Source organism: Ochotona curzoniae, unplaced genomic scaffold (assembly GCF_017591425.1).
Source record: "Ochotona curzoniae isolate NIBS_2020 unplaced genomic scaffold, NIBS_Ocur_1.0 scaffold_4505, whole genome shotgun sequence".
Taxonomy (NCBI): domain Eukaryota; kingdom Metazoa; phylum Chordata; class Mammalia; order Lagomorpha; family Ochotonidae; genus Ochotona; species Ochotona curzoniae.
In genome coordinates, this window is record NW_024467118.1 from 47,036,584 (window position 1) to 47,180,762 (window position 144,179).

The 144,179-nt window shown below is 41.6% G+C and overlaps 1 protein-coding gene across 2 annotated transcripts; it reads left to right on the forward strand.

Annotated features, from left to right (window-relative positions):
• Positions 1-3,336: 3,336 nt before the first annotated feature.
• On the forward strand, positions 3,337-104,294 carry STOX2 (storkhead box 2). Of its 2 annotated transcripts, XM_040965936.1 has the most exons (5): positions 3,337-3,464; positions 3,505-3,704; positions 88,061-88,213; positions 96,962-99,227; positions 103,956-104,294. In XM_040965936.1, exons 2-5 carry the CDS (start codon positions 3,539-3,541, stop codon positions 104,149-104,151), a joined length of 2,781 nt encoding a protein of 926 aa, XP_040821870.1. In that variant the 5' UTR covers positions 3,337-3,464; positions 3,505-3,538; the 3' UTR covers positions 104,152-104,294. The 2 variants fall into 2 exon arrangements, with proteins under 2 accessions (XP_040821870.1, XP_040821871.1); XM_040965937.1 differs by lacking the exons at positions 3,337-3,464; positions 3,505-3,704; positions 103,956-104,294 and adding an exon at positions 99,376-99,493 and having other exon boundaries at positions 88,062-88,213.
• The last annotated feature ends 39,885 nt before the right edge of the window (positions 104,295-144,179 follow it).

Genomic DNA, 144,179 nt, shown 5'->3' on the forward strand with positions numbered 1-144,179 from the left:
ATCCTTAAGCCTGATTAAACAATATGAATACTAAGAAAATCAATTTACTGTGTTATTTCTTTAATTGTAAAATTTTCCAACGTTGAATCCTGGCGTTACGACATTGAGCTCAGTGGATGCAGTTCGTGACTCTGCTATATGATTGTCTTGGTTAGGATATGTAATTTGAACTCAGGACCAGCAGTCTGGGGATTTCATTTGACCAAGGTGTGTGTTTCCATGACACAGACAGGTACCCTGTCTCTGACTTCAACAGTGACCATAACATCAGGGAGGCCACATCCCTTCTCTTTAGTCGGGATGGGTTGCACAGTATGCTGTTGGCTGGATTTAAGCTTTGCTTGAAGACAGATGCCCCCCTCTAACCAAGCCCTTTCTCCATGGAAATTCGAATACAGTTACTTGGCTGTGTCTTGGCTTTAAACTCTTCAGTGGCTCACATTGCGCTTGGAATTGAATGCAATCCCTCCACCATAGCCTGAAAGTCCTTGTACGACCTGGCTTCCTGCTCCCCGCTCTGGCCTCACCACACAGTTCTCTGATATTCTTCCATTTTCAGCCACACTGGCTTGCCTTCTCTGATTTCCTTCTAGCAGAAGCCAAGCTGCTTTCTTTCCCTAAGGCCTTTTAATGGGTGGTCTCCAGCGTCTGAAACCCCACTTTCCCAACCTTTGCTGGGGTGGCTTCCCATGCTGTAGGCCTCAGCCCAGCTGTCATTGTCTGTAGAGATTTCTTCATGGAACGTGGCATAATTGGTGCATTCATTGGCTTATTGTATCTCTCCTCCCCTAGCCAGTATGTGCTGTGCTGTGTGCTCAGCATATACCAGACAGGCGATCATGACTTGCTCAATGAATTAATATCAGCGTTGCCACAACAATCCCCATTACCCTTAGGTCATAACTATTACGATCATTCATAGAACCACTTTTGGCTCATGGGAGGTATTGAGTCACTATGGAATTGAGATCTCTACATGTCACTATCTCTTGCGGTCATTAATGCAATTATGTTTACTACCTTTGTGGTCCTTCATACATGTTGCCTTCTGAAGCTGTAGTCATTGTAAGCAGTTCTCTGGCAGCACAGAATGACCTTTTACTGGATGTGCCTTTTGGGGAACTATTTTTTTCCCCTAATTAAAAAAAAGGCCACTGAACATGAGCTGATGGCTTGACAGTTACGCATATGTCTTGATTAGTGTCAGCACAGCTTCAGATGACGCTTAGTGATTATCTACCTTGGTGTCCTAGGAGACACGGAGTACCACAACTTGCAGGTTGCAGAGAGCAACCTTGAGATACTGACGGGAGTCTCATTCTAGGTTCTGCATAGCTTAGCTCCGAACCCCCTACCCCGCCCTCCCCTCCACTCCCAGCCTGGTCTTCCAGAATGCCCGAATGATTCCAGCCTTATAAGAGCACCGGATTGTGTTAGCTTCCGGAATCTTAACCATTGCGAGTCCAGGGCCTTTCAGAAACAGCAGCCCCCCTATCAGAGCGTGTTTTCGTATTTAAAATCCCTGTCTGCAGCTTGACACCTGGGACTGTGGCACCACGGATTAAACGTGATTTTGAACACGGGGTTGTCACAGATGAAAAAATAAAAATGTTCCTTGAGGTGCAATCAAATGCAACGTAAGGAAAGGAAAACCAGCCTCATTGTGATGGCTGTGGCTGGCACCAAAGAAGCATTTCTGGAATCGGGCAGGGGCGGCGCAGCATCTGGTTAGGCAGCTTGGTGGCTGCAGGTCTTTTAAGTCGGCGCGACCGCCGGGACCCCGCGGCCTCAGCGGTCCCTGGCTCCAGAGCCCACCACCGCGGCCCTGGCAGCGCAGCGACCCCCGCGCTTCCTCGCGCTCTCTCGCGCGCGCCCAGCGCACAGTGGTGTCCTTTAGCGATTGGCTGCTGGACCAGGAACAGCTGTGCGGAGCGTGGGTGGGGTTGGAGGGGAAGGAGCTGGGGACCTGGATGCAGTGTAGTCGGCTGGTAGCGATGCACACTGGGGATCCGAGTGGGAGAAAAGAGGAGGCGCAGGCCGCTGGCAAGGCGTCCTCCGACGGACGGCGCGGCGGTGGTCTCCGACAGCTGGTGCTGGCGCCCCCCTCCCCTCCGGCTCCAGCTTCCGTCGGGGTTTGACGCAGGTGGGCCGGGCTGGGCACGCCGAGCTCCGGGTTCCCACGAACGCCTGCTCTGTCCTCTCTCTTCTCCCTCAGCGAAGGGGAGGGACCATCCTGAAAATATGTAAATACCCAAGCGCCGACTTCAGCCCGGAGCCACAGCCCAGCGCCAGCGCCGCCGTCGCCGCCGGGGTTTGCCCTGAGACTGAGGAGCCTGACAGGACCTGAGCTCTAACTCCCCGGCAGCCTGCTGATTAGCATGAGACTGGGCGGCTTTCCCCGCTTCCTGCCCTTCCCTAGCCGTCCCGCGCGCCCCCGGCCGAGCGGCCGGACCGCCGTGCGGGTGTCGGGCGGCGGGCGCGGCGTCTTCTGGGGCATCAGCCATGGCTCCAGTCGCCGCCCGGGCCAGTAAGTAAGGAGCATGCCTGTGTAGAGGGGGCACACGCGTGTCGGCGCGCACCGCCGGCCCCCCAACGCACGCGCCCTGAGTCCCGGAGGTGGGAAGACGGACCAGGAGGCGCTGTGGCCGCGCCGACCGCTCGGGCCGTCTCCGCTCTGGACTCCCCGGCCGCCCGCCTCAGCAGCCGCCGCCGCCCGAGGATTGGGGCCGGTTCGCCGCGCACACACCGCCATCCCCTCCCAAGCCGCCGAGCCTCTGGAATGAAGACTGCCTCCCGCAGACTGCGAGCGAGGCCGAGCCCGCCTGCGCCGCCGACTGCGGGCCGCGCGGCCGGCAGGCCCGGGGGAAGCCGACCTGGACGCTGTCATCCGTTCGCTTCGCGCTGAGCCGGGCCACGCGCGAGGGAGCCGCTGTCGCCGCCACCGCCTGCGCTGCCGCCGCCCCTCCGGCTTCCGCGGGCGCCCGGTCGCGAGTCCGCTGCCGAGGGCCTGGGCGTCCTCGTTTGTTTGGGTCTTTTGTGCCGGGCTCACAGTTGGCTAAGCACTCCTGCGCTGAATCGAGCCATTGTCTGCGCTCCCATTGCTTCCACGCTGCAAGTTTCGGCGCCCCCCGCCCCCTGCCCGCCTCCTCCCCGCCGGGGAGAGCCTCCTCCTAACGTGCCTCCCCCCTCTTCCCACCCCTCCACCCTTCCACCCCATCCACCTCCCAGGAATCTGGAAGCTATAAGCCGGGCGGATTGCAAATGAAGTGTAATGCATTGTGGGACGTGTGTAAAATCGGAGCCTTCGCCGTGGGGCTGTGGGGGGGCGTGGGGAGGGCCGGACCCGCCGCGGGCGGTGTAGACGCCTACGAGGAGGGGCTGGGAAAATGTGCGCAGAGTCCGCCCGGGTCGTGCCCGCCGTAGACGGGTGAAGCAGCGCGCTGCGCCCCGGCGCTGAGCCCCTTGCCCGCCCCCCTCACTCCCTGCCGCCTCAACCCCGAGGAGCGGGGCCGGCGGCAGGTCGGCACCCCCCTGCACCATGAAGAAGACCCGGAGCACAACCTTGCGGCGAGCCTGGCCTAGCTCGGATTTTTCGGACCGGGCCTCGGACCGCATGAGGTCCCGCAGCGAGAAGGACTACCGCCTGCACAAGCGCTTCCCCGCGGCCTTCGCGCCCCAGGCTGCGCGGGGCTACCTGACATCAGGTAGGTAACCGCGGCCCTGCACCCCTCTTTCCCCCCTCCCAGCCGCTGCGTCCTCGGAGGGCCAGCTCGGCGTGGTGACGGATGCGAGAAGTTATGGGTAAAGCGGGGGAAAATTAGCTCCCATCCACCATTTTGTACCTCCGCACGATCCGCAGCAGGCCCTCGCAATATGGGGGGTGGAGAACGGTTAGTGAGGTGAAATCAGGGTAGGGGGCGAGCCGGGCGTTGAGGCTGCAGGGAGATCAATGACTGCGAGCACGCCGCGCCGCAGCCTCCCTCCGGAGCCCGCTGGCGGAGCCTGCTCCCCGCGGCTGTCCGCAATGCCAGGCCCCCCGGCTCAGTGCCCGCACGGTGGCCTGGAGGTCCCCCCGTGGGCATTTAAATAAACCCCTGCTGTGTGCAGAGGGAGCAGGTTCCCTGCAAGGGGGCGGTTGGTGTCAGGCTGGGCTGAGCTGCCCGCGAGGGAGCCTGCGCTGGCGCTCCCTGAATGCGTTCTGTGGGCTGCTGGTGTGTATGTGTGAAGGCTTGCAGGATTGCGTGTGGATTTCACCGGGATTGCTTTGAATGAGGCTGCACGGAAAGGATGGAGGCGGTGTCGTGTATTTGCATGTCAGGCAGGGAAGGACACAAGGAATGGTGAATAGAATGAGCTCTTCAGAGGTAGTGCTGGGAAAAAGGCTCTCTTGGAAAATGGCTTTGGTTTGTGCTTTGGGAATCCCGGGATGCAGGACTAGAGGAAATGTTGAAAGCGGAGAATCCAGGATATTTCCCTGTGCTTTTTGCTTACTTGTTGTGAATCGGTTGCTCCTGGCGATATGTAAGATCGTGCATTTTTTATGTGTTCTTGTTTTTCCATTCTGAAGATTTGATGTTTTTCTGAAAACATTGTAACGGAAGGCCCGAGATTGTAAACCGTGTCTCAGCCGGAAAGCTTGTTCTAAGCCTGTGGTTGGTACCCATAGTCTAACTTGACTGTCTTTCTCCTAAAACAGCAAATCACTTAAAACCAGGGTCAGTCTCTCATGCCTCAGAAATGTTTTGTGACCACATTTCCTTGTATGTAAGACATCAATAAAATAACCATTATTTTTCTTTGCAAAGTCAGGTGGTGTAAGGTTGTTGTACTATTCTGGCAAGAAAGATCCCTTGAGATCCCCCCCCACCAGCCCCGCCACCCCCCTCCCTTCATGAAAAGCGAAATTTGTAAAGGAAGTGACAACTGCAGTAATTTAAGTCGCTGTGATGGTTGCCTGTATTCTTCAGACTTGGAGTAGTAAATTTTGGAATACACCTAAATCCAGATGTAACCTCAAAACACGCATGTGCATAAACCGTTGTCTGCTATGGAGTGTTCAGATAATCCTGGACTTTATATCGTTATGGTTTGAATGTCTTTCTATCACACTCAACAGATCCCCTCTCGTTTAGCCTCACTTAAGGAGCCAGTGTTAACACTGAGGGGGAAGGTTATGAGGGCAGGTGGCTGTAATTTCAGCAGACCTGCAAGATTCTTTAATAACCCCAGGCACATTCCCAGGAGCCTTGGCATGACTTCATTATTCACTCATTTTCATTCTTTGTGGGAGAACTTCTCTACTGTTGTCAGGCCTGCAAGACCTTCCTGAGGGCTTAAGGAAGATGCGTTGACTTTTATTTGGTGCTCTTAGCTGGCGTCTTTACCTGCACACACTCAGCTGACCTTAGGATGTGAAAGAATAACCTGTCTTTGGGTTGGTGGCGACTGTCCAGCTTCAATGTTGAGTTCCTGAGGGACAAAGGGATGGAGAGCTGCGTCTGTCATTCAGTATTTTGGAGAGTGCTTGCCACCTTGTGGGGTTCCTGTGGGGTTAAAGGGTTCAGCATATATGTTTGTCCAGGAAGGGGGAGCTGTGATTTTTTTCTTTGAGATGTTAGCTAATACATAGACCAGAAAGGTGAAGGTGCTAATGGAAAGAAATAGTAAATATTAAGACTAAGATATCTAAAATGAACTTGGAGTAGGAGGCATCTTATACACAACTTTTCCTTGGGACGGGGTAAGTTGTTAGGGAGGGAGAATATTATCTATTTTCTGTCCGAAATATGTCTCCTTTCAAAATATGAATGTTGATCGAAATAGTTGGTCTATTGAGACATTTTGAGACCATTTGTAAGTTTTCTTCCCCTTGGGAAATGTACAGGAAATCCTCTTGTATCACACTGGTCACTCTGGATATAAATGGATTCTTCATCACGTAAAATGAAATAGAAAATGCAGCAGCTTGGAGGCACAAGGCTTTTTTACACTTCCCCTTGGCATTTGCCTAGCCTTTGGTTTAATAACTGCTCATATTATTGTACTTCATTGTTAGGAAGAAGGGCTTTTTGTTGTGGGTGAATTCCTTGGGTCCAAGGGACAGGATAACTTTTCTTCAGTGATGTGCTATGTAAAGTAACTTCAGTTAGGAAACTCTTCTTTTGAGCTTTCCTCAAAACATATTCTTGAAAAGTGTAGGAATAATAATAAAAAAAAACTTTAGGATTTGAGAAGGCCTTGGGAATTTTAGGCAGCCGGATGAATGAATAGCTACCCGTCTGGACTAGTGTGTCTCTCACACAGAAGGTGCAGCAGGCAGGCTGGTAGGCTTCTGTAATAGCTTTCTAATGAGACAGCCCCATTTCAAACAGTCTTTCTCCTACTAATGAGTAATTACCAGTGTGAAATGTGATTTATAGCAACAGACTTGACATTTAGCCTTAGCTTCTCTTATACCTTCAGGATAAACTACACTTAAGCTCAAGAGGTTAGAACAGGCACATATAGAAAGCTAACAAGGTCTTGCAAGAGGACAGTGAAGATGGAGAATTCTGAAACTTTTGAATCTTGAAGGCCATGCTTTGTAAGGTTGTTTAAGCTCCCAGTGCATGCTACCAAATCTAAAATATTCCCAAGAATTCACAAGCCTCCTAGCAACCAGTCAGGCCGTGAGATGAGTCCATTGTTATCCTGCATATTAATTTCCCAGTGGTAGTTTCGGGGCAGAAAGGGGGAAAATCTTGCCTTTTGTTCAAATCAGGATGAATGATAAAATATGTGTGGCATTATCTGAAGAAGAAAATGAATGTGGAATAATTCTGTGTTTTCCTTCTTTCTTTTAAAAATTGATTTATTTTTATTGGAAAGTCAGATTTACAGAAAGATTTTATGGCCTCAACAGCCCAATCTGAGCTGATCAGAAGCCACGAGCCAGGAACTTCTTTCAGGTCTCCCATGCAGGTGCAGGGTCCAAAGGCTTTGGCCTATCTTCAACTGCTTTTCAGGTCATAAGCAAGGAGCTGGATGGGAAGTGGGGCAACTGGGATACCAGCCAGCACCCACATGGGATCCCGACCATGTCAGGCTCAGCTGTGTTTTCTAAAACTAGAAATGATGATATTATTAACACTGGATAAGAGTAAAACTCCCACATTCTCCCAAAGAGAGAGAGAGGAAGAGAGACAGACAGACAGACAACGTGCTAGCTCCCATTCTCTGGCTTATTCTCCCAGTGTCCACAACAGTTAGCACTGGGCCAGGAGGAAGTCAGTAGCCAGGAACTCCATCAGGGTTTCCCAGGGTGCAGAGCAGCAAGAAGCTAGAATCAGGGCTCAAACTGGGCTATGCTTGTTGGGCTGTGAGCATCTTAATTGCTACACCAGATGCCCACCCCTACTATGAATGTTTAATTTTCCTCTTTCTCCTTCTCCCATTCCTTGTGGAAGATGCTTCTTTATATTCCCTGTGCACAGGTTCTATGGAGTAGGTTCTTCGAAGGCCGTGTTTCTGAGGAGCGAAATCATGGCATATGCAAGTTTGATACTTGTAATTTTAAATAACATCTTTAAGGATGCAAGCAGACATTTTTAATATTGCGACTTTACAGGAATTACAAAGAAGGCTAAAAGCCCTGAACTGAAATCTTAGGGAAAATTTAAATCAGTTTTGTCTGCTGAGTTAATGAATATAATCAGTGGGGAGGAGTAGCCAGCATCCCACCTTGATTAGTCTGTTGGCTTCATTTGATAGAAATTTGTTGTGGGGCGTATTTGACAGTATGTTCTAGTCCCTTCTGTTCTGTTGTTTTCAGTGATGTGTTTTCTGGGAGTGGAGGGTGGACACTCAGGGTTCTAATCTGGGCTCGCCACAGACCAGCTGTGTCCCTGGCGGGTAACATGACCTCCCTCCGTCTGTAATGAGCCCTCTGATTCCAGCAGTGGGGCTCCTCTGTGCCTCTGTAATGAGCGAGAGCAGGACTTCTGAACACTTACACAAAAATCGTTAGGGAAAACCCTTTGCCCTTTTCTACTTATTGGAGTTATATACTGCTGTAGGTGGGAGCAGGGCTCATTTTGCAGTAGATTCCCATTCCCTGTCATCCTCAAACGTGGGTTTCAGGGTGTATCTCTTAGGGCTTGCCCTGGCGACCGGTGTGGTGCTGGCAGGCAGGCTGATAGCCTCGGGCATGGAAAGTTCCAGTCATATGCAAGTTTTAAGAAAGCTCATCCTGGCTCCGCACTCTCTTTGTACACATCCATTTGGATCCCTGCTGCTCCAACTGTGTTTTAATTTGAAACTACTGATGTCAACTCCTTTCATCAGGCAAGTGGAAGTGAGGAATATTACACTTGGTGGTGAATGACTTTATTCTTTATTTCCCAGGGGGGTGTAGGGTCTTGAATGTCTTGAATAAAGTAGGAAATGAGGGGAAAGGGTGGGAGTGTGAGGGGTATAGAGGGGTAGGGGGGGGTGGGGGTTTTTTTTTTGGGTTGGTGTTTTTGTGGGGTTTTAAGGGATATGGGGGGGTTGAAAGAGGGGGGGTTTATGAGTGTAGAAAAGTTGGAAAGGTAAGAAATTGGGATTTGTATAGATTATGGTGTTGGAGGTGTGGGGTATATTGTAGGTTGGATTGTATTGAATTGTTGGGGAAAAATTAAACCTTGCTACTGGGATTATACAACTAACATTTTGACCATACCTTCACCATAACCTGCCTCACATAAGCAGTCCCCCAAGACCCATCTAACAAGCACAGACTCGTAACAAACCTACTCTGAAACAACTTAACCATCCAACCACAACTCCCCACACCCTCCCCACCCTCAAACCCCATTTACCAAAAACCTACTGACCACCCCAAAAACCATCCTACTACCCCCCCCCTACCACAAAAACAAAGACATCGCCTAGCCCCCCGTTGGTCAGAAAATCCTATTGATTTCTGCCACCAAAATATTTCTAGAACTTGTCTCTCCCTGTTGTGGAAAGCTTCTTTTCTAATAAAGTGTCTTCCAAGCTGATCCCTCTTCCAGTCTGATCCATTTTCCCTGTGTCCCCAGAGGGCTTCTGTTTTATGTCATTATAAAATCTCTTTCACAGAGAAATCAGTGCTGCTGCTTCCCTTTTCTGTGTTCCTCCTGTCTGTGGATGAGGCTGTAGACCCAGACTCTTGCGCTCTGTCTACTCTGATTTGCCTACTACCTCCTCTCCTTCCTCCAGCACCTTGTGCTCCAGGCTCTGGGAGCTCTTGGCTGTCACCATACCCTGTGGCCCTTGTGCACATTTTGTAACTGCTGAGACACTATTTAGATTATGCTTTTTGTCCTTCTAGGTCTGATAGAATCCTAGTTGGCTTCTGTATTTTTCTCACGTGTAGCCTTTTCATTCTGATGTCCTCATGATCCTTTCTAGAATGAATTGCTCCAAAGATACTCATTTTGTGCGGGTATTATAGCAAGACAGTCACATTTTGTAGTATCACATGCTTACCTGCGTGCTGGATGGTGAGCTTCGCAGTGACAGGACCTGTTTAATTCACATCTCTAAGCTGCCAGGAACCAAAGAGCCACATTATCAGATACTCAGTGAATGACGAAAATAGGACTTCTCTTAAAAAGTTGGATAAAGAAATCTTGAAGTCTTCATATGAGTCATCTTTTCCAAATTGCAATTTATAAACTCATGGGGACTTCAAAAGTTTGTGGGAGATAGAATTCAGACATAAGTTTACTTAGGTGCAAAAAAGCTGAAATTGTTCTGTATGAGGGCCCTCAAAAAGTTCTTGGAAAATGTGTAGTGTACAAACTACGCAGATGCTAAGATTCTACCCTAGAAAGGTGTGCAATTGTGACTGATGGGTGAAACCAGCTGTCCAGGGATCAATCATTAGGAACTGAGAAAATAATAGAAATAATCAAGAGTCAAGTAGGATGGTTGATAGGATTGCTGCAAGTGGAATTGAGTCCAGAGAAGAGAAGGATGCTGGTTGCAAGGATTGCCTGGAAGGAAGACTTGCCTGGGTCTTAAAGGAGTGGATAGATTTGCAATGGAGAAGGAGAGAATTAGAGGAAAGCTGTGAAATTAGTATGAGGCAGAATGTGAAAATATGGATGTGAGATGTGCTATGAAGAGACTTGGAGATGTGATGGTTTTTCTCCCAGAGATTCATCTACTTGAAAAGTCCTCAGAGTGTGGAATTGAGAGGTGGATAGGGGCTTTAAGAGGGGGATTGATATGAGAAGGAATTATTCCTGCTGGAGTAGGTTTTTGGTCTTTCAGGGCTGACTTGGTTAGAGCAAGAGAGTGGATTGCTATGGAGTGGATCACTTCTCTTTGTCTTTAGTACATGTGCTCCTCTGTGTGCACCTGCTCCATATGAGTGAAGCATCGTGTGGCCCTCACGAGAAGCCCAGCAGATGCTGGTGCTGTGTCCTTGCCTCTCTAGGGCTGTAAGCTAAATGAACCTCTTTTCTTTATAATTACCCAGCCTCCGGTACTGTTACAGCATCAGAAGACAGGCCAAGACAAGGTGTAAGTAGAAGTAATGTGTAGCCAGGCAGTGGGATCTTAAGATTTATAGTTTATGAGCTAGGCAATAAATTGTGACTTTGGATGGGAGAGTGGGGGAACTATGGAAGGAACGTGTCAGAAAGAGGTGTCTGGCAGTAGCTTGTAGGACAGGTGAACGTCACAAACATTTAGGGCCTGAGAACCAACTCGGGGCTAGTGAGGGGGCTAGTGTGGTGATCAAATAAGATGATGAGTGACCACCACAGGGTGGTGTTTCTCAACACTGCTGGGCCTTACTATCCCACTACAAGTTATTTTTTTAGACCATGTCCATTCTACCTTTTATTAACTTAATTTTTTTCCTTAAGCTTGACCCTTGTTTACTTAAATTAATTAAAAGGAAACTTATACATTTTCTGTAAAATTATGGGTTTTATTTATAATCCTCACTAAAATGAAAATGTGATACTTATGTTTAAGACATGGAGTGTCTGTTTGACATGTGGGTTTAAAACACTGCTTGGGATACCCACTTCCCATATTGGTCTGTTTGGGTTTGAGTCCCAGCCCTTTTTTCTATCCCAGCTTCCTGCTCATGTGAATCCTGGGAAGTAGCAGGTAATGGCCAAAATGCCTTGGGTCCATGTCACTCACATGGGAGAGCTGGATTTTTTTTTAAAGATTTATTTATTTTTATTACAAAGATACAGAGAGGAGAGACAGAGAGGAAGATCTTTCGTCCGATGATTCACTCCCCAAGTCACCGCAACGGCCGGTGCTATGCCACTCCAAAGCCGGGAACCAGGAACCTCCTCCAGGTCTCCTTCAAGGGTGCAGGGTCCCAAAGTTTTGGCCATCCTCGACTGCTTTCCCAGGCCACAAGCAGGGAGCTGGATGGGAAGCAGGGCTGCCGGGATTAGAACTGGCGCCCATATGGGATCCTGGTGCGTTTAAGGTGGGGACTTCAGCCGCTAGGCCATGCGGCCGGGCCTGAGAGCTGGATTGTATTCTGAGCTCCTGGCTTCAATCTAGCCTACCTCTAGCTGTTGTGGGCATTTGCAGTGTGAGCCCACAGGTATAGTAAGCTCTTTGTATCTGTCTGTCACCTATCCATTTTCCTCTCTCTGCTTTTTATATGAAATAAAAATTTTCAAAAGCAGCAGCAGCAGTTGAACCAAGTGCTACCTGAAGTGAATTCATGTGTCTGTGTGGTGCTCACACCACAGATTGGAAACGTGCCAGTGGCATTGGACGAGGAAAGGCAAAATCTGGGAGAACGCAGGAGCACAGTCCACGCTTTGTGGCTGGTCAGGTTTAAGACATGCAAGGAGACAAGACCTGACTCAGGCTTTTGTGTTGGAAGAAGGTGACCCAGGAAGTGGGGAAGGTGAGACAGATGCCGAGTTCCCTTGGGGAGCAGCAGATTGGTTATGTGTGTCCATCTTTAAGGCATATCAGTGATGAAGGTTATCGGTATAGGTTGGAGGTCACCTGTGTAGCCCTGGTGGTTGGGCACATGAGAGTAGTTTAGATTTTTGTACTTCAGGCTGCACTTGAGGCACAGATGACTTTGTTATTCTTGTTCCCAGCAGATGGAGAGTTGCTTGGATTCCATCAACTCTATATCCTCCTTAGGTTCTGGGTAACCTGGAGAGTGGAACTTAGGTTTGCTTGGAGACTGCTCTCCTCTCTCTGAAAGTGAAGTGCTTTTTAATTATTGGGTTTGTTTTATGGATATTTATACCTCCTCAGAAGCTATTGTATTGTTGAGAACAGGATAGTTAGACAGTGAGAACTATGCAAGCAGCAGCAGCATGGACTAGGCCAGCTGTGTAAATCATGCACATTTCAAACATCTGTCATATACTTATCCAGTTGAAAATGAAGGCTTAGGTAACTCATATACAAAGTCGAAAACTCCATTTATCTTTCTCCTTTAATTCTTGATGGCCCCTCCAGGCCACATTTTTTCTTTTTGAAGATAAAAGAGAAATGTCTGGCAGATGCCTGCAGGCATTAGAAATAGTGCAACTCAAGCCTGGCCTTCTCCAATGGCCAATGGCCATGGTTTCAGGGGGGAGGAACCATCTAGCTTTGCAGTTCATATCCCAACCTGGCCCCTGCTGTAAATTCCTGTCTGGTTAATTCCTCTAAGAGAGTTAATTTTGCTTTGGGCATATTCTCCTGTTTGAAATTGTTTCATTGTTAGGTAAAATGAAGCCCTTCGTGGTGATTGAGGTGCATTGGATATTTGTCGTTTTGGAGGAAAGAGAGAGAGAGAGAGATTATGAATGAATTTTCCATCAGCTGGTACACTCCCCAAATGGCCACAGCAAGGGGTCAGAAATGTCACCCAGGTTTTCCATGTGAATGCAAGTGCCCAATGACTGGGACCATCCTCTGCTGCTTTCTCAGGTGTGTAAGCAGGGAGCTGGACCCAAAGTGGAGCAGATAGGATTTGAACTGACACCCATATGACATACCAACACTGCAGGCAGTAGTTGAACTTCCTTCTTCTGACTGTTTAATTCTGCACTCTTATGTGGGGAACGTGTCCCCTAAGAGATAGATTCAAACCCTAACCTTGCAGACCTGTGACTATGATCTTACCTACAGATCAAGATAACTTGCAGTTGGGGAGGATGGGTCCTAAACCCAATATGACTGTTGTCCTTGTAAGGATAGAAAGAGACATGGACACAGCAGAGAGGACTGTGTAGCAGTGGAGGTTGAGACTGGAGTGATGTGTCTGTATTCCAGGAAAGTCAAGGATTGTGAGCAACCTCCAGAATCTAGGAGAGGGATATGGAGAGGAGAAGGCTCAGAGCTCACAGAGAGGAACAATCCTACGGAAATGATTGGGTTCCCAGATTCTGGCCTCTGAGTTCATTGGGGAGTCAATTCCTATTGCAAGCCAGCCAGTGGGGTGTTTTTAAAGCAGCATGAGTGCTGTGGTATACACCCACAGTGATAGCCAGTCAAGGTGGGAAGCTGAACTTGTTTTTTGCAAGATGCTGATGTTGCCATGGAATTACTTTCTGAGCCCTCCTTATAAGATGGGCAAGGACCAGTGGCTTGGTTTTTACTAGTTAAGTGCTTCCTTGTAGACTCTGCGGCTCCAGGGAGCAGGGTGGTAGAAACTGGAGACCTAGTCCCTGGAGCTGGAGGTAGCCTGGCAGCAAGTTGACACTCTCTGGGCTGTGGTGGCAGCTGGCTGGTGGTGACCCATGTGGCAGTGTTGATGATGCTGGCTTCAAGCTTGTGCTTGGTGGTGGCTGCCCTGAACTCCTCACTGATGAGGCTCTGGCAACTGAATTTTCACACTTGGGTCTCTGGCCCTCTCTGGAATCCTGTGAGCCACTCCATGTATTTCATTTATTTCCAAAGATTTGTGCATTTATCTGTTTGAAGAAGTGTCAGTGAGAGTGAGAGAGAAAGAGAAAGAGATCTATCCACTGCTTCATTTCCCAAATGGCGATAATAACCAGCACTGGACCAGGTGGGAACCAGGAGCCAGAAGCTCCATCTAGGTCTCACACAATGGTGGCAGCGGTCCAAGTCCTTTGCTATCTTCCACTAGCTTACCAAGCACGTTAGCAGGAAACTGGATTGGGCACAGGATAGCTGGCTCAAACTGGCATTCTGACCGGGGATACCAGTATCATAAGTGATAGCTTCACATGCTTTACCACAGTGCTGGCTCTACTCAGTGTATTTCAGTAAATTCTTTTTCTGAACATCATGGGAAAATGGACTTGAAACATAAGTTCATTTTGGTTTAAACGTTTTTGAAATCCATGCATAAGTTTCTCATGATGCCATACATTTGTTAAAGACCCCTCGTATGCATGGGTTTCTTTTTCTTTTCTTTCTTTTTTTTTTTTTGTGCAGAAATAAGCTTATGTTTTGCCTCCATTTTTGATCCACTTTTTGTCATGTATAGATATGGGGGGACATATGATCTTGCTGGTATTTCCAATAGTTTTACTACTTTCTTTAATCCTGGACAGAGTTACTTCTCAAGGTGGTTGGTGAAGAGGTCTCAGGGTGATGTGGTGTATCAGTTGTCTTGATCTGCTCACCCTTGGCCCAAGGAGCAAGCAGGAAACAAAGTGGGGAGGTTGTAATTATAATAAGGTCTCCTGTTGACTTGTGACCTCATCTGAATTTGCAGTTCAGTTGGCATTCAGAGAGTGGAGAGCAGTGTTTGGACACATTTTCCCCACACTTGCTCACCCAATGGCCCTTTTTCATGTGGACAATGAACGGATATTGATAAACTTTTTAGAAGTCTTTTGGCTAAGAGGAGCAGAATGGTACAGATGACCATAATGTTAGGTGTTGGTTCCTCATTGGCAATTAGTGGCTGCCATTTTCTGTTCAATAAAATGCTTTTGTCTAGCAGTGGTGCATTGTGGTCTAGAGATTGGAAGTTGAATGATTCCATTTTAGTGTCATGGCGCCCACTTGGTGGATGTGTAATTTTGGTGGTCTGCATGATCCATCTGTCTTGGGGTTTCTTATCTGTAAGATGAGAATAATATCCAACATGTAACAATTATGTTACATATGAAATAGTGTAATGCCTGTCACTCAGGGAGAACTTCACACATCTTTTCTTCTCTATTATTAATTCTTTTGGAAGGTAAGTATGCAGAATTGACTCCTTTCTAAATGTTTTATACCTAGGGAAGTAGAAGGGAGCCAGCAGGCAACTTGTTCAGGGTCAGATAGAGTTCAAAGCTGCTTTAATTCAGATTCTTAGCCAAATAGCTGGCACTAATTTAATCAGAAATCAAATATTCCATTTCTTATTGATTTTGGTGTGTAATCAGAAAATCCACAGAATTATTGCTTTATCCCTTTTCCTTGAATTTCTAGCTTAGGAAAAGTGGTAGAGAACCATTGTGTGTGCATTCAGTGTTTCTGCAGGATGTATGAACTAATGAAACTGGGCTTCACTGAGAATCAGGGAAACTGTGTCCTATGTCATCAGACTCAATTTAAGTTTATATCCTTCTTTTGACTTTTTAGTTGAAGGTAAAGGGAAGAAAAACTGCTTCTTCCCAGCCGAGTATTCAACTGTTGGTGTTTGCACATGTAATTAAAAGGAGTCTTCCAGAGATACAATACAGGAGAGGAAGGCTAGGAAACAGGTTGTAAAGTTAAACCCAGTAGGCTGTCTTCTCCAAAACCAAGTGTTTTTTCTTCTTGGACGAGTTTCAAAAAGTTGTAATCCTTCTGGAATCTCAGGTCAGTGTGACTGCTGCTCTCCACCCATGTCACTCCTAGGCAGGTTGTATAGCAAATAAAGAGTCTTTAGTTTGGGGTCTGCCTTTCCTATGTGTTAGGATTTCAGTGGCTTTCTTAGGAGCAGATGGTTTGGCAATCAGATTGGGGACTCGGGGATACTGGGCTGGGGGAGGACAAAGGAGCTCTCTAACCCTCTACCTTGTGTAGCCTGCCAAGCTGCCACCTCTTTGCACCTTCTACCAGCCAGTAGCTCGGTGCCATCTTCCTTTGCTGTGCCACTGCTGAAGCTGCCATTTTCTCTATTCATTTCCACCATGTCACTCTCCCTTACCCCTCTTCAGTTTTCCCTTCTTTTGACTCAAGGGGTAATATAACTGAAGCAAAGCTGAAAATGTGTTGGGAAATCCATATTCTGGCAAAGAAATTACAGGAATGATGAGGAAGGTTTGGGATGCCCAAGGTGTGATCAACAGTAGGGAACCACCCTGACGGCCAGGGCTGGAAGCGGAGGTTTCTGTGGCCCGGTGCAGACAGATAAGGGAATATGGGTCTTTCCCAGTGAAGTGCTGGGGTTGGTGCTCTGAATCTACCTCCCCAAAAGTGTTATTTGCAAGTAATTTTCACTCAGCCACCTGTGGCTGCTGTGAGCATTACTAGGTATCTTCCAAAAAGTTGGTGGAAAATGGAAGTTTTAAAGATAAGTTATGTGCATAATGTGCATTGACCATGCACATTATGAAAAACTATGTGTGGCATTCAAAAGTTGTTCAAACCAAGACAGACAAATCTTTTCATCCTGTGTTTTCGTGAACATTGCTGTGAAGTGTGCATTTGCTGTGAGAGGGAGGCTGCTAACATCTGTACAGCCACAGGCTGAGGACTTTGCTGAAGGATTTCCTGGCTGCTGTTTCTTACCTTTCCTGTTATCACGTTGCAGAGGTTTTTCCGTGCCCTGTGAGTGCTGCAGCAGATTGAAGTGGCTTAGCGTTATCATGACCTGTCCATCACAGAGCTAACAGCTCCAGTTCCTAAGATGAGATAGTTGGGGCCGTACATCTCCTAGGTCTTCCCTTGTTTAACATAGAGGTAGTTGACCATTTGAAACTTTTCTGAAATGTAAACATCATTCCATTCATTTCCCCCATCGTTTTCTTCTGCTCTCCTTTTCTCTGGCGCTTTCCCTTAGAGAAGAAGAATTGCTTGAGACACATAAGAATTAATCCAGTCCAACTTTTACTGTCTGCCTTTGTAGCATTAATCTGAGGATGGCAATTTAAAACAAAATCCAGATCATCGAATAGTTTGACAGTATGTGGCCTGATAATTTAAAATGAAAGTATCAGGGTGCAAAAAGGAGGTGTTAATGTGGATCTGCAGGGTGTAAGATAAGATTAAGTCCAAGGTGTTGAGGAAATTAATACACTGGGAATTTTTGTCAATATGATTGAATCAGGAATGGATGGTTAAAATGGGTAAATTGACTGTCTTTTTGATAAAAAAAATCGGCTGGTTTGGAGCAGTTAGATGTACGTTATAATATATTCGGCTTTGGGGGAAAAGAAAAGGGTCCTTGAGACTTGCCATAGGAGGGCTACTCCATTTGAGAAAAATCTTTTACGAAACCCATGCCTTTTCACTGGTCAGGGAGGATGAATTCAGTAACCCATGGCAACGTAGTGAATGTTAATAGCATAATCTCTATTTAGTTTCTGTGCTAGTAGGAGGGTTTGCAAAATCTAGCTCCTACATAAGCTCTGGAGTGTGTAGTAATGTTAAAGCGGCATGAATAAAGCCAACTCCTGTTCCTTATAACACTGAAGAGTCACAAAGCATTATGATGCACAGTATGGATTTTAAAATTGTTTTTAGACGATGTGCAACAGTTAAAAATTATATACCTTATTAACCTTTCCTCCATTTCATGACTAGCTAACTGTTAAAACCTTTCTATATACTCAACTTGTTAACAAAACAATAAGCAGAGAGCCATTAGGTTTTTTGTCTGTTTTAACAATTGACTTAAAGGCTTAGAAATTATTTGATGGAGAGAGAGAGAGAGAGAGAGAGAGAGAGAGAGAGATCCCTCCCATCCACGGATTAACTTATCAAATACTCATGGTAGGTTCTGACTGAGGTGGGAGCTGAGGGCTAAGAACTCGGTCCAGGTCTCCCGTGTGGGAAATGGGAGCATAGTTTCATGATCTCTCACCATGGTTTTTCAGGGAAGACACTAAACCAGAAATTGAAACCAAAAACTTCATATAGGACATGGCATGTGTTACCAGCATCTTAAGTGCAAGAGCAAAATGCCTTCTTATAATTTCTTTATATTTAGAATTAAGATGACAAAGTAGATAAGTTCACGAAATAAAATAGGTCAAAGTCTCTTAGAATTAATTTCCAGAGATTAGAATTTTGTAATTATTCCATATCTATTGTTTTAACTTCTCTTTGTCTTCCTTTTTCTCATGAGTTGTGGTAAGAGATTTGGTTAGTAAATTGTTCTTTAAAAGTAACATTATTGGCTGGGCAAAATGCTCAGTCCTGCAGCCAGGTGGGAGACCAGAAAGAAGCTCCTGATTCCTGGCTTCAGATTGGCTCAGGTCTGGCCATTGCAGTCACTTGGGGAGTGAACCAGTGGACAGAAGATCTTTCTCTCTGTCTCTCCTCTTCACAAATCTGATCTGATCTGATCTGATCTGATCTGCCTTTCCAATGAGAGTAAATACATCTTAAAAAATAATAACATTATCACCTTGAGAGTAACCTTAGAGTTACCTGAGAGTAACCATGACAGTGGCTGTTTTAATGTGTTCTTAGAAGGAAGAGGGAAGAAGATGGAGAGAGATGTTCTCGAAATGCCTACCAATAGCCAGGAATGAGCCAGGCTAAAGCCAGGAGTTTGAAAGCCCATCTGAGTCTCCTACATGGCGGGGACCAAGGACTTGAGCTAGCGATGTCTGTCTTTCCAGAGTGCACATTAGCAGGAAGCTGGATCAGAAGGAGAGTCCTGGGACTTGAACCAGGCACTCTGACATGGGATGTAGGCACTTCCCAGGAGCCTTAGCTGGGAGCTGAGTGAAAACAGAGCAGCCAGAACTCAGTCAGTGCTCTGATATGGAATGCCAGTGTTGCAAGTGTAGCTTAACCCTTTGCACCCCAATGACAGTCCCCTTTCCCAACATAGTTGAAGGCTGAGACTCATGGAGATGAGCTACAGAAAGCATAATGTTGGGCTTGGGAGAAGTTGGGCATCCTTACAGTGGGGTTAGGAGAAGTGCAGTGTGGATTGCCAATACATTTGCAGGCTTTGGCTCCTTGCATACACCCCCGAGGAGGTAGCCAGGTGAGCAATGTTGTGTGTAGATGCTGGCTCTTAGACACCATCTGTGGACTTGTGTGGAACAAGTTCCTTCAACAAAATCATCTAGGGACGTATGCCTTGGCCTCCTTCCCCAAGTATTTTTAGGTTTGGGACGAGGCCCAGAAGTTAATGTTTTTAAAAATTCTCTGGGTGATTCTGACATACAGTTAGATTTGGTAGCCACTGATTTTGAATCCAGGACAGTGAGTCTCTCAGTATATTCATTCATTCATTCATTCATCCATGCAAGAGATCACAACCAAGTGTTTGTGTGAGGGCTTTGGTACTTGTGCTTGCTTTGGAGCAGCCAGGTCCGTTGTCTCCTCTAAGGGCCCCACTGTTGCCTGGAGGCCTACAGGAAACACCTGCAAGGCAGTGGGATGTGGGTGGGGATAGTGGAGCCTGAGTGCTGGGGCACTAGATGGCTGGGGATTCCCACCAGTGGACAGCAACAGCAGAGGACTTCACGGGAGGGACAGGGGGCCCTGGCTGTCCCTTTGAGGTTCCATGGGGGTCAGTCTAGCTGAGAGGAGAAAGGCTAAAGACCAGAAGGTGTTAGGCAGGCAACTGTTTCTCTTTGAAGTCCAGGTAGGTGAGATGCAGACAACAGAGAGGAGAGACCAGAATTTGAAAGGCCCTTGTATTTCAAGCTGAAGAGCTGTAATTTTACAGAAGAATTTTAAGTAGGGTTATAACATGCTGAGATTTGCATCAGCAAGTGATTACCCTAGCTCAGGGTGGAAAATGGATTGACAGGCCTGGAGGAAGAAATTGGTAGGTGGAAAGTGGATGTAAATATGTTAGTGAGTGGAGCAGGAGCCAGCACGTGGGGGAATCCTTCTATGGTGCCTGTCTCCTCCTCCTTGAAGGAGGATGATGGCCACCTGCTTCAAGGGGTAGAGGAGGGACAGCCAAGGTGTCAGAGGGTCAGAATTGCTATGGTGGTGCTTGAAGAGAGGTGTGTGGATGTGTCCGTGTGTCATTGGGGGGGCATCTGATTCTGTGGTAGCATCTAATCAGTATGATGAAGTGATTTCCATCAATAGTTCTTGCTAATCTGAGTGCAGAGATGAAAAAACAGACATTAGGATTTTTTTTTCCTAACACTGGTGCTTTGCCAAAGAGAAGGATCAAGAGCATAAGGACATTTAGATTCCCTCATCTCCTCTCTCCATGTTGTAATTTCCAAAGGTAGCCCGAACTGATGGGATGTGTTTGGGGCTTTGTTTCTGGGGGAGGAACCCATGCAATCAGGGTGTTGTCTGTGAGAAGGCTTTCTGCTGATCCTGCATAATCTTCTGAAAAGTTCTGTATTATGACTACTCAAATAAGAAATAATGATAGGTGACAATTTGTGTTTTCAACCGAAGTCATCTAAAATTTGTTTTTATTTTATTTATCTGTGTGTATTTGTGTGTACACGTGCATGGATGTGTGTGGGAGAGAGACAGAGATATCATAGAAGAGGAGGAGGAGGAGGAGAGACAGACAGATACAGAGAGAGACACAAAGAGAGAGAGAGAGAGAGAGAGAGAGAGAGAGAGAGAGAGAGAAAGAGAAAAGCTGGTGCCAGAATCTGGATATTGAATCCAGGCCTCTTTCAGCTATCACTGAAGCCTTCTGGGGTCTGCACTGACAGGAACCTGGAATTAGGAGCTGGAACCAGGAATTAAGTCCATGCACTTTTATATGGAGTGCAGAGTGTCAACTGCCAGGCCAAATACCCATTCCCAAAGCTCATTTTCAAAGGTGCCCCAAGAATTCAAATGTGGTCCTGTTATTTGGAATTATTAAGGATAGTTAATGCTCTTCATTTTCTCCAGTCAAGAAAAATTGGTCATCTAATTAAGCCTTTGTCAGATGTAACACGCTGTATATGTAATGTTCCACTAGACAATGTAATAAATCTGAGTAGGACTAGAACCACACTAGTTTGGGATAATTGGGAAAAGACCTGTCTGAATAAGTGAAAGATTAAATTTTATAGAATGTTTAATGAAATGGCATCTTATCGCTTTCATGTCCTTAGGCTATCTAATGAATGGATAAATTATTTATAATTAGCATATCAATTGTTGCCCTATAAGAGATTGCTACTTTAATATTTGAAAACAGTTTTTTTCCCTTCTTCCAGAATTGATATTGTTCCCTGAAATCTTATTTCCCTCTCTTATTTGTTACTTGCCAAAGTAAAGGTAGCTATTAACTTGACCATGTCCCATAATCCTCACAGTTTCCAATGGTAAATTTCCAATCAAAATGAGATTTTCTACACTGGAGGATGATATCATTTAAAATACATGTTGGGTCTTCTATTTTTTTTTTTGAATTTAAAATTTTTGAGGACCTCTGGTTAATATCCTTTCACTTAATATAGCAACGAATCCTACAGGGTTGATATTTTTACTTTACCAATTTTCCGATAAGCAGTTCATGCTCAAGCATTTAATAGCAAAATAACCGACAGAAATGGGACTCCAGCTCTGTTATGCTTCCTTAGGATAAACCTTTAGGACTTCATCTTCTGATTTAGAATTAGACTAAGCCATATGGCATGTTTAACCTGAGCAGGAAACTGGCCAGTGAATATAGTACCAAGGCAAAGAAGACATGTTGCTCACCAAAGTGGAGCTTCAGTCTCATGGATTCCTGGTGGCCCTGGTCATTTCTCAGCTGCTGACCTGCATGATGCGCAGGTAGAGACTTTTCTGTAGGTTTTCTTCAATTAGAACCAGCACCAGGGGTTGTGGCCTGGGCGGCCAAGAGGCCACCTGGGTTTAGAATCAGGCTTTGCTCATAACCAGCTGTATTGTTGGCCTCATTCTGCCCCCTGTGTGAGATGGGACAGTGATAACACTTATCATGGAGAGTTCTAACAATTAAATGTCATCATATGTATACAGCCTTGACAGTTGTAGCCAGCACATACTTCTGCTCAGTAGCATTAACCAGTTTTTATTAATAAGCTAGTTAGCTGAGATTAGCCATAAGTAGCTTCAGGTGTGTAAAAAGGAGTCGGGTAATTCTGAGAACTTTTTCCCTTTGTTTTGGAGATAGGATAAATTAATTGCCAGTAATCACAATTTTCACTGACCAAGAGGGGAGGATTTTTAAAAATTTTATTCTATTATTGTTTTTTTTTGTTTGTAAAGCAGAGTTACAGAGAAGGAGAAGCAGAAGGAGAGAGGGGGAGGGAGAGAGAGAGTGAGACAGAGAGAAAGAGAGAGAGAGCATGCAAGAGCACTTGTATCTTTTGGCTCACTTCCTAAATGGCCACAGTAGCCAAGGCTAGGCCGAACCAAAGCCCAGAGCTTGGGGGTGCTGCTTCTGCTGTTGCTTTTCCAGGCATATTAGCAGGGAGCTGGATAGGAAGTAGCAATTGTGACCATATGGGATTCTGTCCCTGCAGGTAGTAGCTTAACACACTACACTGCAGTGCAATACCCCAGGAGCAGTTTTAAATGGTCTGTTTGAAATAAGTTGGCTCTGCAGAATAGACGAGGTAACTTTTTCAGGGCAGGTGTTATCTGATCTGAAGGTAACAAGACTCAAGAGCCATGAGATTGCCAGCCAGCGGATGGATTTCTGATAGGCAGAAGGAGTGTGCATGTGTTGCTGGTGACACAAACTACTTACTGCCGTGTTCTGTCCTTTCTGGGACTCACTCAGGAGCTCCTGCTGGGCTGCACTGTGTCTTTGCTTAGCAGTTACCCTTCTGCCCGCGTGCCGGTGAGTGAGCCAACCTGGAGCTGGGCCAGGCCTTTCATCACATTGTCGCGAAACAGACCTGGCTCTGTGTGCCTCTCCTTGCTGCTGACGAATGGTTTTGCAGAGGCTGTGATAGGACAACATGACAGTCAGGAAGGACTCTCCGGAGAGGACGAAATAGCAGAATTGTTTCTAGTTGAGTGGAGTTCTGAGGAGCCACAGTGTAGTATTTTCACAGGTTCTGTTTCACATGGTTTGTTTTTAGTCGGTGGTAGCTTTCCCCAGCAGGCTAGTGTTCAATTGAGATCATCTGGCTTCTTTGTGTTCCTTTTTAAAGATTTATTTTTATTTGCTAAAAAGAGAGAGAGAGGGAAGGAGGGAGGGAGAGAGAATCTCCTATCTGCTGGTTCACTCTCCAAATGGTAGTACCGGCTGCTGTCTGGGCCAGGCTGAAGCCATGAACCAGGAAGTCATCCTAGACTCCCATATAGATGATGGGACCCCAAACACTTGAACCTTCTTCTGCTGCCTTCCCAGGTACATTGGCAGGAAGCTGGATCAGAAGTAGAACAGGCTGGCACTGAAACTGGCACACTAAAATGAGATGCCAGCATTGCAAATAGTGACTTAACTAGTCTTGCCACCATGCCAGCCCCCTGGGGCATCTCTCTTAAGTACATGTGTTTCTTGTACTTCAGTTAGGAAGGGGAGCAGTTTACTATGTCACACTTCAGTATCACATAACACCTTCCTATCCATTTCTGTGTTTTCTCAGAGCTGTCGCCTGACATGCTTATTACATCCTGTGTTTCTCAGCAAAACACCAAAGTCAAGCTACTTTTGAAGGAAAGAAGGGCTTGTTTAGCTCACTGTTTTACAGGTTAAAGTTCAGAATCAGGTGGTCCCCTCACCTGGCCTCTCGGAGGCCAGCGGAAGACAGTGGTGGAGCATCTGGAAAGAAGGGTCTCATGGAGAGGGGCTGAGGTTAGAGTCATAGTTTCATATCAGCCTTTGGGTTCATCACCTTCAGAGTTCACACGGCTAACGATAAAGGACCCGTCTGCAGAGATTCCACCACTCCCAGTAGCCACCTTGGGGACCAAACCTTTAAATGTGTGGGCTTTGGTGGGAGAGACGTTCCACATCCTGAGTAGTTTCCAAAATAGTATAGCGCCGATTGTTGCCATTCTTTGAAAAAAAAAATGCTTAACAGAATCATGTGAAGTTATATTTTTACCTTTTTTCTTTGGAGGAAAAAGTCACAGGTTTTTTGGTTCTCTAAGTCAGTATTGTTTTTCCCAAATAACTAGCTCAAATGCTGACCTAAATCTACAATGTCCTTTTTTTTTTTTTTTTTTTTTAAATTTTCCTTGCATGATATCCCCCAGAATCCTGTGTGGCTTTACAGCTGTCTTAAATCATGGGCCCTGAGGGTAAGCCATATTGATTATAATAGAGATTCCCACTGGGGGATAAAACTGTATTTGAATAGCCCTTTCAAATACCAGTCTCAAGGCTATAGAATTTATCATTGCTGCAATGATTTGTTATATCCAAGTCTAGTGTGTTGTGTCACTTTTCCTTTTAATGTCTCGAAAAGCTCTTCTTTTATCATCTACTGCAATATATTGATGATGGAGCTGCCATTTCCCTGGTATGATCTTCTGCTGAATGTCTGTTTGCAAACAGAATATAAGGAACCAGGTACCCAGGGGATAGTGAAACACACACATCTCCTGTTCTCATTGAGCATCCTGAGTATAGGGAACAAAGCAAGTGCAAGAACTTCCCCATGTTTGAAGGGTAGTCATTGATGCACTGTGTGTAGGTGAAACTGGAACTGGGTCTGAAGAGTAAAGCAAATGAGGAAGGGTGTTTCTGGTAGGGTGGCACACCTAGGACAGTGAAAGGGGGCAGTGCAAAAAAATCAAGCCAAAGGAACCGGCATTTACTCCAGCTATCCCAGCCAACCTGAGATACATGATAACTTATAGGGTTCAGAAGTTCACGGGTTATTCATGAGGCAGGAAGCCAGAGACTTTGGAAGGCTTGTAGTCTAGAGTGATGCAATAAAAATTTGCACTGTCTAAGGCAGAGCTGGATTGGAGAGGGCAAGGTGGGGAAGCATAGAGACTAAGCAAGAGCTGGTCTAGGTGTCCAGACATGAGAGGTGATGACCTGGAGCAAATGGTAACAGTTCAGGGGCAGTGTGATGGCCAGAGCTGAGACCCCACTGACAGAAGTCAATGTTGGATTGGCAGAAAGGAGAAGTCACAGGTGGCACCCTGTTTCTGGGTGAGAGAGAGGTGGTACTCATTGAGAAAGGGATGTGTGAAGAGGGGAGGATTTGCAGGAGGAGGTGTTAGTGTGTCCCACTGTGCAGATGTTGAATTGAAGGTACTCATCAGATACACAAGCCCAGATGTTTGATTAATAGACACCACTTCCTTTATGTGTTAGACTGAGCATCTGTTTGCATATACCAAGATTGTTGTTACGGCTTTTAATCCCTTCAAAGACCTTGAGTATATGGATTTGCCGTGATTCACTCGAGGGATCATGCCAATCTAGAATCATGTGTTGCTGTTTTAAGTTTTGTGAGAAGTTGTGTGGTTTTTCGTCTTGGAGCAGCTTAAATTTGGCTGTGAAGTGGAGGACCCAATTTCCTGTAACAACGGTGTTTTCCAGATCCCTGTCAGATCTGCTTAAGCTGTGGGTGTTTCTGTAGCTTTAAAACCAAAGAAATGTCCCACAGGAGAGCTCCTCATTTGAATGATATTTATAGCTACTTGCAGATTACCTCCTCAATAGTACCTAGTATTTATAAAGCAGTTATTCTAAAGAGCTTGCCTGTATTTCTCCACTTGTCCTAAAGTTGGCAAGAGGCAGATTCCCATTCTAAACAAAGGAAAAATGTATAAATATGACATTTCTTACTGGATGATTTGTTGCCTAATGTTTACATTAGCTGAATATTTAAAATTTCAGTGTATATCAATAGAAAGATACCTTTTGAAGTTCCTGGGTAATTTCAACAGTAGATTATCTGATTCATGTCTAATGTTCCTTTGAGTTTGTAGACATAAATATCATAGATTTACCCAACATCTTCCATGTGATACAGATTAACTTTAAATTTGATTATGTAGATTCACAAAAGGCATACTTGACAATCACTTTTTTTTAAGCGTGTTTAATTCTTACTGAAATTAAAATATTTGCATAAAAATCAGCGCAGATAGAAGCAACATTTTATGGCATAGTACATTGTGCCTTACTTGGGTGTTAATGATTCTAGTTTTGAATGCAGTAGTTAAAATTGTAGCTTTTCATATTTGGAAGATATTTTATTGTATGTTTGTATGCCAACTCATTTTTCTCCCAAAAGTTTTGAGATGTCTTAAGGAGATGCTTACATACAATTTTTTAAAAAATCAAATAAAAAGGGGGAATAAAAAGAGAATTAAAAAATAAGAGTAGGAGAGTAAGCTTGACAGGGAATGGGGGTGTTTAAGACTTGATAAGGTGTTTTGGGAGAGGGTGTTTTTGTCCTCCTGGTTAACATGTCACTCCTGCCTGCCTTCCAGTCTCAGGCCTGCTCTGCGTTTCAGCTTCCTGCTAATGCAGACCCTGGGAGACAGCAATGATGGCTCCTGTAGCTGGGTTCCTACTCCCCACAGGGGAGAACTGGATTGAGTGCCCAGCATTAGCAGTTGTGGGAATTTGGGGTGTGAACCCTCTAAGTGTGGCACTCTGTTTCATTGGCTGCCTGTCTGTGTGCTTCTCAAATAAATAAAGACTCACCAGGAAGGTAAACAGAACATAACTTTAAAAATACACTGAGAGGTCTAAGAAATGATCCCAACCTATGTGAAGATTAAACTTGCGTATTATTTTAACAAGGCACTCTGTTCTTTCTCTCTTCAAGTACTCTGCCCCTCCCCATCTCTTAATTCAGGAGAGCTATTCAGGCACCTTGATCTAGTGGATAGCCCTTTGTAAAAGGCTAATGATAGTATGATTTTACTATGTTTTCATGCAGCCTGTCTTATATCTACTCTACTGGCTTATTCAGTTCCCTAGAGTTAACTAAAACAAATGCACCAACTCTTTTACTCAACTATTGCCTCATTCAGAGCAACAGTCCTCGGCTCTCTCTAAGCTTGCAGCCTTCTTATTTTTTTTTTTAAATAGCCAAATATTTTGATAAGGCTTCTTTTTTTCTTTCCCAAAATAAAATCTACCTATGCATATATTTTCAAAAAAGCTATGTGTCCTCAAATGGTAAAAAAAAAAATGAGAACTAAGCACAGTGTTATTTATAACAGAATAAGGTGCATGATCATATATGCAGGTTTGAACAGGCTTAACTAGAAGAGAGGCGGGGAAGTCACCAGATACTTGTACCTGCTGGGAGAATCACTGTGCACAGATGCACATGGAGGCTCATCTAACTGGGCAGCAGGGGTGCCTCAGTCTGGATGACTGTCAGAGACATTGGGGACACAATTTTCTGCAAGTGAAAAATCACTCACAACCACATTTTAGACACAACATTCAGTTTTTTCTTGCTGAGTTGTAATCCTGAAGAGTACAGCTTGTATTAAAACTGGGCAGGATGGGTTAAGACTATTTTTATTCATTTTAAAGGTGGGGAGAGAGAGAGAGAGGGAGAAAGAGAGAGAGAGAGAGAGAGAGAGAGAGAAAGGGAAATGAAGGACAGGGAGATGGATTGGTTTTTCACCTCTGGTTCATGCCACACATAACTACAGGGACCAAAAACCAGGAGACTTGAACTCACCTTGTGTCTCCCACCTGCGTGGCGGGAATCCAAATGCATTACCCACTACCTCCCAGGGTGTATTCTTAATTTATAAGGTTGTTAGGAAAATTAATGGGATGGTAAGTGTATTAGAGTTCCTGAGGGTGTGGCCTGGATCTAAGGAAATACTTAAAAATTGCTGCTCTCTTCTTCCTCTGTGGAAATTTACAGTAATGGCATCTGCATTTAACAGGCAGGTGCAAGAATGATAAGTGGGTGAAGTTTTTTGTTCTTAATTTTTAAGGTAGAAACCTGGTACCCAGCACTTTATATGCCCTCAAGTCTCCTGAATTTTTATTGAAATGAACCTCTCTGCAACTCGGATTTGGACTTTACTTCAAAATAGTCCGTAGGAGAAAAAAGTTACTTTAAAAAATTATAGCAATACTGTTCTGTAAGAATCTCGAACAATACAGTGTAAATCAACTTAGGCTTGATCTCCTTGCTAACCCCTTAATCCAACTTTCTGAGAGTAACCAACTTCTCTTCGCATTTAAATTCGAGACCTGTAGTTTTCCTCTGAGTCTTGGCCTTTCATTGGGAGCCCTGTCTGCATGAATCCCTCTTTCTCATCTGTCCTGGTGAATCCATCCTGGCATGAAAGACTCCTCCTCCTCTCCATCATTCTGCTCATTTTAATTGCCTACCACAACTTGCCTCTGCAGGGCTGTGTCACACGATGTCTCATTGTATTTCTCCTCTGAGGTTTTGCACATTTCCTTTCACAGTGGATCATGGAATTATTGACAAAAATGTCTTTTGTTCTAAGGATTTATCTTTTCTTTTTATAACCAAGTTGCTCAGGAAAGGAAAATGCTGACCAGAGCACTAAATTGTGATCATATACAACATTGTGTATGAATATGATATATGAAAAACTATATATGGATAGATGAAGACCATTTTTGAGTATGCTTAATAACATATAAGCTTATTTAAAGATCACACACATACACATGCTTAAAAGTTCTTTAGAATTGCTAGCTTGCTTGTGTTGTTAGGGTGATAGCATGGCTGATTATGTTCTGCATGACAGTTTTTTTTTGTCTTTAAAAGATTTTATTTTGGGCCCGGTGCGATGGCGCAGTGGTTAAGATCCTTACCTTGCTCGCCCAGGATCCCATATGGGTGCCGGTTCTATCCCGGCAGCTCCGCTTCCCTTCCAGCTCCCCGCCTGTGGCCCGGGAAAGCAGTCAAGGACGGCCCAAAGCTTTGGGACCCTGCACCCCGCCCCCCTGCACCCACGTGGGAGACCCGGAAGAGGCTCCTGGCTTCGGATCGGCATAGCATCGGCCGTTGTGCTCACTTGGGGAGTGAATTATCAGACAGAAGATCTTCCTCTCTGTCTCTCCTCTCTGTATATTTGCCTTTCCAATAAAAAAATAATAATAAAAATAAATCTTTAAAAAAAGATTTTATTTTATTTTTATTAGAAAGGCAAATTTAGAAATGAGGGAGGGAGAGAAAGAGAGAGATGTTTCATCCACTATCCAACTCCCCAAATGGCTGCAGTGGCTGAAGGTGAGCTGATCTGAAGCAAGAAGCCAGAAGCTTCTTCCATGTTTCCCATGTGGATGCAGGGTCCCAAAGCTCTGGGCCATCCATGACTGCTGTCTCAGGTTACAAACAGGGAGATGAATTGAGCAGCTGGGACATGAAATGGCACCCGTATGGGATGCTGGCACTTGGAGGAGAAGTTTGGCCAGTTGAGCTATTGTACCTGACACCTTCTTATTTCATAACTTTGTACAGTAACCTCTTTTGTCTATACAATGTTCTATCACTTTGTTTCCATTCTGACTGTTTGAAAAGAGTTTTTATAAGGGTGAATGGGAGCCAGCATTTTGTTGTAGTGGGGTAAGCTTCTGTTTGCTCCCACTGACATCGCATATCTGAGCCCTGGTTTGCATTCCAGATGCTCCATTTCTGATCCAGCTTCCTGCCCATGTACCTGGAAAGACTTCAGAAGAAGGCTTTATGCTGGGGTCTCTGCCACACAGTTGAGAGGTCAGGATAGAGTGTTAGGCTTTTGGCTTCAGCCTGGCCCAGCCTTGGCTGTTGTGACCATTGCAAGAGAGAACTACTCCCTCCTTTTCTCTTTGTTGCTCTACATTTTTTAAATAAAAGATTTATTTATTATTTATTTTTATTGGGAAGTCAGATACACAGAGAGAATGAGAGACAGAGAGAAAGATTTTCTGTCCAACGATTCACTCCCCAAGTGTCCACAACAGCCGGAGCTGAGTCTATTTGAAGCCAGGAGCCAGAAGGCTAGCTAATTTTAGCAAATTTTGAAATGGGTATCATAATGAAGGAGGAGGAAAGTAATTATAGCAATATATTTCATTTGTATGCATGTATTTTGGGGGCACTCACTCCAAGCAGGATGTCCATGTTTTGAGAATAGGTGTCTGAAAACCAACGGCATTTTGGCATTGCAGCAACATCCACGTGCATGCTTAGGAGACAGCGTCCCCTGAGCTCAGGTGTGCTTGGAGCCCCAGGACATACAGCTTGGTGGGGCTTGTTACAGCATGCAGTATTTTGAGATGAGTTTTTGTAGCCCTCAAGATTGTAACCCAAAATTCTGGGAACTATTGATTTCTCAGCAAATGATTTTCCTTAACTCCAAATTTAAGGGCGAATTTGTTGGCATAGATTATGATGAAGAATTACAGATGAATTTTAAAAATACAATACTGCTGCTTTATTTTGCATCCTTTCAAAAAAGGATGAAACTCACTGAAATCGCTTTAGAATCTTCTTGCATTTTTGTGAACAAATCTTTTGTAGGACTGGTTTCTCTGCTATGAGTGTTATTAAAACAATACACAAGAGCCTTTTAGAAGCACATCATCCGTGCAATAGCGTTGTCATCACCTAGTTTCTACTAGTAAATTAAAGAGCAAGATCTGAGCTCCTTTGTCACATTAAAAACTTTGCTGATACATTTAGTTTGTTCAGGGTGTGCATGTAGACATTTGACCTGAGGAATACTATTTCCTTAAATTGCGTTTCACTATAACCACAAAGACAGAAAAACCATAAATATAACAGCATCTCTCTAAATTTGTGAACACATTTTCATTGAACAGTGTGCAGTATTTTTAACTCTTTAATCTTTTATTTGGTCTGATTACACTTACTAAAATGTCATTCTTTGCCTGTAATAATTTTAGTTTGTTTCATTTTTCTCTAAATAGTCCAGTTTTATTACATTTTAAACAGCATCTTTTGCCAAAGAAGGTTTGAGAAATGGTGGGAGAATGAATCCATTGGAAAGTGATGATATAGGACTCTGCTTGGTTAATAAGCACATCCTATGAACACTTGGGGCTTGTAGTGAATGTGGGGACCTTAATGGGTCCTTTATATAGGGGCATGCACAATCATCCCCACCATTTTTTCCCCTGCTTTTTTTTTTTTTTTTTTAAGGAAAGTGGGTTATTTTCTTTCCAGTAAGACTCTGTTTTATTCCCACAGTTTGCTCTTTGGAATGCTTTTGTGTAGTAGCTTTGGTCTTGAAAACTCACCATTGCCTTGAGGGACACATCTTATTAGAGTGTCTTATTTCAAACTACAATTTGGATTGTTTTTCAACTTGTAAGGTCCATTATATCAGTTCCAATGACAAATCTTTGCCACGTCTCCCACATGGGTTCAGGGTCCCGAGGCCTTGGGCCATTTTCTACTGCTTTCCTAGGCCACAAGCAGGGAGCTGGATGGGAAGTGGAGCAGCCCTGATACAAACCTGCACCCATATGGATACTGGCACTTGCAAAGTGAGGATTTAGCCATTGAGAGCTTGTTTGGAGGTTCTAGCAGGGGAACGCAGCTACTCGTATACCCTTGACCGAAGACCAGTCCTCCTCTAGTCGGGATGGTCATTCTGTTCAACCGAGCACGCAGCTTTGGGAGGGACGCACATGGAGCCATTAGGGAGGAAGGGGACACCCACCTAGCCAGCCAGATCAGCCGAATCAACCCTGGTGATCAATGGGGTGACAGATGTCGCAGGCAGATCACCCTCACATCCAGATTTGGCCATTGAGCCAACACGTCAGGCCTTGTTTTCATTTTTGTTAGAGAGAAAGAGAGAGAGAGAGAGAGAGAGAAATGAACAGGCATCATTTATTTTATTTCCTGATTTACTCTTCAGATACCTACAAAAACCAGACTGGAGCAGTCTGAAGCCGAGAGCCTGGAGCCCACATGATTCATTATCTGCTGCCTTCCAGGGTATACATCAGCAGCAAACTGGACCAGGAGGAATGGGGTAGGGAGCCAGGCACTGTGATAGGGGTATTTGCGTCCCAGGTGATGGCTTAACCTCTGTGTCAATCACTCACTCCTGGACTTCTTGAAAAATTTCTCAGTTTTCATCACACTAATAAAATATTTTATATTTTATTCTAAACATGCTTCAGTTACTAAATGTATTTATTTTTTTAAAAAACACCAATTTTACTTATTTGTAAGTCAGAGTTACCAAGGAAAAGGGCGAGATGGGCTCCTCAAATGGACACAACAACCACTGGCCAGGACGCATTCAGGAGCCCATGAATTTCTTCAGGGTCTCTCCTGTGGGTTCAGTGGCCTAAGCCCTTGGGCCATCTTCCATTGTTTTCCCAGGCCATAAGAAGGAAACTGGATCAGAATTGGAGCTTCTGGGACACAAACCAGTGCCCATGTAGGATGTTGGGTCTTGCAGATGTAGGATTAGCCTGTTGAGTCACCATGGCGGCCCCCAACAGGCAGATGCTTTACCCGTTGCATTGCAACGTTGTCTCTTAGTTTCTCTATTTCTACTGTTACTTATTTATTTATGTTTAAAATCAAATTTTACAATCCTTGTATATAATTTTTCAGTAGTATTTGTTGATAAATACCCATGTGAGAGAAACCAGATTTAGGAGACATAAGCCTTTTGTTTTGTTTTTTGTTTTCATTTTTGGGTTCTTTTTTGTGCCTAGCCAGCCAGTTTTATGAGACAAATTTAGATGTTGCTTCATTTGTGTAGGTCAGAAATACAGATGTTTGCAAGAAGGCATTAGGCCACCTTGACCTTCTCACCACCCGAGTTATTTACTCTGTAAGGTGAGTAGGTTGGATTCCAGGTGGAGTTTTTGAGTAATATACATTCACCATAACACTCATTCTTCAGGGCTCTTCCTGCTCTTCAATTCTTTCTTTCATTCGAAAAATATTTTTCAGCACCCTGGTATTTACACAGTGGGAGCATATACCTACCAGGTGACCTAGGCAAGATGGCTTATACATTACGTGCTTAAGGCACGGAGCATGGCGTCTGGCACGCAGTAAGTCCTAAGCAAATGGTAGATAGAGTTAATGTTAATATTATTACGTTTACTTATTATACATTAAACAGATTCACTGGAAGGAACACAGAGATAAAATGTAAGTCAACAGATGGAGAGTTTTTTTTTTTTTATTGTACACACTGGCTAGAGGAAGATTTCTCTGTGACATGAGGCATAATGATTCTGTTATTGACATTTGTCACATCATTATGCCTAGCCACCTCCTCATGGTCTTCAGTTATTAGATTATACATGTGTTGAAAGGTCCGTCTCCAACCCATTAAACATATATATTGTCCTTGGGGGTATTTAGTACATTTGAAGTGTTTAAAAGCCCCAAGGATTGGTGAGTAATTAGCCTTCATGCCTAATGCATAAACAGCAGAGAGATATTTGATTTCGACTCAGTCAATGTAATTTTCATGTTAACAGCTCCCAAATCAGCAGCCAGTAGTTAAGCACACTCTGACACTGAGAACAGGCATGTCAGCAAAGGTACACAATCCAATTTCCTTCTGATCGATCAGCCAGCTCGTGTCTTTGGGCTTCAGCCATTTGTGCAGCAATTGTCCTACACATTTGTATTGTACATATATACAAAGTATCTTGTCTTTAAAAACACAGGTAGGAAAGCCCTGGGTCCTTGTGGAATGCTCACTTCCCATCCCAGGAATCCACATTTGACTCTGAGTGCAGTTCTTGGAGATGCTTGCAATGCCTCCTCTTGTGTCCCTAACCTGTTGGTAAAAAAAAAAAAAAACAAAAAAAAAAACCTCTCATCTCCCAGCTCCCCTTCTGCTATATTCTTTTTCTTAAAAAAAAAAAAAAAAGAAAAACAGACATTCTGTATGGTATAATGTACATCTGTAAACTGACTTCTGAGGCATTCCCCAAAGAGATTTTATAATATTCCTGTTTGTAAAATATGGTCTCAACTGGAGAGAATAAATGGCAACCAGCGTCTCTATAGAAATGCAGATTCAGTGTAGGCTCTTAGAATGGAGACAGAGTAAGGTTTGTAAAGATTTTTCCATATTATGTGTTTTTTTTTAAATCTGATTTTTGATGGTCTGAATTCTTAGGAACATGAAGTAAGTCTTTCTTGATATCCTAGTCAAATATTTTCACTTCATAAAGCAAAGGCCTCGATGTGTGTGTTTGCTTAGTGGCTAAAGTGCCTGCTTGCTTCATACTAGAGTACCTAATATTGGGTTTGATACCTCTGGCACCTGAGTCCATGAAGCCTGCTAACAGAGCCCCTGGGAGGCAGTGGGGATGGCTCAAGCTGTTGGGTTCCTGCCACCCACATAAGAGACCTGCATTGAGTACCTCACTCTTGGCTTTGATTTGGCAGAGCTGGCTGTGGTAGGCATTGAAGAGGTGGAACCACTGGGTGGGAACTCTGTCTGTTTCTTTTGATTCTCAAATAAAAATTTTAGAAAGGTCTATCTTTCCTGTTGCTGTATAAACGTTGTTTGTTCCTCTCATTGCTGAGACCATGAATTTTGCTTCTGGCACTAGCAAGCTTAAATTTTTCTAAAAGAATGTATACATCTGAGGTGCAGTCACCTTTCAGGCTGACGATACAAAATAAACTACAATTCCAAATTTAATAAGATTCATTAGTCCAGGTAAAGCTGGAGGAGAGCACTGATCCTTTCATTATTAAATATATTTACTCTTCAACTGGGTTGTTATGGGAGAATGACTATATTTGCAAGCCTAGAAAACTAGGGTTGCTATTTTCATGAGTGGGATCAGTAGCTAGCTGGCCAACTGATAAAGCAGGGGATTTTTTCCCCTCATATTTCAGTTTTTAAAGTTTGTGTAAAGGGAACAAACTTCATGGATTTAACATGTACAATTTTAGGAGGTAATGATACTTTCCACCCTACCCTTCTTCCCTTCTCTCACTCCTACCTTCCCTCCTTCTATCTTATTTTTCTTTTATTTTTACAATGACATATTCCCAATTGACTTTATCATCATAAGCTTAACCCTCCATTAAATAAATAATTCAACAAATAGTAAGTAGAAAAACCACTGTTCCTCAGGAATATAAACAAGGGCTAGAAACAATAATGAAATAAATCAAAATGTCAGTTTCACCCATATACATTACATTTTTATTTTTTTACTCTGTTACTACAGATCAGGGAAAACATGAATATTTGTCTTTTGGGGGCTGGCTTATTTTTACTAAGTATAGTGGTCTTGGTTTTGTCCATTTTGTTGCAAAAGACAGAATTTTGTTCTTTTTTACAACAGAGTAATATTGTATCAGGCATATATATACCACAATTTTTTTTGTCTTGTCATCAACCAATGGATACCTATGTTGATTCCATATCATGGCTATTGTGATTGAACTTCTGTTAGCACGGGGGTACAGATAACTTTGAAATGCTGACTCCATTTCCTTTGGGTAAATTCCCAGAATTGCTGGATCATAAAGTAGACCTATTTTCATGTCTCTGAGCAATCCCCACACTGTCTTCCATAATGATTGTATGGATTGTCTTCCATAATGATTCTCACCAACAATGTAAAGTTATTATTATTATTATTTTAACGTTTATTTATTTTTTTATTGGAAAGGCAGATTTATAGAGAGAAGGAGAGAGAGAAAGAAAGATCTTCTGTCTGCTTGTTCACTCCCTAAGTGGATGCAGTGGCCAGAGCTGAGCCAATTTGAAGCCAGGGCCTAGAACCTCTTTCAGGTCTCCCACGCGGATGCAGGGTCCCAAGGCTTTGGACCATCCTCGACTGTTTTCCTAGGCCACAAGCAGGGAGCTGGATGGGAAGTAGAGTGCCTGGGACATGAAGAACCAGCACCCATATGGGATCCTGGCATGTGCAAGGTGAGAATTTAGTCTCTGAGCCATTGTGCCAGGTTCCAACTTATTTTTAAAAAATATTTTTAAAAGATTATTTTTAGTTAAAGATGTTACCTGTTTTGGATGCCTAGTCAATGGGCCAGGGACTTTGCTTTGCATAAAAGTATATGTAGTTTTTCTTTTTTAAAAATAATTTTGCCGGGCCCGGCGCGGTGGCGCAAGTGGTTAAAGGTCCTCGCCTTGCACGCCCGGGATCCCATATGGGCGCTGGTTCTAATCCCGGCAGCCCCGCTTTCCTTCCAGCTCCCTGCTTGTGGCCTGGGAAAGCAGCCGAGGACGGCCCAAAGCTTTGGGAACCTGCACCCGTGTGGGAGACCCGGAAGAGGCTCCTGGCTTCGGATCGGCATAGTATCGGCCCGTTGCGCTCACTTGGGGAGTGACTCATCGGACGGAAGATCTTCCTCTCTGTCTCTCCTCTCTGTATATCCGCCTTTCCAATAAGAAAATAATAAAAATAAATCTTTAAAAAAAAAAGAATTTTGCCTAGTTTATGTCATCTATGATTTCCAACTTTGGTTTCTGTAGACAGGTATGTGTTGAGTTAGGTTTTCATTATAATGAAATACTTGAGGCAGGTTCATAGCTTGGGAAGCTCAGTTTAAGTTAACATGGGCTCCACTGGTTGGAGGTAGTATTCTTGCTGGCACATTCTGAGGGTGGTACGAGTATTACATGGCGAGAATTGAGGCATGCACATGTCTTTGTCTATTTATCTTACACTATTTTCAAGGAATTTTTCATGGAAACTTGACCCTAATGGCCCAGTCCAATACTAGCACCTTCTACAGATCCCACCTCCACATCCATAACTGGGCTGAGTTCTACCTTCTTAGTACCATTAATGTGAGTTTTGGGGGGAAACTAAACCTGAATTCTGGGTGACAAATATTCAAGCCATAGTAAAAAAGATAAAAATGACTTATTAATTGAAGCTGGATGTAGCTTTCTGGAAGTACAGGACACTAAGTTCCGAATGTACTTGAAATATTCCATGTTAAAAATATTTTAAAAATGAATATGTAAAGAAGAAACTAAAACATATGAGGAGAAATTGAAGGGCACAATTGTTCAGAGTTTTATAATTAAAATAGTCATCCTGGCATGCTTCTTCCCTGTAATAACCCCTGGGGATAAAGCTAAGTGCTGTGGATTCAGCTAGGTCTAACATTCAGCTCCACCCTGGAGAAGCTCTTGGCTTGGTGTGGAAGGCATGCTTTAAGTCTTAAAAGAAAAATGCATTTCAGTCTGTAACTGCTCTAAGCGTACAGCAAAAAGAGAGCTGAACCTACCTGGAAAGCTGGGGAATACTTCGAAGAAGTCAACAGCATTAAGCTGCGGTTGTGTGGTTGGTACTTGGCAGTTCATCCTTATTGCTAAAAGAGTATCTTGTTCAGTTTGTGTAGCATGAGGCCTGGGGCTGTGCTTCTTCTGCCTGCCCTGAAAAACCTGCTCTACTCTGTGCAGCACTGCTTAGCTGGAGTTGTTCACTTAGCATGTATGTGTGAGTCTTCCAAACTCTAGTGAATGATGCTAAAGTGACACATTCAGATTATGTTGTTGGATGTCAGCTATTAATTAGACAGGCGTTTGTGTAGAGATGGGGTGGGCATTGTGGCTTAGGCAGACAAAGCTGCCCCTCAGTACCTCTAAATCCCTGATTAGGGTGCTTGGTTTGTGTCCTGGCTACTCTATTTTCAGTTCAGCTTCCTGCTAGTGTGCCTGATGATGGTTTAGGTACTTGAATCCCTGCCATCCAAATGGGAGACCTGTATGGAGTTTCAGCCTCCAGTCTTTAGCCTGATCCAGCTCTGGCTGTTGCAACAACTGATGAGTAACCCAGTAGGTAGAAGGTATCTTTCTCCCTCTGTCTGCTGTTATTCTGTCTATCAAATAAAAAAAGTAAATGAACTATAAAATAAAAATAAAATATATGACTAAGAAAGTTGTTTTTAAGTGTAAGTTCTCAGCTTGCATTTTAGTATCTCAAAATGCCAACTAATAAAGAATGTAAGAATTCATGTATTGGCAAATTATAGCACCTCTCTGCTATGATCCCAGTGTTTATTCATTTAGCAAGCATTTTGTTTCTAATTTTTTTCCAAATGAAGACCTTTTACTAGATACTAGGACACATCAAAAAAAGAAGACAGGCACAGTTGAATCTTACACGGCATAAGACCATTTATATAAGCACATTTTTTAAGGGAGAGAGAAAGAGAAATCTTCTATTGGCTGGTTCTCTCCCCAAATGACTGAAATGGCTGGGTTTGGGCCAAGCCAACGCCAGGAACCAGGAACTTCATCCAGGCCTCCTACATGGATGCAGGGACCCAAGCATTTGGGTCATCTTTAGCAGAGACCTACATCGAAAGTGGAGCAGAGTGCTCGCTTTGGCAGCACATATACTAAAATTGGAAAGTGGAGCAGTGTGGACCTGAACTGACACCTACTGGGATGCTAGTGTCATAGGCAGTTGCTTAAGCAGGTACACTGCAATGCTGGTCCCTATGTAAGTCTTTTTGTTGTGGAGCTGAAAATACAAACTATTTGTGCATACTTAATTAATGTATTTAACATATCTTAAAATATACTGGGAGGATTGATACCAAGTTCATGCAGGTGGTTGCCTCTGAATATAGACTATGACAGCATCACCTCTACCTGCAAAGTTTCATTTCCTCTCTAGAAAAGATGATGACAAAATTTCAGCAATCGCTATTTCTGAATGGTGGTTAGTCAGGTGTTCATTATCATCATTTCTGAACTCGTTAGTGATTTTACAAAGTTTATTTCCAAAGCAGGAAGCTTAGAAGACTCCACCAGTTGTTGGATTTGTTGAAGGGATAACGGGTGGTGGCAGAAGAGATCCCAAGGTTTATCTCTGTGCCTAGGGTCCCACTCAACGGAGAGCTGCCATTCTGTACTTGGACATTGGTGAGAAAGTAAAAGGATGATGCGTTGATTAGAATGACTGGTTTCCTGGCCTTTTAATAATAGTAAGTTGTCCTTTAGATTTTTTTTTTTAATTTCTTTATTTGAGAGAGAGCTCCCTTTGGTTGGCTCACTCCCCAAGTTCACAGAATGGCTGCGGCTGGTCTGGAAACTTGATCCAGGTCCCCCACCTGGGTGGTAGGAACTCAGTTATCTGGACCCTCACCACTACGTCCCAGGAACTGGCACGTGGGAATTGAGTCCAAGAACTGATGTATAACGTGGCCATCCTGACTACTCTCTTAACTGCTAGGCCAAACACATGCCCCCATCCTTTTAATATTTTTTTAATAGATTAACTCCAAATTGCATATGTCTTTTCAGCATGGGCTGGTAGTGCTCCAGCAGGTTTTGACGGGTACAAGTTGCTGCAAGTGCCTGGAGGCCTCGAGCCCATAGCATTTCTCCAGAGAGTTTTGTTGGGGGAAGGGAAAGCTTCGTTTTTTTTTTTTGTTTTTTTTTTTTTTAAGATTATGAATGTTGCAGAGGGTTGAGGAAATCCATGTATTTCATGTGGTACAGCAAGGTTGATGGACATCCCTGAAATCAAAGCACATGTTGGTGAAGAATAAAGGGCACTTGTCATGCAGGTTCCCACGCAGGCACTTGGAATGGCTCTCCGCTCCTCACTCAGCACCTTCTTTTATCTGCGGCTTGTTTTTTGCTAGGCAGCATGGTTTGTTTGCTCCTTCTAAGAAGTATAGTCATCTTACCGTCCTGTAGAATATATTTCTGTGAGCTCTTTTAGAAAAAAACTTCAGTCATGAAATGCTTAATGTTCTAAGTCTGAATAAAACCATTTTGAATGTAGTTGCATAGCTCCCTTAGGACTTACAGGTTTTTTTTTTTTTTAAATGGAACAATTTAAACTATTCTCTATATAAATGGGCACTGATGGCAAATGAGTTGGGAAAGAATGCAAAAATGTTTCTTAGGTATAACTGATCTTGTCCTAAAACAAATAAATAAAGAACTTTTGGCTGAATTCAAGGCAGCAAGCCTCCCCCCCGCCATTATTTGAGATGATGTGTCACTGTTTAATGGGACAGCCAGATGGTAGAGTGGTTAGAGTCATGGACTCAGTCACACTCTCTTGATATTCAGATTTGAATCCAGCATTTCTAGACTGTGCGGCTTCAGGCAAATCACATACCTTCTGTTAGCCTCAGTTTCCTCATTTTTTTTTTAAAGATTTATTTATTTTTTATTGAAAAGGTGGATATACAGAGAGGAGGAGAGACAGAAAGGAAGATCTTCTGTTAACTGCCTGTGAGATTCTTGTCTTGAGAATAAAGTGAGATTCTGTATATGAGAAGTGCCAGGACATGGCAAACACTTAATAAGTAACATGTGTTGTCCTCTTTGTTTACTTGTTTACCAATACTGTAGTCTGTGGAGTGGTCTTTTACTTCTCTTACACCTTCCAAAACATACCCTATTGTGTTGGCTCTATGCAAAGCACTCCCCTTTTGGGCTAGCTGTACACATTGTTTAATTTCCGTGGGCTCCTGAATAATCATACTGCCATCTCACCATGTTGTTATGAGGTTTACATAAATAGTTGCTGTACCTCTCACAATGTCCATGCATTCTGCATTTGCATTTGCACTGTGGTTTTCTATTTTCCCACCATCACTGCCTCCGCTGCCTTCCCCCTTACTCTTTTCCGAGGACTTTTGCGCTGTCACCTGCTCTGCTGTGTTTCTCGGGCTTCTCCCACGCAGTATAGAATGTTCCTTCCTCTGTGTCCCAGTACAGTTTTGCACATACTAATATGCTCACAGCTGGGCATATTGAATTACAATTAGCTGGCATTTTGCTTGCTTCTGCACTAGCCTAAGTGGTTATAACAAGGCTCCACCGGAACAAACTGACATGGAAGGATAATAGAGACAGATGTTCAACTGGTTTATGGAGCTTTATATCTTTTCCAAAAAGAAAAACTAGCAGGTTAGGGTATTTTACATTGCACATTTATGACTTGTCCTTAAGCTGACACATAGCATTTCAAAATTGGCAAGTGAACTGTTTTTGATACTGCTTCACTTCACCATCCATCAGTCAGCGTGTTGTTTGGGGACTAGTCACCAGGCAGGGGTCCAGTGGCTCTGGTGATGGAGTAGCCTCCAGATAAGCTATTAATTTATTAATGCTTCGTTCTTAAAATTAAACTAATGAGGTCTGACTCAGTGTGCTGCTGATAGATTGAGAGGAATGTGAAATTCTCTTCCTGATCCTCAGGTGGGGGCTTGATAATGATCTTTAGACCTTTTCTTCCCCTTGCCCTCAAGACATCCATTGGTGAAACAAAGATACTATTTTTTTTTTCTTTTAAGATTTTTTTTTTATTTGAAAAACAGATTTTTACCTGAAGATATAAGGCGAGAGAGAGACACAGAGACAGAGACAGAGAAGGATAACTCCCAGCTGTTGATTCATTTCCCAAATAGCTGTAACAGCCAGAGCTGAACCTGTCTGAAGCTGGGAGCCAGGACCTCCTTCTAGGTCTCCCACATAGTTGTAAGGCCCCAAGAACTCAAGCCATCCTCTGCTGCTTTCCTAGGCCATAAACAGGAAGCTGGATTGGTTGTGGAGTGTTGGGATATGAAGGAGGATGCTGGTGATGCAGCTGGAGATTAGCTTGTGATACTCCGCACTGGCACCAAAGATAGTAATTCTTAGAGATCATGAGAAAAATATTAAATGATATCCACTAAGTAAATTCCACACAGCAGTGAAGTTGTGGTTTTATAAGTTTTTGGATGTTCTCATGGAGAGGTTGAAGTTACTGGTGTAGTTAATGTGAAGGAGTATTCACAGTTACCAACCGGATCTGAAGATCAGATAGAAAAGGAAGAGAAAAAACATAAAGGAGAGAAGAGACCTTGGAGGAGATCTTCACATCCCCAAACTCAGGAACCAGACTACCAAATGAGTGCTTACTTAGGCAAATTTTGTTCTTAATATTTAAAAATATACATATTTGCTTTTGAAAGGCATATTATAGAGAGAGAAAGAGAGATTGAGAGCGAGACTTCCATCCAGGCTGAAGCCAGACCTCCATCCAGGTCTCCCATGTAGGTGGCAGGGACTCAGCCGCTGGAACCTCCTGCTTCTTTGGGTGCATGTTAGCACCTGCTAGGCTGGGAGTAAAGCTAAGACTCGAACGCAGACACTGCAATATGGGATGGATGTGAGCCTTACCACTACACCACAACTTTTGCCCCGTGTTTCAAATCAATCACAATGCTCATTCTTTAAACTTGGGAATTCAGAGGTATCATCTTCTTTTATCTTTAATTCTAAGAAACTGCCATTTCAACCATAATATTTTGTATTTGCACTTTGCTGTGCTGTCTTAATTTTAATACCAATATATTTCAGATTTTCCTAAGATATTTTAATATTTTACTCATATTTTAAATTGAGTACTTATTTATAAACCTAGAAATTTCAGCAGCTTATAATTTGGTCTTTGTGTTTTCTGCATGGAGGTGTTTGATTGTGTTCAGGACTTTTGCTCCATGTCTTGCTGTGTTACCTGTGCCCCTCTTCCCGCAAGGTGTTGCTCTGTGGCATATATCCCCTACTGACAATAAATAACTTGAATTATAAGTCATAGTTTTCATTTTAGGTGTTCTCTTCCCACCATTGTGCAGCATTTTTTAATCATATTTGATTAAAGTGCTAATACCATTACACTCTTACTAAATTACATTGCAATTTCAGAGAAGCTGAAATTCTTTTAGTTTTTGTTTCTCCCGATAGATTCAGACACTCCACTCATTCAGTCACTCAGTTATTCATTCATATATTCAGTATATTATTTAAAGACTTACATGTGCCTAGACACAGTGCACATATTGGTGGTTATTTGCTGGTAAGCAATGTTGTAAGGACCCTTGCCTTCATGGACCTGAAGTTGAGCAGGAATTCAGATCAAGGGACTATGACCTGGACAGGACCGTGGGCTGGCAGTGGGAAGGCCAACATGATGAGAGATCTTGGGAGGCCAGCAGTGAAGAGACGTTAGCACCATGGGCTGTTACCGCAACTGCTTAACCTGGGACATGGTGGGGGCAGGCTGATTGGTAAAAGGTCTCAGTACTGAGGACATGGGATGGCACGGAGCTAAATGGTTAGGGACACCACAGCGTGTGAGCCCTGTAACAGGAGCTTTCAGTGTGCTTGGGGATCATCAACAAGAATGGCAGAACCCCAACAGGAGCGTTTGGCCGGCCTGGGCGGCTCCTTCCCTACCCTTTGGGGAGAGTAGTGGTAGGGAACGGGGAGTGGACTGATTGCAGGAGCTCGGAGTTCCAGGGGAGCAGTGACTGGCTGCCAGGAGGGAAGTCTAGTGCAAGGGCAACTAGTTGCAGTGCAGAGCTTTCGTAGCCAGTTAACAAGGTGTCAGTTTTCTGAAGATGGGCAAGTCCGGGCGGTGGGAAGGTGTCTGAGGGAGAGGCGTCATCCCTCTCTAGGCACTTGAGCAGCTCCGTTTCCTACAGCATGGAGGACAGATGGAAGGTGACCAAGAGGGGAAGAGGCTCAGTCATGGACACCAGTGTGGCTGTCTTTTCATAGCTGTTTTCCTCCATGATTTGGAGGAAGATCTCTTACCCAATTTTGGAAAAGGAAGTGGTTGTCTTCAGCATCCAGTGTGCTCCCCAGCTTGCTTCTACTCTCCCCATGTTAAAGCGTTTGGGATTTCTGTGAGAAAAACAACCCTGGACCTCTCCAGACTCTCTCAGAAAACTTCAGTACAGAAAGAATGTATTTATGAGTTTTCTCAAAAGGTCAGAGAAGCAAGTGAATGTGAAATCATCCAAGCGATGCATATTTCAAAACAGGGAAACTGCTACAGAATCCACCTGCTCTCTTCTACAAAAAAGAAAAAAAAAAAATTCCAACAGAAGGCTTGTGATGTCGATTTGTTAGATATACTTTAAAAAGTGTAGCACATTTCATTTTACCAGGTACAATGATAAACAGCATTCATCTTAAAGAAACAGTGAAGAATCTATTACTTGATTTTTGCCTTTGTTCTTAAAGCTTTTTTTTTTTTTTGGAGCTTTTCCTTACAAGGTATGTTATTTGAATTATTTGAAACCAAGTATGTGGTTATTTTCATAAGAATGCACAGATCTCATGTATGTGTTAGATTTCCTTAGGTGAAGGTGGTTTTCTTAAGGGAATTTTCTAATAAATGATACTTTAATGTAAAAATTAGGGGACTTTGTAGATTGAGCAAATGAGACTGGAGTGAGCCAGAAGAGAGTTAAAACATCTATGAAGAAGGACGTACTGAATAAAAGTTTCTCCACCTTGAAGTCTTAAAACCTATGTCAAGTGTTCCCAAAATGTGTGTGTGCAGCACACCAATGCCAACTTTGTGGCGCTTGGGTCTCATGATTATGTAAAAAGGCCCATGGTCAGCTTAGTTTGGGAAATGCTGGATTAAACCATCTTTACTGTCGGACTCCGTAGAGTCTTAACTACACTAATTTGAGTGCTGACACTCCCTAAGGGGGTGTAACGTGTGCTGTTTCCCAGACTAATTTGACCTCAATACTTTTTAGAAAAGAAGCATTTTCTGGAACTAGCATTTTATAGAATTTAGTTGGAAATACTATGTTTCATGCAGAGAGGGAGCTGGGAATATATCGTCAGCCCTGTGCGCATTACTTGTTTATAGCTTTGCCTGATCATTGCTTCACTCTCGATATATATCCTGCTTACTTTCTTACCCTTTCTAGTGACCCTTAAAGGCAGTGGCTGTCTCATTTATGTTGTACTTCAGTGGCAAGTGCAATGATCTACTCACAGTAGCAGGAGTAAGAGACAAAGTGATTAGGGATAGTTTTCTGTGCCATGTGCAATTAATGTGGTATGTAACATGCTCACTTTATGGATAAGGAAGCTCACATATCATGATATTAACAGCTTTCTGAAATTCACACTGCTAGTATGTGAAGAAGCCAAAAGAGAGCTCCTCAACAAACGTTTGCTAAACGAACGAATAATTCAAATTGATTTCACTTCTGATTAGTGAGGATCCTAGACTATTATTTTCATATGAGAAATTTGAAGGTAGTCTCATGTTTGAAAACATAGTCTCTGTAGACATCTAGGTATGATTCTTGATTAATTTCATAAAATAATATGAAAAAAATTAAAAGATTATCCATCATAGCACCTTGGTATGCTTTTTGTCATGCTGCAGGTCCCGTGAAAGGGAGTCAGTGATGGCCTGCCTGCCTGATAGATTGCTTTGTGCCCTACTTGGTCCTATGCTATTCATTGGTTTGTTTGTTTGTTTATAGCTAATTTTACTTTGACAAAGGTAAGAGGGAGGGCATATACGTAAAGAAGTCAAATAATATAACTTATGATTGATACACACACAGGTACACACACTCAACTCTTCAGCATAATGAAAAACACCAGTCACCTGTCACCTTCCTGCCTTTCTGAGTCCACTCCCCAGAGACAGTCACTTTAGATCTTTTTAGTTATTTTTTTTTTATATTTATCTAATTTCTGAATAACGTGTTTGAGTCATCTAGATTTATTACTTTTATCATGATTTTATCATGATTTATTTGATTTAATACATTTAGATTTTATTATTTATTTTCCCACTAAGATAAGTGGAATGTACTCCTTATATATTCACTTCCCTTGCACTTATCTTCCCAGTGAAGTTACATAAAAATTTGAAGAAAAATAAATAATGAATAGTTGCATCCTGATGACTGTGACCCCTTTTTTGTTTGAAGGATCAGTTATTCTGAGTAAACTTAATTTTTATGCAACTATTTGTTTTGGCTAGAGTTAATGATTGCCTTTCCTTTTCAATTGCACAGACTTTTTGAACTGTCTGTTGTTTTTTTTTTTTTTTTTCTCCACAAATGACATGCTGGACACACATCTCCTTCCCCAGGTATGCTAGTTAGTTTCCCAAATAATATATCCATTTTCCTCTCTTGTAGGAGACCTTCTTTCCAGAAACCCCCCACCCCTTTTTTCTGATCTGGACTAATGGCTGTGTAGGTTGTCTAACAGTCATTATTTGGGTTTTTTGTTCACCTGCTATCTCCCTCAGCTATGCTTAGAACAGTTTGTGTGATTTAACCTCTGTTTCCAAATATAAAGTTTCTGTTGTCTGCCTAGGTTTTGAGACAGCTGTACTAGATTGGGGATGGAGGGGGGTGGGTGGAGCTGAGCATCTAGATGTTCCATGGAAAGCTTGGAAGTAGGGCTGGTGCAGTGGCTCAGCAAGCTAATCCTCAGCCTTGCAGTGCCAGCATCCCATATGGGCATCAGTTCGAGTTCTGGATGCTTTACTTCCCATTCAGCTCCCTGCTTGTTGCCTAGGAGAGCAGCAGAGGATGGCCCTAAGCGTGGGACCCTGTATCCATGTGGGAGGCTCAGAAGAAGCTCCAGACTCCTGGCTCCAGATCAGTTCAGCTCTGGTTGTTTTGGTTACTTAGGAAGTTAAGTAGTGGATGGAAGATCTCTCTTTGTTTTGCCTTTTCTCTTTAAATCTGTTTTGCAAATCAAAATAAATGAATCTTTAAAAAAGCTTGAAGCTTCAATCTCATTCCACATCTCACCCGAAATACTTGAATTCTGGAGACTGTAGCATTCTGTCCTTCCTACAGCTTTTAACATTTTTTATGACACAAAAATTACAAAACAAATGAAATAAACTCTGTTGTCCCCTGCACCTGAATTTACTCATTGTTAGCATGTTGCCACATTTGTCAGCTCTATTTATGTGTCATCTCTCCACATCTATCTTCTTTACCACTTGAGAGTGCCATTTCCAAACGTCGTGACACTTTACCTATAAATGACTCAGGCATATATTTCCCCAAATAAGGGAATTACCTTAAATAATGAAATTAGAATTTCCGAATTTACAAAGTTGAACATTGATGTATTAGTGCTGTGTGCTGTTTACAGTTAAAGTTCTCATGTAGTGATCTAGTGTGCTGTTTACAGTTAAAGTTCTCATGTAGTGTCGGTTATCTCCTCTCCAGGTGTTATTTTTCATTCTGATTTTTTTTTTTAATTCCAAACTCTGAGGGTTATGCTGTATGTAGTTGCAAGTCTTCATTTTCTTTCAATGAAGCTTGGTTTTCCAGCTCCCTTTGTCTCCCAGGACATGGATATTATGCAGTTATTCCAGGCCAGTTGTTTTGCAGAATATTCTTCAGTTTGAAGTTTTCTGGTTATCTCTTGATAATTGGATTTATATTAATTTTGTGGATACAAGAATACTGCATAGGTGGTGGTGTGTTCTTTTCAGTGTGTCGTGTCAGGAGCTGTGATTTAGTCTCCTGGTGGGTCATTTGGTTGTATCCATTTGTTCTGGTCTGTTCATTGACTTCTCTCCCTGTGTAATTATAAAGTAATCCTTTTGTTGAGATTCTGACCTATATAAATACCGTGTTCTGCATCAACCTTTTACCTTATACCTTATGATTTGATTATGTGTCATTAACTCTTGCTTGGGTCACTTACTGCAATGGTGCCTACAAATGGGATATTCTAATTCTGTAGCTTCTACTAATGTTTTAAATCCTTTTAAAATCACTCTTCTTCAGTCTCTAATGTTTGGGGTTTGTTTTATATCACAATAAACTTGTGAATTTTTTGTCATTCAGAGAGTCTTTTGCAGACATGCTGTTGTACGCTCAACTTTTTTCTGCTGTAACTGTGGTTTATCTTACTCTGGTCCATGTGTCTTTTCATGTATTTTCATGTGTTCTAGTCAGATATTGAGCCTTTTCTTGCTTTAGGGTCCCAGTAAATACATCAAATTCATTTATGCTTTTCCTGCATGGGACCTACATTCGAGCAAGAATTCTTTCTCCAGGAAACTGCCTGCTTATAATGGGGAATTGTCTTAAGAACCCAAGATTGTGGGTGCCATCTGAGCTCAAGGTTGTGGGGTGGCCTTGCCTCTAGAGCTTTTCTGTGGGCAGAAGGAAGGGGTGCATCTAAATTCCTGGGGTGTAGATTTAAATATCTGCATGTTAATATCACTGGGCTCTTTCTTGACTTACTCTAGTCTGTTTCTCTCTTCCCTCTCTGACAAGGTATTTACTAATTTTCTCCATCTCACTGTACACATGAAATTGCCTCAGAATTTCTTTACGCCCACACTACCCTATGTGATTGGTTTTCCCTGTTACATATTTAAATTTTCGTCACTCTCTTATTACAGTGTGTCCCATCCATCTGCTTTTCCAGCTTCCAAAATTCTTTGACGGCGTCATCTGCTTTCACTTTCCTTCTTCTGTTCTCCTTTTTCCTTCTTCCTCTGTTACTTGCGTGGGGGTTGAGAGGCACTGTTTACTGTCTGTCGTGTTTTAACTCTGAGCACCATCCTGGATGTTCCATCTGTTGATGAATTGAGGTGAGAAGACATGGAGGAAGTAAACAGTATGAGGGTATTTTTTAAAGAAGTAAATAGAAAATGGAATTAAATCACCAAATTTATTTTCTTGTAATTTTTTCTTTTCAAAATCCATGCATCCAGGTTTCTTTAAGTTCGCTTTAAATGCATACTTATGAAATAACTATATATGGATTGCAAAATTTAAAATGTTTAAGATCTTCATTTGAAAGAGAAAGATGAAAAGTGATCTTTCATAGGCTGGGTCTCTTCTGAAAGGTTCACAGCCACTGGAAATGAGTCAGGGAGCTAGGAACTCAAAATGAGTCCCCCAGTTGCTATCAGGTACCCCCGTGTTTAGACTATCACTTGCTGTTTCCTGGCCTATACATCAGCAGGATGTGGGTCGAAGACCTGAGTAGGCAGGTCTTGAACTAGGCACTTTAATATGGAATGCAAACATCCCAAGTAGTGATTTAACCGGAGTATTAAACACCAAGCACAGGATTTGGGGGGGGGGGGGCGAGGGTGGAGAGGGCATCAAAGTAAACTTATCTTTTAATTTCATTTTCTACAAACATTTTGAAAGACTCTCTTATTTACCTGTAATCCCAAGGAACTCTGTCAGTCATCTCTGCCTCATTTCCCCGGGTCTGCCATCTCCCCTCAGCCCTGGTAGACAAATGAGAATTCTTGTCTGGCTTCCTTGAAGCTTCTGTGTCAGCTGCCTTGGTGAGTGGGGCTTCTTTTCAGTGGTGTTCTGTGGGAGACGTGGAAGTTCAGAGATGCAGGCTGGGCTGGGCAAAATCCAGCCAGGCTATCAGAGTACAGGCCCGGTGTGCATGGGGACTGAATGCTACACCCCAGACAGGCCTGGGTTATTTCAGCCTGGTAAAAACTAGGTGGCCAACCTGGGAAGGAGCCACCCTCCCTCCACGCTTGTTTTCGATGTCTCGATTTTCTCATTTCATTCGAATCGGTGCAGATTTCCCCCATTGGCTCCCACACGCAGGCTTCCAAGGCATCTTGGATGTCTCTTACTGCTGCTTGTTTACAATGAGTATGGTTTCAAATTTTAATTTTTTCTTCTCTGCTAAATACATGAACTATAAGGCTGGAACACGTAGAGAAATTTTAGAATCTTCAGAACTTGAAGAACACCTTTGGTGTAACTGAAGGGGAGTTTTCTGATGTGGGGCCTGGCGCTGTAGCCTAGTGGTTAAAGTCCTAACCTTGCACACATGAGGATCTCATATGGGCCCCACTTCCCATCCAGCTCCCTGCCTGTGGCCCGGGAAAGCAGTTGAGGATGGCCCAAAGCTTTGGGACCCTGTACCCACGTGGGAGACCTGGAAGATGCTCTGGAATCCTGGCTTTGGATCGGCATAGCTCTGGCCGTTTCGGCCGCTTAGGGAGTAAATCAAGAAACAGGAGATGTTCCTCTCTCTCTGTCCTCCTCTCTATATATCTGACATTATGATTAAATTAAATAAATCTTAAAAAAAATGGGGGGTGATGTGAAGGAGGCAGCCATCATCTTTGAAACAGTTTAGGAGGTTTCATTGATGTCCCTGCTTTGGTAAACAAGAGGTTGCCATACGTTTTCAGCACTGCTGTTTTCAACCTTTGCTGGCAGTGGGACATTTTGGTGGTCAAATCCTAAACACATGGAGGGGTTCATAGGCGTGATTTTGCCAGGGACTTCTTAGCATTTGCTATAGTGACAGTCTTGGCAGAATCTTCTCTCTGCATTATTTATTTATTTACTCTGCTGGTATTGTGGAATTGTGGGTAAAGCTGCTTAAAATCAGAATCATGTTAAACGAGAACATTTAAGGAATATTTCAGGTCACGAATAATGTGAATATCTCAACATAAATAACCCATTCCGAATTAGCTGATAGATTTCAAAACAGGAAGAACAACATCTTTGGCGATGTTCACGGTTTGGTTTTCGCTTTGCTGCGGATTAGGTTTAGCGACAAATTCCATTTGGCTGGAGCTACGTGCAGTCTCTCTATTGATTGGTTATATTGGGACTTTATGGGAGTGTCCTTCAAATAGCTTTTCCAAGCAATTTTTAAAAGCTCCATTGGGTTTGGGGGGGGGGGGGGGGGGAACCCAAGAGAGAGAGGGAGAGAGAAGAGAAAAAGGACCCTGCGTTGTTTCAATTTGCGTCCAACATGCAAAACATAGTTCTAAATTTTTAATTAGCTAAGTGAGTGGTGAAAAGGAAAAGTAATATAACAAGCCTTGGTGAGCAGCTGGGATGTGTTGCCATGACGACAAGTTCAGCAGGCTGCCAGTGAGCATGTCAATGGGTAATATCAGGAGAGGGCTTTGAAACAGTGCCTGCTAGCCACAATGTGATTGGTCACGCCTCTGTTGTCTTTGTGTGAACCGGTGGATGCTGGGTAAGACCTAGAGTGAATGCTCAGCTTGTCTCAAGGCTGCAATGAGGTAATGCTTCTGAATCTTTGGGGATTATGAGCTCCTGCCTCCAAAAGACTGCAGTCTAGAGTGTTGTCATTAGTATTTGCGTTAATTACCGACTGTAACATGTTAGCAAGTTTTACAGCTGCCTTTATTCATGCTTTTATGTCTGCATGTGTATATTATGAATAACACATGTGCCTGTGACATTTAGAATCTCATGTGTCTTCTAAAAAAAAAAAAGATAACCCTCCATGTTAGGCATTCTGCGGAGAGTCAACATTTCATTTGAAGGCTGGCATCAGTGACAATAACTGTGGGTGGATAAGTGATATGTTAAAGTGCGTTTGTGTTGGGTAAGCAGATTTGCTCATTTCTACAGAATATTTTGGCATCAATTGCTTTTAAAAGTCTTTTTATCTGTGCTGAGTCTTTATAGTAGGCAGAAAAATGAGATTGTAAACAATGTTGAATTGGCTTGGTCAGTGTGTTCGGTTCGTTTTCTATTCCTTGAGACTGGCCTATTTCTATTCTAATATTGATCTTCTAACGTCTTGCATTAATTGAACCTAATATCCGAATGCTACGCTTGTCTGCTGAATAATGCTTCTGCAGTTTAAACTGAAGGCTGCAAACTGGAGCTGTATTTATGCAGGCAGAGATGTAGAAATATCTGTGGGTGATGTGTGAAACAGATGATTAAGGGGTGTCAAAGAACGCATGAGCCGGACCCCCACCCCTGAGCCCCGTTCTCTGACACAGGCAGTTGGCTTGTCTGCAGGGTTTTGTTGGGCTGCCAGACAATGTTTTATCACATTCATAAATAGTAACCTAGTGCCCTGGAAAGGGTAGGGCAGCATCTCCCACTATGATGTGAAAAGCAGAATTGGACAAACCAGTGCATCTTGTCACAAATGAAAAGCATGTGAGCCAGCCTTGGATGGAGCTCGTGGAGCTGTCGGATTGGCCCCTGCCTGTTGTATTTACCTCACAAACAGTTCATAAAATTTATAAGCCTTTAAATGTGTAAACAAAGAATAAAAGCACCTTGAACAAAAAGCAATGGTTTCTGCTGCTGCCGCCACTGCACAGGACAGTGAACTCTGCCAACTACCTCGCTTTATTTGAGGTCAGGCCACGGGCATGCTCCAGCTCAGCCATCACCACTCATGAACGGCAAGGTTACGGAGCACAGTCTTGCTGTGCGCCACGCTGTTCTTTGAATTTATAACATGCTTCATTTTTATTCTGCATTGTTTCTGCTGATTTGTTTTTGTAATGATAAATAGATCTGATGGCATATCTAGGTTTCCAGTAGTCAGTTCAAGATACAGCCAAGAAGAGGCTCTTAGATTGTGACTTCTACCAACATGTTGATTCCATTTCACAGCATAAATGCCAGAGCCCAAATGCCCCATCCATCGACCACCAATAGAGAGGCTTTTGAAGTAGCCAAAGTCTTTTGTCTAAAACAAAGCAGGGTGCAATGACCCTGTGAGGAAGATCCACCTGTTGATAACACAGGCACTTTTGCTCTGTGTACATTTTGAATGTTTTGGTCCTTTTATTTCTTTGCAGACAGTTTAATTGTGTAAACTGAAATTCCAAGCATGCTTTGCTGATTTCAATGATTTTTTTTTAGATTCATTAATGATTCGAGGTATACCTAAAATCAGATCCTTGGTAAAGCAGCCCAGCTGTTGCCAATGAGGTTGTTCTACTTATGAGCTTGAGGACTGTAAAGGTTTCAAATACAGAGGCCATGCCCAGCTACTCTCATGGGGAGGCAACTTTACTTTGTGAAACTATATGCTATCCTAATCAAGTAGCAAAATTCTCATCTTTTACGTGAAGATGATTTACTGTGTCCATGTGGATCAGATTATGATAGGGTAAAATCTTCATTGTTCAGTCATTTTAGAGCATTTAACACACACAAAATTAACATGGTAGCGATTAAGTAAAAAGAAAAGGAAGAAGCATTCTGTTTCACGAGCTTTTGACTCTCTGGAAAAGGAGCCGCTGAAGGTTCAACTCTCATTGAATCATTCTGTCTTGTGACAGGTTCCACAATGAATGCCTTGCAATCAACTGGGAGCCTGATACTTAGAGAATAATGGCAGATAGAGCATTGTAGAGATTCTCTGTCATTACTGATACCATCTAATGAGGCTAGTAGCTCAGCAAAGGGTTTTGGTAAGAAATAATGCACAATTGATAATATTGGTGGACTGAATTTTTTTCAGTTACGACTCCTTGGGGAAGACTAGATAAAAAGAATGTGCTTGCAAATAAATGTGAAAGTTCAAGAAATTTGAGCTACATCACTTTAAAAAATATTTGTGCACCCTTCACAAACAAATCTTAATTCCATCGGATTCATAATAACAGCTTATTGAGAAGAAGAAAAGTTTTTTTTTTTTTTCCCTGTGGGAAAAGATAAATATTGAGAAAAAAAAAAGAAGGTAAAAGTGAAAGCAGCCAGTTGTTGCAGCACTTAAACCACGGCTTGGGATGCCCGTTTCCTGTATCCCAGTGCTGGGTTTAGTTCCCTGCTCTGCTTCTGACCTTAGCTTCTGGCTAATGCATACACTCCAAGTAGCAAATGACAACTTAGGTGGCTGGGTCTCTGCCACCCGCATGGGAGGCTCAGACTGAGCTTGAGCCCGAGCCTAGCTCCTCACTTTGACCTGGCTCAACCCCTGGATGCTGTGAGGTTTTGCAGAGTGGACTAGTGAATGGGAAATCTCTCTCTGTGTCTCTCTGCCTTTTAATTAAAAATTCATTTATGTCTGGTACTCTGGGAGCTAGAATATTGAGAATATTATGATTTTGGAGCCAGAATTGTAGTGCTTCACCATTCCTTCAGTGTGACGTTTGGTCAGTTATTTATTTTTTTTTAATTGATGCTTCCCTCACAATCACCCATTACAAAAGTCAGTGTCTGCGGGTTTGGATAAGAGGAGCATGTATACATTGGGTCTTCACTCTAAGGATGTTGCTTTCTATTTCAACAAAAGGAGTGTGGAGTACTTGTTACTTCCATCTTTAAAACACACACACACACACTCCATCTCTGTTCTAAAGGATTTTTCTATGCCATCAAAAAGCCAGACTTGTGGAACACTTCATTAATAAAATGCCATTAAAGTAATTTTTAAACTTAAATTATTATAATAGTAAACTCAGTGCAAAAAGTTAGCCTCATAATTTAAAAATATTGAATCTCTGCTGTGATAAGATCAAGCTTTACAGGATATTAGTTCTGAATTTTGATGAGGAAAATGGGGCTGGTCTGAAAGGTCCATCCCTTCTGTGTAGGAAGAGAAGGTTCTGGTGGGATGAGTGGCACCAACAAGGCTCTGCTTCAGTGAACAAACTGCAAGTCAATGACTTTCTTTAGGTGTGCATATTATTTGTTTTAGGTCGGGTTTTAGATTTTTGTGAGTTGACATTCAAATAAATAAGACTTATTTATTTGAAAAGTAAAGCATCAGAGAGAGGGGCGCCCACGCACACACACATACACACACACACACATATATACAATCTTCCATCTGCTGGTTTACTCCTCAAATGTCCAGCAATGGCCAAGAAGTCTGGGCTATGCTGCCAGGAAGCCAGGAACTCCATCCTGTTTTTTCGCATGGCTTCTGGGAACCTAAGTATTTGGACTGTCTGCTGCTGCCGACCAAGGCTCATTTAGAATCTCCTTTATTATGGGATATTTTATACATCTGTGATCTTAGTGTGCAGTCCTGTTATACTTGGAGCTCCTATTAATCAGGTTGAGTGTCTGGTGAGGCTACATAATGCTGGGATATTAAGCACTGCCTTTAATAGTTACATATCATGGTACCACACACTGATGGTCCATTACTTGAAGCTGGGTACTGTTACTTTGCTGTCCTTCTGTTCCAATAGAGCCCAGGCTTGTGTTAAGCACATGTATCTTATTTGGTTGTTTAAAGATGGATAATGTGTAAAAATTACTCTTGGGCCCAGGGACAGGAAATGGAAGATTCTTGAACATATTATCTTTTGGATTTTTTTTTTTTAATCACAAATAGTGTTTCTCATCTATGCCCATTTCTTCTTTGAGCCAACATAAAGATATCATGGTCCTGAAATTTGAAATCTTATTTTAAAACTAAGTTATTATAGTTGAATTCAAGTCAAAGTAATTACACCATCTGTATGGATCTTTTATCCACTCACTGCATCTGTTAAGTCCAGCATTTACTTACTGTGGGAGAATATCGAGTGGTGGTGAGTGCATAGGTTTGGGGTATTATGCAGAATTACATTTGAATCCTGGAGGTGATACTTGCCAGGAGACAGAACAGATTAGTCTCTGCTCCTTAAACGAGGATTACATCCGTAAAACAGGGCTGTATTGGTTTTAGATAACCTACATAAAGTGCCTGACACGTAATACCTCCCATGAAGGCAGATATTCCACAAGTTTGTTTTGTTTGCATTTAATTGCTAAAATGACCAGATTCTTTTAGCTTTGATAGGCTATATTTCAGGATATAGAAAAATGATCACTTCTTCAATTCTGATAAGTTATCCCAGAGAAATGGATTTCTCATGTAAGAAAATCTAATTACTCATGCTTACATAATATCCTTGGTTTTAGCTACTCCAAAAATGGGCTATCAGTGGCCATCAGTGTATAATGAACAGAGTAAGGATTTTAAGTGGATAGCACACAGGGGTGAGAAAGGAACCTCAGATAGGAAGCTTGTTCTGATCTTTCTGATCGTTTGGCTTAAGGTAGATGGAGCAAACCAGGTGGAAACCTCAGAGGCAGCGGTCTGGTCTCAAGGAAGGAGAGGAAAGGAGTTTGAAGTATCCAGGTAGTAGTAGACAGCATCCCTTGACTATTTAGATTATGAGGAGTAGGTCGTGGTCAGAGAAGATAGAGTCCTGTATTCATGAGCCACCTGACTGCCTTAATGGTGGTGCTGAATTCAGTCCAAACTAAGAGATAAGAGGCATTATGAGAAGGTTAGCAAATGTGGGTTTGAACCTGTTGAATTTGAGTCACTGAGACCGTTAGGTGGCATCATCTGGGCAAAAGGGGAATGGCAGGGTGGACCTGGAGTCTGCAAGTTAAGGGGCGAGTTTTAGGACCAAAGCAGGAGGCTTGGTTCCATCAACTGTGTGTAGCTAATAGTCACTACAAGGATTTCATAAATGGGAGAGATCAGTAGGCTATGTGGCTGGAGAGGAAGGCTGCCGTGAGCACCCGTGTAAACACTCCTTTCAGAGGCAAGCAGTGGGAAAAGGTCCAGTAAAATTCAGACTCCACATATGAGTTAGGAATCCATATTTCCTTTTATTAATATTTACATGCCTGATTTGCCAAAGAGATTGGTTGGTAGACTGTTTGGAGCTGAAAAACCACAGCTGGAACGAAGAGTCACCCATCCAACCTGCCCTGGCTTGGCACAGACCCTTCCATATCCGTGCTTGCTCCAGAAGCTCTTCTCAAAGGGTTGTGAGCTAAAGCCAAAGCATGGGAAATTAGTGTGTGATGGATGGATGGGAAAGATAAAGGAGAGCCTAAACACTCAGCAGAAACCACGAATCAAGCTCCTGGCTTCAGACTGACCCAGTACTGGCAATCGTAAGCATTTGGAATATCTGCTAACAGAGGGAAGAATCTCTTTTGTCTCATTACGCCTCTGTCTTTCAAATAAAGAAAGATAGAGAAGCAAATAATATATTTTACCCCTCTTCAACGTGAGTGTTTTTAAAATTTGTAATTAGAGGAAGTGACATAGGACGGGAAGAAACTGTGAAGTGATCTTCTCAGTACTTTGGAGAGCTACTAAAATAAACAAACTGTTCTTCTCTGTCAAATTTTGCTTCAAAATTTTTTTCCTTTTCCTTAATAGAACTCCGTCAACGTCATAGCTATTATGAATTGTCTGACATTAAAATTGTTTACTATTTGTGGCCTCTAGCAAGTTCCTTAACTTTACTGGATTTTCTTCCTAACTTGGTATAAGAATATTTATTTTATAATGCTCTGGCAAGAACCCATGGCATGTCATGTAGAGTCCCCATCAACTGCTAAACTACAGTCAAAAACAGGGAACAAGACAGAAAGATTCTGAGGCACTGGTGAAGCATTCAAAGTGAGAGAAAAGTGATTGAGATGATGTGGGCTGAAAATACTGTTAACATTATTAACATTATCAGAATGTTTTTCTGATGATAAACATTACAGACAAGTGGACATGTTCATTGTCATGAATGTGAAGGGTGCCAGAGAAGAAAGAAAAGTATGGTGACACTTCATGATACTAGAATCTCATTTGGATTTAACAGATCATCAGTTTTAGATTAGGAAAAATATAGTGCCAAAAATGTGAAAATGTTAAATAGCGTGAACAAATACTAGTGTCTTTAGTAATACTGATCCTAGAAATGAATTCTAAAAAGCCCACATTTTTGAGAAAGCGGGAAGAGACAAAATTAGGAAGATGAAACTTAAGGAAAAACAATACAGAGATTCAGTTAAAAAGTAGCTTGTTTGACCCACACCTGAGGAAATGACTTCGAAACTGGTGTGAATTGAAAAACCAACGTAGATGCTTTTTCTTAATTTTCAAGACTCTGGACACCCTAAGGAATTGGACTGTCATTTCAGGACACATGTTAGGTCTTTAATCCTCATCCTCCTAGCCATCTGAAATCTAATCCCAGGTCCCCTCAGACTTTTAGGTTTTACGTACTGAAAACATTGATAGAATCTTGTGTACCAACATAAGATTTCTGAGTTTCAGTTCTGGCATTTAAAAACCTGCTTAAAACCCACTGTCACTTATTTGTCACCATACTGCATCAAAACAGAGGGCGCTTAACATTGATGAATGCACACCCCAACACACATACACAAAAGGGAAGACGAGCATAATAAAAGATTTTAATCCAGTGAAATTATCCTTATGAAAAAATGTTCCATGTTGTCCTAATGTTTGCTTCATATAGGTTGGTGAAATAATTATCCACACAAGCATAGGTCTGCTGGCCAGCTGGAAAGGACTGGCACAGCTCTCAGGTGACCAGCCCAGGACAGCCTAGGAGACAGAAATCCTGCCACCTCCACTGGACAAACCCAGTTCTGTTCCTTCGACCACTGTGTGGCCTCAAGCCAATTCATCAAAAGGATCTTTGTTGCCGGAGATTTTTTTTTTTTTTAGTAAGGCAGTGGCATGAGTATTTTGGATTGGGAGAGGATATGAATAGAAAGAATAAAAGATAGAAAACGTAAAACAAGAAGCTGAAGTTTTAAGTACTTCCAGAGATGAAGCTCCTTTGTTTTTAAGCTATTGAGGCTGGAGCAGGTTAGATTCCGGGGCTCAGTAACAAGCTCTGTGATTACCTCAAAAATGATGTCTTTCCTCACTAGTCGTTGTTCTTTAAAATGAGCCTTTTGTGAGGTGTGGAACTCCAGGGAGGTTGGTTTTGCTATTCCTGTGAGGACTGATTCCATTCTTAAAAATCCAAATGTGGTAGACATGTTGGTTATTGAGTTAACAGAAGCATGCATTCATCTAAGCACACCAGTAGGAGTATAATCTTCCTTAGCCAGTATGTGTGCTACCTGAAAAGATATTAAAAAGTTAGTGCTACAGTGACTTAGCAAAGAAAAAGGGACCAAAAAATGTGGAAGAGAAACTGTGCTGTGATTCTTTTATTGTAAGAGTTTTTAGATAACTTGTATTGGTGCAGTTATAAGAATGGTTTTATATTCACAGCTTCATATTTGGTGTATTTTATTCGGTATATTTATTTGAATATTTTTTAAAAATTAGGTTGTCCTTATTCCTAATTAATTAATTCTGGTCTTGCAGTTGCAGAATTTGCAGCTTTCAAATATTAAATTTGCATATCTAGTATAGGAGAAGCTGTTTTATCCAGGACTGTGGATTTGAACAATCCGAGTCCAAGGGAACTGAGCCCTCACTCCCTCAGTGTAGACTGCACACTGTTCCTTGCTCAGGCTTGAGACAATATTTTATATCACCTGTCATCCTTCTTAGCTCAGTCATTACTGGCATATATGTGTATGTGTGTGTGTGTGTGGACCTTCAGCCAGATGTTCTCTCCTAAGTTTGAGTTTGTGATCATTTTAAGCTCAGTTTGTCATTTCTCAGGGTTTTCATAAAGTATGACTTTGTACATGCTACTCCAGATGTCTTCAGTGGACTCTCCCTCAGCCATGAACACCTTGATAATTCAGCTTTGGCAACTTCCTCCACCACCAACATGGACAGTGAACACTGTGTTTCTCAGCTGGTTGGGTGAGTGAGTCTTTGCAGGAACCCCCCCAACCTGCTGAGCAAACTCGCACAGACACTCACTGTGAGCAGGTGCCCATGAGACCCCATTCTCTAGACCAGGACACATCCCTGCTCCCTAACAGAACAATGTGCCTAAGCATACCCTAAAGCATCACAAGGGTGGAAGACGTTTGGATGATTCTCAGTATCAGCAAGAGACTGACCTAGAACAGTGTGAGTGGGATGACCTTTACCCTCTCCCCCACCAGAGTGCTGCTGCCAGTAGACAGAGGTGAAAACCTTCATTAGGTAGAAACCTTTTCTGGTACATCTTTTCATGCAACTTACCTGACTTACTGATCTTGGTATCTAACAGTAGACTTACAGTCGTTCAACAGACATGTTACTGTCCTGTTATGAACGAACTTCCCTGGCAGTGGCATAGTTCTGAATGTATGTGGTGTGAACACAGCTTCCATAGACATATTTCTACATCTAACTTTTACGTCATTGGAACTTTGGGGATCAGGTTATTTATGCATGGAAGTACAATTGTAATTGTACATTATTATCATTGAGTTGTAATATTTCATGATTTTGGTTTTGGTAGAATTTTTTGAGTGGACAGAAGTTTCAAAGTCAGTCATATTCCTATATTGAGCGTGTTTGGGTAGTGCACTTTTGGGGACCAGAAATTCCAACAATTTGAAGAAGTAGGAGAATGCACAGTCTTAAGGGAACAACCTGGAACAGTCTTAAGGGAACATCCTTGGTTTTCCTTAATCTCAGCTAAGTCTGAGGAAGAGCTTTGGAAGCTCCCTTTGTTTCTCTATGCATAATGTAGATAAGAGGTCAAAAAGAATACAATGAATTCAACCATTACATTTGAGGCTAATGATCTGGTTGGTAGGTAGTGCAGGTGTCTCATTTCTCCTGGGCTGTCTAACACTGATGACAAAGCTCATTCGTTTTTGTGCAAGGGGGTGGACTTGAGGACAGAGAAAGTGGCACTATCTCAGTCAGTTGGCTTCTCAAATGTTGAGTGGCAGAGAACCACAAAAAATAGAGATGCCTTGTAGTTCACAGAACTGGAGAGGGGTGAAATATTTGGGATGTGAGAAATGGATGGAACAAAATGGTGTCTTTTGGAGACTGAAGTAAAACAACAGCAAAAAAGAACAGCCTTCAATTACAGCTGTTTGAAATAAAATTGAGTCTTTACAAAAGGGAAACAGCATGAACAGAATTGTTTTCTGCCTCTTCTGGGTCTCCCATGCAGGCGACAGGGGCCCAAGCCTTGGAACATCTAATGCTTTTCCTGTTTGTAGGGAGCTGCATCAGAAGTGAGTAGCCAGAGCTCAAACTATTACCCGTATGGGATGCCAGTGTTGTAGGTGGTGACTTTACATACTATGCTACAATGCCACTCCCCAAATTTTCTTCTTTTCCCTCTGCCTCCCCAGCCCATAGTCCATTCTGCAGTGGTCCAGCAGTCATGTTTCCCAGAAACTGAGCAAGAGGCTATAGCTATGAAAGCAGAAGTCTTCTTTCTGGGGACAAGAACTGGGTTCCCAAGATCATGAGACAAATCCTTACTGCTTTTTGTCTCTGTTGCTCCGACACCAACGTGGCACCAGGCTGAGTCACGGCTACTGGAAGTACATGGCTGAGCAGGCAACCAAAGCCTCAGCCCTCTGGCAGAAGGAGCACAAAAGGGCCCCCAGGAACTGACAGTGTTGGGAGATCACAGAGGAGATCAAGAGAACTGCTGTATAAAATGCTGTATGAGCAGGCCCAGTGCGGGAGACTAGTGACTGGAGTCCTCACCTTGCATGCACAGGGGGATTCCCATGTGGACACTGGTTTATGTCCTGGCTGCTCTGCTGCCCTTCTGGCTCCTGTTTGCGGCCTGAGAGGGCAGTTGAGGATGGCCTGAGGTCTTGGGGTGCTGCGCCTGTGCGGAAGACCTGGGGTAGGCTCCTGCTCCTGGCTTCGGATCAGCTTGCCTCCAGCCGTTGCAGCTACTTGAAGAATAAACCAGAGAACTAAAGATCTTTCTCTCTGTCTCTGCTTCTCTCTGTAGATCTACCTTTCTAGTAAAAAGTAAATGAATCTTAAAAAGATAATGCTGTATGAGCTCTAGGGCTCATACAGTTTGGATCTGACTCCCAGCAGCGTTCCGCATGTTCCAAGAGCCGAAATGCGAGGAAACCCACCACACACATCCCAAACTGACTACTAAAGGGTGTGTATGTGTGATGGAAACAAGTAGCATGGTAAAATCTTCAAGCACTGAACTGCCGTTCAAGTCATACCTGATGGGAGGCGATTTAGAACCTGCAGCTTGAACTGTATTGTACCCACAAAAAGAATAAAAGAGAGAGAGAGAGATTAAGAAAAAAAAGAAAGCAAGGAAGGAAAGAAGAAAGACTGTATGATTTAAAGACTCAGAATCTCATACCATAGTCATCAGCATTGCTCAAAATGACTCAGCAATGAAGGAACTGGAGTAAATGTTTCTGAAAGGACAATTAAGGGGTGCAAGTCATGACGTACCATGGGTGTTGGAATTTTCAGGGAGTTTAAATCAACTGTTAGAATCATGGTACCCAAGTGTGGGGATAGAAGCTAAAATGTAAATACATGTGAGCATCATGTAACTGGGTTTTCGAAAAATCAGAATTTAAGAAGTCATGAGTGGACTCAGTAATAGAATTAAGCCAATATGAAAGAATCAGTTAGGTTTGAAGTTATACAGCGTTAGGAGGAAGCTGGAGGCCTTAGCCAATCATTGAGCCTAGGCATTCAGTTTAGAATATGGGAACCATAATTGGTGTTTTTACTAGAGTCTTAACTGCTAGGCTCAACATCTGTCTTGGAATGGTGTTTGTGTAATGACCAAGAATATACTGTCCATATCAATACAATGATATCAATAATTAAAAGATAGAAGGTATGCCATGTAAACAATCATCAAAATAAAGCCAGAGTGGTCATATTGATTTCAGAAAAAGTAGATTTTATAGCAATAAGCATTATCAAGGATAAGGTGAAAAACTGCATGTTTTAAAGTGAACAAGTTCACCAAGATGAAATAACAAGTATAAAAAAGGGTGTATACCTAATATCAGAGCTTCCAAGGACATGAAATAGAACTGAAAAGAGAAATGGAAAATTATAATTGGGGGCTGCAATATAGCTTCCTAAGTAACTTCAAGAGAAAAATAGATGGAAAACCAGTAAGGATGTTTTTAAAATGAAATAATATTTTTAACTAATTTGACTTAATTGACATATATTAAACATTTCTCTCTGAAATAGCAGAATATACATTCCTTTCAAATCCTTGGGGAACAAACATAGATGACAGCTCAATGCATAAAACAAGTCTAAAGGTAGAAGAATTGGTGTTGTGGTTTATCAAGTTAAGTCTCTGCCTGTAATGATAACATGCCATAATGGAGTGATGGTCAATTGCCAGATTTTCTGCTTCCTACCCATTTCCTTGCTAATGCATGTGAGAAGGCAATGGAAAATGGCTCAACTACTTTACCATCCATGAAGAACCAAACGGAGTTTCTAGCTCCTGGCTTCAGCCTGTAAATAGCCATTTGGGAGGTGAATCAGTATATGAAAGATTGCTTTCATCTCTCTGTGTCACTCTTTTTTTGATAATAATATATATATATATTTATTAATTATATTGCATTATGTTTCATAGGCTCTGGGATTCCCCCAACCCCTCCCCGTACCCTCCCCCCATGGTGGATTCCTCCACCTTTTTGCTGTATTACATTTCAAATTCAGTCAAGATTCTTTCATTGCAAGCATATATCAACAACCTGGTGTCTCCCTAATTGTGGGAACTGCTCGCACTGAAAGTGGGAGAAAGGTTGTACAGACAATGGTGCAGCCACTGCATGAGATCACAGGAGGTGGAGAGTGGTGAGCCAGCAGCTGAGGCTACGGAGACCGTGGCTGAAGTCCAACGTAAGAGCCCAGCTCTGAAATTTGCTGGAGGGAGGTGTAAATGGCTACAAAGAACTGGGTACCAACTGCAATCCATAAAATTGAACTTTAGACCTGTGGGTGACACAGCTTAGAAACCTACCCCTACCTTCTGCTATCCAGAAGCACAATGACCAAGAGCAAAAGAGGAGACAGAGGCACACTGAATATTATTGAAGACTCTCCTGCAAAGGAGCAAAGCTTTTGGAAGCCTCAGAGTTAATTGAGAAATACATCAAGAAAATGGGGGATAGAGGCCTGGCGCGGTGGCGCAGTGGTTAAGGTCTTCGCCTTGCACGCCCAGGATCCCATATGGGCGCCGGTTCTATCCCAGCAGCCCCGCTTCCCTTCCAGCTCCCTGCCTGTGGCCTGGGAAGGCAGTCGAGGACAGCCCAAAGCTTTGGGACCCTGCACCCATGTGGGAGACCCGGAAGAGGCTCCTGGCTTCGGATCGGCATAGTATCGGCCGTTGCGGCTCACTTGGGGAGTGAATCATCGGACAGAGGATCTTCCTCTCTGTCTCTCCTCTCTGTATATCTGCCTTTCCAATAAAAAAAAATAATAATAAAAATAAATCTTTTTAAAAAAAAAAGAAAATGGGGGATATAGAATTCAAAACATTTGTTATAAAGCTTCTTATCAACGAGAAGCACATGCAGGAATTTAAGGAATATGTCACACAATGGAACAAATTAAAAATTCAGTGGAAAATCTCAAAAATAGAATGAAAGAGGCAGAAGAAAGAATATCAGGATTGGAAGACATTTTCTTGCCACAATGGAGAAACAATCAAAAAGCTGGAAGAAAAATTGAGTCAAACTAAGAAAAATATTCAAGAATTAAGAGATATTATTAAAAGGCCAAATGTAAGAATTATGGGAGTTCCATAAGGTGCAGAAAAAGAAGCTGGAGTTAAAAATGTATTCAATGAAATAATGAAAGAAAACCTCCTTAATCTGGGGAAAGAACTGGAAAACTGGAAAACTGAATATGGGAAGGGAACAGAACTCCCAACATGGTTGACAAAAAATGATCTTTACCATGACACATGATAATCAAACTCTCATCAGTCAAACATAAGGAAAAGATCCTTAAACGTAGACATGAAAAAAGTCAATTGATATATAGAGGAATGGCAGTCAGACTCACAGGTGACCTCTCACAGGAAAACTCTGCAGGCCATTTAGAGAATGGAATGACACATTCCAGATTCTAAAAGCAAAACCGTCAGCCCAGAATAACATATCCAGCAAAGCTTTCCATTGTCTTTGAAAATGAAATGAAATTCTTTCACAGTAAAGAAAAGCTCAAAGAATATACTTCTTCTAGACCTGCTGTACAAATGATGAAGGTGTTCTCTTGACAGAGAAGAGGAATAGCTCCCACCAAAACTAAAGGCAAATGTGAAGAACATTCCTAGTAAAATAGCAGAAAACTAAATCAAACAATGAACAATACATTGCTAAGATGACAGGACAAAATTACCACCTACTTGTATTAACCCTGAATGTAAATGGCTTAAACTCATCAATCAATCATAGATTAGTGGACTGTATTGAAACATACAAACAAACAGACAGACAAACAGAAGATCTACCTGTTACCTACAGGAGACACATCTCACCAACAAAGATCAGCAGAAACTATCTTATGCATTTTGATGTTTTTGTTTTTATTTTTATTTCTTCAAACCAGTTTTTTTTTTTTTTTGTTTCTCATACTAAATTCTTCACTGCCTCATAGGTCATACAGTAGCATCCTTTTCTTCTTCAAAAAAGTTCTTAAGTTTCCTTTCCATTTCTTCATCGGCACAGTAGTCATTCAGTAGTGTGTTATTTAATTTCATGGTGTTGTAAATTTCTTCTTTTTCCTGTTGTTGGTTTTGCTTTTGGCTTTTTATTTAAGGGGATATATAGTTACTGTAATGGCCACTATCCAGATGTGAGGATACAATGCAGTACACATCTCTACTTCCAGATCAAAGATGGACTCTAAATGTAACTGTTAACTGTTTTGACAGTAGGATGATGGACTCTGCCATTGTCCGTGCCTGCCATGATGGACTTATGACTGTTTATGAAGGACTATATATTGTAATAATATTAGAGAAATCAATGAGGGGTGGTAGGAGATGTGGAGAGGGGATATGAGGAATCCCAGAGTCTATGAACTGTATCATAAAATAATAGTATAAATTTTTTAATGAAAAAAAAAACAGAAAAAAGACAAAGCCTTAGAGAATGTAGAAAATATTTGGAAGTAAATGAAAATGAAGCCACAATATGACATAATGTGTATGAAGCAGATAAAGCAAGACTTAAATAGAAATATTTAGATCTTAGTAGAAAAGCTAATGCTAGGAAAGATAAATAGACCTGTAATGACCAATTTAGGCCTTTGCCTAAAAGAACATGGAAAAAAAAAGAGCAAAATGATTCCAAAGCAAAGCAAAAGCACGACATAATAAAGATGTGGTGGCTCAAAAGGATAATTCTCTACATGCAAGTGCCACCGTCCTATATGGGCCCAGGTGTGTGTCCCAACTGCTTCACTTCCCATCCAGCTCCCTACTTATGGCCTGGGAAAGCAGCAGAGAATGACTCAAGTCCTTGGGACCCTGTACCCATGTGGAAGATCTAAGGAGGCTCCTAGCTTCAGATTGGCATGGCTCTGGCCAATGTGGCCACTTGGGAGGTGAACTAGCAGATGGAAGATCCTTCTCTCTGTATCTCTTCTTTCTGTAAATTTGCCTTTCAAATAAAAAAGTAAACATTTAGAAAAAATAAAAGCAAAAATATATATGATTGAGTTTTAAAGCTGGATAATGGAGAAAATCAGTGAAATTAAAAACTGATTCTTTAAAAATATCAGTCAAATTTATAAAACTCTAGCTTGATTGTCACGGAAATAAATCACTAATTACAGGAGTGCAAAAGAATGTATAACACTTCAGTCCCCAGGAAAATTAAAAATATAAGACGTGAATGCCACAGATAACACTATGCACATGATTTCAACAATTTAAATGAAACAAAATCCTAGAAAGGATTAGTTATCAAAACTCGCCCAAGAAATAGATTATCTGAATAGTTCTGTGTGTTTTTAGTAAAGTTAGTTTGTTAGCACTTTATAAAACAATTTTTTAAAATCTAAAGCCAAAACACTATGTCCACATAGTTTCACTGAAATTCTGTAGAATATTATAGAATGTAGAACAGATTCTTCATGATCTCTCTCCAAAAATATAATAGACAATATTTCTAACTCATTTTGTGAAACTGGTGTTCATCTTGATTCCCAAACAAGATTAAGATAGTTCAGTGAGAGCAAACTACAAACCATTGTGCCTCATGAACATAGATATAAAAATCCTCGATGAAAAATCAGCAAACTGAATCCAGTGGTATATGAAAAGAATGACAGAACATCACAGGCCCAGCATGATAGCTTAGTGGCTAAGTCCTCATCTAGTATCTGCTGGGATTTTATAAAAGTGCTGGCTCCTATCCTGGCTGCTCCTCTTGCTACCCAGCTCCCTGCTTGTGGCCTGGGAAAACAGTCGAGGATGGCCCAAAGCCTTGCGACCCTGCACCCGCGTGGGAGAACTGGAGAAAGCTCCTGGCTCCTGGCTTCAGATTGGCTAAGTTCTGACTGATGTGGCCTCTTAAGGAGTGAATCTGTGGATGGAAGATCTTCCTCTCTGTCTTTCCTCCTCTGTCTGTATATCTGCCTTTTCAATAAAAAATAAATCTTAAAAAAAAAATGAAAGAATGACAGTTCATCATAAAATGGGCTAAGCCTAGGAATGAAAGATTTGATCCGCATTTGAAAACCAGTCAGTGGGATTTGCCACGTTAACAGATTAAAGAAATAAAGTCAGATAAGTGTCAATTGACTCATAAAAAGCAAATGCCAACTTTCACCATACATTCATAGTAATTGCCCTTAATGGAATGACAATAGAAGGCACCTTCTTTGACCTGATGAAGAATGTCTACAATAATAATGAACGATAAAGATCAAGCACTTTCTCTTTTTAAAACTGGAGCAGGGCAACACTGTCTGTCTCTACACACTGGCATTCCTCTCTGTTGAAGTAAGGGAGGAAACTTTTCCACTTCGCAACATGATTAACCATTTAGAAAAATTGCTAGAAGCTTAGCAAAAATACAAACACAAACAACTCACTCTACTCATCCCCCACCTCCAAAAAACACTTGCCTAGGACTGCTTTGCTAGTTGGATTTCACAATTGTATAGCTGGTCTGGAAATAGTTTAGTAGTTTCTTACAAAGTTAAGTATATTCTTACCTTATGACCCAGCAGTCCTGTTACTGGTACCCCACCAATATGAATGGATTTCAACATTATGCTCTACTATCAAAAGGTTATATACTGTATGATTCCATTAATAAAATATTTTGGTAAAGGAAAAATAATAGGAACAAAGAACAGATCAGGGCGTCCCAGCGATCAGGAGCATACAAGGTGTATATTTTGAGGTGTTGGAATTTCTCTATATCTGCCCATATCTGATAGTGATGGTGACACAATGAATAAAATGAACCTACATACATATGCAACCACACAACTTGTACTTCAAAAAGGCTTTCATCTTGCTTATGCTAATTTTGTTGAAAACTTTTAGCATAGGTTTATGCATTTAAATGAGTGATACAGAAGTTTCCCACAGCTACTTGTTGATTATTGAGGTCTCCACTCAATAGAACTTTCTGAATGATGGCGATACTCTATCTGCTGGTGTCCAGCATGGAAAACACTAGCCATATGTAGCTATTGAATACTGAAAGTAGAGGAAGTAACATTTCAACTCTGATTAATATAAATTAACTTAAATACCTGCATATAGTTGGTAACTATTATGATTTAAGACAGCAAAAAAGTTTTGTTGTTTCTGAGTCATTTCTTATGAAGACATAAATGAAAGTATGGCTAGTTTTTAACCTTTGATATTGGGATTTTGTGACTTTTTCTAGTTTTACAAAGACATCATGAGTAGACATGTGATCTGACTTCTGTGAGGTGATGTAGCATTGAGGATTGACTTGCTATAGGTTAAATTTGTTGGGTATGTATAGAGGTTTATAATACGAAGATAAAGAGATCAAACCCCAAATCATTTTAATTTGTGTGCTGGGGACAGAGAGAAAAAGAGAGAGAAAAACAGAGTGCTCTCCCCATACTGGTTCACTCCCCGAATGCTTCCAATGGCTGATATTGTACCAAGTCCAAAGCCAGGCGTTCAAAACTCAGTCCAGATCTCCCATCTGGGGAATTTTTCTCTGCACATACATACTTATGGTAAAGTTTAATTTATAAATTTGTGCCATAGAAAGAAGCATCAACAATTCATAATAAAATGAACAATTTTAACAACATGCTCCAACACTTTCATCTTTTTACTTAAAGCACCCTACAGTTTCCCTTTGTCCTCTCTGAATTGCCAGCATCACTATTTGTGTACTTAGGTGTCGTTGTTAAGTAAAATAAGAGTTTATTGAGCAGAAGACTAGAATACCATGGCAGTTTATCTCATGATAACAGAGACCTCTGTCAAGTGACCAGTGCGCATAGACACGTTGGACATAAGATGATTCATATCCCAGGCAGGATGAGGCAGTGTGAAGCTTCCTCATTCTACTTAAAATGGTGTACAGTTTAACATGCAATAATTATTTCAGGAAGTTTCTATTTAATATTTCCAGATTGTAGCTAATCATGAATAACAAACTATGCAAAGTAAAACCAAGAATTAAGTTTGGGAGGGGGAGGTATGTTACGGTATTTGTTTCGGGGTGATAAAAATGAGTTGAACACAGTGCTCTGAATCCTGTTGTCTTCCTGGCTGGTAGGAAGAGAGTGTTGGGACTTGGTTCCAGGGTATTTGGAGATGTCTGTGATGAATCATTTTGAAAGAGCCTCCAGACCTCCTTGAAGTGTGTGTTGGATCATGGGTTACCCTTTCTAACAGGTTATTTTGGGGCCTATAAAAAGTACAAATTCAACCCAGACATGTCAAGTTCAGGTCTGTGATGGAAACGTTTGGCCAGTATTTCTTTACACTATATCTGGACTTCGTTTGCAGTAATTTTCGCCCTGTTATTCATAGTTTTTTTTTTTTTTCAATTTCTGGAAGTATTGTGATGCCTTCTTTTCATATGTGTTTACTTTTCATTCCTCAGTTAATTGGAAACATCTTGAAGTCAGAGGTTAGTTCTATGGCTGCGTCTCCTTTAAAAAGTATGGCAGCCTTTGCAAAGTAACTATTTTTTTAAAAATCTGATTCTACCTTACAGAACAGGAATGCAACCCACAGAGAGGTAACTTGGCTATAATTAAATAAGCCAATGATAAAGTAATTCAGTTTCTCAGCTCTTTGACCTTATAACTAATTCCAGTGAAAATAGCTCCAGGACTCAATAATGTTATATCTTTAAAGCTGCAGAAATATGTATGATAGTTTTGAAAACTAATTGGGGAATACCATTTTCAGGTGTATTTTCAGATGTGGTTGATGCTTCTCAAATTGGGGGCACATAAGGCTTCAGGAGTTGAGGTCATACACTGACGGGTTTAAAAACCTCAAGAAAAATACGGGCAGTTTCCCTAAGAGCCAGTGGAAATTAATTTTGAATTGCATTCAATGTAAACACATTAAAAATTTTTAAAGCTTATTTATTTTTTACTCTTAAGACAAGGATTTATCATGAAATAAGATACATAGCTTATGTGGATATTAGGCTTCAGAATGAAATCTCCCACCTCTGCACTTGAGATTACGAGGTAGACACATCTGAGATACACTCAGATGTGTTTTAACTCAGTGGTTGGAGATGAATAGTCTATGGTCTAAATATTATTATTATAAAGTTATAATGGAGGAAGATAATATCTCATTGCCTCATGCTTTTTTGCATCCCTTATCAAAACATCACATTTAGACTCTGTGCCTTAAATGGAAACTTCACAAACTGTGTTTCTCATTCCGCTTTCATCTTTTACTTCTTTGTTGTCTTCCTGGACACAACTGAGGATACAAACACAATTTATACCATAGTGTAGTCCTGAAAAAGGGATATCTACATACTGAGTTTATAATTTCCTATCGATTCTGCAGATGGAGTTTACTTTTTTTAGATTTATTTTTATAAGATGCTGTAGATTACCAAGGATCAAAGAACTCAGATGCCAGTTCCGGCTCACTGCTGATGTTTGTTGCCTTGAACAAGTCACTTGCCCCACTTAGGTTGTAGGATTATTTCATATCGAATGATAAATTCCTGGCTGGTTTTCAATGTCAGCTCTACAATACCACTCTTTTCTGTTTCAAACACTATGAAAACTGGTCTGATCAAAAAGACTTGTAAACTGTAGTAATGCAAATGCCATGTCTTTATCGTCATATTAATGCTCTCTAGTAATTTATTAAGTGTGTTTGCTCTTCAATTGCTTTTATTATTCTGTGTTGTGCTTCATCTAGCTCTAATGGAAATTGTGTTTTACACCATCACAGAAATGTACTTAACCCTTATAAAAATATACTCACCTAAAAGACCCTGATGACTTTGGACTTTCTGTTCTTTTGGAACCACCTTGGTTGGATTTTTCACTGGTGCCTTTGTAACGACTTTGGTGTAACCAGGAAAGTCTGGTCTATTAGATACACCCATGGATTTCTTTTCTTCTTTGTCAGTCTGTACTCATATTCTGCCTGAGCACTACTCCAAACATCAGGTTCCCACTATGACACAGATAGTCTTAGATAGACTCTGCACAGGTGCTGTTTGCAAGGTACTTCAAAAGGTTTGTGGAGGTCCTGGCACGATGGCTCAGTAACTAAATCCTTGCCTTATATCTGCCATACATCCACCGGGATTCCATATGGACGACCGTATCCAGCTATCCAAAGCTGACTCCATTGTGTGTATTCCTATTACTTTGCTGTCTGGGAAAATATCCTCGTCTTGTCTTTCTGCTCCTTCACTCAGCCATCGTGTGGAGCCCAGCTCAAAGGCACCTCTTCCTTCTTGGGGTGCTTCTCCCACTTCCAAGTAAGGATTGCTTGCTGACTCTTTCTCACCTCAGAAATAACCATTTTTCCTTGGTCTTAGGATCTTCTTTCGCATTCTGACTTGAGTGGCTCTGGTGTTGATGCCAAGCTGTGGGAATAGGAACTGTAACTCTTTCATCTTTTTTCTGATCCTACAACAAGCTTTGTGTCTTATGTGTTACACTTAGTAAATGCTTGTTGACTTAAACTGGCATTGGTTTAATGTAATTGTAATATAGACCAGGATCCATATCTTCCCCCATTGATGCTGTCCCAAAGGCGGGGAATGAGCCTCAGTATTCCCAGCTTCTGAATGGTGGTGGAAAGCACAGGAGTCTCAGAGGAAAGTATTTGAGCTGCCACGCCTTGTAAAACGTTATTTTCAAAGAATGTGAGCTTTATCTGGGTATCACAAGTGTTTCTAAGAGAGGAGATGGACTAACGGCCATAGCAAATGCTGAGGGATATTGTTTGCAGTTGCAAGGTGGGTCATTTTCTAATACATTATATATGGTTCTTAATCTGCTGTTTCATCAGGCTTCTTGCTTTGCTTTCTCTCCTTCCGCTTTCTTCTGTGGACCCTCTGCTCCAGGCAGGCTTGTGTTAAGATCCCCCATCTCCTTATCTTCAATAAATACCCCCGTTGACTCATGCATTTATTCATACAGCACTTATTAGTGCCTGCTTTTGGCAAGACACTTTTCAGGAGTATATTCATAAACAAAAAGCTTGCAAAATTCCTCTGTGGAGTTTTTGTTATAACATATGGGATGTCCTTTGTCCTTTTTTGTTTAAAGACTTATTTGTTTATTATTAGAAAGGCAGATTCACAGCAAGAATGATAGAGAGAGAAAAATCTTCCATCCACTGGTTCACTCTCCCAAATGACTGCAACATCCAGAGCTGAGCTGATCTGAAGCCGAGAGCCAGGAGCTTCCTCTGGGTCCACCATGTGGATGCAGGTTCCCATGGCTTTGGGTCATCCTCCGCTGCTGTCCCAGGCTATAAGCAGAGAGTTGGATCAGAGGTGGAACAGCTGGGACACAAACCAGCCACCATGTGGGATCCTGACACTGCAGGTGGAGGATTAGCCAGCAGAACCATCATGTGCCCCCTTCTCCCACTGCAGCCCCTTCTCTTTACCCAATTCAGATTCTAGGACAGCTTTACCTCTCCCTTAAAAGTGTTGTAAGAGCTCCAACTCCAGTTCTATCCTGCTGAATTCTTGGGAGCACCTGTGGATTTATTCTCTGATAATGCTTTGTAGGTTTTGTGCTTTTTCTGTCTGAGCATATGACCTGATCTGATGGATTCTAAGTAGAGACCATGTGATTTGCTCATGAGAAAGTTTATAAACCAGCATGCCAACTAGGGTAAGACAGTTTCTCTTACAAAGACTCAACTTGTGAATTTAACTTCCTTGGCTCCATAGGTAAGGAAATTCACTTCATTTTAAAAATTGAGCTGTAAATTCCTAAAAGTTCTCTTATTTCCATTGATTATTATAATAATCAAGAGACTTATTCTGCATTTTGTGTACTATTTGAAACATGTTTAAATTTGCAAATTGCTGTTGAAATTTGCAGTTAGGCACCCAATAAATATTTCTAATTGATTTGAGGGTATGTGTTACTGTCTGCTTTATCAAATGCAGCAGCTCTAAGACTGCACAAGACCATTAGTCATCAAAGCATTTATTAAGATCGTGCATGACTGTGTCACTATATGGTGCTACTATTTAATCTTCTGCCAAGGAATCAGGCAAGTGCCAAGCATAACTTCTGCCCACACCTCATCAACTGAGCAAATCACCTCTGCAATACTCTATATGATGTTTGTAAATCTTTACTATAACACAGAAGCTGCTATTAAAAAGAGGAAGAGGTGCCAGGGGAGGAGGAGGAAAACTGGAAACTTTGGTAGTTGATTCTTACGCTTATCTCGCCATCAGACACCAGGATCTGAAACTTAGAGTGACTTGCTCGCCTTTATTTCTGAGTGGAGGTGAATGATAGCCATCGCAAAACCCAGCCCTAGTGCTGGGCGCTAACTCAGATTATGGCATGGAAAAGCAATAATGCATTAGAAGGGAAAATCAAGACCCAAGCATTTCTGATAAGGTGTAACCAATGAGGTTTTTAAGCAGTACACAAGGAGAGCTAGTTTCATAGTCAGTAGCACAGGGTTGAGTGTGGTAGCCAAAAAGTTAGACCACATGGATAGGGTCTAGAACAGGGAGAGGAAGTGCTGTGGAGGAGATGATACCTGGTATACAGTGTTGCAAGGGGGAGAGGAAGAGGCCAGAGCAGGAGCAAAGGAGGGACTGTAAGGGCAGAGGACTTAAATCATCAGATGGCCAAAGGTGCTAAGGGGGTTGTATTCAGAACTACTCAAGGTAGAGGATCCATTAATCAACAAATACAAGGTCTGTGTGCTTACCAGTATTTCAACCTGTGGCAGCTCTGAAAGGGATCTCTGAATTCTGGGGCCCCGGTTACTGTTCCTTGCTTCTGGACGAATTACCAAGCAAGGGCTATACATTTCCTGAACTTCACAGGGGAAGATTGGGAATCATTGTGTGTCATGATGGCAGGGGCGGATGTGCACTCACCTTGGGACAGGGCAAAGCCCAAGTTCTGGGAGAGGATGAGTTTGAGGACAGACAAAATCACGGGAGTTAGAAGATGATGACATTATGGAAGGATTTTTTTTAGCCTGTGACCCCAGTGGGGATCCTTCCAGTTGGGAGATTGGAGGTAGCGTGGGGGCTTAATGTGTCTTTTGCTTCCTACGCTTTGTGTTCCTGGTAGCTTAGCTGCGGTATTCATGGGGAAGGGGAGGCTATAGGGGATACCTTCTGCTGTCCAAATGCATTTAGCTTCTGAGTATGGGTTAACTGATCAGTATCTGGTTGCATGCTGAGCTGAGATAGCAAGAAGTGCCTGTTTGGGCATTATGTGGTATGGAAGAGTTGGGCTGCATTATTACTGATTCAGTAGATTTTTTTTCTTCATTTTTCTCATTTTCTCTTCCTCTCTGACTCCATTTTCCTTTCTGGTTTTTCTGTGATTGCTGATAGTCCTGCCGCTCTGCCCTTTCCCAACTCCCGCCCCGCCCCTCTTTTCCTCTTGAGATCTTTACGTGCTGTATCTTGTACTCTGAACATTTTTGCTATGGTTTGGTGAAATCAAGTCTTCTGTGTGGGTGTCTGTGTAAATGCAAGACACATAAATAGGCATGAGTTATTCAGTGTGGGGTTAATGAGTATGGTGCAAATAGTGCAACAAAAAGAACATTTTTATACAGCTATATAATTGATTTTTTGCCTTACTAATCTTAGACATAGGAATTAAATTAAAAAAAAAAAAAGCAGATGAAGCAGCAGAATTAAAAATCTCTTGAATCCTACCACACGACGTGGTTTGAGTTGTGTTGCTAGCCAGGGAGAACCTCAGGCTGCAAGCGAGTTCCTGACATAGTGACCTCATTCCCAGCGCTGCCTTTCTCAGCGGCAGAAGCTGCACTGGCTGGTGCAGGGCGAGATGCGCTGGCTGCCCGGGCTGTGAGCCTGGCGGGGAAGTGCCGGGAATGATGAGATCTGGGCTTGCAAAGACTTGCGCGGCAGCTGGAATTCATGACAAATAGCCCACTGCAGCTAAACTTTGATCCAGTGTACAGTAGAACCGCCTGTTACACACAGGAGGGAGATTCGTCCTTCATCACAATGAAAAGCCAGCCTTAAAAAAAAAAAATAGGACAATGTGTCAGGTCTATAATTACGGACTGGTGAGTATATGATGCTGTAGATCAATTTTACTGTGTGTTCTTCCTTCAAGCATCTGGAGGTATGTGCCCTTTTTACTGTTTTAATGATGAAAAAAATTGAATTGGTGCTGATGCATGCGAGGGGACCCGGGCCCCTTGGAGAGGTGGATGTGCCCCCTTGCTGTCCTGTGCCTGTGTCGCCGCTGCTGGATGGACAAAGGATCCTGCCCAGACCGACAGAGGCTGTGTAGCTTTTCTTGGAGCGATGACTCATTTCAGTTCACAAAGGATTCTGGGCAGGGTGATGAGAAGTCAGGTTGGCTGATCCGGCCCTATGACTTCACGTTGCAGAGAACAAGCAGAAGAGGAGTGACACTGCAGATTCCCGAGGCACTGCAGTGGGATGTGGCTCAGTTCTGTGATGCATGGCGCAGGAGGGAGCAGCAGCCCAGCTGTTCCATGCAGATAGGACAAAAGAATGCTAAAGAGGATCTTTTTTCTCCCCTCTTCCTTTAAAAAAAAAAAAAAAGCAAATGTTACCAGCAAAGCCCATTCAGAAAGCCTTGTTAAAGGTGCTTTTCATTTTTGAACTGAACCTGGGCCAGTATCTCAAGCCCTGAATTATAAGAATTGGTGAGAGTTCTGTAACTTTTTTTTTTTTTTTTGGAAACATAGAGCTACCAAGGTGAAGTACCACATTGCTGTCCCATGGGTCCTCTGTAGCCAATCTGAAATGCTCATTTAGGATACTTTGACTCGAAAGTTTACTTTTTCTTCTTATTGCAGATTCTAGGACCTCCGTTTCTGTTACTGGCTCCTTCTTGTGCTTGGATGCAACCCCCTAGCATGCACCAGGCTTTAGCGTCAAAGCTACCTGGGGGATGGAGCCAGTCCAGAAAGGGTCAGGTAGGTTTCCCCATGCTTTTGTTTCAAGAGTTGTTGTGTGCAAGGAAATATGGGAAAATGTTTACAGAACCCATGACAAAGCTGTGTGGTAAGCTGTAAAGTGGTCTTGCTGTGTCGTCCCATCCCCCCATGGCTTCTGTCTTCAGCTGTCCAGATTCTCCAGGTAGGCTGCCCACCACAGGTGACCTCACAAGCCTGACCCATCCAGGGGTGTCACATCATCACTGGAAAGTGAACAGATGTGGGATTTGTGAGCAGGAAGCTGTCTGCTTCAGGTTTCCATCAGCCCTGTGTCTCTTTTCACTCTGCAGACTGAGGTATTCAGTAAATGTGATTTGAAGATTTTTTTTCTTCTTAATTAATGGATAGTCCCTGAAATTCTGTGTGTTAGTTGGCCTGTTAACCTACACACAATGCACTAAAAGCCAAGAAAGGCTAATTTATATGCACAGGGACTGTTTCCAAGACTAACATTGTGTTGAGGCTGAGGTTAACTACTAAGAAAGTCAGCATATTTCATCACAGTCTGCTTTGGGATTCAGATTATGGCAGAGCTGTTTTCTTACAATGTACAACATCCATGTGCTTTCCACCACAAAAAACTCTTAAAAAAAAGAGAAATAATTTTGGTGTTCCAAAGTGTTACATATGCTATGTTTCTAAAATGAACACATCTGAATGTGTACTTTTACCACCTTACTCACTAAATGTATACAATTGTAGGTTTATTCATGATTTTTTGAGAGTCTTAAATGGCCACATCCATCCCATAACTCACCCTTCCACGGAAGAAAAGAAAACATGTTTCCTTTCTTCATCATCCAACATGTCTCTTCTTTGTGTTTTCAGAGTAAAGTGGAGGATGTTAAATCAGGTGTAAATGTTGTTTGGCCAGGGGAAACTCAGGCAAGGGATGTTGTGGGTATTATTCTACAAAGTCCTTACACCCACCAGTTGTATTCAGGCTTTAAGTTTTCAACAGAAAGCTCCCTCCTGTTCCCAAAAAGAGATCATTTCTTAGTCCTTGAAATTCATATGAGATGATTAGCTTGCTAGTTAATCATGTATTGTTTATAGTTCTAAGATGTTTTGAACAGTAATGTGAATGTTATAATTGCTTATATTTTCACGTGTTTTCCTACTACATTATAAGCTCATTGAAGGCAGGGGTCAATGTTCATGCCCTTTTCTACAGTTTCTATCTTCTGACATTTCCTTATGTGTGGAAATCACTTAATACATACTCAACTAAGAAAGGTGGTTGAAAAGGTCAATTTTCATACAGGATTAGAATGAGCTGGTTTTTAATTTTAAGAATCTTCACAGTGTAGATTAGTGCGAAGGTAGGCTGCAAACTTATGCGGGTCTTCCTATGAAAGTTGCTTGTTCTAACCTGGAGGTAGGGTTGCTGTCTGAAAAGTTGCTATCCTGCTGGTGAACGACTGTCATCATTAAGGGTAATGTTAATGCGGGGCTCTGAAACATGGACATTGATTGTAGTATATTTGAATTTCATTGGATAAGCCATCCTTATGTAGGGAGTCTGCTAAACTTTGAAGGCCACTTCTTTGAGTCCTACAAGATGTTTTCCTTGGGAGAGATAAACATGATGGCTATCAATATTTTACATCCCAACAGAAATTGTTCAGTTCTCAGTGTCACTGACTTTTTCCCTATGTGCGGGGTATTGCTTATTGAAATGGCTTAGACCTAGAAGTGTTTCAGGTTTCAGCCTTGGATTTGGGAACATTTGCACAGACTTTACTTACTAAATAAACCTTGTCTGAAAATCCAATGTCTGAAACGCTCCAGATTTCACAGTAGATTTTCAGATTAGAGATGCACTTCTGGACTATGAGCACTTAGTCACTGTTGAGTTTCCTTCCCATGCAAGGCCAGTTTGCAATAGACCAAATTCTCTTAGTTTCATTTAACTCTACCCATACTGTTTCTCACTTGCCACTGCCCTTCTCCCTGAAGAGTCCCTGATGCTTTAAAATGTTTTCCTCTAGCCCAGCAACACATCCCAAATGTTGCACGCTTGTATTTCTTAACTTCTCCACCTTCCAGTCAAAATATTCCACACATTGACACTCGTTAAGTACAGATGCTCACAGCTAAAAATCAAGAAGAGAGCAATCTGGTTAAACTGAATTCATGCTAGGATAGGAAACACTATTGTTCTCTTGATCTTCCCAAAGATGTTTTAGTTTTTTTTTTTTTAAAGACTTCTTTGTAGAACCACATGAATCTCCTTTTGGTAGAAATTGAAGCTCAATAAAAAAGGAGACTGAATAAATCTAGATAGGCATGGAGAAGATGTTCCTTACCTATCAGGGACATCATAAATATCAACATGTTATCTCATTTAGTCCCTGCAATGACTCTGGGAGATGAACATCGTGATACACATTTTACAGAAGAAGAAATTGAGACCTAAAAAAATTAAGTATATTTTCCAAATAATTCAACTGATGAGGATCAAAAAAATTAGACTGTCAACCTGATTTTCAGGTTTTTGTTTGTTTATTTTGATGTTGTTATTTGAGAGAAAGACATAAATACCTCTCCCATTCACTGCTTCACTCCTTCAATGCCTGCAAAAGCCCAGACTGGGCAAGGCAAAAGCCAGGAATCACAAACTCAGTACCATGTAGCTGGCAAGAGCCCAGGTACTTGAGCCAAAACCTGTTGTCTCCTAGGATATGTGTTAGCAGGATGCTGAAATTGGAAACAGAGCGGAGACTTAACCCAAACACTCCTATGTGAGATTTGGCTATCTCAACTAAATCTTAACTGCTTCACTAGAGTGCATCCCATGAATTTAATATTTCAACTCTCAAGTCCATTCTCTGTGTGTCTATCTGACTGTTTTGATGATGATCTGTGCTTCTTTAAAAAAATAAGGGGGGGCCCTCATCCTCTTTTTTTTTTTAAGATTTATTTTACTTTTATTGCAAAGTCAGATATACATAGAGGAGGAGAGAAAGAAAGGAAGATCTTCCATCGGATGATTCACTCCCCAAGTGACTACAACGGCCGGTGCTGTGCCAATCTGTAGCCAGGAGCCAGGAGCTCTTTCAGGTCTCCCACACAGGTGCAGGGTCCCAAGGCTTTGGACTATCCTCGACTGCCTTCCCAGGCTACAAACAGGGAGCTGAATGGGAAGTGGAGCTGCTGGGATTAGAACCAGTGCCCATGTGAGATCCTGGTGCATTCAAGGCGAGGATTTTAGCCACTAGGCCATCGCGCTGGGCCCTATGATCTGTGCTTTATTGCATCCCTCTAAACCCTTTCTTTTTCTTTTTTTTTCTAGTATAATTTCAAATGCAATAGAGGAGTGGTGATAAGGTGTTCAGTTATTGAGGTGTTAGTAGCAATCACACAGTAGTTGTGTTGTAATTTAGTAACTACTAATCTGTTCATAGAAGAGCTATACTTAATAAAACCTTTTCACTCTGTTATAATTGCATATTATAAAAATCAGTTCCTAGATAGTTGATAAACTTGAACTGATGAAGCAAAAAATATGATTGTTGAGAAACATCTATGATGATTCTGACTTAACCAAGAGAGAAGAGGAATAATCCTTTAGATGTTAACTGGATTTATGAAATTATAGCTGAGAAGTAGCCTGAGTAGCTGTTGAAGTATCTGGTATACCTCTGGTGAAAGGCTGGACTGTGGAAATGGAAGAGAAATGCATCCTGGTTCAAATCAGCAACAAAGGCTCTGTCCTTTGTGAATTGATTATTAGAAAGAGGAAGACACCATATCACCCAGAAACTCCTGTTACAAAACTGTATGACATCTGAGAGAACTTATTCATTGCTGTCAACTAGGACTGTATCCCTTAATGTTTCATTCCTGGTGGTAAATGGCTTGAACTTGCTTCTAGATAAGGAACTAGAGAACAAGGTTGCAGCTGGTATTAAAAAATATCTTGTAGATGGCTGAGTCTTGCCTCATCTTGTGTCTGGGTGTAGGACCTTTGATGGAACCAGCGTTGGAGTGGCTGCTATGTAGACAGCACTCTGTTTTGAAAGTATTTCATTGTTATATTCCATGATACAGTTTTGTAGGTATAGGGATTCCTCCCCGCTTCCTCCTATTTTCCCTCTCTCCTCCTTATTTATCCCCTTATTATCATAGTAGTATACTCTTTAAGTAACCTAAGTTTAACATTCTGCTAATTAAGTGTATCATGGCATTGTTCTATAGGCCAAGGGTGAAAATCTGGTGTCAAGTTGTCAAGGTATATTTAGCTATTTCATTTGGAGTCCTCCTTTGTTGCCCAACACCATGCTGTACTAGCTGTTGGTCTGTCATGTGAAACCTTAGTGAAGGTATGAATTTACTAAAGCATACAGTTAGTCACATGGCTCATGTTTTCATCCAAACTTCACAAGTAAAAATTTACTGCAGATAATGAATGGCCTAAAAATATTAGACGTGATGATGAGAGAAAATATCAGATGTCTAGGCTTGGTGAAGGTGGCTCCCCAGCCATGGACTGACTTCCCACCCATCACTGTCCTTTGGCTATGCTTCTGTGTCTGCTTCTCTCCCCGCTCAGGCAGTTGTCAACTCTCAGTCGCGAGAGCCATGCCTAATATAACTAAGGAAAGCTCGTTGACTGGGAAGATGGTTGGTTTCTTTGCAGAGCAGTAAACGGCTTGATTTGTAAATTCACCTAGCTACTTCTCCATACATTTGCTAGATAATAGCAAAAAGACTGAGCTGATAGTGGGGGTTCTTAGTGCGTTTTTTGGTGGGTGTGCAATTATTATGCCTGTTTAACTTGGCTCGCCTCAGAAGTTTCTTGGTAAGTCATAACTAAAGAACACCATTAATGGGAGCCTCCTGTTTATATTTCTTTTTCTTTTTTTTAAATTATAGTTTATTTAAAGAATAGCTTGAGAATTAGACTTTTCATAAGAGATCCATCCAGTATTGAAATAAAAGCATTATGAAACTTAAAGTTGTTATAGAATTTATAAATATTCTAAAAATTCATTTTTAATGTCAAGTTTCTTTCCATTGTGTATTACAATAAAAGCTCAGCCTTAAATTTCTCAAATCAGTGGCATTTAAAACAAATCCACTGTCAACTGGTGAAAGTGTTTTTTTCAATACCAGTTTTCTTTTAAATTTCAAATACAAACATTTAAAAGTCAAGTACAATAATCTATTTTCAAAGGCAAGCTACTTAAAGCGTAGCAGCATGGAGTTAATGGGAGCCACATGCTTTGTCCCCTTTTAGAGGCTCTGATCTTCAAGAGAGTGGAAAGGAAAGAAATATGTGTTTTCTTAGAACAGCTTTTAAAAAATAATGTAGTAGATTTTCTGTTAAAAGAGCCAAACAGTCTTTATACATAAAATTGGGGTTAATAAATTGAATTAAATTTTTAAACACAAGATTTGTCCGATGTGGCACATCACTGCAGTTATTCACTTAACTGGAACCTCAGAGAGCTTCTGATTTCCCCAAATCCAAGGGCATTTACACCAAGACTTGTCGAATCCATAGCTTTACGAATAGTTTGTTTTAGGAGTAGAGTTGCATTGTCCCCAGGCCACTGTGTGCTTTACAGACACTTGTGACTGTTTTTACAAGGAGTTAGAGTATCTACTCCATGTGCTAATTTTATTGGCATCCATAATTTTAACTTTAGTGTTAATTTTGGAGAACAAAAAAGCACACTTTGGTCCTGAGGAACACAGGAGCTTGAATTAGGAAGAGTAAATTATGAAGGTTTTATTACAAGGGAAGGAATTAATAGCCAATATAGTTTGCCATTTCTTTTCAAATTAAAACCTATTTTTTTTTCAGATCAGATGAATATTAAAATAGTTCCTGCAGCCTGTTGGAAATGGAACTAGCCAGGAGTACTATGGTTGCTTTTAGCCAAAATTCTGCTGCCTTCTAAATCCTGCTCTACAGAATCTTAGAGCCTGAAGGAATCTTTGCAATCATTGCACTCAAACCCTCATTTTTTTTTTTCAAATGAGGAAACAAGCACAGTTGGGCAATTGTATTTTGTTTTAAGAGACTGGGGCTTATCTAAATATCTCTTTGGATTTTTATATTGGAAATTCTCTAATTATATGCTAATCCAGTTTCACAACTGCGTTTGTAGAAAGGTTGTTCGGATACACCAGCCTTGGTAGAGTCATAGGTAACTCTTCAAGCAGGGTGTAGATTAAATTAAAATTTACAGTGAAAGGGGAATGCTTTAAAATGGATAGGAAAAGAGGGTAATGCATTATTGACTGCTGGTCCTGGAAGAAAAAGGCAAATTATTTAGAGAAAGATTAAGTAGAAGAAGTCTCTGGAGTACTTCCTGGGTTATCACTTTTTATGACAGCAATTCACTTGGGGAAATGGTGCCTTTCCTTTTCTTACAGTTGTACGAGTAGGTTTAAGGATGAACTGAGAAAGGTGCATGTTTGTTTTTCTGGAAGGCATCTTTTGGAAATTCAGGAATGTCATCTAGGGAAAGATGAGTTGTCACAAAAGCCACATCTTGAGAATCACATCGCCCCTCCTCGTATGCAAAGATTGAGTTTTTCAGAGAACCTGAGTTAGTGACTGAAAAAGTCAAAACTGTATTCTATAAAGGCAGTACTTGGTATTGTTGTTTGGTCCACACGTAGAACCAAGATATGAAGAATTTTGGAACATGATGACCAGCTCTAGACACTACACAGCAGAGCAGTTGCCATCTGCAGCATGCCACTCTGTGGTTCCAGGCCCTCCTTGTCAGTCATGGGATTTGGGTGCTAGTGTGCACTGGTGCACTCTGTGCCACTGTCCAGGAGTGATTTTCTAGCACAGTTTGTGTGATTCCTCTTTAGGAAAACATGAGTGGTACCCCAACAAGCAACAAGAATAGGACCTCAGCCTCCTGTTCTACCAGGATCTGGCCCTTTCTATTCTCTCCATCTGGCCACCAGCCTGCCCCAGGTGTGTCCCAGCTCCTCCAGGCTCAGTGTGCTGCCTTCTGCCCTGCTGTTAGTGCCAGAGAGCCATCCTTCACCTCCCTCATCAGCCATACCTTCCATGGGCGCAGCTCTCACATTTCCACTCATCTTCCAGGGTACTTCAGAAAGTTTACAGAGAAATGGAATCAAACAATATATTTATTTTCATGTAACATGTTTTTAAATTCCATGCACATTTTTTCATAATAAATATTTTCATGAACTTTTTGAAGGCCCTTGCATTTTGGGTGTTAAATGTTCTTGAAACTACTGGCCATTATAAAGTTTTTGTTTTTTTCACATTTTAAATTCACTTAACCAAAATTTTTTGAATCCTTACTCTGTCCAAGATGCTATGCTTGGTTTATCATAATGATCCTGGATTTGATCCTGGAGTTGACAAATATACTCTGAGGACTGCACTTAAATGGATGTCTGTAAGAAAATTAAGCTGAAATGAAATCTGTTTACTCCTTTTTTTTTTAAGAACAATATGATAGAAATATAAGAAAGACTTTATGAACCCATGAAATGCCTTTGAGTTTTTAGATGAGTTATCTTTATAAATGGCTTCAGAGCTAATTTTGATGATAGAAAAAATTATAGACAAGTAGCTTATAACTTACAGTTTGTGTAAAATATGATGGCATTTGTAGATTATTGTATTCATTTCCATTGTCGTGTTTTTTGACAAGATGAATGTAGTCCAGTTGGAAGAATTTTCCAGTAGTACACTTTAAGAATTAGTTGGCTCATTAAGTCAGTAGATATAACATCCACAAAGTGATGATAAGCCTGAATAATATATTGTGTTGTGTTGAGAGCTACCTGCAACTCCTTTAATACAGATCTTAAATGCATGGTTTAAACCTCACTTAATATGTAATTACTTTTCTGTGCTAACTACTGTGTGTAGAAGAACTTTGGTTCATGAAATTCTTTGGGGTAGTCTTAAAGATGGCATAGTTAAATATATTTGGTCTCTTTTTGTTTGCTTGTTTTGCAAAACTATCAGTGAAATCACAGTCCTTTAAACCACTGAGAAATTCTCTGGATTACGCTGCTTTAAATGGTTATTCATTCATTCAACATTTATGGGATGTCTGATATGAGGACTGAATTGGTGTTCACAGTTTCTTTATAGTCATGGAACTTGTATTCTAGTGGGTGAGACAGACAACAAGGCAGTGGACACACCACACACACACACACACACACACACACACACACACACACACACTTATTTGCTCACTCACATTCAGAGAATGAGGACAATGACTCAAGTCACATTGGAACCGCATTGGATTGGGGCGGGGGTCATGGCAGGGCTCCCCAAGGAGACAATGTCTGAATTGAGATCTAAAAGATGAGAAGTAACCAGATGCAAAAAGAGCCCCCCGAAGAACATCCCAGGCCAAACATTCCGAAAATACAAAGATCCTGCCTGAGCTGAGTGAAAGCTTGGCATGTTCGGAGAGCAGAGGAAGTAGTGAGCATGGAGAGTGGGGAGTAGACAGGGGCAGGAGATGCATGGGCAGGCTCAGAACCTTTGGGCCCACTTAGGACTGGTAAGGCTTTCAGATTTCCTGTAGGTGCTGTACAATTCTGTTCAAGGAGGTACTGAATCATGTGCATTCCCTAAGAGGAGCATGGTTGCTGCATGGAGGAGCGAGTACCTTGGGCAGAAGGGAAGGCTGAGACAGACCATGACATTGGACAGGTGAGGAGTGAGACGGAGGCGCTGGAGATGGAGTTGAGGGAATTGATCTTAGAAGCATAGACAGGATTGCTGATGAGGTTGGGTGTGGGAAGGGGATAGAATGTCATTTCATTTAGTGTATGCAATGTAAAAACAAGATGATGTAAGGGTGGTTATTTAGAACATCCAAATTCTGTTTGTTCTACATCTCAAGTCAGAGTTGCTGCCCGTGCTTATTATTGTGATACATTATTATGATACATTTTTTTCCCAAACAAATGCAGTTCATACCCGCTAAATCTGCTGCTCCTACAGCTGACTACAGTAAACACAAAGAAATTAACTAAGAAGATGGCAGTGAAATTAAGATAAGCAGAAGTGCATGCATGATATGAAGTAAATTTTTTTGAATATTTATCTGAAAGGCAGAATTACATAGGAGAGGGAGGGAGGGGTAAAGAAGGAGAGAGAGAGAGAATGAATATCTTCTGCATGCACAGTTTTATTCCTTAAATGTCCATAACGGCCAAGCTGAAACCAGGATCCAGGAGCTTATTCTGGGTCTTCCAGATAGGTGCAGCATTTCAAGCACTTGGGACATTCCCCAAGCACACAGCAAGGAGCTGGAATGGGAGTAGCTGGGACTTGCACAGGCATCCATTTGGGATGCTAGTGCTTTAGGCAGTGGCTTAACTTACAGCTTTATAACATACCCCCCACCATTGAATTTTGAAATCACCTTTAGTAATGCACCTTTAGTCTTCTGAGAAGTTTTTACTTTTGATAGACAAGCTTTAGAAGTCAAATGGTATTTGTATTCATCTTTTTTTTTCCATTGAAATACCAGAAGACTTGAGGCTGAGTACTTATATAAAGTTCATTTTCTCTCTCAGATGTGAACGGTGCATGTCCACCGAGACCGGTCGTTTTGGTGGATGGTGAGGGCATCATGGCAGGTGCCTTCATGGGAGAGGTCCTGGCAAGAGAGGAAAGCAGAGAAAGAGAAGCCAGGCTTGCTCTTTCATAGCAGCTCGCTGAGAGCTGTAACCTGGATTCTGTGAGAACACATCAGTTCCTTCCAAGGACATGCCCTCGGTGACTTGCTTAACACTTACCAGGGCTCCACTTTTTTTTTTAAGATTTATTTTATTTTGATTGGAAAGTTAGATAGACAGAGAGGAGGAGATCTTCCATTCACTAATTCTCTCCCCAAGCTGGAGCTGCGCTGATCTGAAGCCAGGAGCTCAAAACCTCTTCCAGGTCTCCCACGTGGGTGCAGGGTCCCAAGACTTTGGGCTGTCCTGTACTGCTTTCCCAGGCCACAAGCAGGGAGCCGGATAGGAAACAGGGTTGCTGGGATTAGAACCAGTGCCCATATAGGATCCTAGCACTTTCAAGGAGGGGACTTTAGCCATTAGACTACTGCACCGGGCCCAGCGCTCCACTTCTTAAAGGTCCATAGCACCTTCCAGCATCTCCACTCTGGGAACCAAGCTTCCAGCAAGCACACGAACCCTTAGGCAACACACTCAAACTGCATCCAGACCACAATAACCCCAGAGTCAACTTTGGGTTCCTTGTTTGTCAGAATCCTACCTTCCTTCTCTTCTGACTTTTGACAGGAGATTTTGAGGTCCACATGGCCAGGCCTGAAAATTAACAAGAAAGCTAGTCTTGATGCCTCTCTGTTGGGGTGGTGGAGTGAGAGAGACAGATCTACACTCTGATATCTAAGAGTGTGGCCAACCTATTGGGACCCCTGCAGGCAGGAGAAATAAAGTAGGTGACTTCTGCTGCCACCAGCACTAGGTCATTGTGACCATTACATTTTGGAATAGATTTTGTTTGAATAAAGGATATACCAGAATTTTTTTTCTAAGACTTATATATACACTTTTCTAACAATAGCAAACTTTCCCACCAACATGCTATCCCAGCCTATATCATTATGTCCTTTTGGTGTCACCTATGTGCGCTGAGCTTTATCTGGCAGCGAACCTTGCCCGCAGTACCAGCCCTAAGTCCCACAAGGTAACTTCTGCCAGAGGCTACCTCACCAATCATTGGGAGAATGTCTCCTCGGGATACTCATAACCTTTATCCCCCAGGAGTTGGTAGATTCTAAGTTGGTCCAATTTCTGGTTCTTGATATTTTAAATTTATTATTATTAATAATCTACGCTGGTGTGGTGGCTTCTACAAAGGAGCAGTTGTGTTTCAGAAACAACAACAAAAAAAGAAGAGATAATATGGGCACCTGCAGAAAACAGTAATAGAAGTTCACAGAAATCATACTGTGTTCTGAGTTCTTATTCCTTCTCTAGGGTCACTCTATTAGTAAAATCATACAGAACAAAGGTTGAAACACAAATCACTTGGGGGGTCATGAACAGACTTTTCTGTCCTCTCAGCCCTTCCCTCTGCTGGGAGGAACACCACCCCAGAAAACCTAGGAAGTTCTAAGGATCCCTGGAGCATAACAATCGTTGTACTTTGGTATAAATATTTTAAAATGAAGATAGATATTTGCATTATGAATTGACCCCTTTTCAAGAGTCACCATTTATGAGCCTTCCAAAGGCATCTTTTCAGCCTCCCTTTCTCCGTTGGTCTGTTCAGGGAACAGACCTGTGCCAGGAGACCAGTGTCCTGATGAATTATGATCTACCCTCTTCTGCCCTCCAGGTTATTCCTGATGCCACTGTAGTCATCCTTTTGAGATTTGCCTCTGCCTTTGTCATTTGGTGAAATCCTTCCAAGGCTCATCACACCGCCTAGAATCAATGCCTTTGAGCATTCTGCTCTTTCCTCTCCATTGTCTCAACATACTTGTGCCACTGCTCCACTGCTCCACTGCTCCCCACCTACAGCTGCTTGCAGGTGCTGCTGCTTCTGGTGCCTCCTCCATCTCCTCTCTGCCAGACACACTCATATGCACTTGATTCAGAATGCATGTCCTTGGAGAAAGCATCATAGCCTCCTGCTTCCAAGGTCCACCCTCACTCCCAAGGGGTGTTGTTGCAATGTCCTCTCCTCTCTGCTAGGAGTTGATTAGCTAAGCTTGTCTGGTGCACCTATCACAACACTGAACCTGGACCTACTTGTCAGTCTCCTTCACTTAAATAGGAAATTTGTGAAGACAGATATGTTTGGGGGAAGGGAGCATCCTTGCCTTCACTCTGGAGCTCCCAATCCACCAGTAGAAGCCTGACACATAAAGGCACTCAATATTTGAATGAATGAATCATCAAGTAACCAGATATGCATTTGTTGAGACATAAATGGCAGTTATTAAATAATCAGCACTAAGTTAATGCAAACAGAAATCACTTTTTCAAAGCTTTGTTGTTGCAAGACTTTCAGGACTGTGTCTATTTAAATGAGAGGTCAGGTTTAAAGGAAAGTGGTATTTGTCACAGCAGGAGGCGCTCCCACTATATGTGGAGGTCTTTTCACCTGAGTGGATTGCCTGTGGCTATCACCCACTTGTGTTCAAAGCTGATTGTGTTTGTAATATAAGGGCTGGATGAAAGTCACGGGAGGGGCGTGCATGTGTGACGGTGTGTTGGACAAATGACTGGGTCTTCTAATGAACCACTCACTTGAAAATTGTCTTTCTGCAGGTGATGTATCACCAATCAGTATGTCTCCCATCAGTCAATCTCAGTTTATTCCACTTGGGGAAATCCTTTGCTTGGCCATCTCAGCAATGAACTCGGCAAGAAAACCTGTCACCCAAGAGGCACTGATGGAACACCTGACAACATGCTTCCCAGGTAATGAGAAAAGAACGTAGCACTTGCCAGATGGATGTGTCTTCTGGTTGCTACAGGACACCACACAGACTGTTCTTCCCATGTTGAAATATAGTAAGAAAAAGTTCTTTCCCAAAATGAATCAGAAATTTTCTTTTGTAAATAAAAATCAAGGCACCTGTGATATGTGGGGCACAAAAACTGTTTTGACTGTAATACCTCCACCCCCACACACATTTTTTTCTAAGATTTTATTTATTTATTCAAAAGTTAGAATGACACAGAGATCTTTAGCCTGCAGACTTGTTACCCAAATGACTGCAACAGCCAGGCCTGTGTCAGGTGGAAGCCAGGGTCCTGTAACTCCATGTGTGTTTCCTACTTGGGTGGCAGGGACCCCCAACTACCTGGGGTGTCATTTGCTGCCTTCCTAGGCATGGTAGCCAAAAGCTGAGTCATAGGGAGAGCAGCTGGAACTTAAACCAGCACTGTGGAGTGGGATGCCACTGTCACATGAAGTGCCTTAATCCTCTGCACTGCAGTGCAAGCCCCTGTCAGAGCTTTTCCTTTGGCATTCAGAGAACGAGATTAAATTAGAATCCATGAAGAGTCCAGCAAAAATGACAGGGATTCCATTAAACCTTTGCAACTCAACCTTCTTAGTATATGGACATGATGGGTCAATGGACTAATGAAGAATAACTGAATGTTTTGGTCCTAAGGCCTTGAACTTTTGTAAATGTAGTATCAGAAATAAGCATATCTTGCATGTTGTTTCATGACTTGATAAGTGCTTTTTAAATTCAATAAACTAGTTACGATTTTATTAAGAAAATAAAAACAACTGTTTGCTTTTGTCTTAAGTATTGTAGAAAGAAGACAGCAGCCCAGCTGCTCCTATGAATGACATTTGATGTTTCCAGTGTTAGAAGATGTTAAGAACGGAGATAAGCTAAAGAATGCACATCCATTGTGAGAGGCAGGCCATGCTCAGCCCCATCCGGTGTGTTGTCATACGCCCTCCAGATGTAGACTCCTGCCAGAGTGATCAAATCTGATTTTTAAAGAAAATCTAGAAATGGAGTTTTATGTGAAATCTCTAGCTTTCCTTAAATATTGGCTTTGTGTGTCTCTGTGTGTATCCTTTAACGTATGTATGCCAGAAAGTTGCAGGTCAAATTGAATACATTAATAGGCCACATGGTTGCCAGGTTGGTATGACAGCCCTTTCCTGGATTTAAAGCAAACATGTGCTATAGTTTTTATTTCACGTTGAAGAGATCTTTGTTAAATATGAGCTCTTGATTGTATCATTTGTTGCTGAAACAAAAATGCTGGGGAACAGACCAACACAGAACATCAGGATAAGCACATGTCTGTTCATTTTTAGTGTAAATGTCTGTGGATTCCATGGGAGTTGGCTGGTCCAGGCAGGATTTGTTGCACTTGAACCCTGGCTTGTCTTTGGAAAGGGGAAGAAAGAGAGCCCAACCCACTCACAAAGAGGTGTAAGAGTACAAGCTCATTGCACAAAGGCTCTTCAATCCTCTGTTCATGTCACAACCCTTTACATGGTGATTGCCAAGACAAACTGGTAAAATGCAAAGTCGATATAGAGAGGTGCGCTCCCCCATGTGGCAAGTGTGGAAGAGCTAATTCTAAGCTCAGTGGTGATTTAATCTACCATACTGGATCTTCTTACTTTTTCTTCGTCTCCAAAGAAACTATACGTTTCTTTCCTAGTTATTTTTCCTCCTTTTTCAGTTTGCTAACTACTGAGTTTTGATTTTACATGTACTACTCATAAACTCCAAAGTGAATCCATCCTGGCAACCTGTAATTTAAGTTTGTGTGATATTTCATTATCTCTGGATTGGATTGTGTACCATTTTATTACTTCTAAATTTTCTTCCCTATGTGATTGTGGGTCTCTTTCTGTTAATGGAAGTTAGCAAGACCTTTGCTTTAAGCAGGGTACCAGGTGAGAGGCAAGACGCACTGCTCACAGGTGTAGCATTCTTGCAGAAGGAAGGCCCTTCTTTTAGCCCTCTACCTGTGTAGCCACTTGTGACCTAAAACAACCCCACAGCTTTTAAAACTCTTATATTCTCCTAGAGCTTCATGAGAGATCACAGTTTTCCAAAATTGGTCCCATACCTCCCGTTACTGAGTTATAAAGAATGGAAAGAACACAGATCCTGTTTGTAACAGTAAAATGTTCATCACTGCCAAGCAGCTGAGAATAATATCAGTAAGTTGGAATTCATTGTAGAGAAATCCGTGGATCATTTGTACTTAAAAGAATAATGGCTTTGCTAGTTTTTATAGTGAGTGAGTTTAAATCCCAAGGCCTGGCTTTCAGAAGGACTGAGAGGATCACACTCAACTTGATTTATCCATCTTTATTCACAAAGATGAATCTAGGCCCGTAGGTCCAGTGTGGTCCCCACCTATGTTGTAGATAAAATTTAATTGGACACAGCCATGTCCAATTTATTTACATGTTGTCTTTGCTGATACCAAAGTGGCAAAGCTAAATAATTAGATCACATGACTCACAAAGCCTGAAGTACCAGTTATCCGGCACTTTATGGAAAAAGTTTAATGGTCTAGAACATGATGGCAGTTATTCAAAATTCCAGGGCAGAGATTGGTCTGAGCGATCAAGATGGCAGTCAAGACACGTGCATTCTGTAACAGAATGCCTGGATTCCAGTTCCAGCTGTTCTCAGTCCCAGCTTCCTGCTTATGTGCACTTCAAGAAGCAGTGGTAATGGCCCAAGTAATCACATGGGAGGTCTAGATTTGAGTTTTCAGCTCCTGGCTTCGGCCTTACCTAGCTTGAGTCATTGCAGGCATTTTGTGAATAAGCCCGTGGATGGAAGCTCCTTGTCCTGTGTTTCTCTGTCTCACAAATAAATAAACTTTTAAAATTACATTTTAATTCTCCTCACGTGTTGCTGGTATCCCATATGGATGCTGGTTCGTGTCCCAGCTGCTCATTTCCCATCCATCTGCTTGTTGGTGAAAGAGCAGAGAATGGCCCAAATCCTTGGACTTCTACACCTATGCAGTACACCTGGAAGAAGTTCCTAGATCCTGGCTTCAGTCCAGCCCAGCTTTGGCCATAGCAACCACCTGGGGAGTGAACCAGTGGATAGTAGAACTCTCTTTCTCTCCCTTTTTCTCTGCAACTCTCTGACTTATACACACACAAATCTAAAAATGAAAGTTTATTCAAAGTAGTGTCAAATATTATTTCACTGACAGATTTGTTTCTATCCTGCCTTTTTTCCTTTCTTTTGTGCTTTTCTTTTCTTTCCTTCTTTTGATTTTTTTTTTTTTTTGTCATTTTTGTTCACTTAAGCTACATCAGAACAAAACACTTTATGAAATTTAACACTGCTGGGGCTGGTGCAGGCTGATTCTCTCAGGTGCAGTACTGGCGTCCCAGGTGGGCACTGGTTTGTGTCCCAGCTGCTCCACTTCTGATCCAACTCCTTGCTAATGGTGTGAGAAAGTAGCGGAGCATGGCCCAAAGTCATGGTCCCTGAATCCACAGGGGTGATCTGGAAGAAGCTCCTGGCTCCCAGCTTCGGAGTGGGTCAGCTCTGTCAGTTGCAACTCTTTGGGGATCGAACCAGCAGATGTAGGATCTTTTTGTCTCTCCCTCTCTCTTAGAATTGCTTAGATTCTATTTGAAAAATATGTTTTCAATGACAATTCTAAAACTTTGGAGGGCCTTAAGTATTAAATTTATTTTGTTTCTGAAAAAAATAGGACTATTTACTTACTTCGAATCTTATTTTTAGAAATAAAATTTTAGTCGTAAGTATTAAAAGATTTGAATTATCCTATTAATTGCATATGTTACAAATAGGATAGACTTTGATCTTTGTTACTGTTTTGGACATTCATATTCTAAACAAAGTTTTTAGTGAAAGATCTTTTTAGTAAAAATGACTGATATACCAAAACTTAAATATTTTATCACCTTTTCATATAGGTTGAATTTGGGAAAAGCAATCAACAATTTTCATATGCCAGGGTCCATTGCAGATTCAAAAAATTTTTTTTTAGTTAAAAAGAATAAGCACTTTTCTCTTGGATTTCTAAACACCAAATCATCCTTTCGCCCATCGTCAGTGCTTATGGACTACTACTGGTTAAACTGTCCCAGGTGGGCCTTCCTGGGAGGAAGGCTGGGCCACAGAGGAAATAGTGTTAGACCAAGAAGGCTTGATGTGGTATTGAGGTTGACTTCAGCGTTTGCTGGGGAAGGCTAATATCATGTCCACTGTGTTCTGTCTCTACCTCATTTCCTTACATCTGTTCTTACTAAGTTCTCCCTGGGCCAGCACTCTTCACAAATACAAAGAATCTCAGCAAGCCCAATAAATGCTTCCATCTAAAATGTTAAACATGCAAAAAGAAAACCTGTGCTCTGCACTCCAGCCGTCTACCTAGGCTTCAGGGTTAAAGCAGAGAGTTCGGAGTAGCATCACTGTGATATTTTTTTTAACAAATATTTTTAAAAGGCAGATTTAAAGAGAGAAGGGCAGATAACCATACCCAAGTGGCTGCAACAGTTGGAGCTGAGCTGATCCAAAACCAGGAGCCAGGAGCTTCTTGCAGGTCTCCCGTGTGTAGAATCCCAAGGCTTTGGGCCATCTTCTACTGCTTTCCCAGGCCACAAGCAGGGAGCTGGATGGAAAGTGGAGCAGCTGGGACATCCATTTGGGATGCTGATGCATGCAAGGCGAGGATTTAGGCACTGAGCCACTGCACCAGACTCCAATATGGTATTTTTTAATATCTACTTTTACTTTAGAAGATGGAAAGGTATAGAAAATGAGTGAGGTCAGGTTTTAGCTGAGTTAGGATGAGTTTATCTTTGTTCTTTAAGCACTCAAAATCCAAACCAAAGTAAACATCAGGCAGAATCCGGAGTGATGGATATGCAAAGATAGAGTACAACATCACCTTTTCACATTCACCTGCAGTTTTCTGTTGGCTACATGGATGTCTGAGACAACTGAACATTTCAGGCATTCTGCTGGAGCTTAATAATAAAATAAGCATAAACCCCACAACTTTCCATTAAATCTTTGAAGGAGGAATGGAAAATGAATAAGAGAGAGAATGAAGAACTTTTCCAGGTTGTTTTCCCAAACCAAACCTTATTTGATTGATATATCAGCAGATCTGAGACATAGAAAGCTTAGAAGCAATTATCTGTGGAATCTCTGTCTTATCTCTTCGTTTGAAAACAGAGAAGAATCATTGCTAATGGTAAGTATGGGGCTGCGTTGTAGTTCTGGGTATAGTGTCAGGAGTTTTTTCAGATCAATCTCTGGAAGGGCTCCTATCAGCAAAGTCTGTAACATAATTAAATTTTTGTTTTATAGTAAGGGCTGGATTTATGATCATACCTAAGATTTTTTTGTTAGTAGCCATAATTAACAACTCCATCATGGATTCTTATCAATGAACTTTATGATTTTTTTTTAAAGACTCTTTCCATAAGAATGTTAGTTGAAAGTGTGCCATTCATTAAGATATGAAGGAGTTCAAAAAGTTTATGGAAAATAGAGGTTAATGATAAGTTAAACTTGATTGCAAAACATGTTGAAATCCATTTTTTTCATAATCTGTGAACTTTTAGAAAGATCCCTTGGGTTTTCAGCTTGCTGTGCCCCATGTGGACAATGGACATCAACTATAAAACTTCAGTGGAGATTGTGTATCCTAACCTAAAGGGCTGTGTGCTTTGTGAGTGATGCACCTTGAAATTATTCAGCAGAGGGTCCTGGTTTTTAGGGGGGGGCAGGGCATGAGCTCTCTGGGACATTTATCATCCTATGGGCAAGAAGCTTTTGTTGTATGATGGTGCTGAAGAATCACATGCATGTGGTTGACATTCTATCATTCATGCAGCTGAAATGCATTTCTATTTTGTACAGGAAATATTCAAAAACTTGAAAGCAGATTTTATTATTAGAACAGTCTTGAAAGCATTCATGTGAAGACCAGTATGTACTTATTAAGAGTGGAGTATTAACCCACAAGAAAACATTCTGTATAGGATTTAAATGATTTAATGAACCAATGCATGATCTGTAAGCCATGTTACCTTTTTTCTCCTTGCTCACCTAGGATGTCTTCTGAAGTGGATGACACAGATAGGTGTGGTGTGTGCGTGTATGTGTATGTGTGTGACAATAAATGAGAATTCCAGGCTTTATTTTTAAAGATTTATTTATTTTAAGATTTGAATGGCAGTCAGAGATATTCCATCTGCTGTTTCACTTCTGAAATAGCTGCAATGGCCAGGGCCGGAGCAGGTCCAAGCCAGGAGCCTGAAGCCCTATCTGGATCTCCCACATGAATAGCAAGGACCCAAGCACTTGAACCATCTTCTACTTCTTTCTCAGGAGAGAGAAGGATTGGAAGTGGAGCAACTGAAACTTGAACTTGAGCTCATATGAGATACTGGCTTCACAGGCTGCTGTGCCATGACACCAGCCCCTCTCGACCTTTTTAAATGGCTTCTCTTCCTACTTTCATATTTTGCAAGTCCTGGCGAAGCCAAAAGCAAACAACTCAACCCAGTTGTCCTAGGTTGCTAACAGTGATTCTGGGTTCTGATGCAAAGTGAGAGTGACTGACAGTTAATTTTACTGAGCCCTCTGTGTGTATCAGGTCTTGCTTCCCATACAACTGAATTTATTTAAACTTACAATGGCCTATGAAGGTAGGTATGAATATTGTTCACATTGTGATGACAATTGACAGGGACCTAGTCAGGATATATAAGGGGATCCCAAACATAGAGCTACTGTAATGAAGCAGAGCCGTCCTAAACACCAGAAATGGATGTGTCACAGTTCTGAAGGCCAGAGCTCCCGATCCAGATTTCCCCTGGGCTGAGTGGTCCCTTCCAGGGATGTGAGGGAGAGATCTGTTCCAGGCTTCTGTCCATCTCTCTGTGTCTCTTCACATTCTCTCTCTGCATAGATCTCCGTGCCCAGAACTCAGTCCTGCTGTTCTATGCCCCACTCTGACGACTTTGGTTTAACCTTGCCTATGCCTGTAAGAATCCTATTTCCAAGTAAAGTCATTCCACGAAGGATGGGTTCCTAGGATTAGATTTCTATGCAGAGATAGGGGGCTTGGCACAGTTTAGTGAGTGACATCAGGTAGCAGTGCTGGCACTGGAATTTCAGTCCAGCAGTTTGGCCCTGGGACCCCAGCTTCCAGCCGCCTCATTACCCAAACTTAATTATATTAGGTCCAACCACATCAAATTGCCATTTTTGTGGGTCAGCCATAGCTGAGTATGGGCAATTTTCTATCAATTTAACTTGCCCTATTTCCAAATTAAGTCATTCGTATCAGTTTGTAATTATTATCACTTTTTGATGTACCAGGCACTAAAAACGGAAAATAACAAAGCAATTTTGTAAACTGGCTAAAACTTGGAAATTTTCTCCTCTTTTAAGAATTTATATTCTTATTTCTGTCTCATAGGTAGAGAAAAAATATCAAGCTTCTACAAAGCCTGTAAACCCTTTGAAAACAATATCAGGCTTTGTACAAGAAAGTTCCTATCATTTCTCCTGGTGTTTCTATTCTAGCATATATGGGAATTTTGAACTTAGTGATCAAACAGATGTAGAATGTCTAAGCTTTCACTAGTATGTTTATTAAGCTGTCCGGTTAGAAAATTAAAAACCTACCTCCATCTTATGCCAAACTGACCCATAATATAAAGGAGAAAATTCCCACCTTAATTTTACCATTTTCAAAATTGAGGATAAAGATTTCAAAATCAGGACGTTCATCATTAACAATGATCATCTAGGTGCCCTTGTAAATAATCTATACCTTTAAGTGTATTCGGCATATTTACTCTTTAAAACAAATAAATGTTTGGAGTGTCTCCAATATGATAGCCTCTGTATATGAAGGTACTTCAAAAATTTTATGCATAAAATATATTGTGAGAAGGCCGTTTATGTATTAATAATGTTTGCCCCTAAATAAACATATCATTTGCTTTCATTTTTCCATGAACTTTTTAAAGCACCTCTATATATTAGAGTTGGTTTTCAAGACCAAGGTAGGTATTTTAACCATGCTTCTGTAATTGCTGTTCCTAAATTTTTTTTTAAATCTATACATTTATATCATATTTTTCTCCCGCTTGCTCTCTTCCATGATTTAGTTCAGTAAAGATTATGGAATAAAAGTAGCAATCTAACTCTCTCTTCCTAGCTTGCTTGCTTGTTTGTTTGTCTGAGAGGCAGAGAAGCCCAGGGCACAAAGAGAGAGCTCTACCCACTCACTCCGCCATGTCTGCATTGTCCCCCTGCCAGGGCTAAAGCTGGAAGCATGGATCTCAGTTGAGGTCTTTCATGTGGGTAATAGGGGCCCAATTACTTGAGCCATCACCACTGCCTCCCAGGATCTGCAGGAGCGGGAATCAGGAGACATGAGCTGGGCATTACATCCAGTTGCTGATATGAGCACCCGCACCACAAGGCTAACGACCTGCCCCTCTGCCTGGCTGTGACATTCTCTCTTTCTCTTGATAGCAGTAGTCATTGGGGTTATCAAAGGCAACCAGGGCAGGCTCTGCTGCTCACTCGCATGCAACACTTTAAAGCTTGGCAGACCAATGAGAGTCTGGAAATCAGAAATCTACAACATGTTGTTTTATGCTCATGAGTGTGTGGTTCTTTGTTTTCTGTGTTGTTTTGGCCTCAGGTGTTCCAACCCCTAGTCAAGAAATCCTGCGGCACACGCTGAACACGCTGGTGCGGGAGAGGAAAATCTATCCTACTCCGGAGGGCTATTTCATCGTGACCCCACAGACTTATTTCATAACTCCTTCCCTCATAAGAACTAACAGCAAATGGTACCATTTGGACGAGAGGATACCTGACAGGTCTCAGTGTACCTCCCCGCAACCCGGGACCATCACGCCCTCTGCCTCGGGCTGTGTCAGGGAGAGAACATTGCCCAGAAACCACTGCGACTCGTGCCATTGCTGCCGAGAGGAGCTGCACAGCATGCACGCGTCCACTTTGCAGAGGAAGTCCGCCAAGGACTGCAAAGACCCCTACTGCCCCCCTTCGCTATGCCAGGTGCCGCCCACTGAAAAGAGCAAAAGTACTGTAAATTTCTCCTATAAGACAGAAACTCTCTCAAAACCTAAAGATAGTGAAAAACAGTCCAAGAAATTTGGACTGAAGTTATTCCGGCTGAGTTTTAAGAAAGACAAGACCAAACAGCTGGCCAATTTCTCCGCGCAATTTCCTCCCGAGGAGTGGCCCCTGCGGGACGAGGACACGCCCACCACCATCCCGCGGGAAGTGGAGATGGAAATCATTCGGCGCATTAATCCGGACTTGACCGTGGAAAACGTCATGAGGCACACGGCCCTGATGAAGAAACTTGAAGAAGAGAAGGCGCATCGGAGTAAAGCGGGCTCCTCCGCCCACCATAGCGGGAGAAGTAAAAAGAGCAGGACTCATCGCAAGTCCCATGGGAAGTCTCGGTCCCATAGCAAGACTCGAGTGTCCAAAGGAGATCCTTCGGATGGGTCGCACCTGGATATTCCGGGGGAGAGGGAGTATGACTTTTGCGATCCTCTTACCAGGGCACCCAGGGAGGGCTGCTTCATCATTGAACACAAAGGAGATAATTTCATCATGCATAGCAACACAAATGTGATTGAGTCCCACTTCCCCATGACCCCAGAATGGGATGTGTCTGGTGAATTGGCCAAAAGGAGGACTGAGATGCCTTTTCCCGAGCCTTCCAGGGGAAGCTCCCACTCAAAAGTACACCGAAGCCACAGCCATACCCAGGACAGGAGGTCCAGGAACGAAAGATCCAGCAAAGCCAAGGAAAGATCCAGATCGATGGATAACTCTAAAGGCCCATTGGGTGCCTCGTCCCTAGGGACACCGGAAGACTTGGCTGAAGGCTGTAGCCAAGATGACCAGACCCCCAGCCAGTCCTACATTGATGACAGTACTTTAAGGCCCGCGCCAGCTGTTGGTCACCAAAGGGTTCATGTGTCGTCCACGAGTTATAAAGAGGTGTGCATTCCAGAAATAGTTGGTGGTAGCAAGGAGCCTTCCAGTGCATGTAGCCTTCTGGAGCCAGGCAAACCACCTGAGAGTTTGCCATCCTTTGGGGACCTCAGTGCTTGTCCAACAAAAACAGCTGCGGATGACTATTTCCAGTGCAACACCTCCAGTGAGACGGTGCTCACAGCCCCTTCTCCCCTGGGAAAGAATAAGGAGGACCATGACACTCTGACTCTGGCAGAAGGAGTGAAGAAGCTGTCTTCCTCTGACAGGCAGGCCCCCCATTCCTCCAGGGAGCTGATGGGGCACAAGGAGGAGTCGCCAAAAGGGCCAGGTGGGGGCCTGGCTGCTTCAGGTGGCGTGGCCGAAGGGTTAGCCAACGGACGCCTCGCCCAGCACCATAGCACGGAACCCAGCAGCCTGGACAAGAGGAAAGAGATATTTAGCAAAGACACACTGTTCAAACCTCTTCACAGCACCTTGTCTGTAAACAGCTATCACAAGTCAAGCCTGTCCCTCCTCAAAGCTCACCCGAAGACACCTACCGACACCCTGCCAGGCCGATGTGAGAAACTGGAGCCTTCCCTAGGGACCTCGGCCGCACAGGCCTTGCCGGTTTCCCAGCGTCAGCAGGAGTCTGGTGGCAACCAGGAGGCCTCTTTTGACTATTACAATGTCTCTGATGATGATGATTCAGAGGAAGGGGCCAACAAAACCACAGAGGAGGAGAAAAACAGGGATGATGTAGGCACCATGCAGTGGCTCCTGGAGAGAGAGAAGGAAAGAGACTTGCAGAGGAAATTTGAGAAGAACCTCACCCTCCTTGCCCCAAAAGAAACAGACAGCAGCAGTAATCAGAGAGCCACGCATTCGGCCCGGCTCGACAGCATGGATAGCAGCAGCATCACTGTGGACAGTGGATTCAACTCCCCACGGTAGGGAGACATACGCACACATACCTCCCAGGGCCTGGGGCTCTAGGCGGATAACTTGGAAAGTTTCTGATTTCACAGGCTTCGTTCTGTGAACGAGGGTGAAGAGCTGTGTGAGTTGTTAACAATCTGTTTCTGACTTCTTTTTCAGGAATTGAAAAATAAAAGGTTTCTGCAGCTGTAGAGATCACCAATCTGGACTGGTGGGTTGGCCCCTCCCCTCAAACTTGTTTCAGTGTAGTCTAAGCACAACACTTTCCAGTAGTTTTTTTTTTCTGCATACATACTGCCACCATGCTAAGAAAGAAGGTTTTTATGTCTTCCAAAACTAGCAGCATGTTGAAAAGAAGGAATAGTCAGTGAAGGATAGATTTTGGGTGTAAATCGATTAATGCTGGGGAGAGGGTCCCTCGAATGAGAATATTATAGCAAGCTCAGAACTTTCCCAGTGGATTTAAGCTCGTTGCCATTTTAGTGTCTCCTCTTTGTGCAGCCTATCTTGTGCACACTCCTCCCTCTCCCTGGCCACCTGTCTGCAGAGAAATGGGAACTTGTTCTGCTCACAGCAAGTTTAGGGACCTCCCTGTGTTGCATCAGTCCACACTATGTACCAGGACTCTTACTTTGCCTGCGATGGGATTGACGTAGTCCTTTCAGGTGCTGATCGTCGTTCCTTCTTGTTACTAGTCATTAGTAATCGGCAGAGTTGACAGTTGAGAGTATGTAACACTCGTGGTGAGGTCCAGAACACTGAAGTTACTGAGGGCTTACAACGCAGACAAGAGTTCTATGCAACTTCCTGTTTTCTCCTCAACTTTCCCTTCTCCTCAAAAAACAACATGGGACCTATTTCTCTTTCTAAATTCTACTCCAGATTGGTGACTCTGAGATGCAGAAATACTCCTGAGAGATTGATGTATCTCATCAGCAGGGATTCCTAGGATGTCACAATACCCAAAGTAGGACTATACATGTTGTATATTTATTTTTATTCTTACCTATTAAAATTTATTCTTGTGAAATCGTTCTGCCCTATCTCTAAGTAATTTGGGGACAGAGCATCTCAAAACCAGAATTGGAAATCATTTATCTTTTTGTCCCACATTAGAGTTTTTGTTACTTGAAAGATTAATTCTTGGTGATGATGATGATGATGTTGATGATGCTTTTGGTCATGTGATTTTTTTTCAAGTTAACACATGTTTAGAGGTCTGATATTCTTGTTAAAATGGTTGTAAGACCTCTAAGGCCTGCCCCTTAGTGAGCTAAATGACCTCATGCAGCTGGAGCTCTCGGTCTGAAAACCATTGGTCTATTAAGTGACTTTCCTAAGAAATTCGTTTTTTGCTTCACTTCAGTGAGTTTTAATCCTAAACTGAATCTTGATTTATCTCCTAGCTTATCTATCCTTTTTGTTCCTTTCGTTCTGTTCTACTCCCATTTTTCTGTAGAATTCTTAGTTCTGCATACCAGATAAGCATAATTGAAGGTCTGTAACCATGGGAAAAGTTGACATGTGTTGCCTGTGGAAGCCATTGGTTAATTTGCCTGTATCTTTATATTCTCTTATTTCTTGTTGCTGTATGGATACAACATGCTGAAAGTTTTCCACTCGACAATTTCCAGCCTCTCACATCTTCCTCTTGGTCCCTCAAGTTTCACAGATGGAACGCTTCAAAACTCCACGCATAGTTGCTAAGGAGACATTGAGACGTTGGGAGTAGTTCAGTGGCTTCTAATTCAGAGCTCATCATTGCATTGTGCATATCAAAAATTTGTTTGTTTGAGGGCAAACAAATGATCATGAACTATTTTAACTAGTACCTCCAATCCCCAGTATATAGTTTATTATCTCAACATTTGAAGTTCAGAATCTAGAGTTTATGACTGGAATTGTTCTTGAAGTAAGTTTATTTCTTTTATGTTTTGTCGTGCTACATGGTGACTAAGGAGACAAGCTTCACACAGTAACCAAATGTCTGTTTACTAATACTAGGTGGAATTTTCTTTAGGAACACGTGGGTCACCTGTAAATTTCATGCTGTTAAAGAATCTGCAGAACAAGTCAGTTTCACCCTTGCATAGTTAATGTCATTTGGTTTGCCAGATGATGAACTTGTTCTCTGTGCACCTCAGTAAATCTGTTAGGTTGCGTTTTTACTGCATGAGGATGTTCTACAAAAGTTGATATTTGACTTACAGAGTCACTCCCTTGCGTGAATAGAATTTTTTTCAGAAAACACTGCCATGTGGTAAATCTTCCCATTGCTATGAGACGTGGGGATCTCATGCAGGCCATTCTTTTGGATCTTTCAGTAAGTAGTTTTCTAAGCAACTAAGGGTAAATTAGAGGAAGTGATTTTCATGACACCAAGATTTCAAAGCTGGCTCAGAATTCATGTTCAGCCACATTTACAAAATTCTTCAGTCTCATTTGTTGGAAGCTAAAGGACATTGGACCATAAAAAGGGTAGAAACATGGACTAGGTGATGAGAGCTAAGGTTGGAAATGAAAAATCTTGACATGAGAAGCCTGCTGTCTGAAATCTGAGGCCATGAATCAGAAACTCAAAGGCTTCTGGGGATGTATTTTTGCTGTGTACAGGTCTGAGTTCAGAGAAACACACACATACAAAAGAATGAAAAGTTCAGCTGCTTGTTTCATATATACTGATTTTAAAAACCTGGAATTATTTTTAAGGTTTTATTTTGTTAATACTCTTTCAAAAAGATGTTCAAATCTGAGGAATATTTCTTACTGGTGAAAAGGCACTGCTGTTAACTTTTTCATTATCATATCCAGAGCCCTCTATATGCAGGCACAGATCATGCTCATTATTACAGCAACAATGAAATGCGTTCTTTGGACGCATAGGAATATTGTTTGTGTGTTTATAATTATTAGTATGTTGGTTGTGGTTGAAAGCATCGGCAACAGGGGCGGCTCCAGACTTAAATGATCAGTCGTATTGGTAGATGTTTACAATACCTTTCATACAGTAGGTATTTAGCAACCGCTAAGCCTGTTCCTCAAAAGCTCTTCTAAAAGTAAATTCCTTGGACCATAAAATTGCATATAAAAAAGATGTCATTCATAATGACTAGATTCCTAAGCCAGTCCATAGTATCTGCTTAATGTATTAGTACATGTTAGATGTATAACACAAGTAACTTAAAATTTCCTATGCTTTTAGTTTGCAAGTGCTTTCCTGATGCTTATTTCTTCTTTATAGTCACTCTGTAAGTAGATAAATCACAACCTAACTCCCGCTGTTACAGAGATGAGGAAATCAAATAGTATAAAAAGTTACTAGCATGATTAAGAATGAAACTGAAGAAATGTATCATGAAATCTTTAGGCTGCTCCAAGTTTATTGCCCTCCCTCCTTCCTCCATCTGATTGCGTGCTCAGTAATGGCAGGCAAGCCACTGATGAAATTTTGGGGGGACGGTGTCAGGCAGATCAGTAGGTAAGTGATGAAACTTTGGAGCACTCTGTAGATGTGCTATAAACATCAGGACAGAACTTGTCTCTCTGAATGTATAAACCTTCTGAAAGGAGCCATCTACGTTCAAGGAAGGTCCAGCGAACAAATTACCTTTTAAGCCATTAACTCTTAATCTTGGCTGCTTGGTCAGAAGCAAACTTGGGGCACAAAGGATTAGGCTTTAATAACCCGATAGAAAGGGCTGCCAAGGTATAGGATTCAGCCTCAGATGCTCAGTTTAGCATGGGAATGAAGGAGAAGGGGAGAGAATGTCTCCATTTTGGAAGTTTGGCCTAAGAGGTAATTTGGTTGATTGGCTTAAATCAGTTATGGGGACCAATTCTCCTAGGATATTTTTTTGAACTTTGAATTTACTTGGTCAGATAGATGCTTTGAGAATAAGTATGGCTTCCCCAATTTCTATGTAAACTAAGAACTTTGTTATAGTTACATTGTAGAACTTGACTGCTCTCCCTCAGTCAGGTTCAACAATCTTACTTCTGCAGTTGCCTTACACATTTGAAATATTAAACTGACTAAATATATTAAAGCAATAAAAGAGTCAATTGCTTCTCATTTAGAAAAATTAAAAGATAAATTGAAATAATGAGACTCCTTTAAAAAAATATACCTACCAGAGGGACAAAAATGTATGTAAACTTCCCAAATGAATGGGTAACATCTTTTATCTGAAAATAAAACATACTAGAATTAAGATGCTGAAATTTGAAGCATAAGTAGGAAGTGTTTTAAAGGATTCTGTTTCCAATCAGTGTAGTGAGTTAGCTATACCACCCAAGTCAAAATCTGCTGATCAAGAATGAGAGAACCATTACGGTAAAATTACTGAGTTTATTCTAGAGCAGTTTTGCCCATGAATTTCCTATCAGAACTGAAATCATTATATAAACATATATATGAATGTTCAGTCTTACATTAAGGTGGTAGCAGTTTCTGTTGTCATGCTTTTAAAGTTGTTTCCTTGAATGCAGAAAGGAGGGGGGACATTTCCAAGAGCACATGGCTGTTCAGGAACCCCTTCCCCATTAGCATGCTGCCCATGATGACATGTCTTGTTGAGCCTATGTTATGTGTGAATAAAAAGTTCAGATGTTTATTGGCAGGACCTCAGGAACCCACAGAGAAAATCCATTAACTACCTCACTTGCTCTTCCTCTGGGGTACATTCTATAATTATTTATGTTCGAAGCAAAAACAAAATCAAACCTTTTTACTCTTGTAGTACTCGGGAGAGCCTGGCTTCCAACACATCCAGCATTGTGGAAAGTAACCGTCGTCAGAACCCGGCTTTGAGTCCAGCCCATGGCGGAGCTGGGCCAGCCTTCAACTTCCGAGCAAGTACGGACCCCCCAAGCAACGAAGCTGAGAAACTGCAGAAACCTTCCAACTGCTTGCAAGCTTCTGTGACGAGTGTGTGATAGTCATTCTGCCTCAGATCTTCTGTCTCATTCGATACAGCAAAGTTTACGACACTGGGACTGATGTTTACATCTTTGGAAAGACAAGCATCTCAACCACAGTTTTTGTGTTTACTTAAACTGTGCTGCTAAGTAGGCTAGGGCAAAAAAAAAAAAAAAATCTTTGTTTCAAAGTATTGCTTTTCACATTTTTGGCTCTGTAGCAATCAAATAGCAGTAGGGGTGATATGTATACTTTTGTTTCACTAACCATATCTGAGCACACATAGGAAAGTCTAGACACTGTAAGTGTAATATGCATTTTCAATGTCATGCAGTTGCCAATTCTGTATTAAAATGCCACAGATGAGTGTTGCTCCCAGTTTGTGGTTAAATGGCATCACAGAATTGATCCTCGACACTTCCAAAAACAAAACAGAAAAAATAAGAAACCAAGCCACCACAAAATGTCAAATGCAAGGATCTACCTTGGGGGAAAAAAAATCAATGCCAAACTGATGAGAAGGGACCACTGCCCTCTCTGTGTGTGAATTGTTAATGCACCAATAATTTTTCACTGTGAGTTTCCATGACACTATTTGGTAAGAGCCTCTGGAAGTGTGTCAGAAGGGGTCACGAAGGAAATGCTGGGAGTGTTTGCTTTCAGGATTTTGTTTTTCATATGGTAATGGATGCTTGTCTGACATTGTAATCATCCCTGGTCACAGACAGGCCTTTGAATCTGAAGTGAACAAAGGAAGGGAATTGCAGATGGGCTAGGGAACAGCACTGAGTGCTGGCAGAGGCCATGTGGACTTGTCGAAGGAAGATCATTTCCTCCCTGTGATTCTTATGATGATCCTATCTTACGATACTAGATACAATAATTAGTTTGTTTAAAAGCAAAAAAAAAAATTTTGTTTTGTGATACAAATGAAGAGTATGGCCTGAGGATGCTATTCTTTCTAATGGAAGGACAGAAATCTATTTTATGTAATTTTAAATGGAATGCCTAAATTAGGCGGTGGGAGATCATTTTTAGTTGATTATAAGAAAAGAGCAAATTTAGAGAGAGTTGAATGTCAGGCCTTTTATTCCTGGGAAGATATCTATAAAGAAAACTTTTAAAGTAATTTTTGATTAGAAATATACATGTGCCCATGTAATGAAAAGCAGAATGTGCTCATTCTGCTAGTATGATATAACCATAATTTGTATTCCCCTAAAATTTATCAGAATAACAATTATGCATATATGAACTGTGCTGGAGTAATGTTTACAGATAGTTTGTCACCAGTTTTGGGAGGCATTTTAGGTGGATATATACTCAACTAGCCTGAGTTATTTCAAAGGGCTTTCTTAACGTTTTGCTTTAGTTGACAGTTGTCGTGTAGAATACAAACACCAGGCAGCAGAGGGATCAAATAATAATAATAAAACTTCAGTATCCTAGAAAAGTGACATTTCAAAGTTCCAGTGTTTTATTTTCTGACAACAATGAACAAACTCTGTAGACAGTGGGAAATGATTTGCAAATGGGTTACCTATGATAGAAGTCAATGGTCTGACATAAGGTTTTATTTAGTTAAGTGACATGAGCTGGTTGAAGCCATACACCACACACACATAAACACACACACATCTAAAATATTTTCACTTCAGATTTCAATAACTGGTACAAAATTTGTGAGACACCTCTGCTTCCATATTAAATTTCCTCACTAGCAGTGTGCTCAAAAGATAAAAATACATACTTAGCTGGACTAACTCCTAAAGCATTTCAGTACTTACTCTCCATGCTTTTTCAGGTATTTGGAAGTGCATTGGATCAAACTGGACTCCCCCAGTTGGGCATAAATTCATTTTTGTGCTTATGAGGGTGTAACTTAAGCTCTTTGCTGGTAAGCTCCCACACTATTGAAATGCTGAATCCATTTGGCATTAGTTCATACCTTATTTGCTAAAAGGCATGCCCCAATGGCTCATAAATGCATTGTTTGTCTCATTATTTAAATATGCCTGGAAGGAATAATAATGTATCTAAGGGACCATATAGTCTGTTTCCTTGATGAATTGTATACCAGACAATTACTAAAATTTTCCGTCCAAAGCCAATTTTTTTTGCCAAAAACATCTCCAATGTTTATGATACTTTCAGTTCATAAATAATGTAACCATTGCAACAACACCCTGCCTCCAGTTGATCTTTGAAAGTAGCCACTGTAATAATCAAATGCTGTGCAAACAGAAAAAGACGTTAGCTTTAAGAAAAGCTTGGCAATAGGAGTTAATATTTCACAAGAAATAGGTTTACAGAAGATATTCAAATAAGATGTGTAAACTATTTGCTTGATGAAGTGAGGTATATGATACAAAAACACAGCCTCCTTACGACCAGCAGCTATTAGCCTAGAAAATATGGACTTCAAATATAGATGTACAAAGTAGAAATACTCCCACCTGATTCTAACAGGATTCTTTAATGGAGGAGGGGTGATCTGTGAGGCTTCCAGGGCCCAAACTCTCAAGCCCTCTCCAAGCTTTGCCAATATCCTTTTCCTCCAGTGAAACTGCAGTTTCCTGTTATGGGACTGCTTATCGATTGAAAGGTTTACAGAACTGAATCTGGTTGAATCTCTGTGTAGCGTTCAACTCGAAAGGGTCAACACATCTGTCGGCATTTTGCACACTTATGTATTATGATGATACAGCATATTGCTTTATGGTAATTTTTATTTTTACATATAACTACCTCCATAAATTTGATGAGATGGCAGCAGTGCGTTTCCAGTGTATTGTTCAGAAAAGCGAAGTTGAAACCTTTCTTCAATGTTAGGCCATGGCGTTCTGTGTGTGTGTTTGTGATTGGCCCTGTGGACTCATGGCTTTTTCATTGCCATGGTTTTCTTTTACAACATTTGGCTTTCAGATGTAATCCCATGTTCATTTCTCTTCTCCCTTAAGCTCACTTGATTTTTGTTTTGAATGAACAGAAGTCTAAAAACTCTTCTTTCCCCTTCTTCTTTTCTATTCTTGATGAAAGGTCTCTCTGTCAAAGAGCCAGCTGATTTACATAGTTTGACAAACTACATTCTCCTTGGAAATCTGATGTGAATTCTAGATTTTCAGTCATAGATGACACACAAGAAATTTGGCCAATTTTGAAGCACTTTGGGTCTCCCCAGCTTCACTCATATGCTACCCTATCAAACCCAAACCTCATTTTTGATGACAAGAGCTGGGCTGTGTATTCCACGCTTCGGCCAAATAATTTGTACTCCATTTTCTATCCTTTGTGCATCTCAGGGGACCTTAATGTCCATATAAAAAGTGGGGAAGGTGCCATGAACTAAAAGACGGGTGAAAAGGTTAAAAGGGGACTGACTAGCTGGGTAAATAAATAAAAAGAAATAACAGTGCTGCTTTTCTAATGTTGGGGAAACTCAAGTTCAGGAAGCAGAATTTGAAAATTAATCTGGAGTAACAATGATCTGAACACCAGCTAATCCCAAATCTCTCTTGGAATCCAACCAACATGTCTAAAATGGAAATTCAGATCATCTTCAGTTCCCGTGGAGGGAGAAACCTGTGCAGTGGGGACAGAAGGGTCCGTCCTTCTTCAGATTGGCACAGCTTTGTACAGTTCTACCCAGGACAAACCACTTTTCACCACAAAGTGTACTTGAAAGTGAACTTTCTCACTTTAATTGCAGGCATATGCCTCACAATAACAATGGTGATCTTTTAGAGAATGTCATGTATAACATGAGCAGTGTTCAAAGCCTGGTTATGAAAGACGAAACCAATAGCTGATTATGACTTTGCACAGCTCATATGGGGATTACAATGTGCTTCCAAAGCATTCAGATTTACAATTAACACAGCAGATCCTATGTGTAACCCCCATACTTGAAGTGAATAAACAAAAACAATGACTTCAGGCAACCCAGAAACACAGTGGCAGCTATCAAGATCTCTTTTCTATCTGATAGATCTTCCTGAGAGATCACTAAATACAATGCTATTTTTTTCTGATGTGTGCTAATAAAATCAAAGAAAACCTATGTGACTTTATATCTTTGTCCATTTTCATTCAAGAACTTCAGGGTGTTTGAAATTTTGTAACTCAGCACACCTTGCTGGAATCAATTGATGAAGTGGGAGATGAGCAAATCCCCCAGGTATCATCACCCTCAAAGGCAAATCTAGGATACACACCCTTTGTTTACAGTTTCCTATTGGGTTTCTATCATTCCTGTGCTAAAATACCCACGTTTCAGGAATATGACTGCCCCTGGAAGTGGAAGGTGCTGAAACAAAAATTTTCATTAAAAACTTTATCAAGTACTCTTCACAGTGCTCCAAGCACGATAGAATTCAGTCCTATCAATCAAGCCCTGCATTCCAGGCTCTGGATTTCCCAGGGAGCTGCTACAGTTCTGAGTGTTTGCGCAAATTAGGAGATAGGCAGTGCTTCCTAGGAATCTTCTCCCAAACTACAGACCATTACACAGAACCGACTTGCACTGCACTGTCAGACACCATGGACCCAAGCAGAAATCATCTCTTTCCTCTCCCAATCCCCATTCTCCCAAACAGTCCAATCTCTTGTCAGAGTCATCAAGTACTCTTCTGTGAATTAGGGAGTCCCCTTCATGTTTAGAGCTTGGGAGAGCTGGGACCCAGAGAAAAAATGAGTGCCAAAACCTTGGAAAACAGTTTGCTTTGGGATTGTAAAATGTGTGCAAATAAAGAGATGACTATTAGTTTGAGCTGTGCCAAGTGAGATGGAATAATCTAATCATGGTCTCCCAGCCCTTTCACAGAAGATTTTTACAGCACTAAGGCTATATTCAAGTATTTTCCATAGGCTTTTTTTTTTTTAGGAAACATCTTATGAGTTAGATATATGTGTAAAATTCATGATCACATTTCTTTGTATGTTTGAAACACGATGAAATTGCCCTGCTTGAGTCCATTTCTGTGTGTCTTGCAGTGGCATTCCAGAGAGATTCCAGTGATGGCTCCTCTAACATGAAATCCTGTGTTTTCACAGTTGTTCTATGACTTACAGTTAAGGATTTGCGAGCCTCAGAATTCTACAAGACTCAAGTGGGATTAGCCCTCTTGTGATTGTCTCTTTTCAGTTTTAGGGCTTTAACCAGTGATTTTTGGCCTCAAATGTGATCATACACTCCTGATGCCAGTGAGGGGATGGGGAGAAGCAAGATTAAAATGGAAGGCTAGAGGCTTGACTGGGCCTTGTATGGCTGCCTGCTTCCCACCCCCAAACCCTTGGTCCCACCAAAAAAGAGGTACCAAAAATGAGACCTGATATCTTCCCTATCAGGCCTCTGCAGTCCCAGGAAGTGAATCTTGCAGAACACACTCAGCAGTTTCTCTCTTTCCTGTCCCTTGACACCCTTCCTGCTTCCTTCCCAGACCCTGACCTGCCACCCCTGCTCCCACATTGGAAGGGCAGAATACTGCACAATGTTGTGCACACATGCTGAGTTAGGAACAGTGCCCAGGGTCACCTTCATGTAAGTATTGACAGCTACAAATGAAAGTCCTTGGAGCAGTTAACACAGATACTACTTTCCAGAAGAGAATGGGATTTAAACATCAAGTTTAAAGGGATCATAATTCTGCAGGTATCTTTCTCTGAGTGACTGAATGTGACTATTACATTAGGGTAAATGAATTAAGAAGTACAAGTGGGATTTACTGTATGCTAGAAAAGAGTTTCGCAGCCAAGACTGCCTTGAATAAAATGTGTTTGCACTGAAAAAAAAAAATTTAAATTACTTGGTCTCTGGTTGCTGTAAAGGTCATCCAAGATGGATGTTCTGTTTATATTGTATAGTATTTCATATGAAATAATTACAGTTCATGAAATGTCTTCCCTAATGTTACTGATTTATAACATTTGTAACATGGTTTTTATCGTGTCAGTGTACCATATTGTAAATGATGATTACTTGTCATGCTTAGTATAATAACTTAAAAAGAAAAAAAAGGACAGGGATTTTTGTAAGTCTATATTTGAAAGTCCCTCCATATGGTAATATTGTGTTCATGTTGTTTATGTAGTGTTGTGTGAAATATCCATTTTGGATTGTGTTACTTTTTAAGATATTAAATAACGTTTGGTTATATGTCTAAGTGGATTTTTTTTGGTACCTGAGAGAAAACGTTTCAGGTGAGATGAATTTATTTCTTCAATTGATACAATTCCAAAATAAATTTTTAATGCATGTTCTGTACTAATAGAGCTCTTGAGTTAAAACAGCTTGGAATGAGAATTTCTGATCAAAATGGATGTTGAAAAACTGGCTAAGTTTTAACTTTTAATTCAAAGCAGGCCAAAGGTTAGAGATGCATGTAGTTGTGTTCTCTGATGTTATAGAGAAATGTGGTGAGTTGTGGTTTCCCTTTTGTTAGCAGTGATGTCACTATTTTAATACCAGTCAGTAATAGGAAGCCATTCAGCTATTCCAGTGAGACATTTGCTGGTATGTTTTGTCGCCTTCAGAATATATTATACAATCAGCCCTCCAATGTGTGCACTATATCTCAAATGCATTCAGACAGCCTCCAGTTGAAACTACATGAAAAAATTACACCAGCACTGAACAGTACAGAGTTCCTTTGATCATTATTCGCTCCATGATACAGTATAGCAGCGATGTCTTTCTAACATACATGAATTATGATCTACATTGCATGGAGGAATACATATAATCTAGAGGTGATCAAAGAAGAGAGGAGCATATGCACAAGTTCTGTGCGAATACCACACCACTTCCTGAGGGGTGTGAACATCCCTGGGTGTTGATACCCCAGAGCAATCCTGGAGCAAACCCCAGCAGATGCAAAGGGACAGCTGTGCTTTCAATTCACCTCAATGGCACCAACCCCTTTCAAGAGTGAACTCCATTTTTTTTTCAAACCCAAAGCATTTGTTGTCAAGTGAATGATTCTGCTAAGGAACACCATTTTTAGTTAAAAGAAAAAAAAAAAAACGCTATGGTGCTGTAAGGTGGAACCTGATCTTCTTGTTAACACAACACCCAGTGACTTCCAAACAATAGTTTTGGATGATGGCAGTGTCTTTTGAGTAAGTATAGGACCTCCAAAGCGACGACTTTGGGGGAACAAGTCTTGTTTTCATTGAATACATTTGTCTGTTTTAAACCATTTCATTACAGACACTTCATTTTTCAGACATGGCATTGAGAAGAACAAGAATACTGTGCATGTGTTTTGAGTCTTACTCTAGGACTGAATGCTGCTGTGGTGGTGGGAAGGTATGTTTCTTTCAGAACCAACAAATGAGCGAGGCGTGTGCAGGAAATGTGGTAACTGTGAGGATGGAAAGCAGGATTCCAACTCCTTCGAGAGAATGGTCACAGCTCATAAAGTTCCTTTCTTTCCAAAGGAAATGGCATGGTTTTAACTTATTTTTAAGTATTTAGAGTTGTGGGTACAATAAAGAAAATCCAAGCCAGCATACTCAGAGCCTGCTTCCTACCATTTTGGTGGCTGTGGAATTTAGAACCATTGAGTCATAAAAAGAAACTATTCACCTAACTTTAATAATTTATCTAACTGTAAAAACATACTCCTACTGTGGGAATACTTGGATTTAGTAATAGTCCTCTTCAGGCTCAATGCATCCAGGTTTTTCCTGTCAAACAGATAGTTTATCATGTAGTGCATGAATGCATTTGTATATGGTTAATATATTCCTACAGCACCTTGCTCCATCCATATAGAATTTCCAGAAAGATCAGGACACCTGCACTCAAGATAAAGGATGACCAGTGTTTGGGTAATCTTAAAAGGAATTGCACTGGGAATGTGATATGAAGAGCAGGAGGTGCAATGTGTTAGATAAATGAGACTGAGGAAGTTCATTTGGACTCCAGAGGACCAACTCCAGCCATGGTCAGCCATGGTCAGCATCTGTATTCATGGGCTTGAAGGGCAATGTAGAATTAATCAGCTTTGGATCAAAAGAAAAAATTAAAACTGGGTTTTCTCTGAACTCATACAGACTTTATTTTTTGTCATTATTCCCTAAGCAAGAGAAGATAACTCTTTATGAACACCAGGGGGCAACTTTACTGAAGATCATTGAAGAATTCTTTCCTTCTCACCCAAATCTAGGATGTTGAGGCTGCTCCCTGCTGATCAACTGGATGAACATCTGCTGCGAGCCACCATGTGCTTGTCTGGGTGATCATTTAGGTGGGTTATTGAAACAGCCCCAAATGCTGTCACATAAATTCCTCCCAGGTCAGCTTCCTTCAAGTTTTTTCTTGTTGTCTTCCTTGGTTGTGAAGTTTCACACAGTATTTTTCTTTGCTGTTAATCTAAGCTTATTTTACTTTATAATATCAAGGCTTCTGATTTGTCTGTTATTATGTGATTGACATTGGAATTCCTTCTTGGTCTCAGTACCGCAGTTGCTTACTAGTATTTTAAATTCCTGCTGTGACTTGTAGCTGTTGCTGCTTGCTTCCCTGTGCCTGCTGATCATAGCAGAAGACTAGGAGTTAAGCTATGGCATCTGAACTGTCAAGCAATGGTTCAAAGCTAGAAGCATATGGACTTAAGGCTCATCTTACTGCAAGTGTGTAGGCTGCAGGATCCCTGATTTCCCTCGGGGCTGTGCCTGTGAAGCAGCTGTGCTTCTACACAGACTTCCTGAACACATATGCCCATAGCACAGGTACAGAAGAAGCTATGAGAGGTAAGGAAGAGCTGTTGGAGGAGCAAATGAAGAGGATAAATCTTTTTGAACAAAAGGTGCAATCAGATTGTAGGATAAGGAGGCTGTGTCTCTACTGCCTGATGCAAAATGGTTGGAGTGTGGTCACAATGTGTTTTCTTTTAACCACATATGAAGTCTACCAACTGTTTATGTAAACTTCTCTTATAAGTACAGTTTTTTAAAAAATTACTTTTTCTTATTTAAGTCCCCTCCCCAATCATACCCGCATTTTCATTCTGTTTCTTATCTTCCCTCAAACACCTGCTCTTTCCTGTTTCACATCCATAAAGTTTTGTCCATAGCTGAATCTTAATTTTAATGTTTTGATTTCTCAACTCCTACCACCACTAGAAGGTGGCTTATCACAGCAAACTTAATTTTTAAGTGAATCCTTAATTTTATTTCTTTGTAAGGTTTTTATTTATTTATTTTTACCTTCCTAAGGCAGTTTTCCCAGCAATTCCTGGCCTACTTTGTATTGCAGTTGTTTTAAAAGTTGTTTAACTAGGGGGGTTTGGCTACTAACAAACTATTTGTTGTTGTTTCTACCAAATATTTAGGTTAACTTTAAAAAAAAATTTCAGTATCTCTACACCTTGTTCTGGTTAGCATAATACCAATATCTCCCCAAGATCTAGTTGACCTGAGAAGTTGGGAATTGTTATATTTGGCAGAATTGCTAGAACCAAGTTACTGTCTGTGACACCAGGTTTCAAAGAAAATAATTGTGATGCTATCCTGAGGATGGTTGTAGGTAAAGGTGAACTCAAAACCTAGGATGTACTTGAATAAGAACTGTCAAATTCACAGTTCTTGGCAATGTTCCCTCTATGAAAATTTACCTCTTAATTTGTCCATGTGCTCCAATCTTTCTGCAATAGGCATCTATAATTAAAAGCCCTAATAAGTAGAAAATGGAATGTCTAAGAATTCAGTAAACAAAAGTCTCGTAATTGTAACTTCTACATATATATATATATACCGTCTCTGATGTGCTCAGGCTTAACTGTGTTCTGCTGAGCCAAGTTCTTCCTTTCTCCACTCCATCTTCTGGTCATATCTTCTTGGATGTGGGTAGAATCATGAAGCATACACTTCTCCTGAGTGTAAAAAGTCTTGTTCACTTTTTCAAGGTTCAAATCAGTGTGTTTCCTGCTATGCAGAACAAACCGTACTGGTCTCAATCAACTACAACTAGAATTTTAAAAATATGACATGGGAATAAAATGAAAAATTAAGAAACAAAGTATCATTTTTTTCCCTTGGTAACATTTAGTTACCATTTTCAGGGGAGACAGGGGAGTCGTTGTCTGCATAAGCTAGTGTTTGATTTGTTCTCCTTGTTCTTTATAGTAGGCCTTTCACATTCTTCCCAATGAGTTTATCACAGCAAACTCCTTTTTCTAAAGAATCCAAATGAGGATTTGCACATACTTCCCCTCGGTAGCCAGAAATCAAGTATGAGTCAATTAATATGATGCTTCCCTAATACTAATTCTAACTTGTAACAAGTATAACTAAATCAAAGATGTAATTTAAAAACAAAGACTTTAAAACCATCAACCCCAAAAGATAGTCTGTTACAAAGAATGCATTACTGAAATTTCAGGCCTTGTAGATGTGTTTTTAGCAAAGCCAAACAAATGAGATTCAAACTTGATAGCATCCTGGAATGCAGCTTTTACAAATTCAGAAATTAACGATCAATTATTTGGAGAAGGAATGTAAGTCAGTGAATAGCTCATGTACAACATATCTGCATGCATTGTCCAATCATTTAGATCCTAATTTTGATTCAATGGCTATTTTAAGAGGTAAATATTATATTTTTTCTTCTGGCTGCTGGAGTCCTAGTCGTTTCTAGGGACATAAAAGTCAGTCATTGCCTTTTTGGGACTTCAGAAGGGAAGGTCATACCCTCTATCATAGAAAGTGTGATATATCCAGGGTAGAAATTCTCAACATACCATGGAAAGCTGCACCTGTTTGAAGTACATCCTGGTTCTAGAACTATCCCAACTACTCACCAACTGTGGGATCCAGTAGCTAATGCCTCTCACCTGACCTCTGAGGCTTCCTGTTCTGGGGAGGTCACATGCCCCTCCCCCACCACCTCCCAGTGACTTGAATGAAGTGTCTGTGAGAGCATGAAGTTACACCCATCAGTTAAAAAAATAAAACTTTTATGCTATTTTGCAGGTGCTGGGGTAGCAGAGTGGCGTTTGCTACTGGGTATTATTTTAGGGGTATTGCTAAGAGGTATTATTTTAGACAATTGGGATTTAAGCCAGGCCTTTAAAGAAGGGTAAGATATTGGTAAGAACAGTGGTTTAAAAAACATTTCAGGCATGGCTAGCAAAGGACTTAAAAGCAGGAGCAGCAAAGATAACATCTGCAAGACAGAGAGTACGTGTAATTAATCTTCTCTGAATTTTACATATAGCATCATAAATGTCATTTGTGAATGTGGGGAGAGGAAGTTAATACTACAGAACATTAAATATGAGCATTGGAATGTGACACATTGGAGGTTTGTCACATGTTATTGCTTCGTGCCTTGTCTTCAGTTGGAATCACTACTCCTCACCCATATCTTCTTTTTCAATTATTGGCTCAAGTCTGACTTTCAGAAAGAAGCCACTTTCCAAAACCATTGCCCCACAATCTTTTTAGTAGTCTTGTGTTTTGCCTTCCTTCCTTTTTAAAGACTTCATTGTATATCCTTGAAGTTGGAAGCATTTTTCAGCCCTGTTGCCAACCAGAACCTGACCAAGTTGTTGGCTTCTGGGTGTTATTGCTGGTCTGATGGTGATGCACTGATTATTCTTTGTCAGTATTAACACTGTTGCTGATTCTGAAAATGATAGTCATTTGCGTTTCCTTTGATGGGTTTTGAAGAATCATTCACTAAATAACATACTAGATACCATTTTGTTGCTGAGATCCCTAACTTTATAAGGAAAAAGGTTTATTTTGCTAAGAAAAATTTGGAGGTTTAAGTCCAAGGTTGAATGGTCCTATTGGTTTTTGCCACTGAGGAGTTAAGTAGATGTCACTGAGCAAGGATCACATGGTGACTTGGTGAACGGGGTCAGAGTTTGGGCCCAAACTCCAGCTTTTATAACAACCTTCTCTCAAGAACCGTCTTCTGAGGCCACATCCCCAAAGACCTAAGGACCTCCCACTAGGGCCTAACATCTAAAGCTTCTACACTCTCCCAGTAGCATCTCCCTAGAGACAAGCCTTTCATATGTGGGTCTTTAGGGGATGCTCATCATCCAAACTGATATTTGAACCATAGCTAACAGCAATGAACTTGCGCTTAGAGAAAAAAAGCCAAATGGCATTTTTCTCAATTATCAAAGTATCGTGAATGTAAAGATGCCATAATCTTACTATATGCTTGATTTGACATGGTGAAATAGAAAACCTGTATTTAGAATTCCAAAGCTACTCGTTTCTGATTTCTTTCCCTGCTATTTGGGTTCTTCTTTCTGTGATCCTATGTTTGTTTCTTAACTCACTGATAATCTTTGAGGATATTAAGACCTCTTTCCTTTTTGTCCCAGGGCCTCTTAGTTTTCAACTCAAAGATTTTGCTTTCTTAATCTTTACCTCACACTTTCTCCTTGGATGTTAAATTGATAATAAGCCATAAGTTATTGGAAAGTAAAAAGGAAACAAACAAAAATTATCCGTCATTGTTTAATCCAAAGATAATCACAGATAATGTTTCTGTTTTTTTGTATCTCCTTTGAGCAGTCATTCTTTTTTGTTTATTTCTTTTTTTTTTTTTAAACAAAATTAGACCTACCTGGGCAGCACTTTTTTATAACCTGCCTTGCACCCACAGCATCCAGGGACAATTCCTATCACTTTAACTATTCTCTGACCTATTACTCTAAATTGTTCAAAGCAGGTATTGCAACACTGGAATCCTTGTCCTTCAGTTTCTCATCCTGAGATATCTCTCCAAATACTTTCCTGATGTTGATTTTTAGGTTGCAGCAAATATCCTTGAACAAATCTGGAAGCGTCTTGGAACTAGATTTGCTAAATCAAAAAGTTATCTGTATGTTTAAGTCCTTTAATTATATAATCAAATTATTCTTCATATATCATTGTGCCCAGTGCAACACCAGCCAACGGCTATCATAAAGCTGAATTTCTAACCTATGCCAAGGCCATTTTCATTGTGATAGTCTTACAGCTGTTTCCATTTGCTACACTGTGCACTCAAGGTTTGAGTTGTGTTGATTGGGTCTTTCTGAGGTAGGGTATTGCATTTCCCAAGAAGTTTTAATGATTTACTTCTAGAGATAACTTTTGCATTTCCAAAAGAATGGTGTTGGAAATAGAATTGCCCATTTCTCATCATAAATATTTTCAGAGAAGGTAACTGTTCAACTCACATGCCTTTTATTTTTTTTAAACCTGGGTAGCCAGTAGCAGTATATTCAAATTCATAATTGTTTCTCCCTTCTTGTTTTCAAGTACTCAAGCACTGTCCAAGTGTGATTTTGTCTTCAGTATGGTAGGAAAACATTCACAATACAACCCAGATATTTCCTTCCTGTTTGTGTGGATTGAATAAAAGCATATTCCATTCCCACAAAGATACTGCCTCTGGGGTAGGATGTTTTTCAGTTCAGCCTCAAGTCAGGGATGCAGAGAAATTGCTTGACTCTGTTCTTCTCTGTCAGCAATGTGAGATTTCCAGGATGCAACAGGTTTTCAGATTTATTTTTTTCCCATAATAAAGAAGCTCAAGGACACTTAACACCCGGAAACACTGTTTACTTGGCATCTTTCTTTCAAGATAGCAGTTTTGCTGCAGCTTGCTTGATGTGCACCAGCTCATTAGGGATAGCTTTTTGTGAAAATGTGGTTTATCCAAAAGGACGACAGATTAGGAGGACCAGCTGCTCCAAGTCACAAGTTCCCTCATAAATAGCTCCCCCATCCAAGGGTAAGACCCTCCATTCTCCAGTTGTAACAGTCAGCAGAATACAAAGACCCTATAGAATGATAAATAGTTTTCAAAATATTTCTCCCCAGTTTTTTGAGTGTTGTCTTGTGATGCATTGCACTTTCACTGAAGCAGAAGTGGTCTGTAATAAAAGAATATGGGAGGGGGGGGAGTGTTTAGATTCCCATTGAATTCTAGAATGAAGGAGTGTTTTGTTTTTGTTGGTAAAGGTTATTAGCTGTCAAAATTGCAATAAAATGAGAATTTTGGGTCTGTTTTCCCCAATAAATGATTATGATTTTTTAAAAAAGATTTATTTATTTATTGGAAAGTCAGATATACAGAGAGGAGGAGAGACAGAGGAAGATCTTCCATCCGATGGTTCACTTCCCAAGTGAGCACAATAGCCGATGCTTTGCCGATCCGAAGCCAGGAGCCAGGAACCTCTTCCAGGTCTCCCGCACGGTTGCAGGGTCCCCAAGGCTTTGGGCTGTGCTCGACTGCTTTCCCAGGCCACAAGCAGGTAGCTGGATGGGAAGTGAAGCTGCCGGGACTAGAACCGGCGCCCATATGGGATCCCAGCGCATTCAGGGCAAGGACTTTAGCTGCTAGTCCATCGTGCCGGGACCAATGATTACGATTTTTAACACGTAAGAGCTGGGGATGTTTTCTCTTGCTAAGATATCAGTCAAATGAATTTTTTGGCAATAAACAAATGCATGATTGTTGGAAGTTCTACAAATTTTTTAAGTCATCAATTAAAACGATCACTTCTGTGATGCAAAGCGATCTATTCTGTGTACACAGTGAATAGACACTGTCATTCTAGGTGACTGCTGCTGTCCTTCCTCTTTGCTCATCACCTGTTTATGTGATATTGACCATTCTCTAGGCATTCTCAACTTGCAACTCCCATGCCTTATGTAAGACCTTAAGGCATCACAGAAACAAATTTAGAATTTTCCCAAGGGCGGTTGAGACTGGAGGTAATTCTGAATGATCAAACTAGGATCGTCAGTTCACTGGCTGTGCTAGACTGTGACTTTCTACTTGAAACAACTTGTTTCTACCACAGTTTCATGCCTTTTAGACTGTTAGGCATCATCAGTATGTACAGGAAAACCTTCCCAGTGCGTGGCTTGATTTAGGCCAGAAGATGAAGCTTTGTTCTCATTTTGCTGACCACATCTCCGGAGTTTTTGAATTTTCCTCCACAGTTCTAGTGTAGGCACAAAACAAAGAATGTGGGATTATGGCCCCAGACACAGTCTTCCCTGGGACCACTGGGGCTATGCTTCTCTGACTGGGGGAGCCCTGAGGGTGCCCACCTTGACATTGGAATCTCCAAATTCTCTCATCTAGCACCATAAATTTAAAAAGCCCGCTTTTACTTTTGGTAGTCTTATGGAATACCCCCATGTTAGATTAATGTCCAGAAATCGCTGCTTCTCTGGTTAGCAGAAGGCAATGATAAATCCCAGATGTTTCTACAGCACTGTCATTCCCAAACAATAGATTATGTCAGCGAAACCTGCAATAAGGAATGGAGTGCTCTCTTTCTCTTTCTTTTCCACCACTTGAAGGATGACTAGGAACTTGATTTGGGGGGAAAGCTTGCATCACCCTTCAGTAACTAGTTGATGCTGTGCTAAGGGCTCAAAGATATTAGTTGGAAATACTGCAGGTATCACAGACTTGGCCATCACATAGGACTGTGGAGGAGAACGTGGCAAGATGAGCCTCTCAGGGCAGTGAGTGGCCCATTGGCCATTTGTGGCCTTTCCCATGGCTCATCCTCCTCCAGTTCTATCTTGGGATTAAGAGCTGTGTTGGTTCCTGTGTGTTTTATTGTTTCTTGCCTTGAATTCCTCGGGAAGGCTACCAGAGCTCCCTAGACAATTCCACAGTGTTACCAACTGCTTTAAGGAAAGCGACATCCATAACACTTTGGCTTTTTTCCTGTTTCCATTTTGTGATAGGCACTTTGCTTAGCTTAAAGATAATGACCCTCAGGATGAATTCATCATCCTGATTCCATAGATGAGGTGGCTGAGTTTCATGGGAGCACATGGTTCTCACAGGACAAACCTAGGAGGTTGGTGTGGCTAGGCTGCTAATGCAAACCTGTGTAACACATGTTTGTGTTCAATGCCTTGTTTTTGGTGAGCACTCCCACCTTGACTGAGTCCAGGCTGTTGCTATGACATCACCAAATCTCACAGGACTGAGAAAAAAATAATATACCATCTGCTCTTGGGTACTCTAAAAACAGTTCCTACACATTTCTCTGTGCCTCATGACCTTGACTCCCCTGAGACTTCTTCAGGTAGCACAGGAGGAGAGAAGGAAACCAGGACTTCCTGTGATGATGGAGTTAGAGCTGCTTTTCTGACTCCAAGCCGACTAATGGCTGACAGGTCTCCAGTCCACTTGGGACATGCTGCAGTTTGTCTTTCTCAATGTAAAGGATTTTCCAAGTAAAACTCAAGAAGGGGAGAGGAGAGGCAGTACATTTGAGTTCTGATTGGCTGGAGCAAGCTGCTTCATGGTGTTAAAGCTATGCATGTGGCTTCCCTATCCTGGTCTTTCAATGGGACTGTAGTTGTACTAGGAAAGGCTGGAGATTCATTCTCAGTTCTATCTGGGAGAAATGCTACTGAGGAATCAGGATTCTGAGAAAGAAGGAAGGGGCTTCCAAGGACTCCTCTCATTTTCTTTCCATCGACCACCCCAGGCTCTTGGCCCAGTCCATCAGGAGGCAGAGTCAGCTAAGACTCCAGACTTCCAATCTTGAAGAAGCAAGGTGTTTCTGAGCTTGGAAAGAATTCCGGCTCCTGTGTCTGTTCTCATCTTTCACTTGTCCCTTTCTTGCGTGACATAGGTACATCTCCTGGGAGTTCTGTGCTGCTGCACAGACAGCTGCCATAACTCACCACTTTTCTGCATACTGACCACACGGTAAAACAGCAGAAGATGCCTAGCACCCTGCCCCTTTACTAAAGAGGAAATCTGGACTTGACAGTCCATTGTGCTGTCCAGAGTTACTGGGTTGTAAATAGCAGAGTCAGGAAACCAGCCCAGCTAGCCTTGCCTCAGAGAATCTGTTCCTAGTGGCACCATGCTGCCTGTGTCCTTGAGAGTGGCAGAACTTCCCCATTCGCTTTTTTATTTCTGTGACTGAATAAGCATGATTCCAAACCATGAGGACTTTTTTTTTAAAGTATTTTAAAAATATTTTCTTTATCTTTTCTGTCTTAAAAAACAGTGCACCAAAACTAAAGAAAAACTTAGGAAACCGTAAGACATAATAACCACCCATAATGCTAACATAGTAACATACAATGTTTTAATTTCATAATTTAATTTCATTCTTAAAATAAAAACAGGCTAGTAGTCTGCGTGGCTTTTTAGAAAGTCTGACATTATCTCGGACCATATGGCCAACTGTTAGCCGCTCCATGGATCAATGCTGGGCCCTCCAGGCCAGTTCTTCTTAGAAGCAATGTCCACTCCATGAGAGAATTTCTTTTTTTCTTTTGTGCCGTGAGTCTATAATAGCTGCAATGGTCTATCTGGGGCTGGTTCTGGCTTATGGCTTAGAGTCACCTGCAGATTCAGCACCAGTTGTTTTTTTTTTCCGCATGGCTGTGGATATAGGCTGAGGGAATGTTAAAGGTGTGGCCCCACTAAGTATCCCAGAATTGCTAGCACTCTGCTCTTGTGATTTATTTATAAATCATCTTTCTGTGATGGCTTGGAACTTCTTGGAATTTACAACTTTATGGTCAAGTGGATCAAATAACATGCAGTTCATGAGTGATAAGCACTGGGTTTCCAGGCATCTGCTGCCCTGCGGTCAGTTTTTATGCCAGAATCCACTAGCAAGCCAGGATCTATGATTTTCAAAAGGAACAGAGCTGTTTGTTTAAGGCTTAATTTACATCATAAATCTTCAACATTTTCATTTTTAAATTATTTTTTATTGTGGTAAAATATATGTAACATAAATTTACCATCTCTACCATGTTAAAGTGCATAGTTCAATAGTTTTATTATTGTGCAAATCTTACCATCATCCGCCTCCAGACTTCATCTTACAAAGCTGAAATCCTTTGCCCATTGAGCAATACGTCTCCATTCTCTTCACCCGGGCAACTGCCACTCAACTTTCAGTTTCTGTGAATTTAACTAACTCATAGGATTGGACTGCATATAGTATTTGCCCTTTTGATACCAGCTTATTTCATTCAGAATAATGTCCTCAAGTCTTACCTAGGCTATAACCTGGGTCAGAACTTCCTCTGTTTGAAAGCTGTGTAATAATCTATTGTGTGCATATATCCACATTTTGTCTATCTAGTCATCCATGGGTGGGAATTTGGGTTGCTTCCACACTTTAACTGTTATAAATAATGCTGGTATGAACAAGGGTGTACAAATATCACATCAAGGCCCTGATTTCGGTTTAGCATAAACCTAGAAGTGGGGTTGAAAGATTATATAGCAGTAGTTTTATAGGTTTCTGGCCCTTTTGAATCTTTTGTACACTGAGGAAATAAATCGCTTTGTTTTTAACCCATTTGCATCAGTGTGCTTAGGTACATCCATTTTGTGTTTAGTATCTATTTTGTACATCAAAGATTGTATTTGGTTTGTCAATTTGAAAATATTTTTAATAGTTGAGTTAAACCAGCTTGCATTTACCTATATGCTTGCTATGCTTGATTTCAATTCTGTCACCTTCTCTTACTTGTATTGTAATTACTTGTATTCCATTTACTGTATTTGCTTTTTATTCATTTGGAGAATTTTTAGGAAGGACTGTGTTTTTATTATAATTTGTTGATAACACTTATAGAGTCTTTAACTATTTTTTCTTCCTTCTAACATAGCCACTTTAGATAATACAGTTAGGCTCTCCTTTATTATCTGTACCATTTATTTTATTTGCCTATTTTTGTCTCTCCCATTTCCTCTTATATGTTTACATTCTCCTTACTTTGTCAGAATCTATAATGTGAATGCATTATTCTTTTAGCCATAATCCAAATCTTATTTTAGTTTTAGCTCTACAATTAATTCTGAAATATGCACATCAGTCTTTTTTTTTTTAAACCAAACTTTCACCTCTAACGTTTTGGTTGGATAAATCCCATCTTCTAGACAGTCATCAGGGAACATACATGTACATAACATTCCATGAATTCAGGCACATTTTAAATATCTTCTATTGCTAAAAGAAAATCTATCTAGGCATAAAAGCCTTAGTTCAGCTTTCCTCACTTTACTTTTTTGAATGTCTTGACTCCACTAGTGCCTTGCCTTTGGTACTGCGTTCTGGAAATCGTGCCAGTCTAATTCTCTTGTGTTGCAAATTATTTTGTATTTCTTTCTTGAAAAAAAAATTTACCTTATTATTTAAAAATGTTTAACAATTTTTGAATTGTTCTTTCTAGGACATTCATCTTATCTTTTCAAAATGTTTATTTTTCATCTGCTTGAAAGGCAGAATGACAGATCAAGACACACAAACACACCTCAATTTCCCTCTGCTGCTTCACTCCCCAGATGTCCGCTGGAGCTGGGGCTGAGAAGTCAGCAGGAACTTTCATCCAGTTCTTCTTCGTGGATAGCAGGGACCCAAGCGCTTGAGCAATCCCCTACTTCTCCCAGGATCCATGAGCAAAATGCTGGATTGGAAGCACACTAACAAGGACTTGAATCAGCGCTCTAATTTGGGATGCAGGTCTAAGCAGTGTCTTACACTGCAACGGCACAACACCCAATCTGTTACGTTTGCAATCTAGGACAGGTGTTGGGTCTAGCAGTTAAGACACTAGTTGATAGAGCCACAACTTATCTTGGAGTATTTAACTTCAGGCCCTGCTTTGTGCTTTCTGGTAATGCTTATACTGACTGGCAGGCCAAAGTGATTGGATTCCAGCCATCTTTGTGGGAGACCGGATCCAGGTTCTTGACTCCTGGGTATTCAAGGAGTGAACCAATGGATGAGAGTTCTTTTTGTGTCAATGTATCTATTTCTGTGTCTCTCAAATAAGCAAAAGAACTTTTTGAAAATAAAATCTTAATTTTAGTGAACCCTTTGAATATATCAATTTGAGTCTTATTGATGGGCACTTTTCTTGGATTATCATTTTAAATATGGGTGATATTATTTAGCTTTTCTTTCACAGGGATAGTATTTATACGCATGTTGTACCTGCTTCCCTGTCCTTGGTTTTACTCACTTTCTCTTAGACATACTTTCACTTTACCGCACTTGCATGTTTTTTTTTTTTCTTCTTGCTCTTCTTCAGGCCAACTACTTAGGTTTTCATTTAAATGAGGGCTTACACACCTTGAGGTACAGTTTTCATTTTCTGACCTTATGCTGTCTTTTCCTGTTATTTTTTTCTAGAGTTCAATCAATTCTTTTTTTTTTTTTTTAGAGCTTTTTGTTTTTGTCACTTATATATTTTTATAGTTCTTAATCAGGCTGATTTTAATATCCTAAATAATCGCTTTACAACATTAGTTTGGAGTGTTAAATTATAGCTTTCTTTAGCTTAATATATGTGGTTTGGGATGATAATTTTTTACAAGCACAGACTTTTTATTACTTTGTTCTTTTATTATAATAGTTTGGTGTGCATGTGACCATGATACCTTTTCTGTGAACGTCATGGGCAGAGTCCCTGCCTCCTCCTTGGTTTCCTATGTCAGTGCTGGTCTCTGCTCTGTACATTTCTCTTAGGGCTGGCTCATGGTGGCCAGGGGAGGCAAGAGTGTCAGAGTCTTTCTGTTTTATTGTGGCATATCTTACTATTTCTTTCCCTTCATTTTCTCATACATTTAGGTCTACTCACGAAGGAATTTTTCTTTGAAGTTTCCACTTCTAAGCCTTTTCTATTCAGTCCATTCTCTGTCATGGAAACTGTGAGCTGCTCACTTGTGAGCTTGAGTTTACGACTTGAACACTGACTGTTTCACTATCTACTTTGGGGAGTGATTTTTGTCGGCGCTTCGTCTGAAGCGTTAACAACCACCTGCTGTTTTTCACAGACTATATTTTGTCTCCTCTGCCCTGCCCTGAGAGTGGCAGGTGGGTAGTGGGAGCTCAGCTAGAATTTTTTTAAAAAATTTTACTACAGATAATTGGAAGATTACAGGATTTTCTGTCTGCTTGTAATCTTTGTAATTCCAAAAGTAGTAATACTGCTTGTTTTCTTGATTTTATGTAGTGTGGTTTTTCATTTTTCTTGGAGAGTTTGGACACAACTTGAAATCAATTAGCTAACATTTTTTTTTTCAAAGCCTAGAATTCTCCATATAGTATCTTATTAATTATACCTGAAATACAGTGAGATTTTCTAGTTTCTTTGACCAGAAAACTTCAGAAATTTTTACTTTCATTATACCTGGGATAATTAATTGTTTCCTTTTTTTTTTAAAAAAGAAAAAACATTTAAGGTACATTTGTCTTATATCATGTTCCTGGGTTTGTTTCTTAGCTCTGGCTCCTAACTCCAGCTTCCTGCTAATACCCACCCCGGGAAGTGGTGCTGATGAATCAAGTCATTGTGTTTCTACTACCCATGTAGGAAATCTGGATTACGTTTTCGTTCCCAGATTCATTTCTGGCCTACTCCTAGCCACTGCAGGCATTAGGGGAAAGGAGCTTGCTCTCTCCCGCTCCCCATCTTCCTGCCAAGCAAATAAATAAAATGTAAAAATGTTTTTTTTTCCCCTAACAAATGAAAAAAGCTTTGCTCTTTTTTCCTGCCTGCCCCTTGTCTTCCTTTACTTGTGTTTTTTCTCCCTCTGCAGTCTGAGCCTGATGCTTTCCCTCATCACTGCTTTGATTTTCTAAAATCACTTAATGAATTACCACGATGGTACTGAGATACTAACGCTGCAGTATAATAAGTGTTTATTTCTCTCATAAAGTGCTCTTGCATGGCAAAAAACATTTCCATAACCCAGAATTTAGGGATTTAGATTTCCTTTCATCTCATAGCTTCACTGTGCCCATAATCTTAAAGTTCTCTGCTAAATCCCTAGCATCTGGTTGGCAAATAAAAACAGAATGCTGGAGATTCTTATGGGTCTGGCCCGGAAGAGTGTGTGTGTGTGTGTGTTCTTCAGTATATATTCTGTTGCTCAGAATGCAGTTGTGACCAATTCTACCTGCACACTGAGAAAGACACTATGGATACAGAAGGAAGTGGAAACAGGTTATGAATTTAACAATAGAAGTGTTAGGCAAACATCTGTCCTTACTGACTCCCCTTCAGATTTTAACTCTATAGTTGTAAATATAATTTTGAAAGGATAGTTCTATGTCATTCATTTTGTCTTTATTTTTAGGTTGTGGCTTTTACTAAAATAATTTTCATCTCATCCTAAAAACATGTTTAGCATATTGTCTATCTTAGAGAATATTCCATGCACTGATGGGAAGACTGTGTATTCGACAGCTATTATATACATATTAGGTCAATTTGGTCTGTTGTAGAGATTAGTTTTGTTGTTTCTTTGTTGATTTTTTTGGTCTGATTGTTCTGTTCATTGATGAAAGTAAGGTTTTAATGCCCCCAATTATTACAGTACTAGAGTATATGTTTCCATTTAGATACATTGACATTTGTTTTATAAAACTGAGCCAATCTAAATCCAGGAGCCAGGAGCCTCCTCCAGGTCTCCCATCCTGGTGCTGGGCTTTGGGTTATCCTAGACTGCTTTCCCAGGCCACAAGCAGGGAGCTGGATGAGAAGTGGGGGTGCCGGGATTAGAACCAGTGCCATATGGGATCCTGATGCGTGCAAGGTGAAGATGTTAGCCTCTAGGCTACCGCGCTGGCCCCATGAATTGCATTCTTATTATAACTTGTAAGACAAATTAGGTGGTGACAGATTCTTTTGATTTTGCTTGTCTTGGAAGGTCTTTATTTCATCTTCACGTATGAATTAGAGATTCATAGCACAAAGTGTCTTAGATTAGCAGTACTTTTCTTTTAGAACTTAGACTGTATCTCTCTAGCTGGTCTGTAGTTTTTCTGTTGAGAAATCTGCTGTCAGTCTGATGGGAGTTCAGTTAAGTGTGTTGTGGGATTTCTCTCTTATAAATTTTAAAGTATTCTCTTCAAGTTTTATGTTTGATAGTTTGACTATATTGTGTCATGGTTGGAATCTTGTGATCTTACGTGCTTTCCGTATTTGGATATTCGTATCTTTCTCCAAATTGTGGAGATTTCCTGCTTTTATTTCACTGAATTTGTTTCCTAAAACATTATTTTCTTTCTTACCTTCAGGAACTCATAACACTTGTATATTTGATCTTTTGATGGCAACTCTAGATTTCAAATCATGCTTCTTCTCTATTTTCTTCTTCTCCATCTCCTTCTGCTTCCCCATCTCACTGGGATATTTCAATGTCTTCTACATCTGATGTTCTTTCTCTAGCCTCACCAAGTCTGATGTTAAGGTTTTCCAGGTATTTTTTATTTGACATTCTGAATAGTTTACTTCTAGCATTTCTATTTGGTTTCTCTTCAGTATCTCTATTGATTTGCTGAATTTTTATCCGCATCATGTACTGACTTCCTATTTTAATTTAACTGTTTATTTGTGTTTTGAGTAACAGATTATTTTATTTTATTTCATTTTATTTTTTAGGCATCTTATCAATCTCCCTTTCTTCAGGGTCCAGGATTAATGACTTATTTTGTTCCTTTTGGGTTCTTGTTCATGGTTTTTGTGTTTCTATGTTGATTTTTATGTATCTAGCAGAATCTTTTATTACTATCTATTCTAGATCATGGATCTCTTTGTTTCTTACTAAAACCCATATCCCCTAAAGATGTGTCTTGGGCAGATGGAGTACATAGACTTATACTTAGTGTTCTGTGTGGGCCAAGGCATTCTAGCCACTGTTTGTATATAGAGTCCAGAGTGACAACCAAGTTCAGTGTGGTACAGCACCTATGGTTACAGTTATTTAGGTGAGGGGATGTTGGAGCTGGCTAGTAGGTTCACAGCCCCACCCCTTTGGTGTGCCAGGGTGAATCAGCTGATTCCCAGCATAGAGTGAGCTCCCAGTGCCTGCAGATCCCACCCACAGAAGGATACACACCATACAACGTGTTGACCCACTCCGCAGTATGTCCCCTGACCCCTCTGTGTGACCCAAACCCAGCGTGCAGGATCCGCCGAGTCCCCTCAGTCAGACCAGGCAGGTGTACAGGGACCCAATCACAGCCCACAGCCCTTTCAGCTCTGCGCCTGGGCACTGGAGGCCTGCTCTCCACCCTGCCGCCTGTGCTGTCTCAGCCATGGCAGGCTCCGCAGTGGTGAAACTGTCCTTTGTTCCCCAGCTGCAGCTTCACCTCAGTAGATGGAGTCTGATGTTTTAGGAGGGGGAAGGGGACAACGTGACGTCACATCACAAAGCAGAGCAGTCACCCAGATTCTTACAGCTTTCCGGGCTACACTCAAAGCCAGTGGGGGACTGTTACAGTCTTCAAAGACACCAGTGTACAAGCTGCAATGGCCTCTTTTCACCTTGCCTTGGGAAGATGGCATATCCCAGCCTTGAGCCAGCTGTGCAGATGCAGAAGTGACTGGCAGGGATGAGTCTGTCTACTGTCCTCACTGCTCCATGGAATCCCTGTTCTGTACTGTCCTAAACTGAGAACTTCAATTAGTCCCTGAAGAACGTGATTGTGCCTTTCTTGGTTTCTCTTGCTGGGGCTGTGGTCACTGTGGCTTCTCAATTCAGCCACCTTGAGTCTCCTTGGTCATCAGTTTCTTTAAGAATACCAGAGTTCTCATGCTACAGCGTTCCCCCTATTTTTGGCAGTAATACTTCCTTCTGGGACTACATTTCTTATCTACTTTCATGAACTCCTTTTTAAAAAAAAATTAATTCCAATTTGTCAATTCATATTGAAGAGGAATTTCTAAGAGTAGATCTGAGCTTTATATTTTTTGGTAGCATATTGTTTTAAAATGTTGTGCTCAGATGTGATTTTATGCTGGGCATCTACCAAAACTCCAAATGTGGTGATATTTTGTGTGAGGGGGGAGTATATGATTTAAGAAAAAGAAGCCCCTAACTTGCCAGCATTTCTAGAAGCAGAAACACCTAGGTAATAGCTTTGTCTGTAATAGACCAGGGACATTGATCATTTAATTTACTTAGCTTTCAAGGATCCACTTGTAGTACTGGTACAGTGTCTCAAGTGGTTGATCTTCCACCTCCAAGTGTGACATCCATATGAGCACTGGTTTGTGCCCCAGCTGCTCCACTTCTGATCCAGCTTCCTGCTTGTGGCCTGGGAAAACAGCGAAAGATCACCAGGACTCAAGCCTTAAACCGTGCACCTGTGTGGGAGACTGGGAAGAAGCTCTTGGCTCCTGATTCTAGATAGGCTCAACTCTGGCCGTTATGGCTATTTGGAGAGTGAACTAGTGGAGGGAAGATCTTTCACTCTCTCTCCTTCTCTGTGTAAATCCTCTTTTCCAATAAAAATAATAAGTCTTTAAAAAGAAAACCCACTTGTTGTTAGCCTTAAATCTGTCTTACCCTTCTGCTGCACCGACAGCCCCAGTTCTAAAGCCTCAGAGGAGTCTCCAGGGCAAGTCACAGCTCCTGATGGTTCCAGTGCTCTCAGTGCCTCTTCCAGTGCCTCGCACACTTCATCCATCATTTCTCTGTGGCCTTTCTGTCTCTGCACTTTGTTGAAATGATTGTCTTTTTTTTTCAGTTTTTTTAATTACTGTTTTCTATGACACAATTTTGTATCATCGCCTCTTTCTCCCCTTTCCCCATTTTCCTCAGCTGTCATGTTCCTCCATGTTATCACAGTAGTATAGTTCTTTAGCAATTATTACAAGCTTAACTTTCTGCTATTTAAATATATCATGGTCTGGTAGGTATAGGCAAATGTAGAAAATCTAGTGTTGTGCTGTAAAGTATATTCAAGTTTCATGAGGGGAGTCTTACTTTTATTCCGGAGTAGAGACACACATTGCCAAGTTTCTTCCCAGTATGCTAGTTATCTACATTACACAGTTCATCTATGAGAATTTTAGTATATTTTTAATTTATATCTATTTAGTTTTACTTTGCCCAATGGCTGTTTTAGATCAGAGAGAACACATGATATTTATTCCTTTGGGACTGGAATACGTCACTAAGCATAATGGCTTCCAGTCGGGACATTTTTGTTGCAAATTGTAGGATTTCATTTCTTTTTTATGGCTGAGTAATATTCCATAGAGTAGATGTTCCACTCTTTAGCAAATAACTACTTTGTAGTCACTAACTTTGTAGACTGACTTAAAAAAAAAATCTATCATGAGTCTTCCATTGCACTAGTATCTCAGGCTTTGAGATTTCTTTTTTACTGAATACTCAACCTCTCAATTTATTAGGTTTCCTTAATTGCAAAAGGATTGTTTCTAAGGTCACTTATAATTTCAGAACTTTGCTATGAATTCCTCCCTTTCTTATGAACTAACTTTATCCCCTAAAAGACTGTGCTTCATGAGTTTTTAGCTAATCTCATCAACGTTTGAGTAAAGAATCCAATCTTTTTATTCCTAAAGTGATTGCCTTATTTTTCACCCGCTAAAAAAACTTAATTTATTTGCTTTGGACAAGCATTAGCTCTTTGGAAGCAAAGAATCACATCTCTACCTCTCCTGGATCAACCTGTTCAGAACTGCTTAAAAGCAACACATAGCTTCATGTGAGCATGTTGGCCAACGGCAGCCATTTGACTGAGTAGTTAAACTGCGCACATGCCACCTTAGGGTGCTTGGCTCTGACTCTTGGCCTTTGTTCCTGGTCCTGGCTTAATATCTCTACAGGTCCTGGGTGGCAATAGGTGAGGGCCTAAGTAGCTGGGCTACTGTTATTCCCGTAGGAGACCTCCACAGAGGTCCTGACATTAGCCCTGTGCTCCCAGCATTGGCCCTGGTGAGGGATCACTGCAAGTATTAGGGGGGGTACACCAAGGATGTAAGTGTTTTTTTCTCTCTCTCTCTCTCTGCCTCTCAAATCAATAAACAGAAGTAACAAAACGTGTTGGCCCTTGTGATTTGTAGCATAGGGCTCATGCTCAGCATAACCATGGTATCTTAATATTTGCAGCATGTCTCCCTCCATTTTAGTTCTGTGCATCTTTTGTGACGCTCATATTTCTGCTGTTCTGGTCAATGACTGCCTGTCATTTTGAGGTTTTCTTTGGCACTTTTCCAAATTGAATTTCGACATTCTACTGATTCTGTATTTCAGTCATATCAGGCCCAATTTGGTGAAAAGTTGTCCAGAGATTTTATGAATTTTTATTTTTATAGAATTTTATTTTTTTTTGGCTTGATTTGAGGTTATGTTGATCAATACCATTTAAAGTCAAGTTACAGTAACTTATTGTATATCTAAATTAAACAAATGTCTTCACAATATAATAATATTGAGAATAAAAACAGCCAACATTTAGAAAGTTCTTGTCATGCTGCAGGCACTGTATCTGCATGAATTCCCTTAGTCTGCACACAACCATGTGGCAAAGCTACTATTAATATCTTCATTATGCAAATGAGAACAGTGCAGCCAAGGAACCAACCAAACGCGAAGGAAGTTTCTCGTGTAAAGCTGCTTTCCTCTAGAAAAATTTTCCAGAAAATAACTGGTGTCAGGGAAAAAAGATTAACCTTGAAGTGATTAAGGTAGAGAAAGAAAATGAAACAGGAGATAATAAAATAGTTTGCTAGGGTTTGTAAGTGGTTTCATGTATGTATGCATGCATGCATGTATTTGAAAGGTAGAGTCACATATAAGGAGGGAGATCTCCCACTTGCTGATTCACTCCCAAATGGCTACAACAGCCAGAGCTAAGGCAGGCCAAAGCTGGGACTTCAGAAACACCATCCAGAGCTTCCACGTGGATGGCAGGGGCCCAAGCACTTAGGCCCCGTTCCACGGCTTTCTCAAGCACGTTTGCAGGGAGTTGGGTTGAGTCTGAGCAGCCAGGACTCAAACCAGCATTCATATGGAGTGCCAGTGTGGAGGGGTTGCTTTAATTGCTGCAGCACAATGCCAGTCCCTGGGATTTGCAAATGTTTTATGGGAAGAACCATGCAGGAGAAGCCACCAGAACAGACCATTCAAGAAGAACAGCCAGTCTTCTTATAACTGCCACCTTCCCTTACAAAGATATTACAGTGCTTTCACTTCCTGTCATAAATTGTGCTGTTTGATATATAACATATCAAAAAGAGTTTTATACTTTATTGATTTACTCATTCGGTAAATGTGGGTTGAGTGTCAGTTCTGGGGCAGGCTGCAGCCTGGGTGAAGGAGCTGCAATAGAGCATGTTATGTCCCTGCCCTCACTGAGACTTACCACAACAGGAAGTGGTGGGCAGCAGCAATAGCAGTAAACATAGTCAATGGATGGTATGTAAGAGATGGTGGGTGCCATGGAAGAAAGGAAAGCAAGGCAGGGTTGGGGGCGTGCATTAGGGACACCCTGAGGGAGTAAACAGGAACAGGTGCAATGGCAATAAAGAGCAGGTTTCTTAAGGTGAGATTTGAACTGAGACTTGGAAGAGGTCAGGGAGTTGCCCTGATCTCATGTATGGGAAAGGTGTTCTCCAAACAGGGACTGCCTAAGACAAGAGCATGCCAGAAACCCTGATCAAACAGGAAGAGGGCCAGTGTGACTGGGTAAGGGTGAGAGGGAGTCAGAGAGGGAGCAAAGCAGCCAGAACAGGGCCAGCTGCTTGGGTGGCATTCGGGGCCTTTGTTTTTACTCTCAGTGGAATGACAAGGATAGCACTTGACATGATCTGAGTTACAAGGCCAACTCTGGCTGCTGTATGCTGAGTGGACTAGGAGGGGCAAGAACAGGAGCAGAGAGACTGTCAGAGACTGAAGCAGTTAACAGTGGCTGCGAACTAGCAGCGAAGTGCTGAGTAGTGGTCCACTTTGAATGGAGTCTGAAGGTGGAACTGGAAGTGTTTTCTTGCTTCTAATATTTGGGCTATAAGAAAAAGAAGTTTTCCATATCAGATCCATGGCTTAGGACCAGATACAGTGCTGCCCTCAGGAATGGAGGGGAACAACTGCAGTGGGGAGCCGAGGGGATAGGTTTGAGCCATTTGGGCTTGCTGAAGTTAATAACTCAGTTAGACATCCAATGATCAGATGGGAAGAGCATACTGCTGAACCTGAGCTGACTTTGACCCTGCAGTTTTATTTTGTGTGTGTTGAAGAAATTTCATCTTTCTTTTAATATCCTAGCATGTTGTAAGCTCTGAAGCACCTTAGGCTGGGCATGGAGCCCAAGGCCGGAACGGCACTGATGGAGTCATATAAAGGGAGGCCCGGTCAGGCAGGGTAGTCTTTCCACCCCTCAGGAGGGGCATCCTGTTGTGTGATGTGTATCTCCAGGGATAATGCCTCCGTGTTGTCTTGATCTTCATGTTCTTTCTTTTCTCTTTCCTTCCTATGCTGGTGTTGGTTTTCAGATGGTATTCCGGGAAACATGACTCTGGTAGCTCCCTTCCTTTCAGAATCAGCTTTTCTCAATGTATTTGTCTCATCCAAGGTGAAGGAAAACCATTGTCATTGGATATTGCTTGTTACCCTGAATCTGTATATTCACTATCTGCTTAAATTTATTAGTGGACAATATATTTTTGAAACAGTTTTCAGGATTAGCTAACCCTAGTTGTTAAGGTTAGCTGTTAGCATACCTGGTTCCATGCGTTAGAGGGTCTGTTGGTTGGCAGGCAGCAGGTGTCTGCCTGTTTATTACTTGTAGGTGAAAAGATCAAGTTGCCTGCCTGGTGAAGTGCTACCCTTCTGCACTTGGTTGCTGTTGTGAGATCGTACAGTCAGTTGCTCCCCCACTGAACCCGCAAAGGCTTGAAGGCCCAGAAAATCAGCCCACAACTGCTGAAAAAATGTTTTCATTTGCAGAGATAAGTTTGGCATGAAATAGCCTGGGACAAGCACTGGCAAAGAAGAGAACTTCAAAAAGTCTGTGGACAGTAGACAAAGGTGAGTTCACTTTGGTGCAAACGATGTTAAATTCAATGATTAATGATTTTTTTAAAATAAGATTTATTTATTTATTTGAAAGGCGAATTGAGAAAGAGAGTGAAAGAGACTATCTAGTTCAGTTTTTCAAATAGTTGTAACACTTAGGGGTAGGCCAGGTTGAAAGCACAGTCAGGAGCTGCCTCCTGATCTCCCATATTGAAGGTCAGGGATCAAGTACTTAAGCCATGTTCCTCTGCTTTCCCAGGCAAGTTAGCGGGGAGATGGATCGGAAGTGGAGCAAGCAGAAGTAGAATCTATGCTCTTATACAGGATGCTGGAGTCCCAAGTGGTGGCTTAAGCCACTGCACTACAGCACAGGCCCCCATAGGTTTTGTTTTTTGTTTGTTTTTTTCAACATGCATCTTCCACAAATCTTTAAAGATCTACTTCCCCACCTCCACACCATCCCAGACTTGTAGATTTTCCTCCCTTTCAGGAGCAAGTTTTATAAGGAAGTAGAGGGAAAGATCTTGGAATATAAGAATCAATAATGCATCCTTAGTAAAACAAAGTGTAGAACCAAGAAGCAGAATTGCAAATCCAGAACCAAGGTTTAGAAGTAGAAAGAGAACTTGGGCTCCAGTTAGCCCTGGAGCTCATGGAAAGCGAAACAGCACAGCTAACAGTAAAATAATCCTCCTCTTTGTGGTTTTATTTTTAATTAACATATCATAATTGTAAAAATTTTAGAGTACAATGTGATATTTCAATACCTCTTTACTGTGTGTGGGGAGAAACAAATCATGGTAACTAGCCTATCTGCCACCTCAAATGTTTGTCATCTGTTTGTGGTGAACCATTTAAAAGGGTCTTTTCTAGCTATTTTGAAATATGTAATACATTGTCATTGACCATAGCCACCCTGCTGATGCTGTAGAACATTTGAATTTCTTCCTCTCGTCCCACTGTAACTTTATACTATAACAGCCCTACTTTCAAAGGCTAAACTAATTATCTTCCAGCTCCAGAGTTGACATAAATGAGGTCACCCTGTCTGGGTTCTTGAGTCCCAGCTCTTGGCTTTTCCTTAGAGGACATAATCATCCACCAAGGTCAAGGTCCTGAGGCCCAGAGACCCTTTCCCTGTCCTATCTGAGACTGCCTCCAGGTTCAAATTTGAGAGGTGGCCTCATCTAGGGACCAACCTCCACAAACAACCTCCTCCAGATGAGCCATCCATACTTACAGACGAGAGGGGCCCTGAACCCAGCACATGCACAGATGCACCCCATGGCCAAAGTTGCCTTTTACAAGGTGTGCAGATCATGCACACCCATGGGAGATTGCGTATGAAATTCCATACATCACCTGCAGACTGCCAGTACATCTGGAGGCAGATAGGAAGGAAATGTCCTGAGAGATCTCAGAGAGAGAGAGAGAGAGAAAGCTGGAGCCACCCAAGCAACCCATACAATCCACGTGGCAGCTCTGTTCTGTCTGTAGGATATTTGAGCTGCTAATCTGAGGATGAAAACTGAGAGGCTTTGTCTTTCAAGTGGTCACAGGAATCTGAAAACAAGCAACAAATCTAATGTGATGGTTTTGCATGGTATGGTAGGTGGCCTACCTGCCAGCAGTCCCACCAATGTGCATTGCTGTGTCTGGGGTCAGGTATTCCCTCTGGGTAAGAGACAAAATATCTCCAGAGAGCAAATGGATCCAGACCTCTCTTTCCTTGTTGGGAGACTGTATGTAAAATTCTATAAAGCAGGTCTCCACTAGCACACCTCCCTTCCTTTCTCTGCTTTCCTAGGCCTTTATGGGGTGACATCAGCCCACAGGTGCCAAGCAGTTTCAAGTTCTAATCTCTATCACCAACTTTTTCTTCAGGGCCACACCCACCTTTGCAGTGGGTCCAAACCTGCCATTATCCAAACATGAGCTATTGAACTGAAAACACAAGTTATGATTTAATACATGGGTGATTCTTTTCTTCCCCTCCTCCAGAAAAATTTGATTTTTGCCAGGTTTTCATTTGTCTTTTGCTAGCCCATAAAGGTTCTTAATCTTTCTTTTCACTTCTTTAGCTTGGGCTTACGTTAGTCATTCCTTGTTTAAAAATACCTTAGTTAACATGTAATAAATATTAATATTTCGCATAGACAATCTTTTGGAGATGGGCTTGGAATTCTCACTTGGCCAGAAAAGGTATTGAAGAGAAAATATTTTATTATAATTTGTAAGATATATAAAATATTTCTCTGGGTTTTTCTTTTTTTAAAAAGATCTTGAACTTCTTGAAAATATATTGAGACTGTCTATTAGGATGGAACTTGATTTCCTTGTGGTCTGACACTTTTATCTTTCTCCACTTCTTATTTCAATTTTATTCTGAGTGAAAAGAAAATATCAACACTGTTTGTCAAGCCCAAAGTCGACTTTAACACAAACATGTGCTTGAACAAAACAGATGGAGAGAAATGAGATGAGGACCCTGTGTTTTTCTCCTTTGCCTTCGTAGAAACAGTAGCTCTTCTCTGGAAATAGCTTGCTACCACAGATTCTCTTTAATCACCTGTATCTTTCCATCTTTTTTATTTTTATTCTAAATAAAGCAAATGTCTTTGAATTCCAGCTCATTTTCTAAATGGGGAAACCCTATACTTGGTCCCTCTGTGGGCTTTGCACCATTTAAAACTTTCTTTCCTCTCCAATTATGACTATTCCTCAGTGAGTCTTGACAATAATTTCTAAATTAGCCCTGTCTGAACTTGTGTTTGGTAATCTTAGGTATTTAATTGTAAGTGTCACAGATGCCTAGCATTTCCAGTCCAGGTGTCAGAGTTTAGAAAGACAGTTTGACGTCCTCATTGTGCAGGTCAATTTAGTCATTTTCTGTGCCAGGAGCAAGGTAATTAATATTGCTCCATCATTGCAGGGCCTGAGTCGTGACTTTATAAATGTTGCACTTCACAAGAGAGATGCTGGTACATGTGCCACTCATGATTTGTCTCTTGTGGTAGCCCAAAGGTTGCCATCATCTGAAAGGTGATGAAGCAACTTCATCAAGAGGCAGGGTGGCAAAGCTAAAGTCACATCTGCTAAAATGTTTGTTTTGCCCAAATCTTAAAGAGCTAACAGAAGCCATGATTTTAAATTAAATCAAGAGAAATCGTGTTAAAGGGAGAAAAGAACAGTTGGTAGTGTGGAGTCAGATTTTGTTGTTCATCTTGCTCCAGGCTGCTTCCTGAAGACTCTAAGTTGACTCCAAGTCAATGAGAGTTCTGGTGGGGACGTGAGAAGAAATAAGAGTGGGCCAACAGCAATTTCTGGTTTAGCTGATTCTAGAGGTGACTAACAGTTCACATCTCTGTCCTGAATCCTGAACACTTTTCCAGGGATCAGAACTTCATGCACCATTTCCTGTTGGAATTTCTTCTGGGAATTTAAACAAGCAATCGGCAAATTGATTGGTGAGCAAAAACTTGGAATACAGCGAAGTGAGTTGTTGCAGGAGAGCTTGTATCCAGGTGAGGGAGAGAGGAGGACTCATCCATCCAGGGAGCCTGGGCTTCCCTAACGGGATTGGTGTCCATCATTTCTGTCTCTGTGTAGGTTACTGCCTCATCAGTGTCTCCAGTCCCTCGTCACTTGGCCTCACCTCTCTTTTGAGTTTTGTACTGTGTGATCACCCATGCATATGGAAACATGCACATGAAAACCTGCCAGACCTGGTCTACATTGATGTTCTTTCTCTAACCCAGGTTCCATAAAGCAGACTACATGTTTCTTTATTAAAACACCTCCTAGTTCCTTCTTTCTGGGGATTGCCCATATTGATTTAGTAAGATTCGAAGTACTTCCAGACTCAACTTGTTGAATGATAGTTTACATGGGAAGAGTATACCTTCGAAATAGCACATATCCCTTTGGGAGACATTCAAAGAAAAACAAAACAGGAACCAGTTTTCAAAATCCTTAAGTGGTGTTGCTCATTTCATAGACTCATAATTATTGTCATTTTATAGTACAGAACATTTCCAATTAATCACATTTCCTACTATTTTAAAAACCTTTGAATAGCACACATTAGACAACATTTGAAACAGAATACTTGTTAATTTTCTGATTGATTACATTTGGAAAAAGATTTTGAGAATGGAATGAGGGGGAATTCACTTTATGCAACACCCATGATCTCCATCCTAAACCTTTTGCATCTGGCACAATTCCACTTTAAAATAGAGCAGTGCTCAGAACTGTGATTAAGACACTATCTTCTTTCCAGTCTGATTTTACTCCCAATCCAAACTTCCTACCAGTGCTTACCCTGAGAGGCAATAGGTGATGACTTGAGTACTTGAATCACTTCTACTTCCATGGGAGATTCAGACTGTTTCCAGCTCTTGGCTTCAGCTTGGCCCAGTTCCAGGTAATGCGTGTATTTGAACTTGCAGATGGGAGGTTTCCCTCTGTCTCTAGGTACCTTTCAAATAAAGTAAAGCAAATAAAAAATCATAGAATTGGTTTGAGTTATGCTTTGTGAATGCTAACTTGGCAAAAAAAAATGATGACAAAATAATTGAACATTTTAAAATACAGATCTCCCACTTGGGTGGCAGGAACTCAGGAGCCACCACTCCACCTCCCACTGTCTTCATTAGCAAGAAGCTGGAGGCACGAACCAGAGCCTGATATGATATCTAAGTACTCTGATGTGGGACAGGGACACTTGAACCATTAGGGGAATCCTTACCACTTTTAAAGAATTTTTTGCTATGATGCATGCAAGGTAGTCACCATACTGACAGGAGAGCTGGTTTTCATTGGAATGTCAAACACTTCCCCATGCGTGGCTGGCAGTTCTTCTCTGCTTGAATTCTCGTTTTGTTTATTTGTTTATTTTTAAAGATTTATTTAATTTTATTAGAATGGTAGATCAGATTTACAGAGAAAAGGAAAGACAAAGAGAAAGTTTTTCTATCCACTGGTTGACACCCCAGGTGGCCACAATGGCCAGAGCTGAGCCAATCCAAAACTTCTTTCGGGTCTTACATGAGTGCAGGGTCCCAAGGATTTGGGCCATCCTCTACTGCTTTCCAGCATATAGGCAGGGTGCTAGAAGAAAAGTGCAGTAGCCAGACACAAACAGGTGCCCATAGGAGGTCCCATTGTGTGCAAGGTGAGGGTTTAGTTATTGAGCGTCATGCTGAGCCTACTCTGCTTGAATTTTGTTTGATGTCCTTCCTGGTTTTACTTACCACTACAATTCTGAACAAGAGTATGAATCTAGGAGCAAGTAGCCCTTTGTCATCATTGTATTCGCTCAACAAACATTTTGTGGCAGGCTTGGTAAGTGTAAGGGCACTTTATCTGGATAAGGAAGACCCCTAGGAAGACTGAAGGGTGTCCCTTTGAGGTATGGTCCACAACCATTTTCAAAAGGAGGGGATCCATTTAACACATGGCAGACAGTGGAAGCACCCTAGTTTCACTGAGAAAACATATGAAAGGTTCTGCTAATTATCTCCACAGAAGCTCAGGTAAGCCAGGCAACAGCCTTCCTCTGGACTCCTGATGCTTGGATTTAGGAATGTTTTTGTCTGGATGTTTGCAATTAGCGATTCAAGGTAACAAGACACAGATCCAGAATACTTCGCCCAGAGCTCTTCCAGGAAAAAGTCCTTGAACCTGGTGCTGTGCCATCAATCAAGACTTCAGGAAAGAGAAAAAAGCTGGCTTAGCTCCTTATCGAACAACACTGATAGTGAGCTGAAGAAAGTTAGCTAGGTGGCAGGAGCCTTCACACCACTGTATCAGGAAATAACTGTCTGGGGTGAGAATTTCAGGCCAGAGCAGTCAGGAGGCTTGCCAATAAGCAAACTGGAGACCTGATTATGACCGTGAACTCCAGTCTGCTTCTCTCTCTCTCCCCCTCCCTCTTTCCCTCCCTCCCTCCATCTTTTCCAGCTGTAGCAGCAGACCTGTGAAGAAAGGGGAGGAGCGCTGGGATGAGGGGAAGGAAGGGTGGGGCTGCCAGCCTTTTAATCTCAGGGGGAGGCTGCTCTGGAAACTCTTGAAAGCATAAGTGGCAAGCAGCAGACAAATGACATTGACTAAATAATCACACTTAGAAAGATGGAAGAGAGGAAATAGGTGTTTTCAGTGGAAGACAGACATCATCACTAGCATGGTAGTCAGAGCTTCCTGCACAGGACGTGCTGCTCTTCCAGGGACTGCCTAGCCATGTTCTCCACCGAGCCACTGACCTCCATTTCATTCAGGAATGGAAACTGAAATTTGGCCAGTTTCTTTCAATTGAGTGGCATTACCTGTAGTCAGAGAGAGGTTTGCTGTCACTGGAGACCTTTGGCTGAAGCATCATGCCTAATTTTTTACTTACCATTGAAAGTGAGGATGCAGATTTCAATCAAAACTTCCTTATGTCTGGATTCCTTGTAGCCACTCTTGAAACATAATGTGATCTCTTAGCAAAGAGCACTGTTCTGAACTTCACTTAACATCTCTGGTCACCATAAGGCAACCCCATTTCCCAGCTTTGAACAGCTTAAGCACCTAATGTCCTACCTCTTGGAAAACCCTCGATCCTGGACAGATGTGTACCCTGAGTCCCAGGAATTTGCTTGGGGTAGTTTCTTTTCATCAGCTCACTTGATGAATCATCTGGTTTCAGTGTGGTCTGAAGTGTTTCAACGATTTCAGAGTGTGATTTTTTTTCTCCCTGCTCCTGTGGGACAGTCTAAGAAAGAAATGATCTCCAGGGACCAGCTTGAAGAGCAAAGCTCTTACCATACCAGGGATCGGATATTTTTTCAGGAACCCTAAGTGTAACCCTGAAAGCCATTATGAACAGATGTTGCTGCCGTAAGCACCATGTTTTCCCCTAAAGGAGTTTTGGTAGAAAACTTGGAAAACTGCTGAATTTGTAGCTGAGTTAGAAAACACCTAGAGAGGAGGCTTTGGGAGAAACCGAGTCACATAAGTGTTCCCCAGTGCCAGTGCTCGTGTTCATAAAAGGAGGACACAGGCTCAGCACTGGAGTGGCAGGGACCGCTAGTCTAGCATCCCACCGTGTCTCTGAAACTGTCACTGCTTCTGTGACGCCAGGACAGCTTTGATCTACCGGACAGGTCCCGTGGACCTCTCTGAATTTCTCAAAATTAGAGTGTTTGTTGATGTTTGGATCACCTCTGCAGACTTGTGTTACATGGGTCTCCTCGACTGTGTTTCTTCAGCTGCAGTTTCATAATTTATTCTGCCAAGCTTGGCATGTCCTTGACATGCCTAGTCATTAACTTGAAATCAGAAAAGTTCTGTGAGGTCTCTAAATTCTTTCCTTTGATTAACAGGGCCTATGCAAGCTGAGCATAAAGTCACTGGCTGGAAGAGGAAAAAAAAAATAATTGGCCTAAATGGTCGTGGAAAAGTCTAAACAGAAGATTTTCTTTCTCTCTCCACTTGCAATGATTTATTTTCATGGTTTTATGAGACTTTAATGAGGAAACCTTATCTGTATGCCTGGTAATTATCAACCAAATTTCCACTTCCTGTCAAAAAATCCATAATAAATAAAACAAAGATGGTGGAATTGGGAGACTCTTTGACCTCTGACCTGTGCGGCCGAGGGGTAACTCATTGCCACACACAGTATGTGACTGTGAAGCATGTTCCTGGCTTCTCTTGTGTACTTCTGCTTCAACTGGAGAGTCACGTTCAATTTAGGGCAGGTCGAGTAGGATGCTATAGATCCTGCTGGATGCTCTCCCCTGAGCTGTTGATTTAGGCAAAGGAAAGTCCAATTTCCTTCTTCATGATTTAGTGTCATTTCTAGTCTGACTTGGTTCCTTCTGTTGGGTGAGCAAGGTCACGTTTGAAACAAGGTCCTGAAAAGAAGGTATAAACTTTGCATTTTGAAATATATATATTTATTTTTTTAAAGCTGTAAATCACAGCCCTTGCCTGTGAGTAAAGATGCTGGAATTTGGGTTGCTCATGATCCTGGTGACTCAGGGTCATGGCCCCAACTCTAGAACTTGGGGTGGAAGCCCCATGTGCTGTGAGCGTCCAACCAAGAGCCTGTGGATGCCAAGGTGCTGTCTCCCCAGCCTGCAGAACAGCAGCTGGAAGAGCTCATGGGAGCCCAGCAGGAACTGGAGGCTGCCAAGGTGCTTGGAGACTTGGTAGAATTTTTGTGTGTCATAGCACCCACAGGAGCCAAGAGGTCAGAATACATCAGATTTTTGTTTGCAGTTCTAGTTTAGCTAGCAAGGTGAGACTTTCTTTCTTACACTTTATGTGTAAAATTTGCTATGCTCCCAGATAACCTACAGATTTATCTCTGTTTCTTCTATCCTTTAAATTTTGCTAATGTTTTAATTGTATCTTTTTGGCATCTATCTGGGCTAGTGATAAAAGAATCTAAATAATAATGTAATGACTTATTATAAATATATACTTTCCACAATGCATTTTCTTTCCTTTTTAAAAAAGTTTTAGAGTTTTCTTTTTAAGATTCTTTTATTTTTTTTTTTCTGGAAGGCAGAGTTACAGAAATAGAATGAGAGACAGAGAGATCCTATCCACTGGTTTACTCCCTGAACAGCTGCCACAGTTTGGATATGGCCAATCTGAAGTCAGGAGCCAGGAATCTGGAATTCCACCTAGGTCTCCAACATGGATTTCCAGGACCCAAGCACTTAGGTCATCTCCCACTGCCTTCTTAGTTGTATTAAGCAGGGAGCTGGACTGGGATTGGAGCAGCCAGGACTTGAGCCAGCACTCATATGAAATGCTGGTGGCTTAAGCTGCTGTGCCACAATGCAGAACCCCATGCTTGTATTTTCAAGTCATTGCAGGTGGGACTGAATACGCTTATATCAGGTTCCAAGTTTGGCCCTCCTGCCTTGTCCAGCACAGCAGATGCTAAGACCTCAGTCCAGCTCTGTACTCTGTATTCTCCTCATTCTGCCCTTCCTATATTGGAAGTAAGGAGAAGCAGAATGCTGGAGACAGGGTGCTTCAAAAACTTTATGGAAAAATGGAATTAAAAATTTTATGTTGACTCTCTGCATTGCAAGGAGCTTCAACACAGCACTAGCTGCTGACTAACCACATACTAAGTGCCCAGTCACCATGTGGGAATAGTGGGTAACATATTGGGCCTTATGAATCTGGAATATTGACTCCATCTAACTGGAAAGTCTCAGAAAGTTATCATCCATCACTCTGGACACCAGAGTGATTGTATATGGTAATGGTGCAGCATCTGCCCCAGGAAACCTGGCTTTCCTTGTTATTACCACTTCTGGGCCCCATCCCTTCTGAAGCAAACTTTAGAATGAGAATTAGACTTCATTTGGCCCCTTTCTCTTTGCTTTCAGAGAATGATGTGTCGGGCAATTCCCCATCAATCTTCAGAATGTGAAATGTAAACTCCTGACTCTCAAAGGGCCATCCTGTTATGACTCAACTTATAAGACTGCAGATTCCTGGGCAGAACTTCAGATCAACTCTCGTCCCACTCCTGGAGGCAAGGCCTGGAAATTCACACGCGGTTTTGATCAGGTGACCCAACGCTCTCTGAAGCCTGAGAGCTTTACCATAGGCAGACCTGCAAACAACTCGTTGCTGCTTCACCAGAAACTGCCAGGTTTGCCCCCTTTCCAGTCTGTGCTCAGCATCTTAACAACAGACAGCCCATGGCCCACCTGTGCATGGCAGAGGGGGCCTGCTCAGAGGAAAACGCTGGGGTTCAGTGCCCAAGTGACACTCTGGCACCGTGTACCTCTGTCCCTTGTGTTTGGAGACCTGTACAACACACACATCAAGGGGGACAGCGCTCTGTAGTGGTTTTGGAAGACTCCAACCCTCCTTCGGAGCGCCTTCCTTCTATCGGGGTGTCTGGATCCGGCTGCATGTTCAACATCTTCTGCATACCTGCAGAGTTTGTTTTGAGGGCTTTCAGAATACTGATGCACATCTTCTCGCTCATCTTCACATCACTCTGTGAAATAGGTAGCAGTGAGATAGCCTTCATTATGCAAGAGGCAAATCTGGCACCTGGTAGTTGACTTGTGAAGCAAATTTGACTCCGAAGCACATGAGTTAAACGACTTCCCTCTGTGATAGCTATCTCTAAGCCAGGGGTGGGGAACATCTGGTCCACAGGCCATGGAAGGCCGGTGAAATCATTTGAATTGGGCCTGCCAAAGCAATCACTGGCAGAAT

Excerpts from the sequence above, each read along its gene's own strand:
- STOX2 (XM_040965936.1), top strand. The coding sequence starts at position 3,539 with ATGAAGAAGACCCGGAGCACAACCTTGCGGCGAGCCTGGCCTAGCTCG. Across the intron at positions 3,705-88,060 it reads GCGGGGCTACCTGACATCAG|GTGATGTATCACCAATCAGT; the intron begins GTAGGTAACCGC and ends GTCTTTCTGCAG. Across the intron at positions 88,214-96,961 it reads CCTGACAACATGCTTCCCAG|GTGTTCCAACCCCTAGTCAA; the intron begins GTAATGAGAAAA and ends TTTTGGCCTCAG.